The sequence below is a fragment of the Diachasma alloeum genome, unplaced genomic scaffold, assembly GCF_001412515.2.
Source record: "Diachasma alloeum isolate Michigan unplaced genomic scaffold, Dall2.0 Dall_scaffold_00203, whole genome shotgun sequence".
In the NCBI taxonomy this organism is placed as follows: Eukaryota; Metazoa; Arthropoda; class Insecta; order Hymenoptera; family Braconidae; genus Diachasma; species Diachasma alloeum.
This window is the reverse complement of record NW_021680368.1, coordinates 1,399,871-1,541,357: the sequence shown is the minus strand read 5'-3', so window position 1 is coordinate 1,541,357 and position 141,487 is coordinate 1,399,871. Positions and strand designations below refer to the sequence as shown.

At 35.8% G+C, this 141,487-nt stretch overlaps 8 protein-coding genes across 11 annotated transcripts in view; 5 read left to right on the top strand and 3 right to left on the bottom strand.

Moving 5' to 3' along the window:
• LOC107036051 (unconventional myosin-X) overlaps window positions 1-46,023 on the top strand; it is a 50,052-nt gene extending 4,029 nt beyond the window's left edge. The window contains exons 2-13 of the mRNA XM_015253773.1: window positions 10,025-10,131; window positions 16,328-16,390; window positions 27,240-27,492; window positions 28,709-29,753; window positions 31,191-31,864; window positions 32,130-32,382; window positions 32,464-32,499; window positions 35,617-36,454; window positions 36,851-37,569; window positions 39,366-39,882; window positions 42,136-44,079; window positions 45,807-46,023. Coding sequence (XP_015109259.1) covers window positions 10,025-10,131; window positions 16,328-16,390; window positions 27,240-27,492; window positions 28,709-29,753; window positions 31,191-31,864; window positions 32,130-32,382; window positions 32,464-32,499; window positions 35,617-36,454; window positions 36,851-37,569; window positions 39,366-39,882; window positions 42,136-44,079; window positions 45,807-46,013 — 6,656 coding nt within the window. The 3' untranslated portion in view covers window positions 46,014-46,023. The remainder of the gene's footprint in view (window positions 1-10,024; window positions 10,132-16,327; window positions 16,391-27,239; window positions 27,493-28,708; window positions 29,754-31,190; window positions 31,865-32,129; window positions 32,383-32,463; window positions 32,500-35,616; window positions 36,455-36,850; window positions 37,570-39,365; window positions 39,883-42,135; window positions 44,080-45,806) is intronic.
• An 18,137-nt stretch (window positions 46,024-64,160) lies between these two features.
• LOC107036052 (protein kinase C) lies at window positions 64,161-79,935 on the bottom strand. The gene is made up of 11 exons (XM_015253774.1): window positions 79,731-79,935; window positions 79,050-79,112; window positions 76,978-77,325; window positions 75,026-75,086; window positions 73,157-73,394; window positions 70,915-70,946; window positions 69,875-69,945; window positions 69,497-69,659; window positions 68,069-68,629; window positions 66,465-67,057; window positions 64,161-65,562 (listed from the first exon to the last, which is right to left on the bottom strand). The coding sequence occupies exons 3-11, from the start codon at window positions 77,308-77,310 to the stop codon at window positions 65,398-65,400; spliced, it is 2,217 nt and encodes a 738-aa protein (XP_015109260.1). The 5' UTR covers window positions 77,311-77,325; window positions 79,050-79,112; window positions 79,731-79,935; the 3' UTR covers window positions 64,161-65,397.
• A 1,740-nt stretch (window positions 79,936-81,675) lies between these two features.
• On the top strand, window positions 81,676-87,162 carry LOC107035980 (iron-sulfur cluster assembly 2 homolog, mitochondrial). Its single transcript, XM_015253653.2, has 3 exons — window positions 81,676-81,835; window positions 85,312-85,539; window positions 86,778-87,162. The coding sequence occupies exons 1-3, from the start codon at window positions 81,759-81,761 to the stop codon at window positions 86,953-86,955; spliced, it is 483 nt and encodes a 160-aa protein (XP_015109139.1). The 5' UTR covers window positions 81,676-81,758; the 3' UTR covers window positions 86,956-87,162.
• LOC107035978 (ERC protein 2) lies at window positions 86,986-92,536 on the bottom strand. The gene is made up of 5 exons (XM_015253652.2): window positions 92,017-92,536; window positions 88,908-89,747; window positions 88,624-88,770; window positions 87,900-88,133; window positions 86,986-87,392 (listed from the first exon to the last, which is right to left on the bottom strand). Exons 1-5 carry the CDS (start codon window positions 92,080-92,082, stop codon window positions 87,366-87,368), a joined length of 1,314 nt encoding a protein of 437 aa, XP_015109138.1. The 5' UTR covers window positions 92,083-92,536; the 3' UTR covers window positions 86,986-87,365.
• Window positions 92,537-92,689: 153 nt separating this feature from the next.
• LOC107036092 (probable ATP-dependent RNA helicase spindle-E) lies at window positions 92,690-102,856 on the top strand. The gene is made up of 5 exons (XM_015253831.1): window positions 92,690-92,797; window positions 94,069-94,277; window positions 95,545-97,624; window positions 98,262-99,160; window positions 100,323-102,856. The coding sequence occupies exons 2-5, from the start codon at window positions 94,077-94,079 to the stop codon at window positions 101,502-101,504; spliced, it is 4,362 nt and encodes a 1,453-aa protein (XP_015109317.1). The 5' UTR covers window positions 92,690-92,797; window positions 94,069-94,076; the 3' UTR covers window positions 101,505-102,856.
• A 2,489-nt stretch (window positions 102,857-105,345) lies between these two features.
• Window positions 105,346-112,839, bottom strand: LOC107035975 (extensin). 3 transcript variants are annotated; one of them, XM_015253643.2, is made up of 7 exons: window positions 112,613-112,839; window positions 111,119-111,335; window positions 110,873-111,026; window positions 110,586-110,700; window positions 109,233-109,319; window positions 107,722-107,880; window positions 105,346-105,802 (listed from the first exon to the last, which is right to left on the bottom strand). In XM_015253643.2, exons 1-7 carry the CDS (start codon window positions 112,707-112,709, stop codon window positions 105,504-105,506), a joined length of 1,128 nt encoding a protein of 375 aa, XP_015109129.1. In that variant the 5' UTR covers window positions 112,710-112,839; the 3' UTR covers window positions 105,346-105,503. The 3 variants fall into 3 exon arrangements, with proteins under 3 accessions (XP_015109129.1, XP_015109131.1, XP_015109132.1); XM_015253645.2 differs by having other exon boundaries at window positions 109,233-109,286; window positions 112,613-112,838; XM_015253646.2 differs by lacking the exon at window positions 109,233-109,319.
• On the top strand, window positions 112,599-121,231 carry LOC107035976 (methyltransferase-like protein 4). Of its 2 annotated transcripts, none has more exons than XM_015253648.2 (5): window positions 112,599-112,958; window positions 115,102-115,832; window positions 118,441-118,615; window positions 120,224-120,395; window positions 121,048-121,231. In XM_015253648.2, the coding sequence occupies exons 2-5, from the start codon at window positions 115,180-115,182 to the stop codon at window positions 121,173-121,175; spliced, it is 1,128 nt and encodes a 375-aa protein (XP_015109134.1). In that variant the 5' UTR covers window positions 112,599-112,958; window positions 115,102-115,179; the 3' UTR covers window positions 121,176-121,231. The 2 variants fall into 2 exon arrangements, with proteins under 2 accessions (XP_015109134.1, XP_015109133.1); XM_015253647.2 differs by having other exon boundaries at window positions 112,599-112,997.
• Window positions 121,232-123,319: 2,088 nt separating this feature from the next.
• On the top strand, window positions 123,320-136,679 carry LOC107035985 (dystrophin). Its single transcript, XM_015253659.1, has 10 exons — window positions 123,320-123,611; window positions 123,696-123,803; window positions 125,179-125,386; window positions 126,099-126,342; window positions 128,841-128,952; window positions 130,329-130,495; window positions 131,344-131,459; window positions 133,338-133,560; window positions 134,873-135,197; window positions 136,177-136,679. Exons 1-10 carry the CDS (start codon window positions 123,602-123,604, stop codon window positions 136,554-136,556), a joined length of 1,893 nt encoding a protein of 630 aa, XP_015109145.1. The 5' UTR covers window positions 123,320-123,601; the 3' UTR covers window positions 136,557-136,679.
• Window positions 136,680-141,487: the final 4,808 nt, after the last annotated feature.

The following is a 141,487-nucleotide window of genomic DNA, read 5'->3' as shown; positions in this document are numbered from 1 at the left end:
CCCCCCCCGGGAATCGAACCCGAGTCGTCCGCGTGCCAACCCCGTACTCTAACCATACAGCCGTCGTCGTCGGTAAATTTATTACATTTATTCAATTTATTATATATTTCTTATTGAATTTTAACTACAAGAACCGCGAGGTTATTGATTATCGCAAAAAAAATTTTCGACCCTAGTCTGGTCAGCAAATGCGACCCGGCGACTCTGGTCACCTCCGCGGGGATTCCCCGCCGTGTTAGTTAGGCTCTAGCGTTGCCGAATTCACTCTACACTACCCGGACGCGTTCAGCGTGGTTCCGGCAACGTCGCGTGATGGGCAATGTCGTTTAACAGGGGAAAAAATTATTCATCGGTTTGAAATAATTTGTTTTCTTTAGGAATTTCAAGAAATATAGTGTTCTAAAGACTACTATAATTCTTTAGAGCCTTCAATTCACAAAGTCAAATTTTTCTGAATTTTTTCGGTTGGCCTGTCAATTGTATTTTCGTATTTCGTGTTCAATAAATAAATAAATAAAGAAAGAAAATGAATAAATAAATTCAGAGATTTTTACTGCAAATAACAATTTTTTTCTCGTGCAATTATCTCGCTAATGAGTAGGTTCACAAATTTTCTATTAAAAAAAAATTTTGTATTCATAATGAATTTTTTTTTTCAATTTTTGCGCATGAGAAATTGAAGAAAAAAAATATTTAAAAAAATAATTGCCATTAATTTTTTTCCGCTAAAGGGCGGCGTTATTAACACTCCTGGGCTCCCACAACCTCCTACCCTTTTCTTTTGATAAATGACGTGCCCCAGATATGTTACTGCTGCGCCAAAGGGCAAAAAAATAGTGCGGAAAAAGGGCGAAAAAGAATAACTTCCATGACCTCGCTCTTTATGTAAACGCTCCACATGTATTTATCATCAGCTCAACGCGACAGTTGATAACTTTAGTCCTCACGTGATCCTCCGAAATGTCGCACAAAGGAACGTTTCATAGGTCGATTGACGGGAAGTCAATTCACCGAACAATCGTGACAGGATTATTAATCACCTTTGAAAATATTGGCTGTTTTTGAGTTATTCTGTCGTGAATCGAGCCTTTATTCGGTATTTATGGACCACGTGGGCTTGAATGGGACTTTCCAACATGGGACAAATATATAAACTGGAGAATTAGTCGAGGAATGAGTCGATTGACCTCGATTTTACATGAATGGTTCCGGATTTTTCGCATTTTTTTTTCAATGAAACTCTGCGTTGTTTCGACGTTTTATTGAAGGTTTATTTAGCGCGATAATGAGTGGGTTTCGAATAAAATGTCAGATTTGGAGCGTGTGAATAGACACTGCCATGGACTATTGTTCAACAAAATTATTGAAGAAAGAATTTGACGGATCAATTTCTCAGACTCATCAAAATTAGAATTCATCGGAAATATTACCAATGATGAATAATTTTTTAGTGTTTTTTGAATTTATTTTCCATCTTCAACATCTTTGAAGCCAAAAGAGAGAAGAGAGGACTAAAATTGTTCATACACCCATTTTTTAAATAAAATTGATAGCGACGTAAAGGTTTTCACAAAATTTCCGTTGCCTCCCTCAGATTAAGGGCTATTCTTATCTCGAAAAAGTGCAGAATTTCTCTTCTGTCATTTCATCGCCACGAAATAACTCTGGGAAATAATTTTGAAGAGTTGACTCACCTCCAGCATCCCGGGCTTCCCTGGAATGTTTACGTCTTCGTGAGTCATCCAGGTGAGACACGTGAGTAACCTGGGCCTCAAGGCATTTCTTGTCCGATTTCTACACATCAGACGAGCCTGAGGTGTTTCCTTTCTCCAGCCCATTTTTATTCCATAAATCACTTTACTCAATGGTTTTCCGACGAGCCGCGTAGTTAACGGAAAATAGTCACTTAAACTTGGGTAATTAGTGGATGACGCTGAATGATCGAATTTAGAAAGATTGGAGGAGTTTTGAGTGATTCGGGGAAGATGTAGTGCATACTTCTAATTTTTCTTATTTATGCACATGACAGAAATTAATGAGCACTTAATTTTAATTTGTTTAATTAATTTAATTTGTGATTAATAAACAAATTCGGATATTAATGCACTTATATGCACTTGTACCTAACTCTGATAATTTCTCAGTCCGAAATAGTTAAATTATCAGTTAATGATTGTTCTCATCTCCGTGAGGTTGAAGAATATGGCGTTTCGCTAATTTATTTCAGCTTCATCAGGCTCCTGACGGCAATCTACGTCTAGTCAAACTATTTCTATTAATATTAGTGTCAGAACACATAATATGCAAACAAATGAACAAAACATGAATAAACAAAAAGTCAGTCAGCAGAAATATAGGATCAACCAAACGAAAGGAGACACTTAGCGAAACGTCGCACTATGACAATTTAATCAACGTCGTAATTATTTCTATTATCAATTTTATTACTTAAGGATGTCCAAGTAGTTCGGGCAATTTTTCCCGGAGGACATCCTCTTCAGAGTTGACGCAATAGACCAAGAGTATTTTTTGCGCGCAATATTAACTTCAGTTTCCGAAAATTTTTCCGAGAAAACAATTTTTGAAAAAATGAAGTTTAATACATTGCCTCCATAAGAAGTACTTGAACATTCTTAGCCTTAATCCTCGATCACTCGCGCTCGGCCGCCGGCTTTGGGTGAAACCGAGCGCGCTGTTGCCACCTTGGCGCTGACCGCTATGCGTACAGTTCAAGTGCAGCAGTGAATGTAGCAGCACTGCCGCTCGAAAGATCGACAGGGACTCACTCGCACCGGGCGGCGCGTCGCCGCTGTTCCGTCCGTTCGACGTTTCTGTTCTTTTTTAAGCTAAACAAATTTCCCGAGAAAAAAACGGACAACGCCAACGCTTAATGAAGGGATTAAGCTGGGAACTCTAATTTTTTCAGAATTTTAAGCGTTTAAAAAAACGCCAAAATATTTAAAAAACGAAAAATGGCGGTGCCGCGCTCATCGGAAATTTGTTTGAAAAGTTCGAGGAAACGGTGGTCCTCTATTACCTCTTAAAGAACTATGAACACTCCTCGATGTCTGAAGATTAAAATGAGCAATAAATTTTCAATTAAAGTTTATACCAATTCAATTCAAATAATAACGAAAAAAATGATTAATTCCCCTGATATCCTCTCTATTGTCTCACATTTTTATCGCGCGTTTTGCCCTCCCAATGAAAGATAAATAAACGCTTTCATTGTTCGGGGGAATTCGAAGAATTTATCCCGGCGCACGTGTCGCAAAAATGTGGGGAACTAGGGTGAAATATGTCCCTAGTACCAGTAGTTGAGATGCACGAGACGAGGGTTTTGAAGTGAAAAATTAAACCGAAGAGGGAGAAGTTTTATTTGTCGTGAATGCATCCCAGAAGGGCTGAGGGTGAGAGACAGTTCTGTACTTCCTCCCACCGCCTTGTCTAGTCGTATCTCCGCCCTCTGCGCACTTCTCCGCATTATCGCACGCGCTCCAAATATCACGAGGGGTATAACACACGGGAGGGTGCACTCCAGAGCTCCCTGAAATACTGGAGAAACGAAATTATTAAATGCTGGAGGTACTTGTGGATGCAGCACGTTTCAGTGTTGAATTCATTCTAGTCATACTTGCGGTTGGGGGAAATTGGATTAATGCCGATTGTCTGGAGATTTTGCGTGAGGATAATTCAGTGAATTTTTCACGGGAATCCCTCACGTTTGGGGTGTATTAAAGTTTCAGGGACTCGACGAGATTTGTTGCCTCGTGGAGAGACGATGTATTAAATTTTTTTCTCTCATCAATGCATTTCGTCTGATGGTCTATGGTTTATGAGGGGAAATTTTTTAGCCAAATTTGTTGAGTTTGCAGTGTTAGAAATTTTTTGAAATTTCATGGAAGATATTGTAGTAAATCTCGTGAGAGTGACATTGAATCGGATTTAGGGAAAAAATGGTTATGAAAGCTCAAGTTTTAAGGAGAGTTCACGGAAATTCATGAGCTTTCAGTGGAATATGAATATTCGGAAACAAAATAACATGAATTTTCAATTTTTCCCAGAATTTTCCTGATTTCTCTGAATTTTCACAGAATAATTTAACTGAAAAATCAAGTATTTTATTGATTTCTAGATGATTTGATCAGAAAATCAACGGAATATTTGATTTTTCAATGACGAGATTTGCTGACATTTCAGTGGAACTTGAAGACGATAAAATTTTTCGGAATTTGACGCGGAAAATTGAGACGAAATTTTTTTAAAGTGTGCGCCAACAACTGATTTCGACGACAATTTGAAGCAAAAATCGTTCCATAAAAATTGCTTTCAAAGCGGTAGTACAATTTCATAGATACTGTTTATAATATTCTCCAGTTACTGAAAAAAATTCTAACTAGCTGTACTACACAATTTAGGAGATGATAAATAATGAATTGCGGGCTCCTAGCACGCGAGGCATAGGCCAAACGGGGATTATGGGTCTTCCCGAAATCGATATTTCCACCTTACCAGAAAACGATTCTTACGATATTCTTAAAAAACGAATCGAATTTTGAAAAAAAATGAATAAAATTTTCTAGTTCATAGTTTCTGCGGTATTCAGTCTAAAAAATGGAAATTTCGTGAGATCATTTCTTATTGTATTCAAACAATTAATTAACAAATAATTTCTTATTTGATTCAAAGAGTTATTGTTGCCTTGTTTTCCTCTCTAAATCCATTCAATGTTTTAAAATGACTATTGACCCTAGTCTGGTCACCAAACGCAATCCCGCGACTTCGGTCACCTCCGCGGGGATTCCCCGCCGTGTTATTTAGGCTTTAGCGTTGCCGAATTCACTCTACACTGCCCGGGCGCGTTTAGCGAGTTTCCGGCAACGTCGCGTCAGGGGCAATTTTATTTAACACGGGAAAAAATAATTCAACTGTCCGAAATACTTTGTTTTGTTTAGGAATTTATGGAAATATGCTGTTCTAAAAAATGCTATAGTTTTTTAGACACTTCAATTGACTAAGTCAAATTTTTTTTGAATTTTTCCGGGTAAACAGTCAATTGTAATTAAAGAAAAACGACGCGCGGCGGGGTTTCCCTCCTAGTGTGACCATTCTAGGGTTAAACTGTCTATTATGAATTTTCAATTTTTATTCAACAGTGTACCATGACTGAATCGCGGTCAAAGTTGAAAAACGTCAATGAAATTTCGGTGAAACGAATGATAAAGAATCTATGAAATCATTTTGAAAAAAAAAATTATAAAATTCCACAAAAATAAAAACATCGAGAAAACATTTTATTTCATCTCCAACAGTTGGTGAGTGCCTGTTCTCGTGGGTCCATTCTGTTCCATTCTTTCGACAGTTCTCTACCTGGCGATCTCGTGAGGGACACCTGTCCCCAGAAACTCTACCCGAATTTCCATACGCTCGAGCTCCCCGAACCCCTCCGAAGTTCAACAATGTAACACAAGTATCGGTGGTTTCTTTCTTCCGAATTCATTCCGATCCCTCGAATTCTCGTAGAGCGTGAATAACGTATTCCTCTGGGCCTCAAGTAGACGATTAAAAAAGAATCATTCCCCGTTTTCTAGACGGAATGTCATGTGTTTCTGTTTGTCATCAAATCCTTCAATGCAATTGAATTATATTCATCATCTCCCCTGATGTATCGTCATTCAACTCAATTCGAGATAGTCACGAAACCCCGACGATTGAATGAATCCTCACAATGAAATAAGAATGAGCTGAGATTACTTGCGAGAAAAATGTGGGAAAAAATATGAAAAAAATTGGTCAAGGCCCTTCCGTGTTTATTAATCGTCCTCATGTGCTTTAGACACGCAAGCACATGTCGGGATGATAGAATGAACGAAGAGAAAATTATGGAATTGAGAAAAGGGTGGTGAGACGCGTCGCAAACGCAATTGGAGATTCACGCGGCTGAGGATAAATGAAAAAAATGGAAAGAGGAGAATTTTCTCTCAGTTTATTTGCTGTATTAATCTGGCGCTTCGTAGATTTTTCAATCTCGGGAGCCAATTAAGCTCCTTTGATTCGTTAATTGACGCTTCTCTTATTAAATAAATGAATTAAATATTGATTGGAAGGTGGAGCATGTTTCAGAAGTTTTATTTTTGAAAATATCTTGGGAGGGGTAAACTTTAGAGGAAAATGTCACAAAACATTTTTTGTGGAGATTTTTGAGGGCTATAAAAAAGATTTTCTGATGTTTTAGAATTTAACTGAAGGATTCAGAGATATTTTCAAAATAAACTGTTGCAATTTTTTGGTTTGTTTGAGGGCACGATGTTTGATTATTACGCATTTATCTTGTTTAGGAGTGATTTTGAGGAAAAATGTCAGTAAATATTTCAAGTGGAAGATTTAATTCCTTACAAAAATGGCCTTCTGACATTTTCAGATAAATCCTGTCGTTTTTGAGATATTTTTAAAAACATACAGAGTAAAATTTTGTAATTTCTGATCAAAACTTCTGTCGCACTGAAGGCAATTCTACAACTGGCGTACGGAAATCTAGTGCATAATAATCCTGGAAATGAGTCAAATTTTTATTTATTTTTAGAATATTTCTTCTAAAAATCGGAGAAAAGAAAGTTCTATTTGTCAATAATGCACACTTAAATTACGTAATAATAATCCGATAGTTTTTAGTCTACGATTCTCAATTTCTGCCAGTTATTCTATTCATTCTATCAAAAGACAAGGATAGAAATCGAATTTATGGATATTATTCCATTATTCTAAATAATATGTAGATTTTAAAACTTTCTGGAGACATTAAAAAATTCATATTTTTATTTCTTCCCGCCTACGTTTTTTTTGCGTTTCATTTCTTCCTTCTCGTTAAAATTAGATCATAGAATTACAAAATATTCATATTCCGCCCATATTCGAAGAGAAGTGATTCCAAGTTTCTCGATTTTCTAGCCGATCATCCCTTTGTAAAAATTTTCAGTCTCCAATTCGTGATTTTTGCAATTCACTGCCATTTATATAATTCTAGTAATTCTATTAAAAGACAGGAATAGAAATCGAATTTATTGGTATTCTTTCGTTGTTCGGAAAAAATCGGTTTTAAAACTTTTAGGAGACATTGAAAAATAAATTTTTCAGTTCTTCCCGCCCGTGTTTTTTTTTGTGAATAACTTCGTTTCACATATTGACCAATCAGAATTATGGATTAGTGGTCAGGCAGTTTCGAGATATTTCGGTATAAAACAACTTCACGTTTCTTTCATCTTTAGTAAATAGGATAATTGTATTTAAATTGAGGCACATTGTCTCTTACTTCAAGAAAATTTAATTTCTAATTTTTTTTCCTCCGTACAATAGACATGACGGAATGTCCATGAAAAGTATGGACTCGACTCATTCTGTTCTCTTGCTGTCGAACACCATGAGAATATTCTTTTAATCGAAAAAATTCTCGTTTTATTCCCACGAATTCTTTCATTTTAATCCATCCCCACAGAATATCCATTCGCTGTTCATTCCCACGATGTAAAAACCTCAAAAGGGAGTGCGAATATTTCCGCTGATGCGTCAAGTTTGCATTCAAATCTCGGTGTGCTCCCCTCCGTTGTTTTGTATTTTTCAACTTTCATTATGTTTTTTTTTTCGCGAGCAAACTTTTCCCTTCATTCGCAACGAACGTCCAGTGGGTTGCGCGTGCCGCATCTTTATCTTCGAGGTTGCCGGTTTGCTTATCACGCCACTTGGATCTACTGTATCCGTTTCCGGAGTGTACGGGTGACAAGAATTTTACAGGAAAGATAAACTCGTTTCATGAAACAAAACATAATGTTTTGCGAGAGTAATTTAACTCGTGTGAAAGAAATGCAAATAAAATGTGTACGTTTTTCGCGAATATCTTTGAAACTCGTAGGTTTAGAGGAAAATGTCAGAAGAACTTTTTTGTAGCTCATCGAATTCTGGATAAATAATGTGTCTTTCAATTTTCCGCTAGAATGAGTCGTTATCCAGATAAATGTGTTGACAAAGAATGGCACTTTCGGAGTGATTCAAAAAATTGGAATAATTTTTTTGTAAATAACAAGAAGTTACCTGAATTTATATTTATTTAACACACTGTGGGTTATTATCTTCGCAGAGACGAGGGAGCGTCAATATAGAATGAAAATAAAATAATAGTTATAGAATCTAATAATTATAAACAACTTTACGTTATTTTCCATACTCTACAAATTTTCGAGGGCGACTTCAGTGCATTTATTTGTTTTTTTTTCAACTATTCATAACGATTATTATTCAATTCTTCAATTTCTAAGTTAAATAAAAGTCCTTTCGGCTGGCACACACAATTTCGCAGAATTAGGAATCTAAAAATTGATTACCTCAATCAGGTGCAATGAATTTGAAAAAGCACTAATAAAAGATTGTAGAATTTTCTGAGAACCGCGAGAGAGGGAGAACAAATATCAAAAAGTTATTTTTTAAATACTTATGAATCTAGTATAATGTCAGAAGATTATTGAAATGTAGTGGACTGTTTAGTAATAATTGTCAGGAGAGCGACATTGAATTCGATTCAGGGAGAAGAAATCATCAAATTTCAAATGTCACAGGAAATTCAATAGAATTTCAACTTTTTAAGCCACAGGAAAACGAAAGTCTTTCAATTTACTTCAATTTTCACTAAAAAAAAATAATATTCAGTTCTAAATTTCAATGAATTTCGAATAAATTGAAAATCAAAGAATATATTTACCTGAATTTTTCTGATTTCTATTACTTATGATGGAATAATTGAAATTAAATTCATAATTTCCATTGATTTTTTCATCAAATTGAGAATTCTCAATGGCGAAATTCACTGAAATTCCAGTGAAACCGTCACTTGAAGGAAATTTCTAAGAAGTGTACCAGAAACATCAGCGAAAAATTTCCAACAGAGTAATCCTGAAATCCTCTAAAAAATAAGTTTTTTGGCTCAAAACTCCTGCACTTTTAGCTCAACTTACAAAACAGAACAGCTTATTCTGTGAAAATTTCTGAATGCACTGAATTTGAGAACAAAAAATTAATTTCCATTAACCAAGAGGTAACAGATCCTATTTACTAAAGATGAAAAAAACGTGAAGTTGTTTTATATCGAAATATCTCGAAACTGCCTGACCGCTAATCCTTAATTCTGATTGGTCAATATGTGACACGAAGTTATTCACAAAAAAAAACACGCGGTATTTTCAAATTCTTCCTCGACATAATTTCAAAGTCTTCAGAGGTCAATTTTTTTTTCACGTCATATATATATATATAATGTATATATTTCACATGTATATATTTTATCAGTGAAATTAATAAATTCAGTCCTTTTATGGAGACCGATTATTTAAAAAAATTGAAGATAATTAATGGAAAATGAAAAATTCTTTGTAGATTCTTTTACTCTACTTCGCTATTCACTTCAATCATTAGTCGAATTCTCTTTGATTCATTACCAATATTTATAAGGTATTCATGAGAAAATGAAATTCAATGAATTCCATTTCTTCATTTCAACAAGTGAATAGATCAGCGCGCGCTTAGATTTTGTAATAAAAAATTCTTCAAAAGATGATTTCCAAAAAATCTCGGAATTAAAAGATTCTAGTTTTAAAGAGAAAAAAGTCAGAAGACTTTTTTGGAGATCACGAAATCCTTTGAAAGAAGTTCTTCTGACATTTCCGCCTAATCCTCCCCCCCCCCATAGATATTTCCAAAAAAAAAAGATTTAAATCGCTGCAGACAAATCGCGAAAGCTGAAATTTTCAGGCATCAGGAGGAAATGTCCTTGAATAGTACATATGAATGCAACGTTGATGCGATGGCAGCTGTCGAGCGGTGGTCTGAGTCTACCGCAGGTGCATGCGAACCACCCAGATACACCTGCGTCCCCAGTCGTCAATTCTCTCTTCTCTGTTAATCGAGCAACAAATTTATATCACACTTTCATCAGCACTAACAATTTTCCGATAACCGTTCTCTCTGTATTTTTTTTCAGGCTCCAGTCCAGAGTCCGGCGTGCCGGACATGACTGTCATCAGTGATATCGATGAGAGGGGGATCAATAGGAATCTGCAAGTGCGATATGGACGGGATCAAATATACGTATCCTTTTAATTAAAAAATAGATAAAAAAGAGAACGAATGGGATTTTTAAGGTAAAAGCCGTTATTTGAGGTTGAACAAATATTTATTTTGGTTGACCAAAGTAATTGACTAATTTTATGGCTTTAAGGCCCGGGTGTACTGTCTTTCGAATGTTATCTGGATTTGTTTTGTCTTTCGTAATCCAAAATTGTCAATTGAGTGGTACATCATGTAGAAATTTCCAAAAATTATGATAGAATGATTAAAAAAATGGAAAAAATTCTGAACTGAGATTCAGAATGAGTTGAAAACAGGGGAAATTATAAATATCTGATCCGCTGTCGCAAATTATCTATTAGCTGTCATTTTCCGTGGTGGATAACGAAACACTAACTCCTCATGGGAAGTGACACTGCACAAAATCCGAAAATGCAATTTTTAGATCTCGTGTGTACATATGTAACGAAGTTTTTCTTTCTTCAATTGTTCGCTAATAATTGAATCTTTTTTTCAAATGTAGCTATTGTTAAGCCCCATCAATCGGCATTAATTGAATTTTAACTCATCGATTAGTTTTTTAATTTTCAAATTTTTTCGAAAATCGGTTGTCCCACGATAGCTAAAAAAAATGTTCTGAATTGATTGAACGATGGCTTAAAAAATTTGTTTGGATGTCCTTTTGGCCGAGTTTGAAGATTTCTTTCAAATGTAGCTATTGTTAAGCCCCATCAATCGGCATTAATTAAATTTTAATGGTGGATTGAAACCTGAATGGTTTCTTCAAATGTGATGTTTCAAATTCATTCAAGTATGCGTAAATAAAATTCTTCTATTAACATTTTATCGAAGGGCTGAGGGGAGAGATAGAACCGTAAAAAGACAATCGGTTGTACAGAAGAAAGGGATAATAAGAATAATGATGATGATAACATTCAACTAATTTGAAAATCTGGCAAAATTAGTTGAAAAGAAATCTTATTCAATTTAATAAAATGAAATGAACAATGAATCATACATGATAGAAGGAAATGATGTGCAAAATGATCATTCGGACGCATATTACAAATTTATTAGCAAAAGTAACTAAATTATATGCAATACAAGAGCAATTTCCCACTTGTTTTCCCAGTTGTCGAGGAACGATTGGTCACACACACATACGTACATCCAGACATGGTCCAAAAGTAGTATATTCGAACTCCTGAGGCCCAAACTAATTATCCTGACCCAAAAAAATTGAAAATTTCGAATTCTACGACTTCAATTCTCCCCTTCGGGCGCAAAAATCCAAAAACCCACTAACTCAATTTCAAAAACCTCTGGAAAGCGCTCTACAATGTCCTCACCGCCGCGAAAACAACGTGAAAAGCCACAGACAATGACGCATAAAGAGCAACAGCCAGAGACCCCATCCACACGAAAAGGAAAAAAACACAAAACAAAAAAATAGAAACAAAACGAGTGACGTTGAATATGAATTTTGGTTTGGGGTGGGGTCCGCCTCTCCCGGGGGCTTGTAGCGGTTGCCATGGCGACATATTCCCCCGCAGTCAGCTGGTCGCACCACCCTTCTTCACTCTGGAGCAGCCCCATTCATCTCCACCGGGTTTTTGTCAAAAACCTCCGACCGAGCGACCGACTGAGCATCTAAAGATGACGCGAACAGCCTCACTCCACATGCACCATTTTTTTCTCAACCCTTCCCTTCCTCTTCCGAGTTATGTAATCCAGGTGATAATGGGGATAATTGAGTCTCGTCGTTTCTTATCGAGCCAATCGGATTATTAGTGCTTCGCTGGGCTTGAGCTGAACCCCCGGTTCATCAGCCCGGAGACATTGTAGTGACGATTACTTCATCTAGGCCGGAGGTTGAGTCAATTCGTTTGGGAAGTGGTGAATTTGTTCTTACTGACGGGGTTTATTTGGATGATTCGGTGATTATCTCGGTAATGAGGGCACTCATCACTGGAGTAAATTTACAATCAATGAATTGAGAGAAAAAATTATGAACTATAGGGCCCACGTGAGAATATTTGATGGAGTGGAACAGATTTACTCACTTGTAATACCACAAGAGCTTCAAAATTATCGGGTATTTTCCGATAGGTTCGTTGCAAACAAACGAAGGAGTCAAGTGCGAAGCACTCGTGATTTTTCCTGAAAAACTTGACTCTTTACTCTTACACTGAGAGAAAAATTTAGCTCTGCCTAAAATTCAAATTCAAAAAATTGAGAATTCAAGTGCAACAATTGCTGAATTTTCAAAAAATTTCCGACAGTGTAGGCAACTCCTGAAATTCAATTTTTTCAACAGTGTGCAGCTCTGTTTTTTATTTGTCGTGTGAATGCTTGTCCTCTCCTGGAGAAGCAGCCCTAGGAAAAATACATTATTTAGAGACACTAATGAGGCAATTCCCGAATCATTTGAGCAATTTTGAGAGACACAAATGAGCGCAGCAGTTGCAGTTTCCTGGTTACGTGTGGCACTCGTGTGGGACGATAATGGGGATTTAGAGTGAGGAAACAGAGACGTGAAAGTGTGGGATCAAACTCGATGGAGTGTTTTTCTTACCAGCTGCAGTTTGAATTTTTATGCTCTCGTAGAGAATCCAAGAAAAATCCATTCACGCCCACGTAATTAGGGACGAGAATTTATTTCCAATCGTTTTGAATTTTTGAGAGACCGAGGCCAAAACGAGTTTCAATCCGAAATATCTCGTAAAGTTGTGGGTTTACCAGAAAATGTTAGGAGACCTTCTTAAGGTAAATTCTCTTCCAAAAAGTTCTTTTGATATTTCATCCTAAAATCACTCATTACTCATTACTGAGATAACTAAAAATGTTTACTTAAGGATAATCGGGCGAGGAGGAAATGTTGGAGGTGAGGTGGAGGGGTTTCTATTGTTTTCCTGCAGAAAATCAATCCCTGAACAAAAAAATTTCCCCCATCCGGATTCAAAATTCAGGCAATATTAGGGAGTATCTCCGGTTAAAAATTATTTTTAGCTAATCAAATTTATTTGTATCTGTTCCACGCATTGAATGGTTTTCAGATTGTTTTTTTTTTTAATAAATGAAAAAATATTAATCCATGCGAAAAAGTGGCAACGTCGACGGTAGTTTTTTTTTCACCAGGAGCTGGTACCACTGGCTCGAGGGAGCTCCAATCACAACGCTTCATCGCTCTCTCTCAAGAGACGTTTAAATTGACCGCGCTACCCCCACCCGATCGGTACTTGGGACGTTGCTGCTCGTTCGGGCTGCGTGCGCAGAAATTTCATTTTTCAGTACTTTTTTCGCTATTATCAATAAACAATGCTACTAGGCGACAATCTTTTTCACTCAAAAAATCATTGATCACATGTTCTAAATGTGTCTAAAGTTTCATGAATTTGGCTGCATTTTTTCCTAGGGTTTTGCAGTTTTTTTTGTGATTTCCATAAGATCACGGGTTAAATGACCACTTTTTCAAAAATTCATAATAAATTAACCATGCTCCCCAGCAGTCTGAAATTTTGCACATGCCTTTTCCATCATTTAAAGAATACGTAAAAAAAAAAAAATGGCTGCATTTTTTTAATCCTCCGGGCTCGCCCGATTATCCTTAAGGGGAGACTACCGTGAGTTTTAAAAGCCGTGGGCTATCGGAATGAGATTTCTCCCGGACAGTGTACAGTGAATTTGGCAACGTTCAGGCCTAAATAACACAGCGGCACTTCCCCGCGGACGTGACCAAGTCGCCGGGTCGCGTAGGGTGACCGAACTAGGGTTAAATGTTAGTTAGGCGATTAGCAACTGAGTAAAGTCACTCGAACTAGAACAATTTCCCTTTTGCCCAGACTTTGGCTTCGTTCGACTCACAATTTTTTTACACGATGAATCATCCCAGAATTCCCGTCTCGCAAACTCACCAATTCGATTACCATTAGTCACTCTGGATACTCATCTGAAGGTTACGATTCCCCAGATCTACTTCCAACCTGAGAACCGGGGAGTGGAGTTAACTCAATATTAGGGAATGGATGGATTTCTAGCAAGAGGGTGAGGCCGATATGACACGAGCGGAGATGAATGCTACATATGACGATTGAGTGTAAATTCTAAATACGGGTTATCTACCCGAGAATTCACTAGTCAAGTGGAAAAGGAAGAAGACTTTAAATCTTCCATATCTCCTGACCCAAAAATGCGATTCGAATGAATCTGGTTCCATTCTGATGATTCACGTTTCCTTAGAATGAAGAATAAATCGTCGAATTCTGCTTGGTGGATTTTCAATGATTGACAATCAGATTTATCGCGCTGTCTTATGCAGTTTTCGATTGATTGATTGATTGCTTGATTTTTATTGCTGCACATTATGTTGTGCAAAACTAGTGGCGAAGCCACAAAGCAAATACAAAGCAGATACTTTTGTAAACCAGTATTGGAAATGGGTGATTTTGAATAAAAATCAATCCGGTTGAGTTGAAACTTTTATGCCATGGGTGCCCAGAATCACGCGATTCTAACCTCGCTTCGCTCAGTAGAATCGCGGATTCTGGGCCCTATAACATAAAATAGTAAACGAAACTCGTGCGTAATATACTATTCTTTATTTAAAATTATATACGAGGAAGACACATCTACACGCTTTGAGCTCCTCAGATGGACTAACTAAAGAAACAAAGATCCCAGAGGTCTGAAACCCTGGCGACATAGACCCACAAAGGTCTCTATTCATTTACAGATGTTTAGACTGAAAAACCAAATGCCCAAACATTCGTCCACGCTCTTCTCAGAATTTCAGATCACAAAAATGTTCTCTTATAATAATATAAACATACTGTGAAATATAAAATTAATTTTTGTAATCATGGAATGTGAACTCCAACAACCGGTTTACCGCTTCACTACTGAAATGTATTTCGAAATATCCAAGTGAATTTTATTGAGCCGAGAAATGGCCCGTCTGTTGTTCAGTTTTGGCAATGCTATCGAGTCTGCCCGACCCTTCAGCGATCACTCGCGGTGACGGTTATGGGTGTATTACCCCCTTGCTACGATACACCCGTGACTCATCGTCCCCAGATCCCCATGTATGGGGTTGGCCCATCAATGTTGCGAATGAGAGGGAACGACAGTGGTAATGACGTCACGCTAAGGCGCCCCATCGTCCCCTAGACGTGTACCGTTGGGTAATACGTGAGTTATATTATGCAAAAAGGGAGACGTGAAAGTCCTGGGGGGAAATGTTCAATTTTCGTCGGTAACAATCTCTCATTTCCCCGTGGACAACGCGGAAAATTCTGCAGCTAAAAAAATGCGTTTTTTTTCAATCTGTAATGATGAATAGATAATTTTGATAACATCGAACTCGTGACATTGCATTGCACGATAATATTCTAATTCAATTTTCAACGGTTTATTAATGTATGAATTTGACTCTGATTTTGATTTTGATCTTTACGATAAGTAATTTAATTGAACTTTATGAAAACTAATTTAGTTCTGAGAAGCTTCCTTTTCTTCATTCAAATTTCGAATGTATTAGATTTCGTGGACTCATGAATACGTTATGAAAATTAATGATTCATGGGAGGAAAACTCAATTAATGTTCAAGATGAGTAATAAGTGAAAAATTAATGAATAATTTTGAATCTTTGCATCGCAAAAACGAATGCCTGAATTTCACACACCATTTGTAGACATTTTTTAGACACTAAAAACGTCTGGATAAAATGAAAATGTGTCTGAATTCCAAACGAACAGATGTTCGCAACTGTTCGCAAAATCTCATAAAACCATTTTCTTAGGCCGTAATTTTAGAGCGACGAGGTCTCGAAATAATTGTGCAATAATTTGCTGATAAATGACATGAATAATTCAAAGGTTCATCAAACTACTCTATTAATTAGCTAATCATTTCATTTCATTATCGTAATACTTCACAGGAGATTCAGATAAAAATTACGGAACGTGCAGGAAAAATTCCGTGACAGTTCCGTAAAATTTCCTACAACCATATTTCGCTCCGGAATTACGGAAAAGATACGTAATTTTTATTGAATATTTCCCTCCGTGCATTTCCTACATAAATGGAGGTCCACCTTAACAAAGTGGAATTGAGTGGATTGATTTTGTCTCTCCGCACACGAGAATTCACTTCTATAATTCTATGTAAACGATGTGCTGTTCGCTTTAACTAAGTTTCCTTAACAAGTATCAAAACAGACATACACAGGATCGATTCTGGTGGCAGTCAACCCATACAAAGAGGTCGATGTCTACACAATGGTGAGTAAATAAACTCTAAAACCCCGAAAGATGTTTAAATTTACGTCACAAGCCTGTGGAGTGATGCGTTTCCGAACAGAAGTAGCTGGCGTTTCTTTTAAGGCTGTCAGCGAATGATTGGTGGAGAAGTACTTTTACAGCACCGGAAGTGCGCCCACAGAATGGATAATGACTTATCCCGAGACGCGTGGCCCGTGTCGATCTACTCTGTGATAGAGCCTAAACCTCTCAAATCAAAAAAAAAAATCCACAAAACATCCAATCCATTTGGATTTTGTGAATTATTGATCGCGAATAGAAAAATTTGAGAAAGCTATTAGGAACCGCGTATGCAGTTGAGAATGTGAATAGACAATTCAGGAAACTTTTTTTTGATTTTTGTTGAGGGTCAAATGGTCTTAAGGGCCAAAGAACCCTTGAAGACGAATAGGGTCAAGGGTCAAATGACTTTTGATCACATTCTGTCCAAATGCGTTCGACCCTTAACGCTTTTCTACTCTTAACCTTGAACTTTCTTAAGGATTGTTTGACCCTCAACTCCAAACATCATTGAGGTTCCTTTGACCCTCGTGTGAACTATTTGACAATTCGGGAATCCTGTTTTGTTTTTAGTTGAAGGTCAACTGGTTTTAAGGGTCAAACGACCCTTGAAGATGAATAGGGTTAAGGGTACAATGACCTTTTCTCATGACGGTACTCTAACCCGTTGGTCCCTTGAGACTTTTTAATTTTTAATCCTGAACGTTCTTAAGGATTAGTTGACCCTCAAGACCATTTGACCTTCAACCCCAAACATTATTAAGGTTCATTTGACCCTCGTTTGAACCATTTGGCAATTTAGTAAACTTTTTTTGTTTTTAGTTGATGGTCAAATGTTTTTAAGGGTTAAACGACGAATAGGGGTAAGGGTCTAATGACAAAGAAGATAATTGAAGGTCAAATGGTCTTAAAGGTCAGAAGATCCCTGAAGCCGAATTGAATTACGGGTCAAAGGACCTTTTCTTATCACGCTGCTTTAACCCATTGGACTTTTACAGCTTTTTTACTCTGAACCTTGAACTTTCTTAAAGATTGTTTGACCCTCAAGACCATTTGACCTTCAACACCAAACATCATTAAGGTTCGTTTGACCCTCGTTTGAACCATTTGACATGTCAGGGTACTTTTTTGTTTCGGTTTTAGTAGAGGGTCAAATGTTTTCAAGGATCAAATGGTCTTAAGGGCCAAATAACCCTTGAAAACTTTGTTAAGGCTTTGTTAACCCTTGTTAAGGCTTTTTTTACTCTTGTTCTTGACCCTTCAGAATGGTTTGATCCTCGTTTGAACCATTTGAGAATTCAGGAAAATTGTTTTGTTTTTAGTTGAGGATCAAATGGTCTCAAGGTTCAAACCCTTGAAAGCGATTGGGTTTAAGGGTCAAATAACCTTTACATATCACTCTACTTTAATCGGTGGACTCTTAAGGCTTTTTTTTATTTCCCCAAGGTTCTTGATTTCAATACCCAATGGTTCTTATTTCAATGGATATGACATTTCACCGAAAATTACTCAGAACTAGGACTTTTCGTCTAGTTCTCAGAGAAACTTTTTTTCTCTCTATACATAATTAAATTTCCTCATTCAAAACGCCTTCGTAATCTCTAAAAACATCCCCAAAAATAGGCAAAAATATCTCTAACAATTGGGTCACAATTAAATTGACGAAAATGGGATTTCAATTAACGAGAGATGAACAGATAAACCGATCAGATCGATTCAACACAGCGTCATGTATTGAGTTTCCCGTGCAGAATGAAAGAGCAGAAGCGAGAGAGGGAGAGAGAGAGAGAGAGAGAGCTTTTATGTGTGTTTGCCGTAAAAACAGGAAACGGAAGTGCGACGATGAGCTTTTGCAGGGGCGAATGTACAGTGCACAGGATGATCGCTTTCAGAGATGCTTTCTAGGTCGAGGAATCTCGAGGTATGAATTCCCCGGTTACACAGACACGGTACCTATACATTTCTGGAGTATACAGGGAGACTCGGGGGAATAGTGTGAGTGTGTTTTGAGCACGAGAGCCCTTGGGGTAAAAGTTACAAAAGGAGAGGAGCAGAAAAGCATTCGATAGTGAATCCTTGAGGGTTTCGACGTTCTTTAGACTTCGGTTGGGGGATACAGGATGGGGATAATTGTGGATTTGTTAAAACTGGGGATTTTTCCAGGGGATTAACGATATATTCCAGGATTATTTTCATTTTATTCGTTTTTGGAGTGCACGTTGAGGAAGAAATCCTGAAATAATTTTTTTTTTTCGCGAATATCTTTGGAGTTGATGGGTTTGAAACAATGTCTAGTTTTTAATAAAAATCTCTGCAATTTACAAACAATTCCAGAAATACGGAAAATTGTCAATAATTTCAAAACAATTTTTCCCTAAAAATCAGAGGAAAAAGTTCTTATTTTCATTAATTTTCATCAAATCTGGTATAATTGTCTTTAAATTGAGCCAAATTATCTCTTATTTTAAGGAAACGTTGGTTTTGGAATTCAGACCTTTTGGATTCTTTCCAAATTGAAAACATTTTCGTTCTTGAATTGATCATTTTTTCCTTCTCTAAAATTAATCTACTCAGGTTTATAAATCTGTTCCATTTAAAGTATATCACATGCCTTTTTAACTTAATTAATATTCGATTATTTTTAATGTAAGAATTTTAATCAATTTAAGAATGTTTCTCCCTTGACATAAATGGGTTTTTGATACTAAACTTTAGGGTTTTTTCTGTTAGGAACATGACTTTCTTCAAATCAGTGACTTGACTGAAAAAATTGGAATGTTTTTTCCATTATTATTGGATTAACCAATTGGTCTTATATATATTTTCCAACTAATCTACAAGTAGATGAATTCAATAATTGATCAGTAAAAAAACTGCCGCTCCAATGGGAATCAATATCAAAAGACCTTTTTTATAAATAATAATAAGGAGATATTCCGCAACAAATGTCTTCACAACTGTCTCCAAATCCCTTCACTCTCACAATATTTGTAAAATAATCCGAAACGGCAGAATAAAGTGTGTCTTATATTTGGGGAAGCATTGGCTGCCTCCCCAAACATAAGACACCTAATTTAGTCACAAATATCCCAAAAACCACTAACTCTCCCCAAAAAACCTCAAACACTTTCCCCAGAGCCCAATAATCCCCCGAGAAAATCGATTCCCTCAGGGAAAACCCATCAACTTCTTCAAAGAGCTCATGCTCCACGTCCAGAGATAATAAAACTCACCGAAGATTTATATTTATTATCACTTGTTTATTTCCGTGGACGGGGCCACGTGCATCCGCCCATTAGCGTGTGTCGTCTGAGGACAAGGGCGATACGATAACTGAGGGATTGCAGTCTTGAAGATATTTCTGGAGGCGTGAGATTAATGAAAAACGGTCTATATGCGGTCTTCGAACTCCTCCGACTGCAATACGTAAGCGATGGAGAGTACGAACACAAAGAAAAACAGTTCCCAGTCTCCATAACCGAGTTACTTATTTTAAGAAACTGATGGTTCTGAAAGGCATTTTACTGGGAATGACTGGTGACCCAATTTCAGAATGAAAATTCCTAAAATTCAGTACCAAAAAAAATCCACTTTTTGCAAGTGGATCAAACGACTTGTAAGAACGATGAAGGTTAAGGGTCAAGCGGTGGTAAGGGTCAAACGACCCTGACGGACGTTTTAATTTGGGGGTCAAGTTGTTTTAAAAAGGAGAAGACCCTTAATAACATGAAGGGTTGAGGGTCAAATGACCCTTTCTGTTCATTACTCAAGACTGTTCGACCCTTTAGACCATCTGACCTTTAACCCTAAAGGTCTTTAATGATTCTTTGACTCTTAAGACCGTTTGCCCTCAAACTCAACCGTTCTTAAAGGTCATTCGATCCTCAAGATCGTTTGACGTCCAACCCCAAACGACCTTTACGAACGTTGAGGGTTAAGGATCAAGTGATGGTAAGGGTCAAACGACCCTGACGGACGTTTTAATTTGGGGGTCAAGTTGTTTTAAAAAGGAGAAGACCCTTAATAACATGAAGGGTTGAGGGTCAAATGACCCTTTCTGTTCATTACTCAAGACTGTTCGACCCTTTAGACCATCTGACCTTTAACCCTAAAGGTCTTTAATGATTCTTTGACTTTTAAGACCGTTTGGCTCTCAAACTCAACGGTCTTTAAAGGTCATTCGACCCTCAAGCCCGTTTGACCGTCAACGCCAAACGACCTTGCGGGTCGAACAACCCTTAAAAGAATTTGACCCTCAACTCCAAACATCTTAGGGGTTATTTGACTCTTGAATTCAACTGTCTATAAGGATTATGTGAACCTGAAAACCATTTTACGCTCAACCCTGAAGGTCTTTTGCCAAGGGTCATTTGACCCTCAACGGCAAATGGCCTGGACAATCTTTTAACCCTCAAGGTGACCCTCAACTCCAAACATTTTTAAGGGATTCTTAAGGATTTTTGGACTCTGAAGACTATATTTGGCTCTCAAACCAAACCGTTCTTGAAGGTCATTCGACCCTGAAAACCATTTGACCTTAAAACAACTTGATCCTCAACTCCAAACGTCCTTAAAGGTCATTTGACCCTCAACTAGAGTCGAAAAAGAAGTTTTCTATATCGTAAAAATTATTTCAAGTGAGAAAAATATTCAGCGTCATTTAAATTTCATTTTGCACAGAATTATTATTTTTTTAAACATTCCTTGTTTATGAATAAATAATTGAAATTGTTTAGACTATCGGGAACTTTATTTTTGAGGCATGAAATTGATATTTCTGGTAAAATTCAGAATATGAATAAATTTGTTACGATTTCGAGCAAATGATTCTTACCGTGAAAAATTCATTGTTTATAAATTATTTATGGACAATAGTGGTAATTTTAAAAAATTGCAATTTTTTAATCATTTCATCAATCTTTCTCGAAAAGTAAACTTTCTATTTTTTCCAGATTTTTAAAATGTTTTCCAACGGTTCAATGTCGAGTTTCAAATTCAGAGCTGCAAAGTTTAAATAATAAAATCATTCAATCCTCAAGTGGGGCTCAAATGAAAGCTCTGATGTTCAACTACAAAAGTAGAAAACCATTTCACTGGAGAAAAACTAGCCAAAGTACTTGGATATCCTTAATTAATATATTATATTTACATAAAAATTACTCATAATTAGAGCTTTTTTCTCGGGTTTTTAGAGAAAAAATTCATAAAATGAGTGAAAATGTCCGTTATTCTCAGGATCTTTCACTCACTAGAGTTCAGTTCTTCAAAGAGTTCCAGTATTCAGAGAATTTTACTGCGAACTAGAAACTTTTTCTCTGTGAAGTCAAGCGAAAAGACAAGATGAAGAAAGTAGATACAAAGGGGAAAGTGAAGAAGAGAGTACCATGACCCCTGGAAGATGACCCTTGGGGTTGTTTCAGCAGGTCAAAGACCATGAGAGACCATTTTCGGTTCGCTGATATGTACTCATTTTTTAACCTGACGGATCCCAGCCCTGAAAGAATCACTGCGCAGCCGTTTTTCGAAATAATTTCCGAGAATTTCCAAGTTGATCAATATTATTTTCGTTGTTTTGACTGATTTGATGGCCTTTTTATCTGTCTAATACAATGGAAACGAGGTGGGTCGGAGGATATCAGGAGGAAGAAAGGGCGGATGGTGGAGCGGTGCACGCCCCTGCGTATTGATCGCCTCCGAGCGCACGTTGGAATAGTTGTTGAGGGATCAGTTCCTGGTTTCAATTCGTTGTTCCTCCTTTAGTCCTTTTTCTCCATCATTTTCTAGGATTTTTTTACGATTCAATCGAGGAGTCTGGATTGGTTGAGACTGGAGCCTGTTCTCTGGGACAATTCAGTGGGTTGTAGTTGAGGAGAGAGGAAGAAACCACTCTTCATCCAATAGAAAAGTATTGCGTGTATTTGTCGTGGGCAACGGCGAAAACTAAATATCGCTCATGATGATCCGGAGATTAGGGTTTAGAGAAAAATTTTAAGGCATATCTCAAGACAATACCAGCCAAAAGTTAGTCCTTATGGATTTCCGGAGAAAATTCTAAATGACTTAATTTATTCCACTCTCATATGTTATTGAATTTTTCTATCCTCAAATGTTGTTGATGAAGGCAACAATAACTGTTTTAGTCAATTGAGGAATTGTTTGTTAATTAATTGTTTAAATCGAATATGAAATGATTTCACGGAATTTCCATTTTCACAGCCGAATATCGCAGAACCTATTTCTCTATATTATAAAAATCCAAATCGACTTCTGGGGATTAAAATTTGGTACTCGAAATTAAGACTTCAAAATTAAGGGTCACAAGGGTCAAAATGTGGGTCATAAGGGTCAGAATAAAGGTCACGGGGGCTAAAATAGTGATCATGAGGGTCAGAATAAGGGTCATAAGGATTAAATAAGGATCACGAGGGTGAAAATAAGGGTTATGAGGGCCAGATTAAGGGTCATGGGTCAGGTTAAGAGTCACAAGGGTCAAATTAAGGGTCTAGATAAGGGTAACAAGGGTCAGATTAAAGGTTTAAATAAGGGTCACAAGGATCAAATTAAGGGTCACAAGGGTCAGAAAAAGTTCCAAATAAGGCTCGCAAGGGTCAGATTAAGGGTCATATCGGTCAAATTACGGGTCCAAAAAGGGTAAACAAGGATGAGATTAAAGGTCAGATTACTGCTTTCCCAGCACTAATTTTTGTGGTAATGGCCCAATTAGCAAAGAATTATCTTCAAACTCGAATCGTTAATTCATGAATTCGGTAATGATCTCAAGGATGAGTTAGATGAAAATCTCAAAAGATATCCTTTATAAGACATTTCTTCAGCTGCAAAAGATATCTTGATATTTTTCTTGCAGGATTTCTTCTTCCGAAGTATTATCTGTAACTTCACTCAAAAATCAATTTACAATTGCTCAATTATCTCGCTAATGAATGATTTTAGAGAAAAATCTCAAAAAATATTTTTCGTAGGAAATTTCTTCAGCTACAAAAAATGTCCTATAATATTTTCTCATAAAACCGCTCGTTACCCAGATAATTCAACAATTACGAAAATAATATTTGCATCAAGTAAAATTGTCACCTTCAGCATTATCGCGTCTCCTCTGCCTCCCAAGTTCTTCTCTGAGAAAACCTCTTTCCATTCGTATTCCTGCACTCTGAGTGCTCAGAGCTGATGAAATCATCCATGAGTACGAATTCATCCATGATAATCGTTTCATCCCCCATCTGGTAACGAGGTATGACCCAGTAAGGAAATAGGCCGTGGCTTTTGCCCTCATCCCACCTTTCACCGGTCGACGACATGCGAGTTCACAGTCCTGAAGTCAGGGTATTTCATCACTGAGTGAGGACAAGAGGGCACACCGCTAAAGGGAATGAGAATGGAAAAGCGGGAGGGCTTGCACTCTCGAGCGTACCCGACTCTAGTGCACTAATCACGATGACACTCCGGGGAGCATCGACGTGAATTGGGGACGAGACTTTGGGTATTATCGGTATCCTTCATTCACCGGTTCTTCGTCATCATTATTTGGATCATGAAAAGTTTTTTCATGACGATGATGATGATGGAGAGAGAACATTGATTTCATTGAAAATCGATGGCTGGATGGATTGAAAAGAAAATTTGGTCTTTACTTTTTTGGAAAATCTGGCAAAATAGGGGATTTAAAAAAATTTTTTTTTAATTTTCTGTAAAAAGGATTTTCTATAAATTTTGTATAAAAAGTGTCTTCTGACATTGTTTCTAGACCTGTTGGTGCAAATTTATTTTCAAACGACCCTGGAAGACTTTTAGGGTTAAGGGTCAAATGGCCTCAAGGGTCGAGCGGGTTAAACAAGAAGAACCAGAAAGGGTAATTTGACCCTTTCAAATTGTCAAATGGTCTCAAGGGCCGAGTGGGTTAAACAAGAAGAAGCAGGAAGGGTCATTTGACCCTTAACCCTAAACGTTGTTAAGGGTGATTTGACCCTCAAGAACAATTGACCCTTAACGCCGGAATACCTTGAAGGATAGTTTGGCCCGCAAGTAGCATTTAACCCTCAAATCCAACCATTTTTAAGGATCGTTTGAACTTCAAAACCATTTAGCCATTAAGTCTAAACATTTTCAAGGTTTATTTGAACCTCAAAAACGTTTGACCCTCAACTCCAAATGCCCTTGAGGGTCTTTTGATCCTCAGGACCATTTGAACCTTGACCCTAAACGTTCTCAAAGATGGCTTGACCTTCAGGACAATTTGACCCTCAATTCCAGACGTCGTTAAGGGTCGTTTCACCGCCAACGCCAGACGTTTTTGAGGAGCGTTTGACCCTCAACAACGTTTGACCCTTCATCCTAAACATCCTCAAAGATTATTTGACCATTAAGACCGTTTGACCCGCACGACCATTTGACCCTTAACTTGAAACATCCTTGAGGGTTTTTTGACTCTCATAACCCTTTGACCCTCAACTCCAAATGTTCTTAAGGGTCATTTGACCCTCAAGATAATTTGAACCGCAGCTGAAATAAAAAATCCTCAAGTTATCAAGAGTTATTTGACCCTCAAGACCAGTGGACCCTCAACTTCAATCATCCTCGAAGTTCATTTGGCCCGCACGACCATTTGACTCTTAACTTCAAACATCCTTGAGGGACCTTTGACCCTTAACTTCAAATGTTCTTAAGGGTCATTTGACCCTCAAGATCATCTAACCCGCAGCTGAAATAAAAAATCCTCAAGTTATCAAGAGCTATTTGACCCTTATCGTCAAACGTCCTTGAGGGTCTTTTACCTTTCACAACCCTTTGACCCTTAACTCCAAATATTCTTAAGGGTCATTTGGCCCTCAGGATCATCTGACCCGCAACCCAAATAAAAAAATCTCCTGAATTGACCTAAATACTCGTTTCTCCTAATGATTTATTTTCTCCTACTCTCTCCTACATAAATAATGAGTTTGAGAGAAAAACTCTGATGACCTTTTTTGTGGATAATTTCGTGATCTACAAAAAAGTCTTTTAACATTTCCCTCTGAACCCGATCGTTTCCGAGATATTTACGAGCGAATAAAAAAAATTGTTTGCAGCATCCGACTGCACTAGAACAATGGAGTAATGTGTGTTCCGAAGGGTTGAGACTCTTGTCCCTCTTTTAATTCTTGCGGAAGGGAAGTGTCAAGTGGCAGTGGGCTTGTTTCCCTTAACCTCTTTCATGTCTCAGGGGAAATACTCCACTAACCCGGATTAATCGAGTTATTCGATATCTCGCGTGGCTCTGAACGATTTCCAAGGATTCTCCAGGGGATTTAGTGCACTGGAGTGCAGTGGTATGACAATTATTACAGTCAGACTATTCACTCGGCGCAATTACACTCTTGTCGGCGTGCTGTTAATCATTATGAATGGTTTTGGACATGATGTGGATGACAACATTATTTATATGACAAGATATCATCCCGAAGTGAAATAATAACAAATCGTTTTTCTTTTGTACTTTCTCAACTTTGGAATTATATCAATAGTATTAGGAGGAAATGGCAATTGACATTTTTTTTAGATGATTGAATTCTCAACACAAAATGTTTTCTAACAAATATTTTTTTCATCGCTCCGCGTGCGCAAAATCTCACTTTTCACACATTGTGATGAAAAATAGGGTTCGACACTCGTGGAAAAAGTGCTCGTTGACCCTTGGGAAGGTAGTACTTGCATTTGGCGAGCGCTATCCACCTCCCACGGGTCAAAAAATTATTTTTTCATCACATGTGCGTAAAGTAACATTTTACGCACGCGTGCAGAATCCCACTTTCTACACATTGTGATGAAAAATAGAGTTCGACACTCGTGGAAAAAGTGCTCGTTGACCCTTGGGAAGGTAGTACTTGCATTTGGCGAGCGCTATCCACCCCCCACGGCTCAAAAAACGCTTTTTTCATCACATGTGCGTAAAGTAACATTTTACGCACGCGCGCAGAATTCCACTTTCTACACATTGTGATGAAAAATAGGGCTCGACACTCGTGGAAGAAGTGTTCGTTGACCCTTGGGAGGGTAGCACTCGCATTCGGTGAGCGCTACACACCACCCACGAGTAAAAAAAAAACACTTTTACGCACTCGTATCGAAAAACTCTATTTCGCCCCGGCGAAATCATGTATGAAATTGGCTTGACTTATGTATAAAAATTTTATCGAAAATTTTGTACTCAAATCGCAGATGATTGGAGAGGAATCCGATATTCTCCACTCGATATTTTCGTCACTCCGCGGTATTTACAGGGCCTGACCTTTAGACTAATGACCCCCATAATTCCTTTTCCGATTTAGCAAACGACCGAGATATTTCTGCTCCATTTTCTCCACTTCTGTCCCATTTTTTTTTAAACTAAGGGGTTTAGGCTTTCAGGTGGTCTCGATATTTTTGATCCGATTATTTCTGGGTCACTTATGTCGATAATTGATCAATAATCCTTGAAACTAGTTTCGAAGATTATTTTCAACAATTTTGTTCCCTCTTTTTCCTCCATTAAGGAAACAAAAAAATCTGATCATTAATTGTGATTTAAATGATTCAGTGTTATTTATCGATTATTACTTATTAAATTATCTCGATGTTTATTAGTCCTAGAGAAAAATGTCAGTAGACCTTTTTCGTGAAGAATTTCATTGTCTACAAAAAAAGTCTTGTGATATTTTTCTCCAAATCTCTTACTTTCGCAGATATTCGCGAAATAAGTTCCACAGAACTTGAATTTCTCCAGTTTTTTCGGTTTCTGTTCTACAACCTCGTAACAGGATTATTTATTTAATTGCAGGAGCACGTGCACAGGTACCATGGCCAGAAGATGGGCTCCCTGGAGCCCCACGTGTTCGCTCTGGCTGAGGCTGCTTATCGATCACTCCGGAACACCGAGAGCAATCAGTCTTGTGTTATTTCTGGGGAGAGTGGAGCTGGCAAGACTGAGACAACAAAGTTCATACTCCAGTATTTGTGCTCGGTCACGAGTAATGTTGATACTTGGGTTGAGCAACAGATTCTGGAAGCTAACACGATACTAGAAGCTTTCGGTGAGTTTCTCAAACAATTCAACATTTCATGGACATTAATTTCAAATCAAATACTTCAGTTTCACGGAATAAATTGAATAAACTTGAGAGCAAACAATGATTTATTTTGTTCACAAATATCTTTGAATCTATTCAGTGGATCAAATTTTTTATGTGGTACGAAAGGGTTTTTATGGAAATTCAATCATCTCCTTTAGATTTCTCGATAAAAACTCATTTTGGGTTGAGCGTTAGTTGGCCGTGAGGGTCAAAAGACCTTTAAAGACGTTTGGCGTTGAGGGTCAAACGGTCTTGAGGGTCAAACGACCCTTAAGGGTGTTTAAAGTTGAGCGTCAAACGGTATCGAAGGTCAAATAACCCTCAAGAACGTTTGGAGTTCAGGGTCAAAATATTTTGAGCCTCAAAGACGTTTATTTTTACCCTTAAGGACGTTTGGAGTTGAGGCCTAAATGGTTTTGAGGGTCAAATGACCCTTAGGACGTTTGGCATTGAGGGTCAACCGACTCTTAATGGTATTTGAAGTTGAACATCAGACGGTGTTGAAGGTCAAATAACCCTCAAGAACGTCTGGAGTTGAGTGTCAAAAGATTTGGAGCCTGAAGGCCGTTTGGAGTCGCGGGCCAAACACTCTAGAGGGTCAAACTATCATTAGAAATGTTTTTAGTTGAGGGCCAAAATCATTTAAAGACGTCTGGAGTTGAGGGTCAAACGATTTCTAAGGTCAAATAACCCTCAAGAAGTTTGGAGTTGAGGGTCAAACGACCTTTAAAAACCTTCTTAGGCGAGAGCCAGGGTTTTGAGGATAAGACAACTTTTAAGGACGTTTGGAATAAAGGGTCAAATGTTTTGAGGGTCAAACAACCCTTAAAGACGTTTGGAATTGAAAGTCAAATGGATTTGAGGGTCAAATGGTTGTGAGGGTCAAACAAACCTTAAGAGCATCCGGGGCAAAGGGTCACATTATCTTGTAGATTCAACCCATTAGAGCAGAATAATCAGAAAGGGTCATGTGATCCTCAAAACCATTTGACCCTCAACTAATACAAAAAAAGCATTTTTCCCCTGTTCTCTTCTAATCCATCAACAGAATGATATCAGTTTTATCCACAAAAATCTCTTCTTCTACATCTTCACAAATCATTCTTTGCAAATGTCTCTCAACGTCCCTCAAAACCCCTCCCAAAACAGAAACAACAATCGCTCAATTTCCTTCCAGGAAACGCCAAGACAGTTCGCAACGACAACTCCTCCCGCTTCGGCAAGTTCATGCAAGTCTGTTTCGATTCGAAATGGATGATCAAAGGCTGCATAATCCAGGACTACCTCCTGGAGCAATCCCGGATAACCTTCCAGAGCCCGGGAGAGCGCAACTACCACGTGTTCTACCAACTAGTCGAGGGAGGAATCCAAGACCGCGAGTTCGCCGAGCAGTACCACCTGCTGCCAGCGTCCAAGTACAAGTACCTCAACCAATCAGGCTGCACCAAGATCGAGGGTGTCTCGGAGAGCAAGAAGCTGGACGCCCTTCGACTAGCCTTCAACGTTCTCCAGGTGCCCTCAGAGATGTGCGAGGGCATCTACCGAGTTCTCTCCGCCATTCTGTGGCTCGGAAACTTGAGTTTTCAGGATGTCGACGGCGAACGCTGCGAATTAACGAAGGAAGATGTTGAAATTATTGGCACTGTTGCACCTCTCCTGGGGCTGCAGCCCGAGGACCTCACGAAAGTCGTGTTGGTGAGGCAGATCAACGTCCGGGGGAACATCACAGAGATCCCCCTGAAGGTCCAAGAGGCCAGGGAGAACCGACACGCCATGGCTAAGGCCCTCTACTCAAGGACATTCGCGTGGCTGATCAACCACATCAATAACTGCACGAATCCTGGACAGGACTCCTCCAGGTTCCTCGGGGTTCTCGATATCTTTGGCTTCGAGAACTTTTCGGTCAACAGCTTCGAACAGCTCTGCATCAATTATACGAACGAGAAACTTCACAAGTTCTTCAATCATTATGTCTTCGCTATTGAGCAAGAGCTGTACAAGCAGGAGGAGATACAGTACTCGCATATCACGTTTACCGATAATACACTCTGTCTGGAGCTGATTGAGAAGCCACCGAGGTGTGTGCTTAAACTGCTGACGGAACAGTGCCACATGCCAAAGGGGTCGGACACAGCGTATCTCACGAATCTGCATTCCGAGTTTGAGGGACATCCTTGCTATGTCAAGGGGGATGATCGGAGGAAGTGGGAGAAGGAATTTGGGTGAGTATTCTGTCGTTTTTTTGCTTTCGGGTGGACTCATTGCATTCGGAAAATCTGGAATTTCCTATTTTTTGGGACAGGATAACTAATTTTGGCCTCAGGCGTTCGAATATGATATTTTTGCTTGCGAATGGAAGCTTTGTATTCGTCAAACCTGGAATTTTTATTTTTTTACGTGACGATTACTAATTTTGGTCTCAAGAGTTCGAATATGCTGTTTTTAGATCATGTCCGTATGTGAGCTTTTTTTTCGAAGTTAGTTTTTTGACGATCATTCAAAAAATAAGCGTCGAAATCTTTTTTTTTTATTTACACCAGAAACCCCCTGAGATTTATTCGGCGATGCGTCGAAATCTTTTCAATTATGGCTTAAAATATTCGTTTTTAATTATGGCTTGAAATATTGGTTCGGAGATAGTGGCGACCGCATCATTTGCTTTGAAATTATCGCCTTAAAAAGCATTTAATCGATGGTTAATCATGGTTTAGTCAGGATTTAGTCGAAGTTTAGTCAGGGTTTAGTCGGAGTATAGTTAGGATTTAGTTGGAGTTTAGTCAGGGTTTAGGCGGAGTAGAGTCAGGGTTTAGTCGGAGTTTAATCAGGGTTTAGTCAGGGTTTAGTCGGGATTTAGTCAGAGGTTAATCAGGGTTTAACCAAAGTTTCGTCACGGTTTAATCAATGTTCAATGGAAGTTTAAACCAGTTTAATTGTAATTTGGCGTCTGTTAGATGTTTAACCAGGGCATATGGAGCTCATGTTAGTCATTTGAGACATTTAGGGATCATATTAAGGTTTCATGGTTGGTATATCTTCTTCCCCAATTTACAATTTGGAAGCAAATTGCTAATTGTTATTAAAAAAAAAACTATACTTGATTTAGACTTGTGCCATGCCCATGTAGGCCATGCCCAGATGTAGGTATGTGTGTGTATGTGATCGATCGTTTTTTGACGATAACTGAAAAAATAATTGTTTCAATGAATCCATTGTGATTTAAAATATTCTTCCCAATGCCATTTTGAATGAATTCGATCATGAAATTGATCATTATTAATCATGCATCTGTTATTGACAAAATTTATTTTGAAATCAATATTCAGGGAAAGGTATAATAATGTAACGTTGGAGTAATGTTGGCTGTCAATGTTGAGGCAATGTTGAATTCACTGAATCATTGAATTTAATTTAAAATACATCGTCATAGAGATTCCATTCAGTAGCAAATTACTAATTTATTAGCAAAAATATGTTGACTATGTTGTGACGAAAGGAATTTCCCATTTGTTTTTTTTTTTTTTGGGTGAGGGGGCGGAACACACAAAAATAGGAAATGTGGAATGTGACGAATACACCGCTTCCATTCATAAACAAAAACAAAATCTTCCTCAATAATTACCCCTTTATCATGAAATTCCGTCAAATACTTTTCGTTCCAGACTCAAACATTACGCTGGAGCTGTCACGTACACGGTAGAAGGCTTCGTCGACAAGAATCGAGACGTCCAACAGGACGTGTTCTTCGATTTCCTGAGTAGAAGTACAAACGAGTTTGTCCAGGAAATCACAGTTTACCAGGATCTCCTAGGTTGCACTGTGGCCAGAGCATCTGGAAGCACCACGACGATGTCCAGGGGCACCACGAAGGGAAAGCCAACCCTCTGTGACTCCTTCAGGCACCAACTCCAGGCACTCGTGGACGTTCTCCAAGGGACTACCCCCTGGTACGCCAGGTGCATCAAGCCTAACATGGATAAACATGCGAATCATTACGACGAGAAGCTGGTTCTCGACCAGCTGAGGTACCTGGGGATGCTGGACATCATCAGGATCAGGAAGGAGGGCTTCCCCATTCATCTCCAGTTCTCAGACTTCGTGGCTAGGTACAAATGCCTTGTGAAGGGCAGGACAATGCTGCCAAAGGACGACAGAGAGGCCACCAGGTGCTTGATCAAGAGTCAGGGGATCGAGGAGACCGAGTGGCAGATTGGGAGGACCAAAGTCTTCTTGAGGAGCTATGTTCATGAACCTCTGGAGGATTCCAGGAACAAACTCGTCACGAGAAATGCAATCATCATTCAGAAGATTTGGAGAGCTTACGTTGTGAGAAAAGGTAAATATTTGTGGTTCTATCTGGATTATCTTTTGTCCAATAATTTTCCAAATTTTTGAACAAATTTTCTGCCGAAAGTTATCGATATTTTTAAAAATCGAAGCACATTAATCTCCAGGAGGTGATGATGAAGATCAATGTGCTTTAGGTTCGAAAAATATCAAAAAGTTTAAGAGAAAACGTTGGCCTTCTGGTCCCTCTTAAACTGGTTTACCGCTTCACCACTGAATTCAGTTGAAAAAAATCTGTCCATTGCCTTCTGTAGACTATCGACGTACCCGCGATGCAGCCCTAAAAGTCCAGCACGCCTACCGCGGCTGGAAGCTCCGCATAATGTTCATAAGAAAGCGTCGAGCAGCAATTGTCATCCAGTCCCACCTTCGTGGAGTATTTGCACGAGAGGTAGCAGCAGCCCTACGTGAAATGCGTAGAGTGGACGAGGAGATGAGAAAACGCGAACGTATGGAAGAGGAGAGACGACTCATGGAGGACAAGAAGGCCCTCGAGGACAGTCAAAGGTACGAAAGCCCTCATTTCAACCTTTTACATAACTTTTCCCTCAATGAGGATAAGAAAATATCATCCTTTGTGCCTTATAGCGCTCAGTACAATGGTATTGTTGGGATGGAGCCTGGGTGAGTTTCATTGGATGCACGATAATGCGGGCACTGCAATAACAATGCTAATTGGATGATAAAGCTTTTATAAATTATTTATGTCTGTTAACACGGCCAGAAATTAGTTCAACACAAAGGGGAAGTGACTATTTAGCACAGTTCAGGAAACTTTTTTTTTTACATTTTTATGTGAGGGTTTGACGACCCTTGAGAACGTTCAGGGTTAAGGGTCAAGTGGTCTTAGGGGTCTAGAGGGTTAAAACAAAGGGATCACAAAAGGTAATTTGATCCTTTTCGTTTTTGAGGGTCGTTTCCCCCGTAGGACAAGTTGACCCTCTAATTTGAATGTCCTCAAGGGCCATTTGACCCTCAAGACCACTTGACCCTTAATTATAAATAAACAAGTTTTTTGAATATTCAAGGTTTTGAGGGTCAAACGACCTGTCAGGAGAAAGTCAATTGGTTTCTAAAGTCAAACGACCTTTGAACCTTTAGAATTAAGGGTCAAATGGTTTTAAGGGTCTACTGGATTAGAACAGAGGGATTGGAAAGGGTCATTTGATCCTCGACCCTAAATGTCTTTGAGGGTCTTTTGCTGCTTTGAACAATTTGACCCTCAACTTTGAACGCCCTCAAGGGCCATTTGACCCTCAATATCACTTGACCCTTAATTATAAATAAATAAACAAGTTTCTTGAATGCTCAAGGTTTTGAGGGTCAAACGATCTGTCAGGAGAAAGTCAACTGGTTTTTAAGGTCAAACGACCTTTGACCGTTTAGAATTAAGGGCCAAATGGTCTGGAGGGTCTACTGGATTAGAACAGAGGGATTATAAAGGGTCATTCGATCCTCGACCCTAAATGTCTTTGAGGGTCTTTTGCTGCTTTGGACAATTTGACCCTCAACTCTGAACGTCCTTAAGGGCCATTTGACCCTCAATATCACTTGACCCTTAATTATAAATAAATAAACAAGTTTCTTGAATGCTCAAGGTTTTGAGGGTCAAACGATCTGTCAGGAGAAAGTCAACTGGTTTTTAAGGTCAAACGACCTTTGACCGTTTAGAATTAAGGGCCAAATGGTCTGGAGGGTCTACTGGATTAGAACAGAGGGATTATAAAGGGTCATTCGATCCTCGACCCTAAATGTCTTTGAGGGTCTTTTGCTGCTTTGGACAATTTGACCCTCAACTCTGAACGTCCTTAAGGGCCATTTGACCCTCAATATCACTTGACCCTTAATTATAAATAAATAAACAAGTTTCTTGAATGCTCAAGGTTTTGAGGGTCAAACGATCTGTCAGGAGAAAGTCAACTGGTTTTTAAGGTCAAACGACCTTTGACCGTTTAGAATTAAGGGCCAAATGGTCTGGAGGGTCTACTGGATTAGAACAGAGGGATTATAAAGGGTCATTCGATCCTCGACCCTAAATGTCTTTGAGGGTCTTTTGCTGCTTTGGACAATTTGACCCTCAACTCTGAACGTCTTCAAGGGCCATTTGACCCTCAATATCACTTGACCTTTAATTATAAATAAATAAACAAGTTTCTTGAATGCTCAGGGTTTTGAGGGTCAAACGATCTGTCAGGAGAAAGTCAACTGGTTTTTAAGGTCAAACGACCTTTGACTGTTTAGAATTAAGGGCCAAATGGTCTGGAGGGTCTACTGGATTAGAACGGAGGGATTATAAAGGGTCATTTTATCCTTGACCCTAAAGGCCTTTGAGGGTTGTTGCTCCTTTGGACAATTGGACCCTTAACTGGGAGCGTTCTTAAGGGGCGTNTTGGTTTCTAAAGTCAAACGACCTTTGAACCTTTAGAATTAAGGTTCAAATGGTTTTAAGGGTCTACTGGATTAGAACAGAGGGATTGGAAAGGGTCATTTGATCCTCGACCCTAAATGTCTTTGAGGGTCTTTTGCTGCTTTGGACAATTTGACCCTCAACTCTGAACGTCCTTAAGGGCCATTTGACCCTCAATATCACTTGACCCTTAATTATAAATAAATAAACAAGTTTCTTGAATGCTCAAGGTTTTGAGGGTCAAACGATCTGTCAGGAGAAAGTCAACTGGTTTTTAAGGTCAAACGACCTTTGACCGTTTAGAATTAAGGGCCAAATGGTCTGGAGGGTCTACTGGATTAGAACGGAGGGATTATAAAGGGTCATTTTATCCTTGACCCTAAAGGCCTTTGAGGGTTGTTGCTCCTTTGGACAATTGGACCCTTAACTGGGAGCGTTCTTAAGGGGCGTTTGACCCTTATAAATATTTGATCTAACGTCATTAATGATCACTTGACCGTCAAGACTACTTGACCCTGAAGTATAAATAAGACAAAAGATTCCTGAATTGTCAAATGGCTTTGAGGGTCAAACGATCTTTAAGAACGTTTGGGGTTGAGGGTCAAATGGTCTCAAAGGTTTAGCAGGTTGGGGCAGAGTAATCAGAAAGGGTCATTCGACCCTTAACCCTCCACGTCGTCAAGCGTCCATGGCCCTTTAGGACAATTTGACTCTTAACTCTCAACGTCCTTAACGGTGGTTTGACCCTTATTAACATTTGATCCTTAGCCCTGAACGTCATTAGGGACGTTTGACCCTCAAAAACCCACTTGCTCCTCAATTATAACGGACAACAAAAAATCTTGACTTGTCAACTGGTTTTGAAGGTCAAACGACCTTTGAGGACGTTTGCAGTTGGGGGTCAATTGGTCGTGAAGGGTCAAATGACCTTGGGTTAAGGGTCAAATGGTCTCAAGGGTTGAACATGGAACAAAGTGATCAGAGAGAGTCATTTGACCCTGGACCCTACCCATCTTCAAGGGTCGTTTGGCCCTTACGCCCATTTGACCTCGAGCCCCAAACGTCATCAAGGGTCGTGAAACCCTTTGACCCTCGACTAAAAACAAAAAAAAGTTTTCAAAATAGTGCGCTGAGTAGTCATTTTCTCATTGTTCATTTTTTCCCCGACCTCAAAGAAATTACCAAAACCTTTTTGAAATAAAATTATCCTCCACAAAAAATATTCCTCACGACTTTCCCATTATCTCGTTCCCAAAAAGCCAGTCAAATCCACTAATCACCTTTCTCCCCTTGGCATTAAATTCTCCCTAAAAAACCTCTTTCCAAATTTCCAGAAAAGCACAAGAGGAGATCGCCGCCCTCTCCCAAATGGCGGAGCAATTGAACTCAAAAATGGCAACAACTGAGCTCCAATCCGTCGATCTCGACAACCTATTCTCCTTCCTCTCCGACGTTCAGTCCACAAAAACCCACCAGACAATCGAAGAACTTGGCGAGCAGATGGAGGAGCTCGTTGAGGACCTGGACGCCGAGCTGGAGAGTGTCATTCAGCTGGAGATGGAGATGATTGCAAAATCGGATTCCAAAATGTCGAACCTGAATTCGCCAGATGCACCCAGGAACGGCACCAAGATGGGTCCCCCCAGCCTTCCTGAACCCACAGGTCCACCACCCCCACCCCCACCCCCTCCCCTTCCCACAAATGGTGAGACAATTGACACGAACGAGCCAATTTACGAGTCTGTGCTGCCCAGGGATGAGAGTGAAACGAGTGTTCCCATTCGTATCAATGGGCACTCGACCCAGACGAATGGAGACACCTGTCCATCGCCTCCACCAGTTCCAGTGACGAAAATCATCAAGGAACCGGTGATTAATAGTCCACCTTCACGTCCGGAGTCTAGGAACTCTACGAATCATCATTTGGCGCATCAGACTAATGGAGGACATCATCAGATGATGCCGAATGGGCACGACGTGGGGGTCGTGGGTGGGCAGAACGTGGGGGCGCAAGGTCAGGGTGTGCAGGCGCAGATGCAGGTGCAGCCGAGTGTGCAGGGGCTGCAGAATGGCGGGGGCCAGGGGCAACCGGAGAGGGAGCAAAGGAGAAAGTTCAGGGTTGAGAGGAAGCTGCAGGAGCTGGAGGACAAAAAGGAACCTGTGGAGCATGAGGTGAGTAACGTTTGGCGTACGAAAAGTATCCTTCGAGCAAGAGTAAAATGTTTCTCTTTTGAAAGGTCCTGGGACATATTTTTGTATCAAGAATATCGTATTCTTGCATTAAGGCCCGGGTGTATTGTCTTTCGAACGTTGTCTCGATGTTTTTGTTCATCTTTCGTCATCTGAAATTGTCAATGAACTCCTGTATCATGCAGAAGTTTTGAAAAATTATGAGTGAATAATCAAAAGAAAGTAGAAAATATTCTTAATTTTTTCAAAGAGCATTTTTAATTTATATTCAGAATAAGTTGGATAACAAGAAATTGAAAAATGTATCTGATTTACGGTGACAGACACTTCGATACGAGTTCAAATCATTCAACTCCATTCCACTGCTTGATTCCCCAGGTATTGTACCACGACATCGTAGAGTTCGCTCAAAACTACTTCAACAGTCACGAGAGATCGCCGGAAGGTACAATAATGGCGACCCTGACCCGAAAATCCCGAGGCAAAAGCATAGAATTCATCCCCAAGTACGAGATGGTGACCTATTACAAGGGTTCCACCATTCCCAATTCTCACATCCACATGTACGACCCCGACAACGTCAACCTGGCCTGTTCGACATTCCGAGACCTCTGCAAGTACCTGCGAGGGGAGATGAAGCTCGAGCAGGAGATCACGACGATCCAGTCGATAATAAGTAACGGGATCGAACGAGAGGAGATGAGGGACGAGATCCTGGTGCAGTGCATGAGACAGGCCACGAATAATCCGAACCCCGAGTGGGCGGAGAGGGTCTGGCTGCTCCTCTGCCTGGCAATCGTCGCCTTCCAACCGTCAAAACTCCTGTACAAGTACTTCGTCTCATTCCTCCGCAAGAATCTAGCCCTCGAGGGAAAGCTGAGGCAGTACGTCCAGTGGTGCGTCGACAACTGCAAGAACACTAAAGTCTCCTGTCGACAGTTCCCCCCTTCGACTGTGGAGATTGCAGCCATGAGGAGGTTGGGGACCATTGTTTGTCGATTTTTCTTTCTCGATGGAAGGACTAAAGCCATTGATGTGCATCCAACGGACACAGCTGCTGATGCGGCTGCCAAACTTGCTGAGAAGCTGGGATTGAGGTGAGTTGTGTAAATGACTCACGGATATTTAGTAATTTTTGGGAAATAGAATGCTCTCATGGTTGAGAAAAATTTCAGTATTAGTGAGATAATTTAATAAATTAGTGCAAACAAAACATTTTCGATAATTAGTTGATGATCTGTGCGGGGTTAATGATGATTAGGATTTGTTAATGATCGGATGACGAGCGATTCCATCGCGAAAAAAAATTGTTTTTGTTTTAGTTGAGGGGCAAACGACCTTTAATAATGAAATGACCTTTAATAACGTGAGAGATTGAGTTACATGACCCTTTCGAATCACTACTCTAACCCGTTTTATCCTTAAGACCATTAATACTTCACGTTCTTAAGAGTGGTTTGACGATCGAGATCATTTGATCCTCAACTCCAAACTTTGTTCAGGGCCGTTTGACCCTCAACTCCAAACGTTCTTAAGGGTCGTTTTACTTAGAAGATCCTTTGACTCTCAGATCTAAACATTCTAAATTGATGTTTAACCCTCAAGACTATTTTACTGTCAACCCTAAACCCTACACGTTATTAAGGTTTGTTTGATCCCCCGAACATTTTACCCTCACCCCTAAACCTTCGTAAGGGTTGTGTGACCCTTCAGATCATTTGACCCTCGGCACTAAACGTTCTAAATTTTTGTTCGATCTCCAAGGCCATTTTGCCGTCAACCCTAACTGTTCATAAAGTTTTCTATGACTCAAGACCATTTGACCCTCAATTGAATATGTCCTTAAGGGTTGTTTGACTCTCGAAACCATTTAACCCTCGACTAAAAACATTATTAATGGTCGTTGGACCTTCAAAACTACTTAACCTTCAACCTCATACGTTTTGAGAGTTGTTTGACCTTCAACTCGAAACTTTCTCAAAGGTTGTTTAACCCTCAAGACCATTTTACCCTTATTTCAAGCGACCTTAATGGTCTTTTCACCTTAAAAACCATTTAACCCTCAACTAAAACATGACTAATGGTTGTTTAACCTTTAAGACCATTTAACCCTCAACCCCAAACGTTCTTGGGAGTTGTTTGCCCTTCAACTCGAAACTTTCTCAAGGGTTGTTTAACCCTCAAGACCATTTTACCCTCATTTCAAGCGACCTTAATGGTCTGTTCACCTTAAAAACTAATTTAACTAATTTAACCCTCAACTAAAACATGACTAATGGTCGTTTAACCTTTAAGACCATTTAACTCTCAACCCCAAACGTGCTTGAGTTTTCACCTTCAACTCGAAACGTTCTCAAGGGTTGTTTAACCCTCAAGACCATTTTACCCGCATTTCAAGCGACCTCAATGGTCTGTTCACCTTAAAAACCATTTAACCCTCAACTAAAACATGACTAATGGTCGTTTAACCTTTAAGACCATTTAACTCTCAACCCCAAACGTGCTTGAGTTGTTTCACCTTCAACTCGAAACGGTCTCAAGGGTTGTTTGACCCTCAAGACCATTTTACCTTCACTTGAAAAGACCTTATGGGTCTTTTCACCCTAAAAACCATTTAACCCTCAACTAAAAACATTACTAATTGTCATTCGATTTTCAAGACCATTTAACCCTCAACCTCAAACGTTCTTGAGAGTTGTTTGACCCTCAAGACCATTTTACCCTCACTTCAAGCGACCGTAAGGCTCTTTCGACCCTAAACACCATCAAAACCTCAACAAAAAAAAAGTTTCCTGAATTATGCGAAATAATCAGTGTCTCATAACGTTTCCCCCTAAATGAGAGAATTATCATTACCGAGATGAACAAAAATATTTCTGATCATTGCCCACAGGTCCCTGGAAGGCTGGGCAATCTATCAAAGTCGTCCAGACGGTGAGGAACACGTCCGAGCGCATGATTACCTCTACGACGTGATCGCCGCTTGGGAAATGAAGCAATGCAAGCTCAACACCTCCACCTCCTCCTTCTCCACCCTTCGGCGGGGTTCCAATCAGACCCTGGGCAGTGGTGACAATCGATTCGTCTTCAAGCGCCGTCTGTTCCGGAACACTCGTGAGCTGTCTCAAGACCCAGTGGAAGTCAACATGTTGTACTCACAGGCGGTCTACAATGTAGTCAAGTGTGATGACTTCCCAGTCTCAGAGAAAGTGGCCCTCCAACTGGCGGGTCTCCAGGCCCAGGTGTCCCTGGGTGATCCGAAGGACAACGATAGGCTTGATTATTACAGTGAAGTTGATAGCTTCTTGCCTTATCGAATCAGCAGAGCTCGAGGGGACGATGTCTGGGTGCCCATAATTGCGCAGGCTCATAAACAATATGGATGTGGGAGATCTGAACTCACGGCTAAGGTACGTTAGGGAGAATGGTGGCACTTTTTTTTAACTAGGCGACATTTCAACTACGATGTTTCAACTAGGACATATCAACTGTTTTTAAAAAATTACTACATTTCACATATTCAGAGTCACAAGGGTCAAAATAAGGGTCATTAGGATCAGAATAAGGGTCGTGAGGGTTAGAATAAGGGTCATGAGGTTGTGAATAAGGGTCACAAGGGTCATAATATGGGTTCCAAGGGTCAAGGGTATAAGGGCTGCAAGATTTGTGATAAGGGTCAGATCAAGGACCCAAATAAGGGTTACATGGGTTGGATTAAGGATTACAAAAGTCAGACTAAAGATCATGGGGGTCAGAAACTAAGGGTCACAAGGGTTACAATAAGGGTCTCTATATGTCAGTCTCTGTATATTATAAAAATCCAAATCGACTTCTGATGATGAAAATTTGGTACTCGAAATTAAGACTCCAAATTAAGGTCACAGGGGTCAAAATAAGGGTCATGAGGGCTAGAATAAAGATCACGAGGGTCGGAATTATCTTAACAAGGATTATATTAAGGATCGCAAGGGTCAGTTTAAGGCTCATGAGGGTCAGAATGAGGGGCACAAGAGTCAGATTAAGGGTCATAAGGATCAGAATAAGGTACGAGGGTCATATGGGTCAGATTAAGGTTTACAAAGGTTATAATGAGGGTCAGATCAAGGATCCAAATAAGGGTCACATGGGTCGGATTAAGGATTACAAATGTCAGAAACTAAGGGTCAATAAGGGTCTGTATATCTCTGTCTCTGTATATTATAAAAATCCAAATGGACTTCAGATGATCAAAATTTGGTACTCGAAATTAAGGTCACAAGGGTCATGAGGGCTAGAATAAAGATCCCGAGGGTCGAAATAAGTTTGACAAGGATTATATTAAGAGTCGCAAGGGTTAGTTTAAGGATCATGAGGGTTAGAATAAGGGTCACAAAAGTCAGCTTAAGGGTCACAAGGGCCAGAATAACGGTTACAAGCGTCATTTGGGTTAGATTAAGGGCTACGAGGGTTGTAATGAGGGTCAGATTAAGGATCCAAATAAGGGTCACATGGGTCGGACTAAGGATTACAAATGTCAGATTAACGGTCATGGGGGTCAGAAACTAAGGGTCACAAGGGTCAATAAGGGTCTGTATATCTCTGTCTCTGTATATTATAAAAATCCAAATGGACTTCAGATGATCAAAATTTGGTACTCGAAATTAAGGTCACAAGGGTCATGAGGGCTAGAATAAAGGTCCCGAGGGTCGAAATAAGTTTGACAAGGATTATATTAAGAGTCGCAAGGGTTAGTTTAAGGGTCATGACGGTCGGAATAAGGGTCACAAGAGTCAGCTTAAGGGTCACAAGGGCCAGAATAACGGTTACAAGCGTCATTTGGGTTAGATTAAGGGCTACGAGGGTTGTAATGAGGGTCAGATTAAGGATCCAAATAAGGGTCACATGGGTCGGACTAAGGATTACAAATGTCAGATTAACGGTCATGGGGGTCAGAAACTAAGGGTCACAAGGGTCAATAAGGGTCTGTATATCTCTGTCTCTGTATATTATAAAAATCCAAATGGACTTCAGATGATCAAAATTTGGTACTCGAAATTAAGGTCACAAGGGTCATGAGGGCTAGAATAAAGGTCCCGAGGGTCGAAATAAGTTTGACAAGGATTATATTAAGAGTCGCAAGGGTTAGTTTAAGGGTCATGAGGGTCAGAATAAGGGTCACAAGAGTCAGCTTAAGGGTCACAAGGGCCAGAATAACGGTTACAAGCGTCATTTGGGTTAGATTAAGGGCTACGAGGGTTGTAATGAGGGTCAGATTAAGGATCCAAATAAGGGTCACATGGGTCGGACTAAGGATTACAAATGTCAGATTAACGGTCATGAGGGTCAGAAACTAAGGGTCACAAGGGTCAATAAGGGTCTGTACATCTCTGTCTCTGTATATTATAAAAATCCAAATCAACTTCTGGTGATGAAAATTTGGTACTCGAAATCAAGGGTCAAAATAAGGGTCACGAGGATCAGATTAAGGGTCACAAGGGTCAGAACAAGGATCATGGGGTTCATGTGGGGGTTGCCCCCTAGCATCTTCAATTATTAATCCCTGTCCACAGTATAACAAAAGAAATTGCATTTATCACTCAGAAAATTGTACTGAAGATGAGCCCAAAAACCTCATGATCACATCCATCCCAAAGCTACAATACCAAAATCATCCAAAATTTCAGGTGCTCTACCTCTCCTGCGTGATGCAGTACCCCCTCTACGGCACGACAATGTTCAACGTCACCTACCGCGGCTACTGGTCCTACGGTAACCAGCTAATCCTGGGTATAAACTGCGACGGCCTGATGCTCATAAAACCCGAGGACAAATTCGTCCTCTCAGAATATCGGTACCAGGACGTGGAGAGCATAATGCTGGACCCCAGCGACTCCTTCATCACGATATCCCTCCTCCGACACAATCCCGACAGTTCCCACAAGTGTTTCGTCTTCGAGACCCCCCAGAAGAACGAAATAGGAAGCTTAATCGTAAGTTACTGTCCAGCCCTAGCAGGATGGATCACCGAGAACGAAGCCCCAACGAAGCGAGCAAAATGCATCACAAACGAGGACAGAGTTCGATTGTACCACAATTTAGTCAACTGCAGGCGAACCCTAGTGGACTCAGAGGCCCTGAGGAAGCCCCAGGACTCTGGCGGTGGTTTTCTGAGGAACACTCTCCGAAGATTATCAAAACACAGGATTGAGAAGTTGAGGCAGGAGCACGGCAACAGCACAGACGACGGAGAGACGTACAAAGGCTTCCACCACGCCTACTGGGCCTTCAGCAGAGGCTCCATTCCCCAGAGTTTGACGAAGCTTCCTGACCCCGAAGAGCAAATTGCCCTTTCTGTCTTCCAACTCGTGCTGACTTACGCTGGACTAGGGCAGAATGGTGACACTGTGAGAAGGGTTGAGGACGAGCACGTTAATCTCATTCAGTCTGTGATGGAGAGGTGCATGAGGAAGGAGAACCTCCTGGGGGAGCTGTATCTCCAGTTGATCAAGCAGACGACCGATCATCCTGATCCCAACAGCAGAGTGAACCTGCGACACTGGGCACTGCTGTCTCTGGCTTGCTCTGTCATCCTTCCACCTCAGAAGATCATCAGAAAGTATCTGATTGCTCATCTGAAGAGGTGTGCCAGTGATTATGTCACTGAGGAGGGAAAGTACGCGAGATTCGCTGAGAAGTGTCTTTACAAGACTCAGGGGACGAGGAGGAGGCAGTGGCCACCTAGCAGGGAGGAGATCATGTGCACCATCAACAGGAGACCCATCTACGCGAGGTTTCACTTTATGGATGGACAGTATCATGCTGTGGAGTTTCATCCTTCAGCTACGGCTAGGGATGTCATGGAGATCATCAAGGCGAAGATTGGGCTGGGGGAGTCGGCGATGGGTTATGCTATTTATGAGGTGCTGGGGTCCACTGACAGGGCTCTGATGCCGGAGGAGAAGATCGCTGATGTCATGTCCAAGTGGGAGAGGTACAGAACTAGTCAACAGTCGGCCCAGCCACAGCGAAAGCATGGCCATCATCTGTTCTTGTTTAAAAAACATCTCTTCTTGGATCAGTACATGAATCTGGGGGATCCGGTGGAGAAGGAGTTACTGTATCATCAGGTGCTGCATGATCTCAGGGCTGACAAGTTCCCGATTACTGAGAAGGAAGCTATGATGCTGGCGGCGCTGCAGGCGCAGCTGGAGCTGGGCGATTGCTTGGATACTGTCAGTGGACCTGAGTACAGGACTGTTGCTAGTCACTGTCTGCCATCCAGGATTGCTCCCAATATCAGTGTCGAGGGCATTGTTCAGCATCATCAGTCACTCAGGGGGATGACTCCTAATGAGGCGAAGAAAGCCTTCTTGAATTTTATTCAGTCGTGGCCACTGCACAGGGCTACTATTTTCGATGTCATGCAGTCGTTCACGTCCAACTGGCCGAGGGTACTGTGGCTCGCTGTCGATCAACTTGGGCTGCACTTGCTGGAGCACAGGTCCAGGAATGCATTGTGCACTTATGAGTACAGCAGTATTTTGAGCTACAGTCCTGCGTTGAACTGTCTTATGATCATTACGGGGACTGATAAGAAGCAGAGCAAGGTCATTTTAACCACTTCACAGGTGAGTCGGGGGAGCATAATTTTTTTTCATTTTTGAATGAAATTTCTGGGAGAATTTTGGGCAGTTCTTGGGGAAGGATGGGCTCTCGGAAATTTTAAAGAATTTTATAATGGGAAATTTAGAATTTCCGGTGGTTTTTGCATGTAAATGTACACTTTGAATTACGAAATTCATTGAAATTTATTATTTACAGTGATTTTTCGAGGTAATTGTAAATTTTAGTTGAATTATTTCATGAAGAGTCACAGAAATCAGGAAAATTCAAGTACAGTCTACAGATTTTTAGTTGATTGAAAATTTAGGGTAATTTTTTAAGTAAGTTGGGAAATTGTCGTGGTTTTGCTGCTCAAAAATTTGAAATTTTGTTGAATTTACAGTGAAATTTTGAATTTTATGGTTTTTTAATTAGTTAACTCAAATCAATCGATGAATTAATGCATTTATCAGTTTCATTTCACCAGTGATCGGTAAATTTCTTGAGAATTTAGCTTTTATAGAAATGAAAATTGTCGAAGGATGAATAAAATGGTAAAATAACTAGAGATAAGACTTGATTACGTTCGAAGTTTTACATAAAAATCAGTAACATTCAAGTGAACGTATTCTAAAATTTTTAATTCATTGCAAAATTTTACACGATGTGAAAAACTCAGGAATTCTCGTTTTCTTGCTGCTCAAAAATTTGAAATTTTATTCAATTTTCAGTGAAATTTTGAATTTTATATTTTTTTAATTAGTTTTTTTAATCAAATCAATCGATGAATTAATGCATTAATCCATCACTTCTTTTTCTCAAGTGATAGATCGATTAATTTCTCGAAAATTTAGCTTTTGTAGAAATGAAAATTGTGAAAGGACGAAAAAAATTGTAAAATAACTAGAGGTCAGACACCGATCACTTTCGAAGTGTTACCGGAAACTTTGTACAGACGTCACGTAATTTTTCAAACCCTCTGAAGTTAGTAGGTCAGATAAAAATATTCATAAAATTCTTTACAAGAGCAAGTGTGAAAATATACTTCAATCTTCTTATTCTCGGAGATATTTGCAAAAATACCCATCTTTTTCTTTCTCTATTGAATTCAGTAGCGAAGTCTTAAAGCGGTTTAACTCGACTTAGCGTTTAGTTGAGTTTTTGAGGAATATTTCCGAATCTAAAGGAGATAGCGAAATTTCCATAATCACATTTGTTGTAGCACTCAATCGGCTCTACAAAAAAGGTTATAACAAAAATTTTGCTATCTCCCTTAGATTCCGAGATATTCATTGAAAACTGGTCAATAGTCAAAATTGACTTGTACCGTTTTACCACTTCGCTACTGAATTCTTTGTCATTCAATGCATTACCCACTGTTGAAAATTCATGGCTGAAATTTCCCACACATTTTTTAGAAATTTTTATCAACTGCCAGTGCCATTTGAATTTCAATTATTCAATGAAAATGAATAAAAATCAGCATCATCGTCAACATGTTCTAAAAGTTTCAATTCATTGTATCAATTTACAGAATTTGACGCTGAATTTTCGTGCTTTGATTGAAAATTCAAGTAAACTCTGGAATTCTCGTTTTCCTGCTGCTAAAAAATTTTCAATTTCACTGAATTTCCAGGGTAATTTTGAAATTTGGGGATGTCTCGCTCGAAAATTACTACTGAACTGTCCATAAAATTCAGAGGGTCACAGAATCATTTTAAAAAATCTAATAATCACTCCATAATTTTTTCAGGCTTGTCAAATAGCAAATTTGATACGCGAATATACAGAAGTCCTCCAAATACCACCAGAAGTACCAAAGAGAGATTCAGGTATGCCTCAACATATGACCTCAATTCAACCAATAAATGTCACTGCCACAGCCTCGAGTGGTCACAAATCCCGACCAGCCTCAACATTGCACCGAGGAGCACCAGTCATCCACTCGCAGGCTAGCTAAAACAATTTTCTAAAGCCAAAAAAAAAACATTTTCCGTTTTTTAAATCAATGAAGATGGAGTACTGAATGTATTTACCGATGAGGCCTATTGTGACGATTAGCATGAGAGGAATTAGCCTAGTACATTCTTCTTCCAGTATTTATTGTAAGTAATTAGGAGTAATTGAGGATTTTACTGCTGTCGTGAGACACGAGTAATCAACTGCCATTATATGAATTTTACCGACGAAAATATGGAACCAAAGCGGAATTTTGTTTTCTCTTCTTTTGTAAATGCTTTTACGATAAATCAACACTGATGAGACTTTTGTCTCAATCTCTCTCTATCTGTATCATATCAATCGAACAAAATTGAATGGAATAGTGGATTTTTTTGGAAATTATTTCGAATCGTAATTTTGAAAGGTTAAGATGAAGTGGAACGGAAGATGAGTTGAAAATGATTATGGAGATGATTTGAAGATATCTGTGGAATTAATCCGGTTGAGGAAAGTGTCAAGAGATATTTTTTGTGGAGAATTTCAGGAGCTGCACAAAAAAATTCTTTTACTTTTTGCATAATTTTGTTAATAATTTCCATTTTTTTAAGCCGTAAATTTAGAATTTTTATTAAATTATGCACATTTTGCGTAATTAACAAACATTTTCGATTTTTTAAACCGTAAATTAATTTTTTTTATTAAATTATGCACATTTTGCGTAATTAACAAACATTTTCGATTTTTTAAACCGTCAATTTAAAATTTTTATTAAATTATGCACATTTTGCGTAATTAACAAACATTTTCGATTTTTTAAACCGTAAATTAATTTTTTTTATTAAATTATGCACATTTTGCGTAATTAACAAACATTTTCGATTTTTTAAACCGTAAATTAATTTTTTTTATTAAATTATGCACATTTTGCGTAATTAACAAACATTTTCGATTTTTTAAACCGTAAATTTAAAATTTTTATTAAATTCTGCACATTTTGAGTAATTAACAAACATTTTCCATTTTTCAAACCGTAAATTTACGATTTTTATTAAAATTGTCTTTTCATTTTCATCTGTCACTGATAATTACCCACATTTCCTAAATAAAAACCATGTACAAGTCATTTTTTGCATCATCTCCTCTCTCCACTTCACCAATTGAACAAACACGAGTAATTTTCCTAGAGTAATAAATTAATTGCACAGCCTTCTGTACGTTGCTCCTATAAACAACCATTCTATAAACTTTACCGATGAAAATATGGAACCAAAGCGGAATTTTTTTTTCTCTTCTTTTGTAACTGCTTTTACGATAAATCAACACTGATGAGACTTTCGTCTCGATCTCTCTCTATCTGTATCATATCAAACAAACAAAATGGAATGGAATAGTGGAATTTTTCGGGAATTATTTCGAATCGTAATTTTGAAAGATTAAAATGAAGTGGAACGGATGATGAGTTGATAATTGTTATGGAGATTATTTGAGGATGTCTGAAGAATTAATCGGGTTGGGGAAAATGTCAAGAGATATTTTTTGTGGAGAATTTCATGAGCTACACAGAAAGATTATTTCTCGTTTTCCATAATAAACAAACATTTTCATTTTTTTTAAATTGTAAATTTAGGATTTTTATTAAATTATGCATATTTTGCATAATTAACAAACATTTTCGATTTTTTAAACTGTAAATTTAGGATTTTTATTAAATTATGCATATTTTGCATAATGAACAAACATTTTTGATTTTTTAAACTGTAAATTTAGGATTTTTATTAAATTATGCGCATTTTGCATAATTAACGAACATTTTCGATTTTTCAAACCGTAAATTTAGGATTTTTATTGAAATAGTCCTTTCATTTTCACTCATCACCGATAATTACCCACATTTTCTGAATAAAAACCATGTACATGTCATTTTTCGCCTCATCTGCTCTCCACTTCACTGATTAAACAAATAGGAGTAATTTGCCTAGAGTAATAAATTAATTGTACAGCTTTCTGTACGTTGCTCCTATAAGCAGCGATGCAATGTTAATTATCATTCATAATTACGTAGCTTCGAGGAATAATAAATCTAATAATTCAAACATCGTTGCCATATAAAGAATAGTTACATTGCGAGAATCATGAACGAAGGTATAATGACGAATAGGAAGATGAATCTCTTTGCTAATTTCGGTAGAAACGGAATAGCATTTCGACATGAATTTGTTATTTATTTGTGACAATCCTTTGATTGACACTGAAACACGAGGATTAACTGATACTTAGCTTAAGTAGTGTTAGTAGTAATGATTAATTGAATGAATATAAATTATATTGAATTTAACTGAAACTTATTTAGGTTGTGATGGAGTCAGTGGGGGAGAGGTAAAGCGTAACGAGTTGAATTTAACAAGAGTAGTTCATGATCTTCATCATGAATTTTTCCCCAACCAATTCGTTTTTCCTTTTGAAATTGATTTTCTTTACTAATTTTTTCCTTGTGAGATTTTGCTTGGAGTTTTTTTTTTCAGGAAATGATAATTAAATTTATTTTTTTTTTTCTTAGAAGGGAAAAAATAAAAAAGTTGATAAAAATCATCTTTTTTTATTCACGATGATTTAATCAATTCGTTGGTTACCGACCAATGTTGATACGTAAATTTTAAATTCAATGCGATTTAATAATAAAACGCATCAATTTCTGATTTTTTTTTTCTTATTTTAAGGCCCGGGTGTTCTATCTTTCGAATGTTATCTGAATTTTTTTCATCTTTCGTAATCCAAAATTGTCAATTGCGTGGTACATCATGTAGAAATTCCCAAAAATTATGATACAATGATCAGAAAAAATAGAAAAAATTCTGAACTTTTTCAAAGAGCGTTTTTAATTGAGATTCAGAATGAGTTGAAAAAAGGGGAAATTACAAATATCAGATTCGCTGTGGCAAAGTATCTATTAGCTGTCATTTTCCATGGTGGATGACAAAACACTAACTCCTCATGGGAAGTGACAGCTAGGTATCTCAATTTTCAAAACAGTGGCATGTAGTCATCTGCCATTTTTATGTGATAAAAGTGTGATTAAAAAATTCTCCAAAATATTACAACATTTTTCAAAGAACCTTTTCCGTAATAAATGTCTCTGTGCAGTGTGGGAAAAGATTTACGAAATCAGTCTTCCCCCTGCACGATATTGGGTCCCAGGCCGCCGTTTGTCACCGTAAATCAGATACATTTTACAATTTCTTGTTATTCAACTTATTCTGAAAATAAATTAAAAATGCTCTTTAAAAAAATTAAGAATATTTTCTACTTTCTTTTGATTATTCATTCATAATTTTTCAAAACTTCTGCATGATGCAGGACTTAATTGACAATTTCAGATGACGAAAGATGAAAAAAAAAATCGAGATAACGTTCGAAGGACAGTACACCCGGGCCTTAATAAAATAAATTGATTTGTTTTACATTCAATAACGATGATTGATGCTGTATTAAAAAATATATGTCTAATTTAATATTTTCCAGGCAAATTTCACATGGGTTTTTTTCTCGGGGACGTGAGAACTTTTCTTGCGACAAATTTTTCTGGGAAAAAATTATTCGGGGGATTTTTCACGGGGAAAAATCTGGGAATCAATATTGAATTATTCAACTCGTGACCTTTTACCAATTCTCTACTGAAACAAGAATAGTAATGCAAGGTTGTGTGGAACGCCTCGCGATTGCGTCCAAGAGTAAATTATTATATGAATTATTACTTTACGTTCAATGCCCAAAGATTTACTGCTGGCTGGTTGTTATAATTGACTTCCTCCTTACGTGTATATAATATTCATTATTATTGATAATTGACGATTCGATTCATGAGTATATTCGAGGAAATTTAACGACACCCATGATTAACCGGACCAATTGACCCATTTGTGTTTTTACATTTTTATTTGTATTGAAAAATTCGTGAGACGAATAATCTGCACATTTACCCCACCTTTTTGTTAATATTTAACAAAAATTATTTTTATTGTGTAGTTTAGTGGTGAGATTTTATAATTCTTTTGTCAATATTTAACAAACTAATGGGTTTATCGAAAAATCGGGAGACGTTTCGTGCCGAAAATTTCATGATTAAAAAAAAGTTTTGTCATTTTCTGATAAATTCAGTGGTTTAGGGTATAGTTATTTGTAAAATTAACAATATGATTTTTGTAATGCTCGGCGAAAAGTATCTGTGAATATTCTCTCCAGAAATTTCTCATCGCCGAAATATTCCCTGATGAACCTTATTCATTACTTCAATTCCAGAAAAGAGCATTTTCACAATTTTTACAACACTTTATTCTCCACTAATTAGTTTCCGAAATATTCACAAAATAAGATTCACCACTCGACTACGTAATCCAATCGAAAAATATGTGTATATAATACTGATCATTATTGATAATTGACGATTCGATTCATGAGTATATTCGAGAGAATTAATTACACCCATGGTTTATCGGGCTAATTGACACATTTGTATGTTTTTACATTTTTGTTTATGTGGAAAAAATTGTGAGACGAATAACCTGCACATCTACCCCATCTTTTTGTTAACATAAAACAAAAATTATTTTTATTATGTAGTTTAGTGGTGAGATTCTATAATTCTTTTGCAAATGTAGCTACCAAACTAATGGGGTTATCAAAAAATATCGGGAAATTATTGTGTTGAAAATTTCAAGATTAAAAAAAAAGTTCCCGACATTTTCTGATAAATTCAATGGTTTAGGGGATGTTTGGGAAATTAACAATATAATTTTTCTATTCGACTTCGTTGAAATTCATTTATTTAAGAATCAGTCATTTGAGTAAAATTCTCTACGAAAAGTATATGTGAATGTTCTCTCCAGAAATTTCTCATCGCCGAAATATTCCATGATGAACCTTATTCATTACTTCAATTCCAGAAAAGAGCATTTTCACAATTTTTACAACATTTTATTCTCCACTAATTAGTTTCCAAAATATTCACAAAATAAGATTCACCACTCGACTACGTAATCCAATCGAAAAATATGTGTATATAATACTGATCATTATTGATAATTGACGATTCGATTCATGAGTATATTCGAGAGAATTAATTACACCCATGGTTTATCGGGCTAATTGACACATTTGAATGTTTTTACATTTTTATTTATGTGGAAAAAATTGTGAGACGAATAACCTGCACATCTACCCCACCTTTTTGTAAACATAAAATAGAAATTCTTCTTATTATGTAGTTTATTGGTGAGATTCTTCAATTCTTTTGCAAATATCTAATAAACTAATGAGTTTATCGAAAGATGTCGAGAGACATTTCGTCTTGAAAATTTCCCGATTTACGAAAAAAGTTTTGACATTCTCTTATAAATTCAATAGTTTAACGATATGATTTTTACATCTATTTTCGTTGAAGTGCATTTAGTTAAGAATCAGTCATTTTAAAATTTTATACGAAAAATATCTGAATATTCTCTCCAGAAATTTCTCATCGCCAAAATATCCCATGATGAATCTTATTCATTACTTCAATTCCAGAACAGAGCATTTTCATGATTTTTATAACATTTTCTTCTCTACTAATTAAATTCTGAAATATTCACAAAATAAGATTCACCACTCGACTACCTAATTCAACCGAAAAACCATTGCTTGTAATTTTTATGAGTGCAGAGGCAGACTGTGATCCGCATCGGGTGTTCTTAGTCTTCGAAAAATTGTTTTTAACAAGAAAACAAAATTTCCGTGCGTAAGTGAAGGCGACTGTAAAATTAATGAATAATTACTTAATTGCATTGGAATGATGTAAGCACAGACGTGAAGATGATATGAGTTATGCGCACGTCCGTACGTACGTAGCTTAGAATTATTATAAATAATTGGTTGACAATGTTATTGAATTATATATGAGTGAGAACCTTGGAAGGAAATGAAAGGGGCTGTATATAAAATGTATACATTGCGCACATAACAAATGTGGGATGGAAATAATTGGTATAAGGATTGAATATGTAAACCACGCACACATACGAGGACGAGTGAAGGCGCCTATGTATGAATTATATTGATATACTCCAACTCTGTGTATAAACAGAATAAAATCGTATATTGAAAATAATAAACAAACCCTTTTCCCTAATTGAGACACGCACATCCGACCTGATTGGCGTCTCCCGCCGAACTCCGTGCCTTAACCCCTCACGTACGCGGCCTTTCTGATACCAAGTCTACCACACACTCAATACTCTTCGCATCCCATATTTTCTGATGAATGAAAAATTATAAATAAAATATATAATTGAAGCTACAGTATTCACCTTCCCAATGGTATTAGTCCGATTGTATTATCTGCCATAGTTTCGGAAATATTCAATTTTTAAATGAGACATCGGATTGCATTCAATTCCTGAGGAATTATAACGAACTTGATTTCAAATTGTCAAATTATTTAACAGAGGTTTCAAATTCTACCGCTTATTTCCAGTCGATGTGACAATTATCTCAGATAAGATAGAACCTGACGTGAGGCGCCATCTTACGGTGTCACGCAGATGTCGATATTCCAGACTACAGCTGAAACTTGTCGCATGGAAATTTTGTATCATTTTAACACGTTTATGAATATTCTCCACTGAAATAACGTGTGAATTATCCTCAGAAAGGATGTGTAATAATGATACAGGGAAGAATAAACTTAACGAAAATATAGTGGTGGCACTCAATTGTCTTTTAGAAATCATTTTATAAGTACTTCATTTCCGATCATCCTCCCAAAGTATTATGTTCGTACCACTTCATAGTTTTTCAAATGAACAATTACGACGAAAAAATGGAAATCCTTTAATAAAAAATCCAGTATAACGTTTTTTGAAGCCAATTATTCGTCGTATGGTGTCATGAGATTTTTTATAAATGAGGATAGCATACATTAAAGATATTACGATAATACTATATTATATTATATTCTATACTACACTATATTATAATACATCATATTTTGTAATACATATATTACTCTACTATATATTGTATATTATACATAGTATATATAATATAGAATAGTATAGAATATAATAAAATATAGAATTATTGTAATATTTTTAACGTACGCTATCATTATTTACAACAAATGTGAGAGAAATGATGAACCTCATTCGAATTGTTTTTCATGGTAATTATCATCACTTTAATACTGATTAAACGGTCGATTCTACATTTGACAAAGTCTCTCCATTATTCAACTACTTGCTTTTCAAGTCCTCTTGAGACAGAGTGATGAAGCGTTGTGATTGGAGCTCCCTCGAGCCAGTGGTACCAGCTCCTGGTGAAAAAAAAACTACCGACGATGTTGCCACTATTTCGCATGGATTAATATTTTTTCATTTATTTAAAAACAAAAACAATCTGAAAACCATTCAATGCGTGGAACAGATACAAATAAATTTGATTAGCTCCAAAAATAATTTTTAACCGGAGATATTCCCTAATATTGCCTGAATTTTGAATCCGAATGGGAAAAATGTTTTTGTTCAGCGATTGGTTTTCTGCAGGAACCCCTCCGCCTCACCTCCTACATTTCCTCCTCGCCCGATTATTATTAATAAAAAAAAATTTCGTTAAAAATGAAATAAAAATAGGATATAACCAAATAAATAGAGAGCAAATAGGAAGGGCCCGGGCTGAATAGGTTGAAGATACTCCGGACAAAATAAACAATTCACTCAATTTTATATAATATATGTATATATACACACATTTATATTATATATGTATATATATATTTTATATTCATTCATAATTTCGTTACACAATAATCAGACAATTAACAGTGCATCACTGTTCCAGTGAATGATTCTCCAGTGGCACTGCCACAAAATCACCCCCGGGGCTTTCACCAATCCTCTTCACCCTCTCATACCCATAACAATCATAATTACACTTTAATTTTGACTGATTACAGTTTAATGATTTCGTCAACTTCTAGTCACTCCCAATAAATTAATCGGGGAAAGACAATTATTAGATCAATTGATCAATCAGTAACCGGTGGATGCATCAAACACTGGAACGCGTACTTTATATTTATTCTTTTTTTTTTTCATAGTACGTAGGTAATAGTTTTACATTATCTATCTAAACACTAGTCACAGTAGACGCATATATTCACTCATTACGTAATCTACGTGTACCTCAAATTACGTAACGTGTATTTATTTATATTTAATAATTATTTTATTTCATTACATTTTGCATTTTATTTATTTACTCTCTGAAAATCCTCTTTTTATTCAGCAATTGCGTGATAGTATAATTAATTATTCAATTGTATAATAATAGTCATCTTCAATTATATTTTCTTCAGTTATATAATTCTCAGATCTTTCATTTCTTTGTTTTTTCATTAGCTTCTGGTTTTTTGTTGTTTTGCTTTATTTTTATTACATTTTGTTGAATTTCTCGTAATTTCTTAAACTTTCTCCTTTCAAAAATTCAATTCGCGATTGATTTTTTACCTATTTCTTTTGCTTTTGGGTAAAGGTGGAGTACTGGACGTGTTATTCAGCGAACTCGAGGGTGATGAAAACTAGTGAAATGGGGGAATCCCCTCGGGCCATGAATTCGCGATGCTGATAATCTCTGTTCAATATGGCCGACATAAAACTGTCCGAATGGAATCAACAAAAGCGGTACAAGGCGCAAGTTTTTATTGATGGAAATAATTAGGGCTGATTTCTGCCTCAATTAATCAATTAATGTTCCTCGATAATAAATGAATTTTGATCCCCGCAGGACCTGATAAAGCGATTCAAAATGTTTAATTGAAAAATTTTATGTCAGCCATATTGTGGGTTTTAACGTCGCCAGTCGTCAATTTAACATCGCGAATTCTCAGCCAAAAGTTAATGGAAAATTCTGAACGATGACTCAAAAAATTTGTTCCTTTCATAAAAACCGGATGCAGCGAGTTGAGGGTAATTTGGAGAGAATAAATAATTCTAAGAGATGTTTAAAAATACGAGGTGGGGCGCCGCCATCTTTGAAGCCTCTTGAGACCAGGAGAGGGGATATCAAAACAAGATGGCGCAGCCACACTTATTTATACCCTTCAGATTACCTTCAACTCTTTCCATCCAATTCATAGAAAACGAACATTGTTTTCAAGAAATTCTTCAATTTTTTTTTCCCCTTTGGCAAAGAATTCATTTCAACATTTCCGTCCATTTTTTTTGCTCTCGAAGCCCCTTAAAGAAGGTCGTAAATAATTTTACCTAGACTGTTTCATGATGATTAGAATTTCGGAATCAATTTCTATTTTTTATATCAGCCTAGTAATAAGTGAGGACATTGTAGTGGGAGAACGGGCGGGAAGGGGGATTTTTGGCACCTATAAAGTAACGACAATCAAGAAGTCATCAAGGGTTTTAGGAAGAAATAGTTGGGACGTGGCAGAAGATGAGTTTGAGCTGAGTTCGAAGAGTTTTTTTGAGAATATCTGGGGAACTGTTGACGTGAGAGAAAAATATCTAATAACATTTTTGCAAAAAAATGTTATCATCTGCAAAAAAAAGGTAATACTTTTCGACTAAATCCTTCGTCGCTGAGGTAATTAATAACCAAATAACAGTGTCATATTTCAGATTAATTTTAATAAGTCTTAATTACTGAATTATCTGGGTAATGAGTGATTCGAGGAAAATAAATAGGAAATTGCTTTCGTCACAACATAGTCAATATATTTTTGTTAATAAATTAGCAATTTGCTTTCGAATGGAATATCTGTGTCGATCTATTTCAAGTTGAATGCAATGATTCGTTGAATTCAACATTGTCTCAATGCCGGCAGCCAAAATTGCCCCAAAAACGTTAAAATTTTTTACTTTTTCTTGAATATTGGTTTCAAAATCAATTGTTAATAAATAAATAAATCAATTGAAAAACTATCGGTCACACACACACAGACACACGCATCCGGACATGGACTAAAAATCGCACATGCATATTCGAACCTTGAGGCCAAAATTAATTATCTTGACACAAAAAAATGAAAAATTTCGCATTTGACTAATACAATGCTTCCATTCGGAAGCAAATAGTATATCCGAGGACTGCCAATCACATTTTTTGGCGCCGATTTTGGGGTGAACATAGTAATTTGGGGTATATGAAGAAATTTCATCAACAATTCTACGAAATCTGCAAATCTTGAATGGGTCAGCGTGACCAAATTTATAAATTGATAGTTTTCCGTGACTGTAATGAATTTTTTAATAATATAACTACTTGCAAATTAATAGTATTCCGTGACTTGAATTATTGTTATCTGCTGCGCTGAATGAATACGGAAATAGGAATGAAGGAGAATAGGGTTCGATAGAAAAAATTAATCAAAAAATTGTGTTGAATGAATGTTAAGAATCCAAATGAATTTGATTGAAAAAAAAATAATGCAATAGTTTATTGAAACGTTTAGCCAATTGCGTCCATGCGAAAATGCATGAGTGAATAAATATATAAAATCGATCATTTGAAATAATAATAATTGTTTTCAGTAAAATATGAAAATGTTTTTTTTTCGAAAGATATTCAAGTTTCGTTATTGATAACACAAGACCCCAAAACATCGACGACAAAAAATTCTCTTCCGGTGGAAAATAATAAATTGTGCGTAAATTTTCATTTTACGCACAAGTGATGGAAAATATTTTTTAATTTTTAAAAACGTATGAAAAATTTCTCCCCGAAATCTACCCAATCCCCAGATATTCCCAAAAAACGTCCCTGAAGTCTGCACTTCTCCGCAGAAATAACAATTGCACCATATTATCATTATAATAATAATTATTAATTACTGGTTATTCGACAATATTCTCGGTATTTAAGGTACGTCCGCCACTAGCATCTCCACGGGACATAACTCCATTCGTCATAAACCCAAAAAAACATGGGAAATAAATGGACAATTGAACTAGATCGAGACTGAAAAAAACGCTCGTTCATCAGCAGCAACAGGAGACTCTAAATACAGTAAATAACAGTAAATATAGGTAATAAATGTACTTGACATTTGGATGATTTTTTTCACTCTTTTGTCTTGCTTTATTCTCTCACTTCAAACGACATTTCAATGTAACTCATTTTATTCACTCTTAAATCAATGCATCTCCGTCATTGTTGGATACAATAAAACATCACGTTTTATCATTCATTTTTTATTCTCATTGTTTTGTTGTCTGAAAACACCGAAAGCGTTACTTGTTCGTTTATCCTATTTTGTTCTATTTACTGGGGCAATTTTTGGTAGTTGTTCATACACAGGGTGAATTATTCATTAATCAATTTCTTGTCTTTCTCCTTCTCTCGTGCTTTTAGAATAACGAGGATAATTAATTTAATTGGTAATAATTACTTTCGAACGCAGCAAAAGGTACACTTTGTAGATTCATCTCTTCATCATTGATTAATTAAATATTTTGCCTCGGCCTCCATTCTGTTTACAGTTCAGGTAATTGTTTATTATTTGCTTTGTTTGAGGAGATGAAAGTGGAGTTTTCGTGACGGTTTTAGCGAAAAATGTCAAGAAACATCTTCAGAATAATTTTTTGATGGAAAAACCCTCATTAAAGAGATAATTAGCTAATGAACAAACTGATCATTTAAATCAATTGAATGATTTTTTTTCAAATTCTGGGATTGTTTCGATAATGAGTCGTAATGTAATAAAATACCAGAGAATATTTTTATAGAGAATTTTCTTCTCCAGAAAAAAGTTAATTATTTTTCTCTCAAATCCACTAGATCTGGAAATATTTTGAAAAATCCACTCGAATCTCCTCAATTCCATCATTTCTCTGTCCTCAACTCACCACGATAGGCTCCTAAACACTCAAGCGAATGAAAAACATCTAAACAAAGTTAAATTTATCGACTACACAAATACAACCATAAACAATTGGCAATGAACATTACAATAATTACAAAATTAATTACGCAATTATCGATTTTTAAATGTATTAATGCTGATAATTAATGCACAGGTTTAATTAGTCATTAATAATAACCATTGATAATAAATTCTCAACGTTAATTACCGCAGGATGTAATTAAACAGTCAGCGATAATTCTTCAATAATTTTTCGGTTTTTCTCCTCTGAATCTCTGCATGAAAATAAAAATGTTTAACCTTTGTTTACAGAATTTAATTTCCAACAAAAAGTGATTTTTTACGTTTTATTTCATCACTTTTCGAGACATTCGCAGATTGAAAAATAAAAGTGAAGCATTTCGTGAATAATTTGTTTTATCACAAATGAAAGAAATAAAATAATAACTATAATTAATTCATTAAATTTGTATTCATCAGATCCATTTTAAATTAGTGATCTGCTCTGTCATGTATTCAAGGTAGTACGGTTGATTATTCATTAATTTGTGACAATTTTTAGATTGTTTTCTCCTTCATTTAATCATTAATTCATTAACTAGTAAAGCTAAACGAGGCATGTGCGTTTGTTCGTTAAACTGTGAACTTAAAACGTGAATTCAAATAATTTATTGAATTTTTTCTTCACTGGACAGTGCCACATAATTAATTACTGGGGAAGTTGTACGTCTTTGGTAAATTGTGATTTCATCTCAATCGAACGATCGATTGATCAGTGCAATCGTACCTTTTTATTTGTCAATTAAAAACTGAACGAGATCCATTGAATAAAAAATATATTATCAGTAAAAAAAATTAAGGAGTTAACCGCTCAGCAGTTTGTTAATCAACTAATTACGAAAAAATAACTGTTAATTTGCTTGGTTGACTCTTTTTTAAATAAAGAAGTGATTGATTATTCTCTTGATTCATCTGCTTAAATAGGCATTGCACTGTCTTACTAACTAGAACGCTCAGAGTGTATTTGTGATATTCATATATTTGCTTTTTAGTTTAATCTCTTATCGTTTTTATCTCGTTTTGTTCATCCACTTATTCATTAAATTGGTATTTAAAAATATTATTAAATCATTGGGAAGCGTAAATCATTGTGGCACGTGGCTGAGACTGTTGATTAACGTAATTATTATTTCAGAAATATGTTTTTCGGGATTTTACATTGTTCATTAATTCGTTAGGGCGAAGTGGGGTCAGCAGACGAGTGCAGAACGTTTGGAGCGATTTTTTTGAAATTATATTGGGAGAGGGAGGACTGTTTTTTCGTAAAATCATTCATTAACGAGAGGAATTTAATTGCGATGTTGATACTTTTGGGCTGAAATTTCTACTACAAAAAAAAAAAATTAATCAAGAATTTTTTTTTTTTTAAATAATTTAATAATAATAATTATTATTATTATTATTATTTATTTAATAATTTTTTATTTTTATTTTAATCAAGTGATTGTTCCAATGACGTTTTAAGGAATTTCATCATTAAAAGTTCACAATTTGATGAAAAATCAATGAAAACTGTAAATTTCAGTTTAATTATTTCATTTTCAATTGATTGAAAATTCAAGAAAGTTGGAAAACTTCGATCTTCCTCAAATCGATCATTGAATAAATCATTTATCAATCCTGTTTCTAAATTGTTCAAACATTTATCATTTCACCGATGAATAAATTTACCAGTCAATTGAAAATTCAGTGTATTTTGGTAATGAATATTCACTTTTTGTTTGGAAATTCAAGAAAGTTGGGAAATTTTGATCTTCCTATTGCTAAAATCGCTGAAATTTGAAGTTTCACAAATTTTGAAATAGTCAATTGACAAATGGATTGATGAATTAATTCACTTATCAATCCTAATTCTCAACTGATCCAATAATTAACTATTCCATGGATAAAATGAATGGATTGAATAAACCCCCTCTTCCCAGGACGATTAAAATAATCACCGCAAACTAAAGATTCAAAAATTCTCATGCACAAGTCCATCTCCCCACCTCGGCAGCTCAATGAATCAATGAATCAACGAATCAATCGTCTATTGCTCGTAGCAATAACCGAGGAAATACCCGGATCTTCCCCCCCCCCCAACATGACCCCTCATCCCCTCCAATGATAAAAAAAATCAATCAAAAATCTCAAGACTCAATTGCAATTGTTCTATACATCGTAACGGTGCTCGGTGTCTCCTTAAAATCTAAAAAAAATGACCGCAAGTGCCCGTCAGCCTTCAGCAGTTATCGAGCCTGCATATACATCATTTAGGTACGAGGATAACGCATTTTACTTTAACACTTTCAACATCAAATTCTGTGAAATTCTCGTAAATGGGCTCTTTCACTCAATAATCGTTTAAATATATCTTGTGCCCGCACCATAGCCCAGGTGCTATCAACAATTAATTTAATCAATAAATTTTCATCATCTAGATACTAAACACAAGCACGTTATAGACATATCGACGTTTACAATAATATCTTACTGACAATTAATGTTATTATATTTTTTTGTTGATTTTTTTTCACATTTTTGAATTTTTTTCTTCTCAATTTAATTAAATTCTTTTAGTTTAACATTCAACGTATTCATTTATCTTTGTTTTTTATCATTACGCTAGTTATTTAGACTATAAATTAGCGATAAAAAATCACATCGAACGGGACAGCGCGATTTAATGAGGGGCCAGGTAGTTTTTTTTCTCTGGTAATTCATTAGGTTTTGTTCATTTTTTTGTTTAGTTTTTTTTGTTTGTTTATAGATCTCTAGTGTACTGCATAGACTCTGTACGCAATATATACGTCGAAAGCTCTGCTTTCGACGCTCTCACTTTATATTTTTTATTTGTTTATTCATCATTTGTTAATTAGTAATTAATACACACGATATTTTGTCACTTTTCAAAAATTGGTTCGGACAAAATAGGGAATATCTTCGAAACTAGCGGGTTTAGAGGAAAATGTCAAAAGAGCTTTTTAATTCAGTAGAAAATTTCCTACAAAAAAAGTTTTATGACATTTTCTGCTAAACCGCATAGTTTTGGAGATATCGATGAAATAAGAAGAAACTGGGGAGTATTATCGACGAAAATCAGGAAAAAATGTAAAAAAATGTTAAACAAACGTATAAAAATCATCAAAAAATCATCATAAAAATCATCAATCTCTGCGGTGATTTCTTTAAGTATATAGAAGAAAAAAATATTGAAATTGAAAATTCAATCGTTTTTCCATCGGTAAATTTTTCACTCGCAATCGATGTGATCAGGACGGCAATTATTCAACCTTCTGTCATTACGGGACAATCAAACACTTGATGAAACAAATGATGAATCACCACAGAGATTGATCAATTCGAGAATGAAGAGGAAATTAATAGAGAATTGATAAAAGTAAAAAAACAGTTTCTGGACATTCCCGACGTCCTCGCGCACACATTCACAAGCTCAACACAAGAACGAAGACTTTGGTTTTTGTTATTAACCTACCTAATATTCAACCTTACTCGAAATTTATTTATATGCTCATTCTTACGTGTTAATTATCAATGAAAGTTCATAATTTTTTAATCTTTATCATCAAAATTATGCGAATAATTCTTGTTTTTGCTAAACGTAGGCCGGACTAACCGTTTCGCATCGATTTTTATATTCTGCACCCTTTTAATATTATTTTGCTTACTCAATTTCCTCCATTTAATAGTTTTTTTAGTTTATTTTTCAGTGGAGAATTGAGGAGTTCAGGTGGGGAGTGGTACAACGTGTCGAGACGATTTTGTGATGATAAATGTGGAAATATCTCATCTGAAAATCAGCTAAAATTGCCTCTTCAGACCACTCATTAACAAGATGATTAAACAATTAAAATGTTGAATATTTTTTGAGGAATCGTCATTAAGCGACATTTCCATCGATATTTCAAGGTATTTTGTTATTAAGAATTTATAATTCTTAACAAAAAAATTATAAATAATAATAATAATAATAATAATAATTATTATTATTATTATTATATTATATTATATTATTACATTAGGAAAATTCCGGTAAATACTCTTTTGAATTTTGAATGAATTGGAAATTCAGCGAAATTTTGTACTAAATATTCAGGTTTCGATTGAGAATTCAAGTGAGCTGTGAAACTCTCGCCTTACTGGTGGTAAAACATTTGGAATTCCATGGAATTTTTGGTGAAATGGAAATTTCAGGATTTTCGAAGTTAATTAATTGGGAAATCCATTGAGGAATTACTTATGTTCATCAATCCTATTTTTCAATTGATGAAATTAAAAAACCCAGCATCGATTGCTGGTCAATTAATTGTGGGTTTACAAAATGAAAATTGTCAATTCATAATTGTGGATTTTCAGAAGATGGCCTCAGTGGTCCTTAGCAATTTTAGGATAATTGAAACTGAACGAAGAATTTCTCAGTCTAAATTATATTCCAAAATTATCTAAAAATTATCTTAAAGTCTAAATTAGGGATAATTTAGACGGAGGCATTCTCCGTTCAATTTCAACTGCCCTAAAATTGCTGAGGACCACTTAGCCATCTTCTAAACCTCAACAATCATGAAATACATGATCAGTCAAAAATATATAAAAAAAAGAAATTTGTCAATTGATTGCCACAATTGTGAAATAACTGAAGTTAACATTACATTCGAGGTTTTTAACCTGAAAAGAGAGGAAAATGAATTTCGGTTCAATTATCCCACGGAAATTGGAAACCAGGAAAATTCAGAAACAATTCACAATAATCAAGTTCTAATTGAAAATTTAGTAAGAGAATTTTCGTCCTCTTGCTGCTCAAATTGTTCAATTCCCTTGAATTTTCAGTGAAATTCGAAATTTCATGATTTTTCCCCTAAATCGAATTCAATAAACAATTACAAGACTCCAAGAAGTCCCACCTCCTTACTAATTAGTGGCTTTCTCTGGTAATGAGTGGTAAAAGAAAAAATTCTCAAAAAAAATGTCTCCAGATTTTTTGTCCTGAAACTAATAATTAGAAAGATAATCAATCTTAATAAAAACAGTCTTGTTAATTGTTTCAGTATGTCAGACACGTCTAGCCACTAAACATTTTCTCCCCACATTTTCCCCTGACCCTTCATTCCTCTTCATTGAGAAAAATCCACAATCACCAAAATAACATTTCCCTGCTTACGTTTTACCACTCCCCAACATAATCAATTTGTATCATTAAAAAAAAAATAACCAGAATCGTTGAGAGTGTGAAAAATCGACGGAAACACAAGACGATTAATGAGAGAATATACAAATTTACGGTAAATTTGTTCCTCATCTACCTCTACAATTAATTCCTCATTAATAATTACTTTTATCATTAAATTACTAAAGTATGAATACGAAAATTGTCACTTCCGCATTCCGCGAGTCCCGCACAGGCTCACGGCCCAGGAAGCGAGATAATCCCTCGACTTATCTCTTATCAACTAAAAACTAAAATTAAATAAAAATATTTTTCCATATTTAATACGACAACGATATCACAACAACAATTTCTCAGTTAATAAATTCAGCAATTTTCATCATCAATTCTTCTGCAATTAGGGCTTGTATCGCATTAGACTGACATGTCAATTGAAGAATTAATCACTTGTTCATTAATCAATAATTTAAAAATACTTTTCTTATCATTAATTCAATTCACGATTGAATACTAATATTAATTATCAACTAATTAATCAATAATTCTCGAAAAAAAAAACATTAGAATCGCCAGTACTGATTTACCATCGAATTTCCCAACTCTGTCAACGATCGGTTGTAATGAAAAAAAACTTTCTCCTTTGAATAAATAATTTTAAATAAAATTTTGACTTCAATCAATTTTTGTAATTTAATTCTCTTAAGAACGATTAATTAAGTACGAGAATCACTAGTGAAACGTGACTAAGAATTGCCCCATTTTTAACTAAATTTATTCGTAATTAATTAATTAGTGAAGTAATCAGGAAGAGCAGATGACTGAACAACTATTTTTCTGATAATTTTTATAATAAAAAAATATTTGTTGCTAAACTCACTCATTGACGAAATAATTACAAAATTACCACTTTTTAATTAATGATAATTGATGGATTATCGTGAATTATTAATTCATTAAATTTGTTATGAATAAGAATTATTTCATCAACGACTGCAGCAAAAAAAGACAGAATACATTTTTTAAAAAGGAATAAATTCTCCACAAAAATTTAATAATTTTCTTCCCACGTCACTACTTAATTAATCATCCGTCACCTCAAGTGACTAACAATAAACTCCTGTCGGCATTTCACCCCCCTAATGACCCGAATAAATATTTTTGGACACTTCCCCCTCTCAAAATCCCCCAGATAATGACGTTTCGTTAATTAATAATTAATCATTGCTCTACTAAGGACGATGTGCATTAATTAATACCGAGATTCCTTAAGTCAATTGTTTCGCAAGCCACTGACATACCTAACTAGATAGAAACAACACGTAAGAGTACCTAGGTGCAAATGATTAATCAACAGAATCAATCAAAAGTAATTAAAAAACTTTTAAAAATTCATTTTGAATTTTTTCACTCTCAATCAATGATTTAAACTCAGTGAATGCTCCTCCTGTGCTCAACTACATTAGGCATTATTCTAAAATATTTATTAAATATTTATATTATTTATAGTTCATCAGAACCACCAGGGAACTGATGTCAATCATCTCAAAATCATACGATAAATTTTTGTTATTTTCGATCTCCTCTGTATAATAATCTCATGATCATACTTTTCCATTAAAAATCAATTTCAAGTGCTTGCACCTTAATCTCCATCGATCAGTAGTTTATGAACTATTATTCAACCGATACGTACAATTATTTGATAAAATAATCGTTCAAATCTCAATCTCATCGAAGGTTTCAGTGATTATTTCGGTAAAATGTTGGTCACTTAAGAGTTTTTTTACATTTCCATCAAAGTTTCATGGTATTGTGGACAGTTTGATGTCTAATTAAATCATTAGTGGTCATTTTTCAAGTAAAAATTATGACTTTTTCATGAAACTCTGTGGGAAATGTCAATTCTCCCATTTTTCTCAATCAGTTGATTGATAAATCAATTAATTAATCAATTGATTTAGCAATTCTACCACTCAATTGATCAATTCATCAATTATTCCATCAATAAATGGATTAATCAATTGGTAAATTGATTTATTCATTGAGAGTTCATCATTTACAAAATGAAATTATCAATGGATTGAAAGAATAGGTAAATAACTGAAGATAAGACCTTGATTACGTTCGAGGTTTTACCTGTGCATTGTCCATGACGTTTGTGCTCCATGGGGGTAATAATCGACGTGACAGACGTCGACACAACGCACGAACGCATGTGACAGTCGATTGTGATTTTTCGGCGTTCGATTTATCATCAGAGGGGGATGATATTGCTCATTAGGGGGTGACAAGGCGATTTGGATTGAAGTCCTTATTGACGAATGAGAAACCCTTGAATTCGTCTTGATTCACTGAGTTTAGGATAGACTGGTGGACTGGCGTGAGGACTGGCTCTTCTTTCGTGAATTCAGCGTCAAAATTCATCGCGTCTTTCTCATTATTCTGAAACGAAAATTAATAATTGATTACATTACAGTGTCTAATATTAATAAAGGAGATAATTTTGTGGGAAAACAGGATAAATTGACGAAATTGAGGACGGAAGACGTTTCGAGAGAAATTCCAGGAGCAAGAAAACAATTTTTCAGTTGATTATTTCATCAATTCTAATCTGATCTTCTGAAATTAGGGCTCGTATTGTAGTAGAATGACATGTTTGTTAAAGAATTGGTCACTTGTTCACTAGAGAGTAATTTAAAAGTAGTTTTCTTATTATTAAGTCAATTCAAGGTTGAATATTAATATCTCTATATTATAAAAATCCAAATCGACTTCTGGTGATAAAAATTTGGCACTCGAAAGTAAGATTTCAAAATTAATCCAAGGGTCAAAATAAAGGTCATGAGGGTCAGAATAAGGGTCATGAGGGTTAGAATAATGGTCCAAGTAAGAGTGAGAAAGGTCAGATTAAGGGTTCAAAGAACGATAACAAGGGTCAGATTAAGGGTCGCAAGGGTCAGATTAAGGGTCACAAGGGTCAGAGGAAGGGTTCAAAAAAGGGTCATGAGGATCAAAATAATAGTCATAAGGATCAGAATAAGGGTCACGAGCATCAGTATAAGGGTCACGAGAGTCAGATTAAGGGTCAGAATGAGGCTGATGAGGTTCAGAGTCAGGGTCATGAGGATCAGAATGAGGGTCACGAGGGTCAGATTAAGGGTCATGAGGATCAGAATAAGGTTCAGAATAGTAGTCAGATTAAGGCTCAGATTAAGGGTCACGAGGGGTACAATGAGGGTAACGAGATAATTCCCAAAAACAACAAAGCCCTCAAATCCCCAATAATTCCCTCAAATTCGCATAATAAAAACTAAAAAATAATTTTAAATAAAAAAAATAATTACTATTTTTGGTTTGAAGGGTGGTTTGACCCTCCTCGCCTCGAGTGCCCTCCAGTCCATGAATTGGAAGAAAGGATGTGATTTGATGGCGTTCTCCCCTCCATTGGCAATAACACACCCCAGACGTCTCGCTGGATTTTTCGTCATGAATCCCTTGAGGATCGAGACAGCCTCCTTACTCAGCCACACTGGGTACAGGACGTCGTCGTGGAGTATGGACTCGAAGAGATCGTCCTCGTTATCGGCCTCGAAGGGTGGCTGTCCAGCCATCATCTCGTACATGAGGACCCCCAAGGCCCACCAATCCACGGAGGCCCCATAGTCCAACTCCTGGAGGATCTCCGGGGCAATGTAATCGGGTGTACCACAGAATGTGGTCGTTGTCTGGCCCTCGACGATGCCCTCCTTGCACATTCCGAAGTCAGCGAGTTTGCAGTGGCCCTCGCGATCCAGTAATATGTTGTCCAGCTTCAGGTCACGGTAGATGACTCCGTGCTGGTGGAGGAATTGGAGGGCCAACGTCACCTCGGCTGCGTAAAATCGAGCTCGAGTCTCGTCGAATTTACGGGCTTTTTGGATTTGAAACATGAGATCACCTGGAAATCCATGAATTTTTGGTGGTTAATTGTTTAAACCAAGAGGTGGAATATTTTACAGAGATTGTTTCGTTGCGCTAGTCAAAAGTTTTCCTTCTAATTAGTGTACACTTCTTGAGAAAATTTATTACATGAGTTTCACTCAAATTTCAAGGAATTTTGTCATTGAAATTTCAATATTTTGGGGACAAATCGAAGAAAATGAAAATTAAAGATGGAGGGAAATATATTCTTAAGTTTTCAAGTAATTTAAAATTCAGCGAAATTTGCTAATGACAATTCAAATGAGTTCTTGGCTGCGTAAAATCGAGCTCGGGTCTCGTCGAATTCACGGGCTTTTTGGATTTGAAACATGAGATCACCTGGAAATCCACGAATTTTTGGTGGTTAATTGTTTAAACCAAGAGGTAGAATATTTTACGGAGATTGTTTCGTTACGCTAGTCAAAAGTTTTCCTTCAAACTAGTGTACACTTCTTGAGAAAATTTATTACATGAGTTTCACTCAAATTTCAAGGAATTTTGTCATTGAAATTTCAATATTTTGGGGACAAATCGAAGAAAATGAAAATTAAAGATTGAGGGAAATATATTCTTAAATTTTCAAGTAATTCAAAATTCTGCGAAATTTGCTAATGAAAAGTCAAATAAGTTCGTTAATTCCTCGAAATTTCAGCGAAACTGCTAAAAAATTTTAACAGAGTATTCTGGACAGTGTAAGGCAAATTAAATCATTGGGTTAGGATAAAAAATTGAGGCTTCAAATTCAATCTGAGGAATATCTCCGAATCGAAGGGAGATAACGAAATTTTCATAATAACCTTTTTTATCGAGCGAATTGAGAGCTACAAAAAAGGTTCTAACAAAAATTTTGCTATCTCCCTTACATTCCGAGATATTCATTGAAAACTGAATTAATACTTTTGAAAATCTTATGTCAAGACCTTTGAAATCGTAAAATAACGCACTATTTTGTTGGATCTAAGTGAATAACTCATAGTAATGACAATACCTCCATTAACATATTCCATAACGAAAAACAATCTTTCAGGTGTCTGGAAGCAACTGTGAAGTGCAGTGAGGAACGGATGCCTGGCGGCAAGTGCCAGAATCCTTTTTTCTGTCATTGTGCAGTCGACGTCGTCGTCCTGAATTATCACATCCTTCTTCAGGACTTTGACAGCGAAAACCTCGTCAGGATTTCCCTTGCGCTCAGCCAGCATAACTTTTCCGAAACTGCCCTTCCCCAGGACTTTGATAAAATTAAAATCATCGAGGGAGAACTTTCTGGTCTCGTTCTCGTCCTCTCGGGGGGTCAGATCGATCAACGAGGCTTGCTCGTTGGATTGTCCAGTGCCGTCAGTGTTCCCTGATTGTGAGGATTGCTTGCCAGGGCCTGAGGTGTGCGAAGAACTACTTGAGGAGCTGGGCTTGTAATTGATCCTTGGGGCTTTGGACTGTTGATCTGGGGAGATGTTCAAAGTACTCAGGATCTCCGCCATTGCTTTTGTGTCGATGCCACAGTTGTTGGCTACGTTCTTCTGGCATCTCTTGTGGACGTTTAAATCACAAACTGAAAGGGAGAAGATAATTGTGGATTTTTTGTGGAAAAAATTGGTGAAATATCTCAGTCGAGAATAAGATCTTTAAAAAGTTATGTGTATTTTCGGATATGTAACATGTAACATGAGACGACATCTTCGTTACATTTGAAACTTTACAACAAAACCATTGTAATGTTAGAAAAAAATTGTAATATTTTGGAGAATTTTTTAATCACACTTTTATCACATAACAATGGCAGATGACTACATACCACTCTTTTGAAAATTGAGATAATTTGCCACAGCGAATCAGATATTTGTAATTTCCACTTTTTTCCACTCATTCTGAATCTCAATTAAAAACGCTCTTTGAAAAGGTTCAGAATTTTTTCTCTTTTTTTATCATTCTATCATAATTTTTGGAAATTTCTACATGATGTCCTCCTCAATTGACAGTTTTGGACTACGAAAGATGAAAAAATCCAGATAACATTCGAAAATAGTACACCCGGGCCTTAATTAAAAATACAAGTGAGCCGTAGAATTCTCATCTTCCTGCTGTTGAGGAATTCAGCATTCCACTCAATTTTCAGTGGAGTTGAAAATTTTCTGATTTTTAGATTTCGTGAATTGCTAAATCAATTGATGAATCAATTTCTACATCAATTACATCTCTCAATCGATTAATTCCTTAATTACTCCACCAAGAAATGAATAATCACTCATTAGAGACAGTAATCAAAATAAAAAAATCAATGTTTTATGTTCACCCATTCACTAATAAATTAACGATCTGGTAGAAATTTTAGAATTCAATTCTCGAAAAGTCTCAGACTGATGTCAGCCGTTAAATGCCACCACACCCTCAAATAAAAAAATTTAAAAAATCTTATTACCTTTACACTGAAGTCCCTGTCGAATTAATCCATACAAGAGCGATCCACAGTGATCGCAGAATGTGAAACGCTTGAAGGTGTGGACCTCAAACCGATGTGGTACATTAACACTGAATCTTTGTCCCTGTGTTCCTTCATTAGACTGCAACATAGTTTTCTTCTCCTGATTCGTCCCACCGTGATTATTTTTTCAAACGACAAAACGAGAAAAAAAGAAAAGTACGAAGCAGATAAAACAAAAGCATCAACATCGAGTGGCCTCACGGACACGTGGCAGTATTACACAATTGCGATAACATAAAAAAAAACTATTGCATAAAAATAGCAATGAAAAATTGTGATAAATGGGGGAATAAGTTTTTTTATTCCATGACGTACCTCTTCCCTCATACCAGGACACTTTGTGACCACCAGTCTGTGACACCTCTTGTGAACAACGCACGTGCAAACTGTAAATATTTTTTTTTCATAATTATCGTGTGAAAGTTCAGGAAATTGTTATGATTAAAATAAAATTCTGGTACTTTGCACATTAAAAGCTGTTTCATGCCTTGTTAAATCGCCTCGGAAACTTCCCTGCGATGGTAATTTTCCAAAAATCGCTAATGATTATTTTAGTTTTCGATGAACGAAGAATAATAAGCGAAAGGAAATTGGAAAAGATTTAATTCTGGAGTAAAGTGGTGAATCAGAAATGTTTGTTCAGTATTCTGGAAATATCTCGAAAACTGAGGGGTTTATGGAAAAATGTCAGTAGATATTTTTTGTAGAGCATAAAATTCTCCCCAAAAATGCTCTAGTGAATTTTTGCCTTAGACCTTATCCTTATCCAGATAATTACAGAATTAGAAAAACAATTATTCTTTAAAAGAGAAATATCAGAAAATTTTTGTTGTGAATCATAAAATTCTGAGCAAAAAATGTCTTTTGACATGAATTGAAAATAAAATTCTCCACATGTCGTTTCTCAAATATCTCAGAAACCACTGGGTTTATCGAAAAACATCAAAAATCATTTTTGTAGCCCATAAAATTCTCTGCAAAAAAGCTATTCTGACATTTTCCCCTAAACCCCTCCCCTCCAGCTCTTTACTCCCGAATCAATGCGCCTTCGACCATTACAAAACAAAATAAATAAACCTTGCACCTCCTAAAAGAAAAAAAAATGTATAAGAAAATTCAAAATATATTAATGATCCTGTGAAAGCTTAGTAAGTGTTAATAAAACCGGACAAATTAAAGTGCCGAATTAATAAAATGACAAGTAAAAAGATAAATAATTCCCAAGAGCCATCTCCATACGCAGAAAATCATAAACAGAGAATTAACGATAAAGATCAAACATCTCAGGCTGAAGAATTAAGGAAAAAAATAAATAAATAATTCGGTTAATAACATGACTTTTGTGTCTTCCTCACCTTGACACTGATAGCCTTGCTTTCCGACGCCCCTGAAATACAACAGACAAAGCACGTCACATTATCTCCGTGATATCCCATCGAAAAAAAAACAAATTGTTCGTTTTTTCTTCTCTCCAACCATTTGGGAGGGAAATAAATACTTGAGGCACTGACGACTATCTCAATCCACTGTTTATCCTCGCTGATTTATTCATCTGTACCCAATTAATTCGAGATAACCCAAAGCGTGCAAATGGAGACGATTATAGGAGTCTCGAGATTTTAGACACAATCAGAAGTAATCCACATGCAGTTGTCCCCAGAATTTATTTTTGTTTGACTAAGTTTGGACAGAAGTGGCGAAGAACAGGTGGAGATGGGTCAAAGAATGAGAACATTCTCATAAAGAATTTCATTGAAGAAATTAAATATCTAAATTAATTATTTTTTATGTAATTGATTACAGAAAATGTGTCTTGACAATTTGTTTATCAATTGGCTAGCTCAGGAGATGAATGGGAGGTGGAGAAACCAGATTATTTGTTTCATGTTTGAAAGAATTACTAATTATTTTGGGAATATCGTTTAAATTATTGGCTTCAATGGAATTTTCTGGAGGTCTTGACATTTTTTGGTGAAACCATTCGTTCATCAGTTGAGTAAATGAACGTTTATAAAATTAATGAATTTGTTTTGCCATTTCAGGCCCGGTTGTACTATCTTTCGAACGTTATCTCGATGTTTTTTTTCATCTTTCGTCATCTGAAATTGTCAATTAAGTCCTGCATCATGCAGAAGTTTTGAAAAATTATGAATGAATAATCAAAAACAAGTAGAAAAAATTCTTAATTTTTTCAAAGAGCATTTTTAAGTTATATTCAGAATAAGTTGAGTAACAGGAAATTGAAAAATGTATCTGATTTACGGTGGCAAATGGCGATCTGTCACCCAATATCATGCAGGGGGAAGACTGATTTCGTAAATATTTTGGAGAATTTTTTAATCACACTTTTATCACATAAAAATGGCAGATGACTACATACCACTGTTTTGAAAATTGAGATACCTAGCTGTCACTTCCCATGAGGAGTTAGTGTTTTGTTATCCACCATGGAAAATGACAGCTAATAGATAATTTGCCACAGCGAATCAGATATTTGTAATTTCCACTTTTTTCAACTCATTCTGAATCTCAATTAAAAACGCTCTTTGAAAAAGTTCAGAATTTTTTCTATTTTTTTTATCATTCTATCAAATTTTTGGGAATTTCTACATGATGTACCACTCAATTGACAATTTTGATTACGAAAGAAAAAAAAAATCCAGATAACATTCGAAAGATAGTACACCCGGGCCTTCAATAAAGAATTCTACATTCTTTAGATTGTAATTTTTTCTGAAAATAGTGAAAGAAGGATTCTAACTTTTTCTCACAAAGTTAATCGTTCACGAGTTTTTTCGTAAAGACCTTTCTCAGCTACAGAAAAGGCCTTTCAATATTTTTTTACAAAAACACTAGTTCACGAGATAAATAAAAAACTGAGAAACTTATCCATTGGTTTTACATTTGATCGAACAAAATTATAAACTATCCTGTGAATATCTCTATAACTGCTGGCTTTATCGAAAAATGCCCAAAGACGTTCTTTAAAAATAGACTAATTTAGCATTTCTGTGAATATTTCTGAAATTAATGAAATCATTTAAAAACTTCAACAGTATTTTTACAGCTCAAAAAATTCTCTACAAACAATTGTTCACACATGTTCTTCCAAAGTCACTCGTAAACGAAATCCATCAATAATCAAGATACTCATTAACTCATTGATTTTACGTTCTAACACAAATTTGATGTTCACTATTTCGTAAATATGTGCTAAACTACTGAATCCATCCAAAAATCCCTGACATGTTTTATAAATTATCAAATTCGCTACAAAAATTCAAACATATTTTTGTTTTCCAAAATGTTTTCTTCCTCTCAAAGATATCACCAAACTCAAGAAACCACAATAATTATTTGCCTCATCTCCTGTTCTGCACCACTTCATCTCTCATATATTTTCCCAATTATTAATTATTAATTAATTGACCCACAGAAAACGTGCGAGAGATCCTCAACTCTGCCCCCAAGCGGTGCACCCTAGTAATCCTCTTTATGGTAATAAATACTCAAAACCTTCGGATTAATATAAAAATGAAGGGAAAAATTTCAAACCAAAATGCCCACGTGTGCCCAAAAGCTCCCACAAATACCCACCAAATAAATTCACGGCAGTGTGAGCAGAATGTTGGTTGCCTGAGGAAAGTGGCCATAAATTTGTGCCCATTGACCTGATGAACCCTCCTACGCATAGCACCCCTACGTCGATTAAATCCCTGTCCACGCTCGGTGAATCCACGTGGCTCCATACTCCCTGTCACAGCCCCACTGTCCTTTCCACCACCTGATCCAACACTCTCGCCTACTGCATCTGCACTGCAGCCAGCTTGCTGATCTGAAATATGGCAGGAGAAAATTAATTGAGACATTACAATGTGAGAAAAAAATCAACTGGAAAATCGTGAATTTTCACATTTCATTGAAATTTCAGTAGAAGAATTCCCCAATTGACTTGAATTTTTATTGAAAACATGAATTTTCTGTATGAAATTATGTTGAAGTTTCAATTCATTGAAATTTAAGAGAAGTTTCCTGTTTTCTATTGATTTTCGTAATAATTTTAATGAAATCTACAGTTTCATTACGATCTATCAATTGATTAGTTCATTTGGTGATGGAATAATTAATAAATTGGTCAATTGGGAGACAGGATTGATTAATCAATCAAAAAGTTAATTTATGTATTGACTCATGCGGAAAATAGTAGAGTTTTTTATTTCACTGATAATTCAATGGAAGTATAAATTTTTTAAGAGCAGTAGGACGAAAATTTCCCAATTTATTTGAATTTTCAATCAGAACATGAATATTCAGTATAAAATTATGCTGAAGTCTCAATTTATTGAACTTTGAAGAATTTATTTAACTGAATTTTCCTAATTTCTATTGATTTTCGTAGAACAATTTAAATGAAATCTAGTTTAGTTACGATCTATCAATCGATTAATTCATTTATTGATGAAATAGTTAATAAATTGGTCCATTGGGAAACAGAATTGATAACTAAATTAATTCATGAAAAAGTTAATTTATGTATTGGGTCATTCGGAAAATAATTTTTTTTATTCAATGTTTTTTATTTCAATGATAAATCAATGGAAGTATAAATTTTTAAAGAGCAGTAGGACGAAAATTTCCCAATTTACTTGAATTTTTTATTAGAACATGAATATTCAGTATAAAATTATGCTGAAGTTTCAATTTCTTGAAATTTCAAGAATTTATTTAACAGAATTTACCTGATTTTTATTGATTTTCATGGAATAATTGAAATGAAATGAAATGGAATAATTGAAATTCACAGTTTTCACTGCATTCCAGGTAAATTATAAAACGTAATCGAGGTATTATCTCCAGTTATTTTACTATTTCTTAAAAACCATACACCAATTTATTCTTGTAAATGCTGCATTCACAAGAAATTAATCAATCTATCATAATCATAAATAAATTGATCAATTGAGAAATAGGATTGATAAATGAATTCATCAATTAGTTAATTTATGGATTAACTAATTCATAGAATAATTAAATTTCAAACTTAACTGAAAATCCCAAATAATTCTAATTTTTTAAAAAGTAGGCGGACGAAAATTTCCAAATTTACTTGAACGTTCACTCAAAAAATTAATGTTCAATATCAAACAATGATGACTTTCCAATTAATTGGAAATTCGAGGATACCTGTACTTGCATTTTCCTGATGTTTATCAATTTTCATGGAATAATAGAACTGAAATGAACATTTCTAATTGATTTTCCCATCAAATTCTGAATTTTCAATGATGAATTTTCTTGAAATTCAATTGAAACTTATTTTTGTCTAAAAAAAGTCCTTTTACATTCTCTCCTAGACCCCCTAGTATCCAAAATATTCTCAAATGAATGAAGAAAATATTCTTGCAGTCATTGCCGTGAAAAAATTTCCAGAAAGAGTCATGAAAAATCACATAAGAATCAAAGTACCTTGGTTGCTCCATTTCAGGTCTATCTGGACCCTCAGTTTCCCATGTGGCTCGAGGTCGATCTAAAATTAAATCCTCCACATTAGCTTCCGTAGAGATAAGAAATCACGAAAAACACACGAGAAATAATTTAATAAACCACTGTCCCCCCAATTCAGTCTCACCACTGTCTGTTTCCTATACAAAAATGCATTTTTCACTACAGTCTCGTGATGAATGTCCACGAGTCTCTTGAAACACTTGACGCACCCGTAATTCCTATGCGTGTGCAGCATTTTGTCAAAGAAATCTGAATAAAAACGAGGAAATATAAAGACTAAGGCAAAGACTCCCTTCTAATTATGCAAATATCTCGCTAACGAGTGGTTTTAGGAAAAATTGTCATAACACATTTTTTGTAGCTGAGAAAATTCCTCACAAAAAAGTTTCTCTGCAATTGTCTCCTAAAACCATTCGTTAAGAAGTTATTACGGTCTAAAAAATCCAAAAAAATTTCCAGACGAGACTCTCATAAGTAGAACGCAATTAACCGACGAATTTTTCAACGAAACCGCACGTAAGACGAATAAAAACTGAGTGAGTAATGCCCCAAGACTGTAGACACATCCTACAGTTTAATTAGGCCTCAAAATCCCTGTGTACACTTCGAGATAACGTCAGGGAAATCTCAAAACGTCTTATCTTGCTCTCGTGGACATCTGTCGTTATCAATGCGTCAATTAGTGACTCATCTCCATAACGATTAGCTCTACGAAAAAATGTCACAAAACATTTTTTGTGCAGAATTTCATCTTCAACAAAAAATGTTTTCTGATGATTTTTCGTGATTGAAAGTGATTCGTTACGGAGATAATTACGAAATTAGAAAGATGAATTTCGTGTTTCTGGCTCATGTGGAGTTGAAAATCCCTGTGTACACCTTGAGATAACGTCGTACGAACATGAGACTGTCTTATCCCTACTCTCGTGGACATCTGGTCGTTATCAGTTCCCTATCACTTGGTTTACGTCAGTTATGTCATCTCTACGAATGAGTGGAGGAGTGGCAAAGTGAATGGATAAAGTCTGTTGGGGCAGTTCATGACCAGTTGGTGACGTGTGAGGGTCTTCCGGAAGTCATCGAATGTTTTTTTTGTGTTTTTAGATATTTGTAGAAATGAAAATAATGTGAAATTGGGGAGGAGTAAGAGAATTGTGAAGGATTGAAACGTGGCAGGAGTGAATTTTGACGTGAAAGGCAATGTCAAGAAAAATTGGTACAATTCAGAAAGCTTTGTCTCTTTGTTTTTAGTTGAGGGTCAAATGACCCTCAATTGGAAAAGTCCTTGAGGGCCATTTGACCTTCAAGACTATTTGCGCCTTAAACTTAAACTTTTTCCATGTTCTGGAGGGTCACCTCCCGCCCATTTGACCCACAATTTCGAACGTCCTTGAACGTTTGATGACCCTTAAGACCGTTTGCCCCTCAAGTATAAACGTCCTTAAGGGTCATTTAACCCTTGACCATAGACGGTCTCAAGTATTGTGATGGTCAAGTCCTATTGACCTTCAACTCTAAACGTACTTGAAGGTCGTTTGACTCTCAAGACCTTTCCACCACTTTCAACGTCCTTACGGGTGTTTTGACCCTTAAAACCATTTAACCTTTAATTACAAACGTCCTTGCGGCCATTATACCCTCAAGACCACTTGACCTTGAATTCGTATTGTCAATAATGGTCGTTTGACCCTCAGAACCTTCAGATCCTCACCCTCAAATGTACTTGAAGGTCGTTTGACTCTTAAAACCGTTTAACCCTCAATCACAAACCTCCACAAGGGTCGTTTGACCCCCAACTAGACAAAAAAATCCTGAATTGTACTGAACACTCATTTCTCATGTGTTTCATTTTGCCCCCTTCGCCCCCCGTTGAGTGAAATTTTACAACTGCAATAAACTATTAATAAAATTACCCAAAAGTCAGCGGTTTCATCTTCACGTCTCACAAGCTCTTCAAATGGAATTCTACAATTAGCAACAAAGTCATCGGGTGGTAGTGCAGCATCGTGAAATACAGTGAGTCCAAGCATAACAGCAGCTTGAACATCATGAGTGAAACACTCGTTCCAAACGGGATCGAAGGTTTTTGGCTTTATTGATGTGCGATTGAGACGATTTTGGTCGACATCGAGGAGCACGTAGGGGTCGATTATAGGTGGTGCATCCTGCCAAAATTTTCGGTGCTTGTCAGTCGCCCTCAGACCCGCTGCCTCGCATATCTTCACTTTTACTGTGCCCGTGAACATCTTTGCGATTAACTCCTGGAAATGAACGTTAGTGTGGTTAAATCGTGATGAAAAAATTATTGGAGAGTTGTTTAGTCATCCGGGGAGAATGAGGAAGTGTTTGCAGGGAACTGTTGCATGAAGAATGGTAATAAAAAATTACTTGGGGCTGATTCATTGGGATAACTTTCGAATTTTTCATTGCAGTGAGAAAAAAAATGTTCTTGAGAAGTACTTTTATCAGGAGAGTTGAAGCTCGAAAATTTTTAAGAGAAAAATGTATTACACTGGGAAAAAACAAGTGGGAAATTGCTCTCCTCACAACATAGTCAATATAGTTTTGCTAATAGATGATCAAAAATCCGTTTATCATCGAGATCAAGACCCTCATCTCGTAAATAGGGTGAACAAGCCAATTGCTGGACAGTTAAGGGAAATTCGAGTTTCCAGGTAGGATCTAAAATAAAAGAATCACCTAAATTGGGAGATGATGGCTTCCATACCTTTAAGAATGTGTTAATTAGCAGAAAAAAATTATTTGAAGTGAAAATGACAGAACAAAGAATAATTAAATTAAGAAATCGTTGAATGCAGCCGAAACCCTTAATTTCTGGACGACAGGCTCATGGTTTTTTAAACTATTTTTTAGAAAAAAAAAATTGATTACATGATTATCCACGAGCAATATTATTGATAGGTGAAATCATCAGCACAATTTTCGTTTTATTTATGGAATATTCAATGCAAGTTGAAATCGTCCAGAAACTGACCTGTTTAGCCTACTTTTGTTCAACAATGTTTTTATTCAAAGAAAAAACAGACAGTATTTACATATGTACATATCTTAAAAGCTAGTATCAACAAACTTTTACGAATTGTATTGTTTATAGTATAATATATAAACTTCTGGTCCATTAGTAACTCTCGAGTTGATTTTGTATTTTGGATTTGTTTTCGGATAGTATTGTATTCAGTTTTTGAAATGCAATTACGTCTGCTATAAGTAGAATTTTTTGTGGGAAAAAAAGTGTCCAATTTTCTCTAGATGTAAGAAAAAAAAGCCCTATAAATGGACGAGCTACTTTTGGACAGAAAATTACGCAAAAAAATGCTGAAATGTGAATTGTTGCTTTAAATTTTCACTAAATGTTGTGATTCGTAACCTCTGAATGACGATTTTCAAAAAATAAATGCTTGTCTCAAGTAAATGAATATTTAGCAAAAATAATTATTTTTCTCAGAATAGTCACCCGATGTGAAAAATTTGGGAAATGTAATTCATTAATTACTTGTCGTATTTCTTCGATATTACAAAGGAAATAGGGGAGGGTGGGGTAAAATGGACACTTTATCCTTTTTTAAAATTATTCATACCTCAGAAACAAATTGATCAATTGAGCTCAGTTTAGGCTCGTCACAAAGGGAAAGAATTGTTCTTTGTATTGAAAAAAAATGATTAAATTTTATCAACATTCCAACCCGCCCTCATTAACATTTAAAACAACTTCCCTATCCCGGGAAGTTAAAAAAGTCAAGTGTCCGTTTTACCCCAACCTCTGCGTAAAAAATTTTCAAAATGTAATTAATCAATTACTTATCGTGGGTCTTCGCTGCTGACTCTAATATTTGTTTCGTTGGTTCTAACCCACCAGTGAAATTTTAAAGAAAAAATAACCTGTTGTCACAAGGAATTGAATTCTCCACAAAAACCAAGTTACCCCCTCCCGAGCAGCCCCTTCCCTTAAAAAAAATGCTCTTACGTCAGCTCTTATGTTAACCCGTTGTTGCTCCTGGTGTCGGTCTCCGTCGTCCCTCTATTATCACTGTGCAATCCAAAAATAAATAAACTCATAAATACCACAATAATCACTGACCACGTCCCCCCTCCCCAGAGCCACTCGTAACCCCCGAAAACCCCTAGAAGACCCCCGAAGCACCCCTAGACCCCCAAGACTCCCCGACCCCTTCCTCCTCGCCCCGAGATGCTCTCCCCGAAGGAATCATCCTTCCCATCCTCACCTCCACAACCGAGAGCCCCACGATCTCCACAACCCCGCGATCATTCCCATTACCTCAACAATTCCCTGAATCCTCACACGTTCATCCAACTCCGTCCACTCCGTTATACATAAACACTTTGACCAGACCAGCAGAACGTACATGACAGAAAAGGAAACGGAAGCGCGAGCGCAGAGTGAAACTCCACGAGTGCGAGAGAGAGGAGAACGACGAGAGGGAAGAGGAGAGGGCCTTGGCCGAGTGTACGATTTTTATTTCCATTACGAGTGACTCTGACTCTTCCCAATTACATCAACACTATTTCCCCGTCTCAAGACCCTCATTTAACCCCTAAAAACAACTAAAACCCTCGGAAAATCATTTTTTTTTGTTGCAACAAACACTCGCTAATCCTGCCAACAATTGATATTAAATTGACATACACGACGACTATCGGAGAAATTCTCACGCTGCGACGACCACTGACAGCCATTAATATCAACCGATTTATTTGTACTTTGTTTATTCAACTAAACTGCTAGTTGGTGCGGATTTTTTTATTATTATTCAACCACTTTTTTCACGGTTTTTGAGGGACTTTTTTTCTTTTGGTAATTCGATTGGTGGGGCTTGTGCGCGCGGCGAGCGCCCGAGAGTTGCCCCTTTAACTGAGAGAGAACATCTCCCCTCCCCTTTCACCTCGCTCGATTGGTCCGCGGGCGCGGGCTGCTATAGGGGGAGAGGAGGGGGGTTTGACGTGCTGTGTGTGTGGGGAGTCGATTGTGTTGGGCTGTGGCGCTTTCGGGTGTGCGCACTTCGCGATTGGGCGCGCGGGGTGGGGGGTCTCTCTATCTTTGTTGGGGCTATTTTTGAGGGATCGCTCTGTCGGTTAGAGGNGAGGGGGAAGAGCACTTTTGGGAATTTTAAGGGGAGGGGGAGAAAAATTTTTGGGGGAAATTTTGAGATGCGAAAATTTTTTTAACGAGTCGTGATGGTTTGAAGAGGCTTTAAGAATTATTTTTTGAAAGGTATTGGCTTTTGTTGACGGGGAAGGGGGGATAAAATGAACACTTTTGAGAATTTTTAGGGGGAGGGTGGGTTGGGGGCTGAAGGATTTTTGGGGGAAATTTTGAGGTGCGAATTTTTTTTTAACGAATCGTGATGGTTTGGAGACGTTTTTAGAATTATGGGTGCACTTTTGGAAGGTGTTGGCTTCTTTTGACGGGGAGGGGAGGGGGAAGAGCACTTTTGGGAATTTTAAGGGGAGGGGGAGAAAAATTTTTGGGGGAAATTTTGAGATGCGAAAATTTTTTTAACGAGTCGTGATGGTTTGAAGAGGCTTTAAGAATTATTTTTTGAAAGGTATTGGCTTTTGTTGACGGGGAAGGGGGGATAAAATGAACACTTTTGAGAATTTTTAGGGGGAGGGTGGGTTGGGGGCTGAAGGATTTTTGGGGGAAATTTTGAGGTGCGAATTTTTTTTTAACGAATCGTGATGTCTTGGAGAGTTTTTTAGAATTATGGGCGCACTGTTGAAAGGTATTGGCTGCTGTTGACGGGGAAGGGGGGTAAAATGAACACTTTTGAGAATTTTTAGGGGGAGGGTGGGTTGGGGGCTGAAGGATTTTTGGGGGAAATTTTGAGGTGCGAAATTTTTTTTAACGAATCGTGATGTCTTGGAGAGGTTTTTAGAATTATGGGTGCACTTTTGGAAGGTGTTGGCTTCTTTTGAGAGGAAAGGGGGGGGGAAGAGCACTTTTGGGAATTTTAGGGGGAGGGGGAGAAAAATTTTTGGGGGAAATTTTGAGATGCGAAAAATTTTTTAACGAGTCGTGATGGTTTGAAGAGATTTTAGGAATTATGCGTACACTTTTGAGGGGGGTAAAATTGACACTTTTGAGAATTTTTAGGGAGGGGGGCGGAAGGATTTTTTTGGAACCGTGGTATTTTGGAAAGGTTTTCGGAATTAACACATGCGCACAATTTAAAAAAAATAACATGAAAACGGCTGCAATAGAGATAAATTCTATAGATTTTTTTCCACAACGAAGAAGTTCACTCAAATTTATGTCAAACTTTTTTATTATTAGCTCATTAAATTATCTTAAAAATTCCCGTTCGACTTTTTTTACCCCTTTCAAAAGGGGGATTCAAATGGAAAAGAAACATTTACGTAAAACAATTGCTCCCCTCACCCCCTAGAGTGTTCTTTTATATTTCCACAACGGAAAGGTTCTCTGGAATTCATGTAAAAACCTTTTTTGTATCTGATTAAATTATTTACAAAAATCCCTTTTGATAGTTCTGTTTTACCCTTTCCAAAGGGAGATTCAAATGAAAAAAAAAAACATCTAGGGGAGCGAAATAACTCCGTCGGTGATGCAGGGATTCACCAATCTACCCGAATTGGAGTGGGGGAAGACTCGAAGACATCATCAGCTGATTTTTGGAGCAGGAGGACGCAGGGGAAGATGGCGAAACTCCGGCACGCCGTGTGGGAGCTATCATCGAATTTCTCGTCGAATCGATACTTTTCAAAATTACTCTCGTGAGTTTAATTACTAATATTTGTGTTCGTATTTGATCGGAGTTGTGGGTTTGTTGTGAACTTCGTGGTGACATGTCTTCATTTCATGACGCAATGTTAAACAATGTTTGAAATCGGGGTGAAATGGCTTTGAATGTCCAATCAGAATTATTAATTAATTGAGATGTGCTATTGAATCAGAAAAATTCGACATTTTTTAGAAAGATTTGTCTCGAAATTTTGGGATTTCAGAGGGAATGTCGAGAAATTTCTCTAGGAAAAAATTAAATTCTTGGGAAACTGACTTTTGACATTTTCTCACAAAATGACCCATTAAGGGGTTAATTTAGGAATTCAAAACGACTGTGAAAACTGAGAAAAATCAAACTCTTTGTTGACTTCATTATTCAATTGGTCATTACGTATATGAATGAATTTTTTGTTGAGAATTCAATTTAAGAAAATTTTCTGTTAAACATTTAATTACCTTCAGAAAAGATGTGATGACATTTCTCCGAAGGAAGGAGGAATGGCTGTGAATGTTCAATGAGAATTATTAATTAATTGAGATGTGCTATTGAATCAGAAAAATTCGACATTTTTTAAAAAGATTTGTCTCGAAACGTTGGGATTTCAGAGGGAATGTCGAGAAATTTCTCTAGGAAAAACTTTAATTCTTGGGAAACTGACTTTTGACATTTTCTCACAAAATGACCCATTAAGGGGTTAATTTAGGAATTCAAAACGACTGTGAAAACTGAGAAAAATCAAACTCTTTGTTGACTTCATTATTCAATTGGTCATTACGTATATGAATGAATTTTTTGTTGAGAATTCAATTTAAGAAAATTTTCTGTTAAACATTTAATTACCTTCAGAATAGATGTGATGACATTTCTCCGAAGGAAGGAGGAATGGCTGTGAATGTTCAATGAGAATTATTAATTAATTGAGATGTGCTATTGAATCAGAAAAATTCGACATTTTTTAAAAAGATTTGTCTCGAAACGTTGGGATTTCAGAGGGAATGTCGAGAAATTTCTCTAGGAAAAACTTTAATTCTTGGGAAACTGACTTTTGACATTTTCTCACAAAATGACCCATTAAGGGGTTAATTTAGGAATTCAAAACGACTGTGAAAACTGAGAAAAATCAAACTCTTTGTTGACTTCATTATTCAATTGGTCATTACGTATATGAATGAATTTTTTGTTGAGAATTCAATTTAAGAAAATTTTCTGTTAAACATTTAATTACCTTCAGAAAAGATGTGATGACATTTCTCCGAAGGAAGGAGGAATGGCTGTGAATGTTCAATGAGAATTATTAATTAATTGAGATGTGCTATTGAATCAGAAAAATTCGACATTTTTTAAAAAGATTTGTCTCGAAATTTTGGGATTTCAGAGGGAATGTCGAGAAATTTCTCTAGGAAAAAATTAAATTCTTGGGAAACTGACTTTTGACATTTTCTCACAAAATGACCCATTAAGGGGTTAATTTAGGAATTCAAAACGACTGTGAAAACTGAGAAAAATCAAACTCTTTGTTGACTTCATTATTCAATTGGTCATTACGTATATGAATGAATTTTTTGTTGAGAATTCAATTTAAGAAAATTTTCTGTTAAACATTTAATTACCTTCAGAAAAGATGTGATGACATTTCTCCGAAGGAAGGAGGAATGGCTGTGAATGTTCAATGAGAATTATTAATTAATTGAGATGTGCTATTGAATCAGAAAAATTCGACATTTTTTAGAAAGATTTGTCTCGAAATTTTGGGATTTCAGAGGGAATGTCGAGAAATTTCTCTAGGGAGAAATTAAATTCTTGGGAAACTGACTTTTGACATTTTCTCACAAAATGACCCATTAAGGGGTTAATTTAGGAATTCAAAACGACTGTGAAAACTGAGAAAAATCAAACTCTTTGTTGACTTCATTATTCAATTGGTCATTACGTATATGAATGAATTTTTTGTTGAGAATTCAATTTAAGAAAATTTTCTGTTAAACATTTAATTACCTTCAGAATAGATGTGATGACATTTCTCCGAAGGAAGGAGGAATGGCTGTGAATGTTCAATGAGAATTATTAATTAATTGAGATGTGCTATTGAATCAGAAAAATTCGACATTTTTTAAAAAGATTTGTCTCGAAACGTTGGGATTTCAGAGGGAATGTCGAGAAATTTCTCTAGGAAAAACTTTAATTCTTGGGAAACTGACTTTTGACATTTTCTCACAAAATGACCCATTAAGGGGTTAATTTAGGAATTCAAAACGACTGTGAAAACTGAGAAAAATCAAACTCTTTGTTGACTTCATTATTCAATTGGTCATTACGTATATGAATGAATTTTTTGTTGAGAATTCAATTTAAGAAAATTTTCTGTTAAACATTTAATTACCTTCAGAATAGATGTGATGACATTTCTCCGAAGGAAGGAGGAATGGCTGTGAATGTTCAATGAGAATTATTAATTAATTGAGATGTGCTATTGAATCAGAAAAATTCGACATTTTTTTGAAAGATTTGTCTCGAAATTTTGGGATTTCAGAGGGAATGTCGAGAAATTTCTCTAGGGAGAAATTAAATTCTTGGGAAACTGACTTTTGACATTTTCTCACAAAATGACCCATTAAGGGGTTAATTTACTAATTCAAAACGACTGAAAACTGAGAAAAATTCTGTTGGATTTTTCGCTAAACTTCGCTAAATTCATTATTCAATTCATCATTAGGTATATGGATGATTTTTTTGTTGAGAATTCAATTTAAGAGAATTTTTTGTTATGCTTTTAATTACCTTCAGAAAAGATGTTATAACATTTCACCCGAGGATCACTGATTAATGAGTAACGTAAAAGGGAAATCGAGTGTAAATTTTCTTGATGACAAGTCGATAATTATCCCAGTAATAAATTATTCTAGGAGAATATCCCAAAAAATAATTTTTACGAAGAGTTTTTATGCAAAAAAATACCTCTTGACATTTATTTCCAGAATCACTCATCAAATTTTCACCGGAAGTCGATTTCATGCCTAAAAAAATACGGTTTCCGAAAGTTTAAACGATATTAATTACTTATTTATAATCGACGAATGTTGAAAAAAATAATAACTCTGTGCAAAATGTAATTTGAACGACGCTGAGTATTCACGATTTTTTTCAAATTTTTTTCAAGCAATTTAATTGGCAAATTTGATGATTGAAAATGGTTGACTCTATAGCGTGGTCTGTACCAAACAGTAAAAGATACTTGAATATCCTTAAGCTTGTGTGGTATTTAAAATTCTGTTGATCAGGTCATAAAACCGTTTCTTATCTTGTCTAAGAGAGGTTCTAACGAAAAAAGTCTTGAGATATCTCCCTGAAACCGTTTATTATCGAGAGAATTTAATTTCTCAAAAGATGCGAAATATCATTTTGTTATTTTCTGTTCTGTTTCACGCCATCATTTCTGAATCACCTTTTTTTTTCATTTGTTTGCAGACCTCCTTGGTGTCAACACTCATTGCAGAATGGAAATCTTCGTAAAGCAGCAACGAACGCAGCTGAGGACGTATCTGAAGATGCCCTGATCATCAGTGACAGTTGCGTGAGGAGACTGAAGGAGATATCTCAGGATGGCGCTTGTTTGCGAGTTACTGTCGAGGGTGGAGGATGCTCTGGGTTCCAGTACAAATTTGATTTGGATTCTACGGTTCACGACGATGACAAGTAATCAGATAATGATGATTCTAATCTCTTCAATGATGAAGAACAGATTTAATGAGCAGATGAGTTATCAAAATATGAAAATTCACTGTTTGAAATTTATCGAGTGACAGTTCCACTGAAATTTTAAGAAATTTCAACTTCGAAAATTCGCCATTTGATGAAATATCAATGGAAAGTGTAATTTTCAATTCAATTATTCCAGAAAATTAATAGAATCAGAAAAATTCAGGTGCATATGTTGAATTTTTAATTAATTGACAATTCAGCGTTATTTGGTACTGAACATTTATGTTTTTATTAATAATTACAGGAAGCTGGGAAATTCTCGTCTTTCTGCTTTCGAAAAATTTTGAATTCCATTAAATTTTCAGTGACGTTTCAAGTTTGAAATTTCATCGATTGATGAATTCATTTATTTATTAATCCTATTCTTAAATTGATAAATTTATCAATTACACCATCAACAAGTGAATTAATCAGTTGATAAATTGATTAATTCCTTGAGAATTCAGTAGTTACAAAAATGAAATTGTCAATTAATTGAAAACTCAAAATAAATTGCAAATTTCAATTTTATTTTATATAAATTAATAGAAATCAGGGGAATTCAGGAACAATGACTGAACATTTGTTTGGATTGAAAATTCAAATAAGTTGGAGAATTCTTGTCTTTCCGCTGCTCAAAAATTTAGAATTCCACTAAATTTTCAGTGAAATCTGAAATTTCATAATTTTTTTTCTCCTCCGATATAAATCAACGTCTATCTCCTAAAAATGTCGACTAAACTGCATAAAATCCCACTTTTCCCTAACAGTTTTCGAATTTGAAGATTTCACCAGTTATGAAATAATCTCAGAATTGAGTAATTCGGAAAATATCAATAGACTTTTCCCCAGACCCACTCGTTCCCCAGACATTACATAATTCCTGAATTCATCTTCTGTTCTTCATCACTCTTTCACAATTCAGTAACGAAACGGTAACACAGTTCAAGTCGATTTTGACTATTGGTCCGTTTTTAATCAATATCTCGGAATCTAAGGCAAATAGCAAAATGTTTATTATCACCTTTTTTGTAGCTCTTCATTCGCTCTACAAAAAAGGTTATTATGAAAATTTCGCCATCTCGCTTAGATTCAAAGATATTCTTTGAAAACAGCTGAGGGCGACCGAGCCAAGTCGACTACAACATTTAAAAAAATATATACAATCAATTAATGTGAATGGGTCATTCCAGAGTTTTCCAAAAGGACGGAGCCAAGATCATAATAGACTCCACCTCCCTGGAGTACGTGAAAGGCTCAACGATTGATTTTCACTCCGAATTAATTCGCTCTGCCTTCAGAATAATAAACAACCCCCTTGCTGAACAAGGCTGCAGCTGTGGTGCAAGTTTTGCTATTAAGGTTGATTGACACTAAATATTAATAACTGTTGAATTCATGTAGTTGTATATTACAGTATATATTTTTTAAAATGTTTATCAAAGCTTAAGATATTCGTCAATTTGTGGGATCACGCTGTATTTTAGATAATTTACTTCAACTCCAGAGTCTCAACGTTCATTGATAAGTTATTAGTGTACATACTAGTTAATTATTAAAAACGTACGACAGATAAAAGTGAGAAAATGGTGGTTCAAGTGGTGATTCTTTACTGGCCTTCAGTTTAAAATAAAAATTGAGTTTATTTTTCTGCATCGATTTCTTTTTAAATCATTAATTCATTGCCATTGAGTTCTCCCTTATTTACATTGAATTGCTGATTATTTGAATTTATTTAGTCCATGGAATGTTGAATTGGTGGAGGTTAGTGGCAGTTGAGATCACTTTTGCCTTCCTTTTTTACCATTCTGTAAAAATAATCAATTTAGCACTTAATTTGGATGACAATAAACATTTTGGAATGTTTTAGCTGACGAGTAAATGAAAAAAATCTAGTAATGAGTGAGTTTGGAAGAGAATATCAAGACTTTTTATAATAACTATACTAAAATACGTTGTGTTAAATTTATAGAAATTGTATAATGAAAAAATCCTAAAATTCTCAGTAACAATTGAAGAAAAAATGTTAGAAAACTTTCTTTATTGAGAGTTTCATCGGCCACAAAAGAAGTCTTAATATTTTCCCCTCAAACCACTTGTTACTGGCATAATTCCATAATTAACAAAATTAATATGGCATTCCTAGAATGGAAAAAATCATTTTAAAAAATGAAGAGAAACGAAAAAAACGATAAAAATGATAGTATAATCTTGCGAATATCAGGAAATATTGTTTATAAGTCATGAAATTTACGATAAAAAAATCTCGTGACTTCTCTCGATTTCAAAAATTCATAGAAGTTTATTTTAATCACCTTATGTTCAAGTTCATATCGCAGTTGTTGAATCTCCTCGGTCTGCTGAATGAGTTTTTCATTCATATTAGCCAAATGTTCAGTCATAGTACTCAACTGAGCCTTATAACTGCCCTCCTGAACCTCTTTATCCTCCTGAGAGCTGTTCCAGTTGGATACAGCCTCCAACAATGCGGCCTCACACTTCTCCCTCTTCTCCTCGCTGTTATCCAGATGCACACTCATAACTTCGTTCTAAAAATAATATTGAAAAAATTCTGTTAAAGTTAAATGACCAGTGAAGTGACAAAATACTCTGAGAGAAAAACAAACACGTTGTCAAACAAGTCTTGTTTGGGCCAACAAATCGCTAGTTGAAAATTGCCAAAAAAGAATTTATTTGGTTCGAATTTGAAAGTCTCAAACATGAATAATTGCTCTGCTTTCGACAGCAACGAAATATTTGGCTCGAGAGGCGGATAATTCACACCAGACGGTGCCTTTACAGAATGAAAATATCTCATATCGAGGAAAATTTATCAACAAATATTATCCTTAAGTTACAAGATTGCTATCATATCATTATTATTGACTTTGTCGTTTTTCTCTCAGTGTACAACAGAAAAAGTGGGTTAATTTCCCTCGAGTAAATGTTCCAATCCATCAAATATTCTCACATGGAACGTATAGTTTTTCGGCAGAGGAAATTTTTTCCCTCAGTGCACTTAATAATGTAATTACTTACATTAGCTGCTATGGCAAGATTCTTAGCATGACATATGTGTTTCTCATTGACCAATCTCTCAATTTCACGTAGAAAATAATCACGAATTTTCGCCTCTCTGGCTTCAATCTCTTCGGGTATTGCAAAAGGTGCCTTTAGCCTTCCAATCTGCAAACAATCAATGAAAATAATACCATTATTAATCGTTAAAATCAAGAAACTAAGTATTACAACTATCAGAACGTTCGAAAAACAACGAATATCACCAATTTCATGGGTATATAAGCAATAAAATAAAAACTCACCAGATTACTAATCTCAGCAGGTTCCAGTGTCCCCTCCCCGCCCGCATAAATCTCCTTCTGGCGAATCTCATCATACTTAATCTTGAGGATATTATAATCACTCTTGTACTGGTTCAGCTCCTTCTCCAGGTCACTCAGCTTAACAAACTCGAATTCATTATTCTCCTCGTGGCAATCCGGAGTTTTCTGGGTCCTCCCCTCCCCGAGGGACTTGGAGGACCTCCTGGAGCCGGAGGGCGACGAGAAAGGGGAGTGTCCCTCCTGCCTGTGGTTTATCATCCCCACCTTCAGGTCGTAATCATACTTTCCCTCGACACTGGACCACGAGGCCGTCTCCTCGTGCTTCTGGCGCTCGTTGATCCTCCTCTGGAGATCGCTCCTCTCCCTCTCGAGTTTGTCGATCCTCTCCTGATGCCTGGCATCCAGATCCAGCCTGGACTTCTCAGACAGGTCCAGTCTGTACTCCAAATGTTTAATCCTGTCGTTCAACTCCTCTATTTCGTTGTCCTTGTCTGAGAATTGTGACAACAGCTGAGCATTCTCGACGATCTTCTTCTGGAACTCCTCGACGTAGACGTGGTTGGGGGCAGGTGGGGGCAGCTCCTTGTTCTCTACGGACTTGCTGCGACCCTTCTTCGATTTATTCTGGAGGTGATCGAGCTCCTCTTGGAGGACTGTCACTCTTTTTGTCAACTGATGGTTTCGAAATGTCAGACTGTCCAGCTCTTGCTCCTGTCTGCGGAGGGTGACGTCTTTGCTCTTTATCTGATCCTTCAGGTCACCGTTGCGGGTCTGCTCGTCTATCACAGCTTTTTTTAGGACACTTGCCTGCGCTCGTATCTGGAACGAAAAGGTTGAATGGGTTGAAGATCGAGGGGAGGAGGAATTTGGGGATTAATGGGATGATTTTTGTGTTTAAGCCCCGGGTGTACTATCTTTCGAATGTTATCTGGATTTTTTTTATCTTTCGTTATCCAAAATTGTCAATTGAGTGGTACGTCATGTAGAAATTTCCGAAATTATGATAGAATGATAAAAAAATAGAAAAAATTCTGAACTTTTTCAAAGAGCGTTTTTAATTGAGATTTAGAATGAGTTGAAAAAAGGGGAATTACTAATATCTGATTCGCTGTGGCAAATTATCTATTAGGTGTCATTTTCCATGGTGGATAACAAAACACTAACTCCTCATGGGAAGTGACAGCTAGGTATCTCAATTTTCGAAACAGTGGTATGTAGTCATCTGCCATTTTTATATAATAAAAGTGTGATTAAAAAATTCTCCAAAATATTACAACTTTTTTCAAAGAGCCTTTTCCGTAATAAATGTCTCTGTGCAGTGTGGGAAAAGATTTACAAAATCAGTCTTCCCCCTCCATGATATTGGGTGACAGGCCGCCATTTGTCACCGTAAATCAGATACATTTTTCAATTTCTTGTTATTCAACTTATTTTGAATATAAATTAAAAATGCTCTTTGAAAAAATTAAGAATTTTTTCTACTTTTTTTTGATTATTCATTCATAATTTTTCAAAACTTCTGCATGATGCAGGACTTAATTGACAATTTCAGGTGACGAAGGATGAAAAAAAACATCGAGATAACGTTCAAAAGATAGTACACCCGGGCCTTAAGAGTGTGTTATCTTCCGAACGTGATGTTGATTGTTTTTCTTTATTTTTATCATTTAAGGCCCGGTTGGGCTATCTTTCGAATGTTATCTCGATTGTTTTTCTATCTTCATTATGTAAAATGTATCACAATTTCCATTGGATTTTACATCACGCAGGAGTCCTTGAAAATTATGATAGTACAATCAAAACAAAGAGAAAAAAATGAATATTTTCAAAGAGCGTTTTTAATGACGATTAAGAAATAAGTAATTAATAAGGATGAAAGTAAGGGGCAATGTAGAAAAACAGACCATTTTTTATTGTTTATCACGACAAATTTAAGACATAATAACAGTTTTTCAAAAATTTTTTTTAATTGGAAAGATTTCTCAATGGAAATCTCCACTTCATAATTTTCCAAATATCTTTCAAACAATTCAAGGTATCTTTTTTGATAGAAAACATCAAAATCCCATTTTTGTAGCTCAAAAAATTCCCCGGAAAAAATCCTAAATGTTCTACTTCCTCGACAGGGAATTTATTTATTTATAGAATTTATTATGAAAATGCTAATTGACCTGCTAGAACACATCATGGATAACTGTATGATAAAATCAAGAAATAATAAGTTTAATAATCATTTTATCAAATTGAAAAACTGAAATAACTCCAAAACGATTGGGTTAACATAAAAAAGTCATAAGACACATTTTATAGCCCTCAAAATCCTCTACAAAAAACATATTCTCACATTTTCACCTCAAGCCACTCCTCATCCCAGAAACCGCAAAAATTGATTAACAACTTTCTAATCAAGTTTTCCCAATTAAAAATCTCCCCTCCATAATTTTTCAAATATCCCAAAACCCATTGGACTTATCAAAAAACATCAACAGACCATTTTTGAAGCTCACAAAATTCCCCTGAAAAATCCTAAATCCTCTACTTCCTCCACATGGAATTTATTTATTTATGGAATTTATTATCAAAATATTAATTCACTTGCTAGAAGACATCATGAATAACTATTGCTTATCATGATAAAATCAAGAAATAATAAGTTTAATAACCATTATATCAAATTGAAAAACTCAAGAATATTTTTTCAAATTGAAAAACTCAAATAACTCCAAAACGATTGGGTTAACATAAAAAAGTCATAAGACACATTTTGTAGCCCTCGCCATCCTCTACAAAAAACATCTTTTCGCATTTTCACCTCAAGCGACTCCTCATCCCAGAAACCGCAAAAATTGATTAACAACTTTCTAATCAAGTTTCCCCAATTAAAAATCTCCCCTCCATAATTTTCCAAATCTCCCAAAACCCATGGGACTCATCAAAAAACTTCGCAATACCATTTTTGTAGCCCACAAAAACCTCCCCCAACCCCCACCTCCCCAAACATCTCCGAAACCCTTCAACAAAAATCCCAAACCTCCACCTCCTTCCGCCGCCCCATCCCCCAATTAATGCAATTACCCTAATTACCCACCTTGGAGTACTCCGTCGCGACCTTCTGATACTTCATATGCAACTGTTGCCCATTGACACTCTCCATCTCCCCAGTTCCGCAGCCCTCAACGATGATTACCAATCCCCTAAATTAATTATTGCACTCTTCAATCACCAGTAACCGAGTATTTCCTGTCACATCACCGAAGGCCCGCATCTCCCTCCTCGCGCCCCTCGAAATCTCACAAACAACCCGTTAAAAAACCAAAAATAATCCCAATATCCCATCAACAATCACATGCCTTTTATTTATCCCTCCGAGCAAAAAAAAAACGAGAGAAAAATCACAGAATTGCTGTTCACTCCCACGTAAAAGTCCTCAAAACGCCCCCAAATCCGCTGACAGCGGCTCTACTTCATGACTCTCAGTGTCTGCAGGCCCTCCAGATGAAAAATGTCGCACCAGCCCGAGCAAAAAAAAATACAAAATGAATATTAACAATTGTTGCTGGGTTCGATCACTTCACAACTCATTTTTCCTTTTTCCTGTTCCTCCGTTGACGAACGGAACAGACGACTGACGACATCTGGCGCTGAACGAGGGAATCAGAACCGTTGCGACGAGTCACGTGACCGTTGTTTATCTTTTGAATTCGTGTCCTTGATTCGGCAGACGCCGGTGTTTCGTTTCATTCGCGCGGCAACCGAGACGAGAAGAGGAAGCAGAAGCAGACGAGAGAAGAATTCTCTCGATTGTCGACGATTTTGCCCTGAATAATTGTTAAAAAATTGTTTTGTTGGGGGAGAGGAGAGACCAACAGGTGAGAATTTTGGTTATTTCGTTTTTTTGGGGGTTCTCGGGGATTGCTGGGGGTTTTTGGTGGCGAAGGAACGCCACTGGAGACGAGACGTTCTTTGTTTGGATTTTTTTTTGTCATTTGAGAGGTTTTTTTTGTTTTCGTTGAGGAACTGAGGTTGAAAGTGGGTTTTTTGATGGATTTTCCGAGGTATTGGCATTCATTGAAGTGATTTCTGAGGGGATTTGGGGGTAATAAAGGGGTGACATTGGAATTATTCGGACGACCACGTGATTGAAGATTTTTCTTTGTTCTTTGACCTTGGGAAGAGGGCTAGACAGGTCGCCGATTGTTTTTTTTTTCGTTTGAGAGGGTTTTCTCATTGTTCTCAGCGCTTCATTACTTATCTGACTGTTGAACAAGTCGATTAGGGGAGGGTGGGGTAAAACGGACACTTTTGACTTTTTTTTAAATATTAATGAGGGGTTAAAATGTTGATGAAATTTAATCATTTTTTTTTTCAGTACAAAGAACAATTCTTTCCCTTTGTGACGAGCCTAAACTGAGCTCAATTCATAAATTCGTTTCTGAGTTATAAATTATTTGTAAAAAGTCTCAAGTGTCCATTTTACCCCACCCTCCCCTATATTTTTCTTGTTCGGTATTAGGATTAATTGAAGTGATTTCTGAGGGTTTTTGGTGGTAATAAAGAGATGAAATTAGAATTTTTGGGATGATCACATGATTGAAGACTTTTCCTTGTTCTTTCGTTTGCTTTTTTTTTCGTTTGAGACGTTTTGTTCATTGTTCTAAACCCTTCATTAGTCACCTGGGTGTTGAACAAGTTCATCAATTGTGTTTTTCCTATAGAAAAATAAATATAATAAAGAGAAAAAAAATGGAATTGTGTAGTTCAAGGTTTGATGAATAATATTTGTCCAATTATTTTCATTTTGCGAGGGATTCACTAGTGATTCACGAGTATGGCATCTCGATTCTGATCGAACAACATATTGACAACAAGACTTCGACTCTTTGTTTATTTTTTTTCGGTCGTTCCTGCCAGATATTTTGATATCGTGGTTGAATGATTCAGGAGGAAATTAGATTTTTCCATCTGGTATCCTGAATTACTTATTAAGGAGAGATTATTTATTTAGTTTGAAACGATTTTAGACGATTAAAAATTGATTTCATGGAATTTGCGTTTTTTTTATGAAGAAAAAAGCTAAAAAATGAAATCAAATTTTTGTAATACAGTTATAAAGATTCCTGTTGTGCTTTGTTCGACGTAGATCACACCATGGACGACCCCATGGCCTTTTTCTACGGCAAGGCCCCGATGAAGACGGTGGTCCTGCACAAGCCAGCGAGGAAGTCTTACAAATTGTCCACTGACGTCGCCTCGCTTTGCTGCGCCTCCGAGACGAGCACCCTGTCGACCTGTGTGGGCACTGATTACGCTGATGAGTACCTGGAGAGGGAGGATCAACTCCTGCGTGAGGTGAGATTTATTTTGTTTGTTTGAGAAAGATAATTGATGATAAAATGACAGTTCTTGAATATTTTTTCTTTCGAGTTAAGGCCCGGGTGTACTATCTTTCGAATGTTATCTGGATTTTTTTTTCTTTCGTAATCCAAAATTGTCAATTGAGTGGTACATCATGTAGAAATTCCCAAAATCTATGATAGAATGATAAAAAAAATCAGAAAAAATTCTGTACTTTTTCAAAGAGCGTTTTTAATTGAGATTCAGAATGAGTTGAAAAAAGTGGAAATTACAAATATCTGATTCCCTGTGGCAAATTATCTATTAGCTGTCATTTTCCATGGTGGATAACAAAACACTAACTCCACATGGGAAGTAACAGCTGGGTATCTCAATTTTCAAAACAGTGGCATGTAGTCATCTGCCATTTTGATGTGATAAAAGTGTGATTAAAAAATTTTGAAAAAATGTGTACAATACCAATTACGAGTTAGTTTTTTGAAATTTGACTGCTACACAACAAATTTTGTTTTTTTTAAGGCCCGGGTGTACTATATTTCGAATGTTATCTGGATTTTTTTTATCTTTCGTAATCCAAAATTGTCAATTGAGTGGTACATCATGTAGAAATTCCCAAAATCTATGATAGAATGATAAAAAAAATCAGAAAAAATTCTGTACTTTTTCAAAGAGCGTTTTTAATTGAGATTCAGAATGAGTTGAAAAAAGTGGAAATTACAAATATCTGATTCCCTGTGGCAAATTATCTATTAGCTGTCATTTTCCATGGTGGATAACAAAACACTAACTCCACATGGGAAGTAACAGCTGGGTATCTCAATTTTCAAAACAGTGGCATGTAGTCATCTGCCATTTTGATGTGATAAAAGTGTGATTAAAAAATTCTCCAAAATATTACAACTTTTTTCAAAGAGCCTTTTCCGTAATAAATGTCTCTGTGCAGTGTGGGAAAAGATTTCCGAAATCAGTCTTCCCCTGCATGATATTGGGTGACAGGCCGCCATTTGTCACCGTAAATCAGATACATTTTTTCATGTTATTCAACTTATTCTGAATATAAATTAAAAATGCTCTTTGAAAAAATTCGGGAAGAATTGCCCTTTTTATTGAAAAAAAAAATGTCATATAACTTCATTAACAATTCAATAAGTCATTAGCATTTGAAAAAAAGTCAAAAGGGTTTATTTTACCCCATCGTCCCCTAATCCAAAAGGCTCGAATTCCTGTCTGTCTAACATTCTTATTTCCTTCCTTTCGTCAGTCCTCAGCCCTCTACAGGAGCATCCCTGGCCCCGAGGGCGGGAGTTACGATCAAATCTCCCTGACAACAGCAGCCAGCAACGTGCACCTCGACGAGGAGCAGGCAAAGATCTACAACACCTACGACTTGAGCTACACCCCCAGGAATCACCTGTCAATTGCTTCCTTCCAAGATCAAATCACCATCATGATCGAGACGAATCCAGTGACGATAATCCAGGGCCCCACAGGCTGTGGAAAGACCACACAGGTCCCCCAGTTCATTCTGGACAGCTGCTACAGGAAAAAACTTCCCTGCAACATCGTCGTCACCCAGCCCAGGAGAATAGCAGCAATGAGCATTGCAAAACGAGTCAGTGAGGAGCATGAGTGGCCTTGTGGCACTCTCGTTGGCTTCAAAGTTGGTCTTGTCAGCAACACAAACGAGGAGACTCGACTCACCTACTGCACCACAGGAGTCCTCCTCCAGAGACTCGTCCATCAAAAACACATGAACGATTTCACTCATGTCATTATTGATGAGATCCACGAACGAGATCAGGACATGGATTTTCTCTTGCTGGTCGTCAGGAAATTCCTCAGATCTAACTCTCGGGGGGTCAGGGTAGTCCTCATGTCGGCTACTTTCAATGTGGAGAAGTTCTCGAAGTATTTCTCGTTTTATGCAGGTCAAAAGCTCATCTCAGCCCCAATAATCGACGTAACAAAACGCAATCTCTTCCTAATCCGCGAGTTTTACCTTGACGACCTCCATGTTGTGAAGACTAAGCTCCCCGAGGTGAAGGCCCACGAGCCCGAGGTATCCAAGGAGATGCTGCAGTTCGCAGCTTCACTCATGAAACTCATGAACAGAATCGACGAGGAAGTCGATCGTTTCGGGAGCTCCAGCTCGACCGATCGTCCCACCATTCTGGTGTTTCTCCCTGGAATACACGAGATCGAGGAGCTCCACAATCTCCTCGACGCGCCAATGAATGAGTCCGACAAGTGGGACATTGTCGTTCTCCACTCGTCGATCACCAGTGAGGAGCAAGGAAGAATATTCGAGGCACCCCCTCCCGGCTATCGCAGGATTATCCTGTCCACAAATATCGCTGAGAGCAGTCTGACTGTTCCGAATGTAAAATACATCATTGACTTCTGTCTGACGAAACAATTAGTTACTGATCCAACAACGAATTTTCACAGTTTGGAGTTGACCTGGGCGTCACATGCCAATTGCCAACAGAGAGCTGGACGAACGGGGAGAGTGATGGACGGCAGAGTCTATCGGCTCGTCCCCAAATTGTTTTATCAACAGGTACTTCCCGCTGAGAACCCCCCAGAGATCGCCAGAGCCCCCCTCGAGAACATTTACCTCAGAGCAAAGATGCTGAACATGGACAAGCCAAAGGCCCTTCTAGCCCTGTCACTGGACCCACCAGACCTCAGTAACATCACTCGAACTGTTCTCAACCTGAAGGAGGCTGGAGCCCTCCTGGATGTTGGAGACGATCCCCACGATGGGGAGCTGACTGACATGGGCAGAGTGATGGGACAGTTGCCCCTGGAGATTCACGTGTCCAAGCTGATCATCCTTGGGCATGTCTTCAGTGTCCTGAGGGAGGCCATAATCATCGGTGCGAGCATGTCTGTCAAGAACATGTTCAGTGCACCCTTCAAAGAGAAAATGCAGGCGTACAGGGCCAAGCTGCTGTGGGCCAGGAACACCAACAGCGATGGAATCGCTTTCTTGAATGCCTTCAAGGCCTTTATGAATTTCAAGTTTCAGAATTCCAGGGCCAAGGACCCGAGCTCCGAGCACGCATGGGCGAGGAGGAGCTTTCTGCAGATCAGGGTTATGAGGGAGGTTGAGGCCACTGTTAATGAGATCACGCAGAGGCTGGAGAGTTTGGGCATCAAGGAGACCAGGGGACCACTGAAGATTCAGTGGAATCCCACTGAGTTTCAGTTTGTACTGAAGGTTATCATTGCTGGGGCTTTCTATCCTCAGTATTATTTGGCTCATCCCAGGGCTGATGAGAGGAGCAGTGTCAAGGAGCTGGGAGGACTGGATCCTACTAAGACGGTTTACCTGACAGGTTCGTCATATTTTTGGGATTAAGGGAGAGTGGGGTAAAACGGGCCCTTTTGACTTTTTTTGTGGTTGTCATAAGTCAGAAACAAATTCATTAATTGAGGTCAGTTAATTGAGCTCATTCTAAAGGGGAAGAAGTGTAGTTTCCATGGAAAAATATTATTTTATTTTATTGAAAATTGAATGAGCTGTCAAGATTTTTGAAAAAATTAAAAGGGAACGTTTTACCCCACTCTTCCCTATGAATTAGTTGGGATAGAGGATCTTTTGTATTTTATGATTAATTTTTTTTTCACTGTTTTGAAAATTGAGATACCTAGCTGTCACTTCCCATGAGAAGTTAGTGTTTTGTTATCCACCATGGAAAATGACACCTAATAGATAATTAGCCGCAGCAAATCCGATATTTGTAATTTCCTATGTTTTCAACTCATTCTGAATCTCAATTGAAAACGCTCTTTGAAAAAGTTCAGAATTTTTTCTCTTTTTTTTTATCATTCTGTTATAATTTTTGGGAATTTCTACATGATGTACCACTCAATTGACAATTTTGGATTACGAAAGATAAAAAAATCCAGATAATATTCGAAAGATAGTACACCCGGGCCTTAAATCTCTAATCAATAAAATACCTTCAACAGGATGGCCCTTCAGTCAGCCAGGGCAGCTCTACGCCAAGCGTTTCCAGGAGGCCTTCCAGGAGGTCCTGAGTGCAGATTCCTCTCGAATCGGTGTTAAATTCGATCACTCAAACCGAGTGTACATTCAATTCAACAAGACTGAAGTGAAGGACCAGAGGGACATGCCAGATCTTCCAGGGGACATTCCAGTATCAGTCTACCAGGCCCTGAAGCTCAAGTCCATTGGAAACGCCATCACCATTCCCCTCATGCCAGCAGATGCAGCCAACAAAATGGCTGAAGAACTGGGAGTGGAGAAGGACCCCATAAACCTGTATCTCCCACGTCCCAGGAGGACTCCGAATGGACCAGCTTTCAGGCTCAGACCCGAGCTGCCTCCCCTCGACCTGACGTACTTTCCCATCGAGATCCAGAGGATCGTCGATCCTGGCCGCTTCTGGGTGACGAACAAGGACGAGCAGACCAGACGAAACCTCTCCAAGATTAAGAAAATCATCAGTGCCATGGACGCCAAGGGGCTGGAGTCGTTTGAGACCAATCCGAAGGTTGGGACGGTTGTTCTCGCCCCCAAGGACTGCACCATGGACGACAAGAGCCCTCAACTGACGGTTGTTTACGATCGTGCAGTCATCCAGAACCTCTTCTTGGTGACGAGACACGAGTACAATGCTCAGGTCTTCTTCATCGACTCTGGGTTCGTTTCAAAGCTCAGGATTTCTGATCTTCGCTGTGTCCCGGTGGACTCACCACTCGAGCAGATACCAGCAGCTGCTCTTCAGTGCGTCCTGAGCCATGTCAAGCCAGCGATACTGAATACACTCACGGGACAGTGGTCTGAAGGGGCGAAGAGGGTTTTTGAGGAGCTTATTACGGGGGAGGAGAAGAAACTTTATGCAGAGGTTTGGTTTTTTTTTTGCTTTTACTTTCGAATGGAAGCTTTGTAATCGGTTAAATTTATGTTTCCAATTTTTTGTGTTAATAAGTTCTATGCGTTGACACCAATTGGAATTCAATTTCTCATACAGATTTTAAAAAATTGATATCTCTTGAAAAATCGATTTTTCAATGATCACCCAAAAAAACTTTCATGAAAATGGAATTAGTCACGGCTCAAAAAAATTTCATGTTTCATCGTTCGCTTATCCAATGGAATGTTAAATTTTTTGTATAATTTCACCCAAATTACGTTTTTTTCTAAATTTTTGTCATAAAATTAAATTGACGAATGGGATGATTAATGGCCTCAAAATATTGTGGTCCTCAGAAAGCTAAAAAATACTTTGATATCGTTACCACATTAATATTCACTGTTCTTCCCAAAAGATTCCAGACAAAAAAACATCCTCATGAGACTGTAAAAAATGCTTTAATATCTTCAAAAATCATATTAATTCAGTTTCTCCTTCAAAGTTAAAAAGCAGTTCTTGGCAAACTATGAACGGTATTTTGACATCACTTGATACATTTTGAAAAACTATCGACGACGATGTCAAAAAAATTCTCACGAAACGGCAAAAAGTACTTTTATATTTTCAAACTTTCCATAAAAGTAAAAAATGTGAAATAAAAAAAAAATAATAGTCTTATTCGTTATTTACAAATAAATAATTGAAATTGTTTAAACTTTCGGAGAGCTTATTTTTTTAGGCATGAAATTGATTTCTGGTAAAACTCTGACCATGAATAAATTTTTTACGATTCCAAACAGCTGAATTTTATGATGAAAAATTGATTATTCATAAATTATTTGTAACAATTGGTCATAGTCTCAAAAAATTGCAATTTTTTAATTATTTCATCAATATTCCTCCAAAAGTAAACTTTCTATTTTTTTCAGACTTTTAAAATGTTTTCTGAAGATTCAATATCGAGATTTAAATTCAGACCTGCAAAGTTTAAATAATAAAATCACTGTAAAACGTCTGGAAATTTAGGATCAGATGGGGCTCACACGATAGTTCTGATTTTCGACTACAAAAGTAGAAAATCATTTCACTGTAGAAAAAAGGCCCAAAGTACTCTGAAAAATTCAGTTCTTAATCGAGATTTTCTCCATTCCAGGTTTATTCAGTCGTCAACTCAGTGGCCTCCATCTACCTCCACGTCTACAACAACAAGTCCGAGACAATCCAAGTGAACGACTTCCTAGTTCGAGAGGGCTACGCAGAGTGCAGAGAGGAGGACTACCTCTCCAAGGCGAATCACAACATCAGAGAGGACGTGAACAAATTATCAATCGACGAGAAGAACACCCACACAGAGCTCCAGCACAGTCAGCTGTACCTCTCCGACTCCTACGTGGAGCCTCCAGACGTGGTGGACTGTCCCATCACCGTCACCCTGACAGGTCCCAACTCACCCCTGGAAGTCAAGCTCTCGAACCTGATTGGAGCTGGTGTGGGACTGTCCATTGGCATCGATCCAGTCTCAGTCAACTGCGTTCTGCTGGATCCAACTCTCAACGATCCTCAAGCGAGACTCGTCGTAGCTGGATCTGTCAGTCAGGGCTTCTGCTCCGGGAATTTGACCCTCAGAAACACGACACTGATGCCCAACATTCCAGGACTGACGCATCTCCTGGCCCTCATCTTCGCTCCCAGGGTCGAGCTGAGGGCTAATTCCATGAAGACGAGGAATGTTGGAGCCCTGTGTGGCCTTGGGCACGAGAAAGACAGCAAGAGGAGTCTCTTCCCAGAGCACGACATGACCCTCAATTTCGATGTCGACATCAATCTCGATGACCTCCAGAACATCAACAGACTGAGGTACTGGATGAGCATGGGGATATTCGTCAACACTGATGAGGACAAGGACGAACAGCAGATCATAAACGATACGATAAAGGCCCAGACGAAAGTCAAGGAGAGCCTGTTCACACTGATGAGCAGAAAGAGGGATCCCATCATGGCTGAGGTCGACCTGAGACACGGAAAGTGGTGCAGGTACAAGGACTCGGAGTTCATCGATCCCCCGAACGTCAACAAGTTCGAGAATATCATGATTTACAAGCTGCATCGGGCTCTCGACCTCAAACAGCAGGACGATGCGAGGGAGGGAATGCTCATTCACCTCGAGGAGCTGAAGAGGAAGGCCTCGATGAAGGTGAAGGACATGCCTTACGAGGAGATGGAGTGCTTGCTCTGCACTCAGAAGATCTCCGGAATTCTGCATCTGAGGACCCATATCACGTCGAGCTATCATTGTATGCTGGAGAAGCAGCTGATGGAGGCGAATGAGTTGTAAAGAATGAGGTGATGACAGTTTTTTCGTTGAGATGGTGCTAATCCTCATCAGAATTACCATCAGAGTTCGTTACAAAAAATGAGATGACTGTCATGAAGAGTTGGGAAGGAGGGGTAATTGAAGAAATTCTGCAGAAGGAATTTCTCTTGGCATTCAGCGGAGGAGAATAGGCTGATGGAGGTGAATGAATTGTAAAGAGTCAGATGACAGTTTTTTCGTTGGAAGAAACTACTTTTTTTATTGTTTTATGAACTATGAGGTATAGTTCAGAGCTATGAGTTATTTTTCTGAGATATAGTTCAGAGCTATGAGTTATTTTTTTTCTTTATGAAGACTTTGGCGATGCCACTGATGAGGATTAGGGGAAGAAAGAGAAGATGGTGTTAATGCTCATCAGTATTACCATCAGAGTTCGTTAAAAAAATGAAATGACTGTCATGAAGAGTTGGGAAGGAGGGGTAATTGAAGAAATTCTGTAGAGGGGATTTCTCTGGCCATTCAATGGAGGAGAATGGGCTGATTGAGGTGAATGAGTTGTAAAGAGTGAGATGATGACAGTTTTTTCGTTGGAAGAAACTACTTTTTTTATTGTCAATTTTGCGAACTATGAGGTATAGTTCAGAGCTATGAGTTATTTTTTTTCTTTATGAAGACTTTGGCGACGCCACTGATGAGGTGGGTGTTCATTAAAAAAGCGAAATCCTCACGATTATCACGAGGGGTTGAAAGAGGGAGGGGCTGTAGAAAAAATTCTGTACAAGTTGAATGCTCTTGGCATTCACCTGAACAGTGAAATGACCATGACAATTTATGGTGAAGACCTTTGAAAACAGTTTTTCATTAAGAGTCTAGTTATTAATATGTTCTCATTATTAATTATTGATTGATTCTACGAACTGTGTTTAGGATCATTGTTTTTAGTGTTTTTTCTTTCATGAAGACTTTGACGATGATGAGTATAAGGATTAGGGGCAGGACGGAGAGACGATGATGACCGTTAAAGATAGGTCTAGCTTTTAGGTTCTTTTTTTTCATTAGCAGAGTCTAATCGTTTCATTCTTATTTTTTTGTTTATAACTGTGGAAGACAGTTTGGATATTCTTGTTTTTTTATAGACACTTTGACGATTGTATTGTAGTAGTTTATAATGAAAATTTTTCATTGATTAATAAAGATGATACCAAAGTGGAGGATAAAATACGTGAGAAGTGGTGGAACTGGTTGAGTGGAAACTGGAGATTAGATGGGGGAAATGAACGGTTTTAGAAGAAATTCTCTATAACGAAGGTCTTCTGGGGTTTCTCATACATGAAGATCATTAATTCATCATCATTAAGGCCCGGGTGCACTATCTTTCGAACGTTATCTCGATGTTTTTTTTCATCTCTCGTCATCTGAAATCGTCAATTAAGTCCTGCATCATGCAGAAGTTTTGAAAAATTATGAATGAATAATCAAAAAAAAAAGTAGAAAAAATTCTTAATTTTTTCAAAGAGCATTTTTAATTTATATTCAGAATAAGGTGAATAACAAGAAATTGAAAAATGTATCTGATTTACGGTGACAAACGGCGGCCTGTCACCCAATATCATGCAGGGGGAAGACTGATTTCGTAAATCTTTTCCCACACTGCACAGAGACATTTATTACGGAAAAGGCTCTTTGAAAAAAGTTGTAATATTTTGGAGAATTTTTTAATCACACTTTTATCACATAAAAATGGCAGATGACTACATANCTAGCTGTCACTTCCCATGAGGAGTTAGTGTTTTGTTATTATAGCGAATTAGATATTTGTAATTTCCACTTTTTTCAACTCATTCTGAATCTCAATTAAAAACGCTCTTGAAATAGTTCAGAATTTTTTATATTTTTTTTATCATTCTATCATAATTTTTGGGAATTTCAACATGATGAACCACTCAATTGACAATTTTGGATTACAAAAGATAAAAAAAATCCAGATAAGATACGAAAGATAGTACACCCGGGCCTTAATTCTAGAAGTTTCTGAAATGTAGTTGGATTGAACAATCTAGTATAAATCTATTTCAGAAAAAAAAAATTCGATAGACAGTTTTTCGCAGAAAATTTAATCTTTTACAAAAAAAGTCTCCATTTTTATTAAAAAAATTGTTGATTACAGAAGTAATTAATAATCTAATTCTCTCAACCGATTTCACAGCTCGAATTAATTAAACTTATTTTACTTTTAACAACACTAATTTATTGATTCTTTTGAATAATGAATGATATCTACAAAATATACAGATGATCGAAAAAAATGAGTACAAAAAATATTATCCGTGTACAGAAGAAATAATCCATTAGATATTAGTTATCGATACATTCATAATAATTCATGAAATTAAGGCCGTGATGGATTATCTTCATTTTTCCATCTTCTCTTCATAATTTAAACGTCACAATTTCCATTGGATTTTACATTATCCGAGAGTCTCTAAAAATTATGATTGCACAATCAAAAAAAGTAGAAAAAAAACTAAACACTTTGAACGAGTTTTTAAAATTTTTTAAATAAAAATGAGGAGATAAGTCCTAACCCCTATAGGCATTACCTAATGGCTACAGTTAATTATTAATTTGCAATTTCCTCCCTATTGGATTTATTCTCCAATATTAATCAAAAACACTTCAAAAATGTTCTTTCTTTTCAACGTTTCTTCAATTACATAATCATAATTTTTTTGTGACTCCAGGGCTATGCAAAACTCAATGGCAATTGGAGAACATTTCAGATTACCAAAATGAAAGAAAAGCAGCCAAGATCACGTTCGAAAGACAATGCACGCCAGCCTTGAAGGGTAACAGAAAGCCGCTAATTTTCCAATTTTTTAAGCAAATTTCCCGCTCAAAGTTATTAATATTTTTTTAATCCAAGAAATTAATCTCCAAGAAGCGATAATGGAGATCAATGTGCTTTGGGTTAAAAAAATATTCGTAACTTTGAGCAGGAAATGTGTTTGAAAATTTCGGAGAAACGGTAGCCTTCTGTTACCCCTTAAGGTACTTCCTCAGTGAGTTATACTTGATAAAAATGTCGCAATGAACTGGGACCTAAAATTTGGATCATGTTGTTGAGGACATGTAAAAACGACTCCCAAAATTTCAAGTATTTTTTCCACGCGAATTTTTTAAATATCCATCGTCAACCCTTCAATTTTTGTCTTTTTTAAGTTTTTGTAGATCTATATCTCAAAAATTCGTGTGGAAAAAATACTTGAAATTTTGGGAATCGTTTTCACATGTGCTCAACAACATATGATCCAAATTTTAAATCTTCAGTTCATTGCGAAATTTTCAGCAAGTATAACTCACTGAGGAAGTACCTTAAGGGGAGACGAAACCCCTTTGTCTACATCAAATCTTAGAATTGTGTTTTCTTCTGCAATTATTAATTTCTATCTATGAAATTACTTTATCGACTCGATTATCGAATTGTTGAGTCGATGAAGTAGTTTAATGAATAAAAAATAATTGCAGGAGAAAACAATTCTAAAGATTCATATAAACGCAGGGGTTCCGTTTCCCCTTAAGGATGTACTACACCCTTTCAGCCAAAATTCACGTTTTTTTCATTTTTCTGGCAAATTATTGATCGGATTGACGCGAAATAATATACCGTTTTTGCGTTTTATTATTATTGACTGACTCACGAAGTTTCACGGTAGTGCAATCGTTTTCCTGCATTTTTTCTAAAGTTTTGTGAATTTCCCAAAAGTTTTAGAAAAAACGCAGAAAAATGATTGCACGATTATGAAATTTCGTGAGTCATTAAGTAATGATAAAACGCAAAAACGGTATATTTTATCACGTCAATTCGATCAACAATTTGCCAGAAAAGTTCAAAAAACGTGAATTTTGGCGAAAAGGGTGTAATACATCCTTAAATTTGGGTTCATTAACAAACAATATCGTTGTGAGGGGTATTCACATTCCAGCTATGTCCTCTTCAATTTCAAATTCTGCAGAGTTGCTTCAACAATCTCGTGGCATGAACCTGATGGCTGGTGGGGAGTACAATGATCGTGTAGGCATGGGCCCAAGTTGTGCACTGACGTAAGTACTCGGAGGAGGGGGTGGGTAAGGCCCAGGCGGTGGCTGCGGGGCCTTAACTGGATATCCCGACGTTATACTTCCAGTTTTTGCACCTTGTGGGGGCTGCTGAATGGGAATTGCACCTCCATGAACTGTCACGTGGCTTCCAGGACGCAGGTAGAATTTATCCTCGGAGTAGGCTGGCTTGTGGTCCAGTGAGTGAAGACTTGTGACGTAAGCTGAGAGTTGAGAAATCCAAGTATTAATTAATTAATGCGGTGAGCATGGGCAAGAGAACAAAAGGGAATTTGCATGATTTTTTTTCAATTTTCTATTCTCAACTTTCTAATCTTTAACGACGCTCTTCAACAATGTTCAGTTTTTTTGCAATTTCCTCTCCATTGGGTTTATTTCCCAATATTATTCAAAAACGCTCTTTGAAAATGTTCATTTTTTTCTCCTTTTTTTGCTTCCGAATGGAAGACTTCTTTCTTACCAATTTTTAGATTTTTTAATTTTGATTGCAAATGGTCTAGAATATTATGAAACGTGAAGAAATGATGTTTTTAGGGTCATGTCTGTATGTATGTGTCCGACAATTGGGTTTGTGGGTGAAATTCAACATAAATACGGTGAAATTTGTAGATAAAAATCTGAAATTTTGGCTCATCGTAACTATTATTGAACTCAACTTTGGCGCGCTGTTTCAGCCCAATCGGTTCAGCAGTTCCTGAGATATAACACAGTGTTAAATCTAAAAAAAACTGTAAAAATAGTGTTGACTACTGTGACAAATGACGACCTAACACCCATAGATCCATCAAATTATTAATTTGCAATTTCCTCCCTATTGGGTTTATTTCCCAATATTATTCAAAAACGCTCTTTGAAAATGTTCATTTTTTTTTCCTTTTTTTGCTTCCGAATGGAAGACTTCTTTCTTACCAATTTTTAGATTTTTTAATTTTGATTGCAAATGGTCTAGAATATTATGAAACGTGAAGAAATGATGTTTTTAGGGTCATGTCTGTATGTATGTGTCCGACAATTGGGTTTTTGGGTGAAATTCAACATAAATACGGGGAAATTTGTAGATAAAAATCTGAAATTTTGGCTCATCGTAACTATTATTGAACTCAACTTTGGCGCGCTGTTTCAGCCCAATCGGTTCAGCAGTTCCTGAGATATAACACAGTGTTAAATCTAAAAAAAACTGTAAAAATAGTGTTGACTACTGTGACTAATGACGACCTAACACCCATAGATCCATCAAATTATTAATTTGCAATTTCCTCCCTATTGGGTTTATTTCCCAATATTATTCAAAAACGCTCTTTGAAAATGTTCATTTTTTTTCCTTTTTTCCTTCCGAATGGAAGACTTCTTTTTGACCAATTTTTAGATTTTCTAATTTTGATTGCAAATGGTCTAGAATATTATGAAACGTGAAGAAATGATGTTTTTAGGGTCACGTCTGTATGTATGTGTCCGACAATTGGGTTTTTGGGTGAAATTCAACATAAATACGGGGAAATTTGTAGATAAAAATCTGAAATTTTGGCTCATCGTAACTATTATTGAACTCAACTTTGGCGCGCTGTTTCAGCCCGATTGGTTCAGCAGTTCCTGAGATATAACACTGTGTTAAATCTAAAAAAAACTGTAAAAATAGTGTTGACTACTGTGACAAATGACGACCTAACACCCATAGATCCATCAAATTATTAATTTGCAATTTCCTCCCTATTGGGTTTATTTCCCAATATTATTCAAAAACGCTCTTTGAAAATGTTCATTTTTTTTCCTTTTTTCCTTCCGAATGGAAGACTTCTTTTTGACCAATTTTTAGATTTTCTAATTTTGATTGCAAATGGTCTAGAATATTATGAAACGTGAAGAAATGATGTTTTTAGGGTCACGTCTGTATGTATGTGTCCGACAATTGGGTTTTTGGGTGAAATTCAACATAAATACGGTGAAATTTGTAGATAAAAATCTGAAATTTTGGCTCATCGTAACTATTATTGAGCTCAACTTTGGCTGAATAACAATTTGAGAATATTTCAGAATAACAAAATAAAGAAAAACAACCAGGATTATGTTCGAAAGATCATACATGCAGGCCTTAAGATGGATTAGTTGACAATAATTAATTCACCTGCTGGATGAGTAGACAATGTCGCTCTATTCCCCGACAAATAAACCGGTTTTCCAGGATCGGTTTCTCGTGCAGGTTGCGAGGTAGGCGCTGAGTAGCTGTAAACACTCTGTCCACCTGGTGTTGGATAAAAAGTCGAGGGTGGATATTGATTATTTTCTGTAAAAAGAAGAGAAACGAAACGAAAAATCATAACTCAAAATAAACCCCAAAGTAACAAATAGAATCGAATGGAAATGAAACAAATGATATGTAATGATGAAAAAAATGGAGAAAGATGAGAGAATTCACTAGAGGAGAAAGAAAGAGTCGATGTCACTCGATCAGTTTTTGATGAATATCTCGAAAAATTTTATAGATTTTTTCAACGACTCTTCATTTTTCATTAAGGTAAATGACCCTACGCTCGTCTAGCTGAGGTGAACACATCATTAGTCCAATATTTCTATCGAAATGAGCGTGAAGATGCGATGATTTAAATTACATATCAGAGGGTAAAACCTTCAGAATTGAAATTTATTTATATTAATTACGATAATTACTATTTTTTAATAAATAATCGTCCATGAATGTGAAAAGTTCCATGTCCCTACGCTCGTTCATTTGTCCCCATGCTCGTTTGACACATGTCCCTATCCTCGTCTCATGATTTGAGTGATATGGAAAGGTTATATCCGAACTAATTACATCGTGAGTATCCTATTTTGTGATAAAACAACATTAAAAAATATCTCGATGCACAAGATTATATTTCCATTGGACAGTCCAACCTTTTAAATGATTTTTTCATCCGTTTAGTCCGTTACCAGTTGACAGTTGGGTGCAAAACGAGCGTAGGATCAATGCCATTTTCATTGTACCTATTCTTTTAATTGGCTTTATTTCAGGGAAATATCCGGATATTACTATAATTTATGCATTTTTATTAAATTTTTAACTATTCGAAACCTTAGCCAAGGGATTTTTAATTCCATTTTACTATTGTAACGGAGATATCAACGTGTTAAAATTGTGAGTTTAACTTGTGGCTTAAGAATTAACTCTTTCGTAGAACGAGTTGATGTGAATGTGATTTTTCTCTCTTATTATTCAATAAATCACTCTGTATTGGTGTCTATAACTTTTCTTATTGACTAAAATAATAACTTCAATCGTACTTCACTCTTAACAGAGTCTTGGGACTATCAAAATGATTGAAATGTCATAGCTGGCAGGATCTGAACGAGCGTAGGAACAAAGACGGGCATAGGTACATTTACCTTAATGTTTTTTTTATGAAATGTAAGAAATCTGCAGGATAATTTTAGAAGTTATTCACCAAAAACCAATGCAATGAAGTTGATGGGCAATGTGAGACGATGGTGAGTGCATTTTGTCCATTATGAGAGGTACAGGTTCACTATTAATTAATCAATGGTGGATTTTTAATTATTAGAGGTTTGATGAATGAATGAGATAACGATGTGTTTTTTTTTAATTTTTCGAAAGACAATTCTTAATAATTAACTCACTATTCCAGAGGACGGCGCGAGAGTCGCCAGTTCTCCTGGCAGCCTCCTCTGATTCTGGAAAAATACAACCATCTCCCCTCAGTTCCCCTATTTACGTGTTTTATCAAAATAATATTAATGTGAGTCAACCTAGATGATTATAAATGATTATTATTCATTGAATTAAAAAATTATAGATTCAGTAATGAATTGTGCAGTCCAAAATGCAGTGAATTAAATTTCTTTTGAACAAAATGTGTTATTATTCGGTGCCGGGGGCAAATGTCGAGAAATCTCGCCTGCAAATTATCAAATTCTCTACAAGAAAGAGCTCTTGCCATTTTTCGTTGGGACTGATCCTTTCTGAGATGATGGCATAATCAACTTTTCTATTTTATTTCTTTAAAAATGAATAATTAGTGCAAAAAAATTGTTTATTGTTCGTTTGTCCAGTAGACGCTTGAAGTGTTAAATATAGTCCAGGGCCTCCAATTTTTGAGCTACAGAGCTGTTCTTTTCAAAAATTTTGAAAAAATGTGTACAATACCAATTACGAGTTAGTTTTTTGAAATTCGACTGCTACACAACAAATTTTGTTTTTTTTAAGGCCCGGGTGTACTATCTTTCGAATGTTATCTGGATTTTTTTTATCTTTCGTAATCCAAAATTGTCAATTGAGTGGTACATCATGTAAAAATTCCCAAAAATTATGATAGAATGATAAAAAAAATATAAATAATTCTGAACTTTTTCAAAGAGCGTTTTTAATTGAGATTCATAATCAGTTGAAAAAAGTGGAAATTACTAATATCTGATTCGCTGTGGCAAATTATATATTAGCTGTCATTTTCCATGGTGGATAACAAAACACTAACTCCACATGGGAAGTGACAGTTAGGTATCTCAATTTTCAAAACAGTGGTATGTAGTCATCTGCCATTTTTATGTGATAAAAGTGTGATTAAAAAATTCTCCAAAATATTACAACTTTTTTCAAAGAGCCTTTTCCGTAATAAATGTCTCTGTGCAGTGTGGGAAAAGATTTACAAAATCAGTCTTCCCCCTGCATGATATTGGGTGACAGGCCGCCATTTGTCACCGTAAATCAGATGCATTTTTCAATTTCTCGTTATTCAACTTATTCTGAATATAAATTAAAAATTCTCTTTGAAAAAATTAAGAATTCTTTCTTCTTTTTTATTATTATTCATTCATAATTCTTCAAAACTTCTGCATGATGCAGGACTTAATTGCCAATTTCAGATGACGAAAGATGAAAAAAAAAACATCGAGATAACATTCGAAAGATATTACACTCGGGCCTTAAATGATTAAATTGTCATTATGAAATCATGACAAACACATAGTACGTACTTGCTGGAGGTGGATTATAACTTGGCATTGTTGGTGGAGGCTTGTACCCGTAAACTGTGTGATAAGGCGATGCTGTGGTTGGTGGGGAAGGGCTGTGGCCTCTCTTCAAAGGCCCCTGTTGAAAAAAAATCAACTTGTTCATCTTGATTTTTTTCTCTCGGCATAGTAGCCTCGAAAGAAAAAATCCAGAGACATTACTGTAGAGAATTGGATTCTTCTCCTAAACCCGCAAGTCTCAGAGATGCTGAAAGAATAATTTTAAAAATGTATGAAGAAAAAATTCTTACATTCACACTCGGCAAAAGAGTGTGTGTGGGCGTTGCAGCAGTGACTTTATACAATGGACTTCTAGTAGGCAAAGGAAGAAACAACTGGGGATGCACGACATTCGTTCCAGCAGGTGGATAATTGCTGACGCTCGTCAGAACCTCTGAACAAACACTGAAACAACGAAAAAAGTGGTTGATTTTTTAATTTATCTGAAAACTGGAAAAACAAACGATGAAGAAAAACAATTAATGGATAATAATTACCTGGCTTCTTTAGTGAGTTGTCTCCTCCTGTTGTCATCCTCATTCAACACTTTCTTGAGCTGCAAAAACAGCTGGTGCTTCTCGTCCTTCAGCTGTGACAACTCAGCCTCCAGCACTGAAATTTGCTCTCTGGTCTCTCCCAGGGTCATAACGTCCTGCTTCTGCTGTCTCTCTCTCTCCTTTCTCTGTCTCTCCTCTTCAGCATCAGCCTCTTGTTCTAAAGCAAAAATGATAATTATGGTAAATGGACTTAGAACAAATGGATTTAGAGCAAATTATGTGTAAAAATTTCTTCTTATTATGAAGGAGAGCTAAAAATCTTCTTTAAGTAGGTGGTTGTCTTGTAAGTGGTCTGTCCCATGAGAAAATATCAGGAAAGCTTTGGGAGGAAAAGTAAATTCAAAAAGTAAAAAAAAAATAATTCATCATTGATAATTTTTCCCATAAATTCTAACTTTGATGAGTGCAAGAAATAAATTCATCAAATTCCTTCTTCGATTATTTTTTCAAACAAGTCTCTCGTTTGACTACGGTGTTTCGACATAGCATGGCATTTCAGACAGGCAAAACGATAAATTATTTATTACAAAAGTTTGACAGTGATGATAGTTTTTATATTGGGCATAGAATTTTTATCCATTATTCCTGGTATTTTCGAGATTTTTTCTCAATTCAAAAAGTTTATTTTCTCATAAGACTGATATTTTTGGAGATACATTAACAGAAAAAATAATTGATCACATGATTGCACACGAGCAATATCATTGAAAGGTGTTTCGACATAGCACGGCATTTCAGACAGGCAAAACGATAAATTATTTATTACAAAAGTTTGACAGTGATGATAGTTTTTATATTGGGCATAGAATTTTTATCCATTATTCCTGGTATTTTCGAGATTTTTTCTCAATTTCAAAAAGTTCATTTTCTCATAAGACTGATATTTTTGGAGATACATTAACAGAAAAAATAATTGATCACATGATTGCACACGAGCAATATCATTGAAAGGTGTTTCGACATAGCACGGCATTTCAGACAGGCAAAACGATAAATTATTTATTACAAAAGTTTGACAGTGATGATAGTTTTTATATTGGGCATAGAATTTTTATCCATTATTCCTGGTATTTTCGAGATTTTTTCTCAATTCAAAAAAGTTCATTTTCTCATAAGACTGATATTTTTGGAGATACATTAACAGAAAAAATAATTGATCACATGATTGCACACGAGCAATGTTACTGAAAGGTGAAATAATCAGTACAATTTACATTTTATTTATGGAGTATTCAATCCGAGTTGAAATCGTCCAGAAACGAATCCCTGTCCAGAAATTGACCTGTTTCCCTACCACTTAAACTGGCATTCAATGTCACTCTCCCAACAACTTACTAGTCGACTATCGCTACAATTGCAATTTCATTCCAACAGTGTAATTCCCATTTACGTAATTTTTCCAGTCTTCCAACGACTCCAACCCATCCGCATTACCTTGCTTTTTCCTCTGCCTTTCCCTGATGATGTGTGCCTTCAACGCCTGCCACATCTGTTCGCTCCTCTGGGGGGGCCCCGTCGTCACCGCCGGCATCTCAACTGCCGAGTAAATTTCTTCGCAACTGAGTAAATCAAGCAAATTTGTGGGAGAGTTCAGACACTGACAAAATTGACAAATTCGTAGCAACGAGGTTAGGAGAATTCTGGGATGCTTGCAGGGGCTCGTAGAGGGGATACCGCGTCTCTCATTGGTGGAGGGGCCGTCGTCGCATGAGAATTAACTCCATAACCCACGAGTTCGTTGACATTTGGCGTTTGTCGAGCGGAAAAATAAACAAAATCGGTTCGTCGTCACATCAACTTCATTTTCAATTGTTTAATTGTGAGTAATAATCAGTGACAAATGAACATATTAGTGACAACTGAATGAGTAATGGATAGTCTCACCTAAAACACAAAAATAATTTATGAAAACTTAAAAAACAAAAAACAAGAATTTGAGGGAAATTTTTGTAAAAAATTGGTTGATTGTTAGGGGAGGGTGGGGTAAAACGGACACTTGACTTTTTTTTTAATATTAATGAGGGGTTAAAATGTTGATGAAATTTAATCTTTTTTTTCTCAGTACAAAGAACAATTTTTTCCCTTTGTGACGAGCCTAAACTGAGCTCAATTCATAAATTTGTTTCTGAGTTATAAATTATTTGTAAAAAGTCTCAAGTGTCCATTTTACCCCACCCTCCCCTAATTGTCGATATCTCCAGGAGAATTTAGTTGTTAAGGCGAATAATGAGCATGAGAATAGACACCACAAGTTCGTTGAAGTTTTGTCATTTGTCGAGCGGAAAAATAAACAAAATCGGTTCGTCGTCACATCAACTTCATTTTCAATTGTTTAATTGTGAGTAATAATCAGTGACAAATGAACGTATTAGTGACAACAGGGACTAAATGGGTAATGGATAGTCTCACCTAAAACACATAAAAATATTTCATGAAAACTTAAAAAACAGAAAACAAGAATTTGAGGGGAATTTTTGTAAAAAATTGGTTGATTGTTAGGGGAGGGTGGGGTAAAACGGACACTTGACTTTTTTTTAAATATTAATCAGGGGTTAAAATGTTGATGGAATTTAATCATTTTTTTTTTTAGTACAAAGAACAATTTTTTCCCTTTGTGACGAGCCTAAACTGAGCTCAATTCATAAATTTGTTTCTGAGTTATAAATTATTTGTAAAAAGTCTCAAGTGTCCATTTTACCCCACCCTCCCCTAATTGTCGATATCTCCAGGAGAATTTAGTTGTTAAGGCGAATAATGAGCATGAGAATAGACACCACAAGTTCGTTGAAGTTTTGTCATTTGTCGAGCGGAAAAATAAACAAAATCGGTTCGTCGTCACATCAACTTCATTTTCAATTGTTTAATTGTGAGTAATAATCAGTGACAAATGAACGTATTAGTGACAACAGGGACTAAATGGGTAATGGATAGTCTCACCTAAAACACATAAAAATATTTCATGAAAACTTAAAAAACAGAAAACAAGAATTTGAGGGGAATTTTTGTAAAAAATTGGTTGATTGTTAGGGGAGGGTGGGGTAAAACGGACACTTGACTTTTTTTTAAATATTAATCAGGGGTTAAAATGTTGATGGAATTTAATCATTTTTTTTTTTAGTACAAAGAACAATTTTTTCCCTTTGTGACGAGCCTAAACTGAGCTCAATTCATAAATTTGTTTCTGAGTTATAAATTATTTGTAAAAAGTCTCAGGTGTCCATTTTACCCCACCCTCCCCTAATTGTCGATATCTCCAGGAGAATTTAGTTGTTAAGGCATGAGAATAGACACCACGAGTTCGTTGACGTTTTGTCATTTGTCGAGCGGAAAAATAAACAAAATCGGTTCGTCGTCACATCAACTTCATTTTCAATTGTTTAATTGCGAGTAATAATCAGGTGACAAATGAACGTATTAGTTCATCAAAAATGAACGTATTAGTGACAGCAGGCATTGAGTGAATAATGGATAATCTCACCTAAAATACATAAAAATTATTCATAAAAATATTAAAAACAAAAAACAAGAGTTTAAAGAGCGTAAATTTTTCTTACAAAATGTTCAATATTAATTATTAATACCTCTGGTACAATTGAAAAACTACGTTTTGTCATTTATCGCGAAAAAAACACTAAATTATTTCATCAACTAATCAACCCTAATTTTTCAATTGTTTAATCATCAATAATCAGTGTAAAAATAAGTGATAAACTAAAGAAACCGAATGAACAATACCTCACCTAAAATACATGAAAAACATTCATAAAGCCATTAAAACCATAAATCAAGAATTTTAACAGAATTTGTTTTATAACAAATTGTTCGATATTAATTGTTAATACCTCCAGCAAAATTAATTTGTCAACACAATTTTTTTTGTCAACAAATTAATGGTTTAATCATTTTTTTCTTTATTGTTCCAGTAAAAAAATAACCAAAATCGTTTCATCAACAAATCAACCCAAAATTTCAATTGTTTAATCATCGATAATTTGTGAAAAATGAGTCTATTATTGACAACAGAAACGGGATGGATAATATCCCACCTGAAATACATCAAAACAATTTACAGAGACATTAAAAACAAAAATCAACAAGACCAAGAGTTTGAATTAAATTTTTATAACAAATTGTTCGATATAAATTGTCAATACCTCCGGGATAATCAATTTGAGAAGGCGATTAACGGAGTAATTAAGGATAATAATGATGACGATGACAAGAATAAGAGGAAGAGAAAGAGAAAGAGAAAATTCGAAGTTGATTCCTCGATTTTGAAAGAAATAAAATTTGTTAAAGAGACTTTTGAGGGAATAATGAGTGAAAACGTGAGAGAGGAATTTTTTCCGAGGACAGGGGGAGCATTGGGGGTTGCGGATAACAACAGGGAGGCTCGGGAGGGATGCAACGATTTTTTTCAGAGGAGTTTTAGAGAGTTTAATGAGTTCCTTGGAAGAAACTCGAGGGGTGAAGCTGTTGTGGAGAGTATCGAAGGGGTGGAGTATGTCTTTCCTGAGAACTGTGAGTTCTATTCACATGATGTGAGGAATATTGAGGGAGTGCTAGAGGGGAGGGAGTTTGATTTCGTGCTGATGGACCCTCCCTGGTGGAATAAATTCGTGAGGAGGAAGAAGGAGAGGATGAGTGAGGCTGGGTGAGTTGAATGGGGTTTGAGATATTTTTTATCCTGAGGGAAGGGATTTAAGGGGAAATGTGGAGACTTTTTTGTGGAGATTTCAAGGGAAATTAAAAAAGATTTCATTTTTTTGAAACTACTGCAACCAATTTTCCATAAAATAGTATGAATAAACTCCAGTTAAATCGTTGAGTGCAATAAGGAAAAATAGTTTCAAAAAGCTCAAAAAAAAATTATTTATTATTTATATAATTTTTCCCATGAATTTTAACTTTTTTTAGTGTGAGGAATTGATCCATCAAATTCTTTCTTCATTTTTTTAAACAATAATCTCTTGTTTGACTAGGATGTTTCGGCATCGAGGCAGAAACATAATATATTTATTACTGAAGTTGACACTGACGATAATATGCATATTGAGCATAGAAATTCTATTTATTTTTTCTGATTCATTTTCATTTCATTTTCATTTTCATTTTCATTTTTCATTTTTTTGCAACTACTGCTACCAATTTTCCATAAAATAGTATGAATAAACTCCAGTTAAATCGTTGAGTGCAATAAGGAAAAATAGTTTCAAAAAGCTCAAAAAAAAATTATTTATTATTTATATAATTTTTCCCATGAATTTTAACTTTTTTTAGTGTGAGGAATTGATCCATCAAATTTTTTCTTCATTTTTTTAAACAATAAGCTCTTGATTGACTAGGATGTTTCGGCATCGAGGCAGAAACATAATATATTTATTACTGAAGTTGACACTGACGATAATATGCATATTGAGCATAGAAATTCTATTTATTTTTTCTGATTCATTTTCATTTCATTTTCATTTTCATTTTCATTTTTCATTTTTTTGCAACTACTGCTACCAATTTTCCATAAAATAGTATGAATAAACTCCAGTTAAATCGTTGAGTGCAATAAGGAAAAATAGTTTCAAAAAGCTCAAAAAAAAATTATTTATTATTTATATAATTTTTCCCATGAATTTTAACTTTTTTTAGTGTGAGGAATTGATCCATCAAATTTTTTCTTCATTTTTTTAAACAATAAGCTCTTGATTGACTAGGATGTTTCGGCATCGAGGCAGAAACATAATATATTTATTACTGAAGTTGACACTGACGATAATATGCATATTGAGCATAGAAATTCTATTTATTTTTTCTGATTCATTTTCATTTCATTTTCATTTTCATTTTCATTTTTCATTTTTTTGCAACTACTGCTACCAATTTTCCATAAAATAGTATGAATAAACTCCAGTTAAATCGTTGAGTGCAATAAGGAAAAATAGTTTCAAAAAGCTCAAAAAAAAATTATTTATTATTTATATAATTTTTCCCATGAATTTTAACTTTTTTTAGTGTGAGGAATTGATCCATCAAATTTTTTCTTCATTTTTTTAAACAATAAGCTCTTGATTGACTAGGATGTTTCGGCATCGAGGCAGAAACATAATATATTTATTACTGAAGTTGACACTGACGATAATATGCATATTGAGCATAGAAATTCTATTTATTTTTTCTGATTCATTTTCATTTCATTTTCATTTTCATTTTCATTTTTCATTTTTTTGCAACTACTGCTACCAATTTTCCATAAAATAGTATGAATAAACTCCAGTTAAATCGTTGAGTGCAATAAGGAAAAATAGTTTCAAAAAGCTCAAAAAAAAATTATTTATTATTTATATAATTTTTCCCATGAATTTTAACTTTTTTTAGTGTGAGGAATTGATCCATCAAATTTTTTCTTCATTTTTTTAAACAATAAGCTCTTGATTGACTAGGATGTTTCGGCATCGAGGCAGAAACATAATATATTTATTACTGAAGTTGACACTGACGATAATATGCATATTGAGCATAGAAATTTTATTTATTTTTTCTGATTTATTAATATTTTTTCTAGATTTTAATCTTCTGTCTCACCTAGAAAAGTTTATTTCTTCATAATTAATTATTATTAATAATACTAGACCGCCGATTGGACACAAATTCAACCAGAATGTTTCTATTCATATTAACTTCTGTTTAGAATTTATTTCAGACTTTAATCTTCAAAATTCGAGTCATGTTCATACTATTTTAATCATCAAAAATGTTTTTTTCATAGGTTCCCCCATCAACTTGAAAAAATTATAGAATTTTCCTCGAACATTAAAAAAAATCGGAAGGTCGATAAACATTCTTGATGAGATGGTTATTTGATTAGAGCAGATGAATTTAGATTGACGCCACTATTAAAAACCTTTTTCCATAAATCATTTATAAACAATTAATTTTTCACCTCAAAAAATATTCATTTTTCCTAAAAAAAAATAAGATCTCTGAAAGTTTAAACTTCAATATTTTCATCATTCATTCATCAGAAGGGAATATTTAATGAAATAATAATTTTTCTGTTTTTTGTAATTATCGTAAATGTAATTTGAATGGAGGCGAATATCCCTCAATTAAAAAAAAAATTCTCACTCAATTTAATTGACAAATTTGATGTTTGAAAATTTATGAAGCTCTAGTGTAACCCGTACTAAACTGTAACAAAACACTTGAATACTCTTGAATGGATTAGTTTCCAAATGGAATAAAGCAGATGTTTTATGCTCATTTCTCAGGTATAAGATGATGTATAATGATGAGCTACTGAAGATACCCATTGGGAAATTATTAGCATCGAATGGGGTCATTGGAGTCTGGTGTAGCAATGCTCAGAGTCATCATTCCGATATTATCGAGAAGATCTTCCCGAGTTGGGGCATTAAACCGATTGGCACTTGGTACTGGGTCAAGGTAAATCATTTCAAGCCTTGAACTTCAATGACGTGACGTCAAATATTAACAACGAATTTTTTAAGAAATGCTGTTTCAATCAATTTATTCATCGCTTAAAGTAGCACGAATAAACGCCAGGAGGAAAAATAAATTCGAAAAGCCCAAATAAAAATTATTCATCATTGATAATTTTTTCCATGAATTCTCACTTTGATGAGTGAAAGAAATGGGTTCATCTAATTTTTTTCTCAATTATTGAGTTTAACAATAGTCTCTCGCTTGACTAGGGCGTTCCGCAGAAAAATAAATTATTTATTACAAAAGGTGGACCTGACGATAATTTTCAGATTCGGCATAGAATTTTCACTTATTTTGTTTGATTTTTCGCAATTTTTTTCTAGACTTTAATCTTTTTTCTAGCCTCAAAAAATTAATTTTCTCATAAGACTGTGTTATTTTTGCACTTCTAGATTAACTATTATCAATAACACTAGACTGCCAATTGAGCATAAACGCAACCAGAATGTTTCTATTAATATTTCTAAACTTTCGTTTAGAATTTATTTCAGATTTTTTTTAAAAATTGGTGTTATTTTTATACTACTCCAAGTGGTCGCACAATGAGGGAATCCCCGTTGTTTCTCGATTTCTTAAAGTGTTTCGAGTAAAAAGTTGAAATAATGAAAAAAATTGGAAAATTCATGGGTGAAACGTCTGAGTATGCTGCGTCATTGAGAATTCTTACACATTTTTTTCAGATCTCAGTCTGAAGAAAAAAAATTATGAAATTTGGATGTTTTTGTAACCCCTCCAGCTATAACCTCCAAGGTTACCCCACTCTCAATTAGGGAAATTTCCCCGGCACCCAAAAAAATGATGAACACGAGACGCATTTGAATATTATTTCAATAATTATAAAAACATCCAATAAAAATTATTTGACATCCGTAGGTGACGAGAAAAAAATCAATCAGATCTCAGTCTGAAGAAAAAAAATTATGAAATTTGGATGTTTTTGTAACCCCTCCAGCTATAACCTCCGAGGTTACCCCACTCTCAATTAGGGAAATTTCCCCGGCACCCAAAAAAATGATGAACACGAGACGCATTTGAATATTATTTCAATAATTAGAAAAACATCCAATAAAAATTATTTGACATCCGTAGGTGACGAGAAAAAAATCAATCAGATCTCAGTCTGAAGAAAAAAAATTATGAAATTTGGATGTTTTTGTAACCCCTCCAGCTATAACCTCCGAGGTTACCCCACTCTCAATTAGGGAAATTTCCCCGGCACCCAAAAAAATGATGAACACGAGACGCATTTGAATATTATGTCAATAATTAGAAGAACATCCAATAAAAATTATTTGACACCCGTAGGTGATGATAAAAAAATCAATCAATCTGATAAATAAAATCAGTATTCAAAAAATGTTCAAATGCACACTTAAATAGTTACTTGATAATTGGAAAATTTGGTACTCAGCGATTGCATGAGGGCTCGAGATCAATAAGACTCCCCTTCCTGCGGTGATCAACCTACGAAACACCTTAAGGGAGAATCGAGTGTATTGCAATATCAGAAACAAAATGTTGAAGAATGTTCATCTGATTTCTGTTCAGGTAACACAGTCTGGACACCCAATCTGCAATTTCCGTTATGAATCCGTGAAGCAGCCTTATGAATTAATTATTTTTGGTGTTAAAATTGGAAACGATGAAGTTAAGATTCCAGATAAGAGGATTGTGATTAGTGTACCAAGCTCTGTACACTCTCACAAGCCCCCATTAACAGGTAATCCTTCGAAACGTGAATGAATATTCATATAGGGAAGGCCGGGACAAAATGGGGTATTTTGATTTATTTGAAAATCTTCAAAATTTTTTTGAAAATCAGAATTCCAGGGATATTTTTGAATATCTTGCTTCAAATGAATTGAATCATAGCTTAGGATGTTTGTTTTAATGGAGATTTTTTTTATCGTTATTTTACATCGCTTCGACCCGGTTAGGGTATGCTGCGATGATGATCAAGACTTTAAATGGTTAGATCTCACCATTCTATCCGGCCGGGTTTTGAACTCGGAACCTTTCGCACGTGAAGAAACGAACTTACCCACTGCGCCAAGCCACCAGGCAATTTTTTTTTTTNAGACAATCGGTTATATAGAAGGGAGATATAATAAGAGTAATGATGATAATATCATTCAGACGAGTTGAAAATCTGACAAAATCAGTTTAAAAAAATTTTTATTCAATTTAAGAAAATGAAATAAACTATGAATTATATATGATAGGGGAACATAATATGTAAAATCGGCATTTGGAAACACATTGCTGTTTTATTAGCAAAAATAACTACACTGTATGCAATACAAGAGCCATTTTCCACTTGTTTACAACTTCGATCGATGATAGAATGTTTATAATGCGAGATATTCTTTCAGAGGTGATTAAACAATTTCTTCCCGAAAATCCAAAGTGCCTGGAGATTTTCGCACGATATTTACTGCCTCATTGGACCAGCTATGGATTAGAAGTATTAAAATTTCAACATCAGTGGCTTTTTAAATGAGAGAAAAAACTTGAAAATCATCATTAAATTTTAAATAAAATTTGTTTTCACACGAATTCGACAGCATTCGTTGTCTTTAATTATTTCAAGGAACAGGGAACTCCTCGGTATTCAGACGTTTTTATTCAAACTCAAGTTCTTGGAACGTCGAAGGTAAATTTCTTCGCATAAAAATAGAACAAACTGCAGTCACGAGAGCATTTTGTCATGCAACAGATCGGTAGTTCCCAGCAATTGTTGTTTTACCTGACGAATTGGTCTGAAAATATATCACGGATAAATTTCAAAGGTAAAATAGTCGTTTATCCTTTGAGACGAATTAGTTCGGCATTCCGGGGACTGTAAAAATGATTAGCGTTTTGCCGGCTTCAGGACTGAGGAAGTTGGTGATTCCCCTCAATGGAGTTTGGGCTTCCCACAAAAAATGTAGGTTATTGTGGAAAGATTTGCAATAATGATCCTGAAGTTTGAAAATAAAGAATTGTAGGTTTTTTCATAATTTTGAAACTATAATTCAACTTCCTTCGCAGAAATCGGTGATTCCCCTGTCTAGTTTTTTCTTCAACAAGAGAATTATACAAACAGACTAAACTTCATATCTCAATTGTCCCAAAAATGTAATTGAAAAAATTGAAATCTCAGTTTTCCAAAAAATTTAAACAACGATAAAAATTGTAATTCTCAAAAAATGGTTTGAACATTTGGAATTCCTTCGAAATTGTTCTTTGAATTCTGTTTTTTGATATCGTAATATTGCCTTCTTCAAATATTTACCAAAAAACGTACAACAAATTTTTAAAAAAACCATTTTTATGAAATATCTTGGAAAAAAAATGTCAAAATTTTCAAATTTCTTTGAAATTTTGGAAATCGTGATCTTATTTTCTCCACAAAGAAACCTCAATTTTAAAAAAATAGCAGTAAAATGATCAGAATTCAGGAGTCAGTAATTGTCTGCTTTAAATATTTTTCCAACAAGAAAAAAGAAAAAATCTCAACAAATCTCAATTTCTTAAAATATCTCGGAAATAAAAAATTCTAAATTTTCACAAATTCGACTGATTGAATTTTTTTTTCCAATTTCGGGATCATTATCTCATTTCTTTCACAAAATTCAATGATTTCCCTGTCCTTAAAAAAATTATATAAATCTCATTTTCTTAGAATTTCTCAGAAAGAAAAAATTCTCAATTTTCAAAAATTTGACTGATTCAATGTTTTTATTCGTTCCAATTTGGAAATCATGATGTCACTTTCTCATAAAAATTGGTGATTCCCCTAGAAAAATTATAAAAATCTCAATTGAAAAATTATAAAAATCTCAAAACTTAAACAAAAACAATCGAAGTTATCGAAAAACGATTAAAAAATTTTGAATCAATTTGAAATTCCTCTTTGAAAAATAAAATCATAGAATTTTCTGTTTGTAATTTTGAAATAGTACGTTGAGAGGTAATTTCGGAACGTTCATTGATCCTCACTTCACCAAACAATAGGTAATGCAATGCCCCATGCATATTTCACATCTCAATTGTCTAAAAAATATAAACAATAAAAAATTGAAATATTTGAGAAAGAAGAATGTCAAAATTTTCAAATTTCTTTGAAGTTCTCCAAAAAATCTCAATAAAAAAAATTAAGCAATAAATATATCGAAATCATAAAAATAATGATCTGAAAATTCGGAATGTCTCCAAATATTTTTCCAACGAAATAGCAGAAGAAATCCCAAAAAATCTCAATTTCTTGAAATATCTCAGAAATATTAAATTCTAAATTTTTAAAAATTTGACTGATTAAATTTTTCGATTCGTTCCAATTTCGAAATCATGATGTCACTTTCTCATAAAAATCGGTGATTCCCCTAAAAAAATTATAAAAATCTCAATTTTAGAAAAAACTTGAACAAAAACAATGGAAGTTCTCGAAAAACGATTAAAAAATTTTGAATCAATTTGAAATTCCTCTTTGAAAAATAAAATCATAGAATTTTCTGTTTGTAATTTTGAAATAGTACGTTGAGAGGTAATTTCGGAACGTCCGTTGATCCCCACTCACCAAACAATAGGTAATGTCACCATACATATTTGACTACAGTGCGTGACCATGACGTTTACCTGGTTTACCTGTTCTGTTGTCTCTGTTGTAACAACAGAGGTTACGCCTGTGACGAACAAAAAAAATGATTACAACTGTAAAAACAGTCGCCGAAGATCGTATTATCCTCCAAAGTAATGGAGAGTGATTACTCACGGAATTTTGTAACTAATAAAGTGCGGAATTTCAAGGATTTTGACTATCAAGCTCGTGAAAAGTGAAATCGGTTACTTAACCCCTGTGAATTGTTCGGTGAACGAGAGTGATGGAAGAGCGTCCGAGTCAATGAACGTGGTATTGCCCTCGGGAAGTCATTAATTACTGTCAGAATGTCCCAAGGTATTTATTCATGTATTTTTCTTTTTTTTTATTTCGTAAAAATTTGATTTTCGAGGGAAAAAGTTTTTTTTCTGCTAATTACAGAGGACTTTTTGCGGGATGTGGCCAGGGCTATCGAAGGATGCAACACAATCCGGTATCCGACGTACAGAACTGCTGCTAAGGTTCAAATATTACACAGCGAACTCCACAGTAAGTTAATTAAACATCACTGTTAACACTTTTTGGTTGAAGGTTTTGGTACACTTCTAGGAAATTTTCAGCTCAATTATTCTCCGCAAAAATGTTTTTGTTTCTCAATTTTTTTGTTTTTTTTTCTTTATTTTGATTTTTATTAAAATTTAAGGAAGTCGAGGAATTTTCGTCTTTTCGATGCTCAAAAATTTGGAATTCCGTTGATTTTTCTGCGAAATTTTATGATTTTTTCCCCTCTATATCAAATTATTAAAAAAAATGTTTTTTTTTTTAATTTTTTGTCTTCATTACTGGAATAATTCTGTATTTAAAAGAGGTATTTGAACGTCCTTGAGTGGTTGTTTGACCCTCAAAATGATTTGACCATCAAATTGAAGGGTTTTGAGAGATTATTTAATCCTCAAGATCATTTGACCCTCAATTCCAAAAGCCTCGAAAGGATCATTTCATCCACTTCTTGGAAATTTTTATTAAGTAACAGATCTACTAGAATTCCAAGCAAATTTGCCATTAAAAATTGAAAATTTTATGGAAAACTCAATGGAAACGATAAATTTTAGGTCAATTATTCGATGGAAATTGACAGAAATCAGGAAATTCCAGCAGTATAAATTTTAGAATTTTTCATTAATTAGAAATTCAGTATAATTTCGGACCAACATGTCCGGAATTATAAATTCATGTTTTCATTAAAATTCAAGTGACTTGAGAAATAGTTGTCTTTTCGTTGCTCAAAAATTTGGAATTCCGTTGATTTTTCTGTGAAATTTTATGATTTTTCCCTCTTATTTCGATATCTCAACTGTTCGGAGCTGTCAATAAAATTTAAGTTTTCTTTTCTAACAGTATGCTCTGACCGAATCCACACAAAATTAAAAAAATTGTAGATTAAATTTTAATCCTCAAGATCATTTGACCCTCAATTCCAAAAGTCTTTAAAGAATCATTTCACCCACTTTTTGGAAATTTTTATTAAGTGACAAATCTACTAGAATTCCAAGAATATTTGCCATTGAAAATTGATAATTTTATGGAAAACTCAATGGAAACGATAAATTTTAGGTCAATTCTTCAGTGGAAATTTATAGAAACCAGGAAATTTCACGTGTAGATATTTTTGAATTTTCAATTCTTTGAAAATTCAACACATAATTCCGGACTAACAATTCATATTTTCATTAAAATTCAAGTGGCTTGAGAATTTTTGGCCTTTTTGTTACTCAAAAATTTGGAATTCCATTGATTTTTCAGTGAAATTTCATGACATTTTCCTCTTATACTGAAAAATGTTAATCTACATCGTGAAAATTGAAAAAAAAATCATTTTCTTTATTCAAAGAATTTCCAGTGATTTTCTGTTTCATTTTTCCAGTGCAATATGTCGAGTTGAAAACAGTAATGGGTGTCTTTGAGCGTCACCGGCTGTCAGTAACCGAGAACTCTGTTCCACTGGACGAGACAGAAATAGAGGACGTTATATCCGATATTTACTTCGCCTCTCACAAGGAGTGCGAGGTGGATTTCGATGTCAATCAGGCAACGAAGTTGGCTGTTAACTGTGTAATAAGGATTTTCGATCAGTGAGTCATCTTATCCCCAATGGATTCAATTAATGTTTGAACCTCGCATCAGTTCATTAATTATCATATAGACTGTTTCACGAATATCTGAGAGACTTGTGGGTCTAGAGTTGAAATTTATCTCTGACTTTTCATGTCATTTAGTTCAACGTGATTGGAATTAAAAAAACATTCATCTCCAATCTGACAGCGAAATCTTCTGATATTTCTCTCTGAAATCAGTCCTCACCAAGATTATTCGTTAATTGATGGAGTAAATGCAATTAACGATTTCAAAGAATAATTACCAAGATTACGGAACAGTTAAGAAAATAGTTAAATTAATTTAGACAAGATGAATTTTTGTTACTCCAGAGAATGATTAGAATTGTAAAAAGAAGAAGAATTCTTTAAAAAATCTCTTGAAATGTTTGGCCAAAGAATTCAATTCAGATTAATTTTTCCTTAATTCACTCGTTATTGAATTACTGAAACAATTGATGAAGCAATTAATATGGCTATTCGATAAATTCAGGTGAATCATTGTCAATTAGGTAATCATTATGTATATTCGTTAATTATCTAAAAATAAGTCAATCTTTCTCATTGAGAATTGCATGAGCTACACACAAGCCCTCACGACACGTCCCCCTAAATGCCTTCGTTCTAGAGATAGTCGTAAATAATCCAGACGTGAATGTTTCACTCATTCCCCTTTATCACTTTCCCGCAGTGATCGTAAAGGAAAAGTATCAGTATTCCCAGTAAAAGTGTTCCTAACTCTTTTATGCTGCGGGAAACTCCAGGAGAAATACGAGTATCTGTATCAGTTGCTCGCAGACCACAACGCATGTTTATCCAAGGCTGCATTGCACATGTTATTAACGAACGTTTGTAAAGTAACGGAAATGTTGGGGGAGAGCGTGGCGTACGGGAGTCATCTGGTGCAGTCGAGCATTGACAGTTGCTTCATCGAGGTGAAACCATTTTCCTCATGAGATTAATTATTCATTCCCAAGACAATCCAACAAATGACAAATCATTGGTTTTTGCTTCCGAATGGAAGCTTTGTAATCGCTCAAGTTTAAGTTTCCTATTTTTTGTGTTAGGGTAACACAAAAATATTACATAAATATCATTTGAAAAGCCCAAATATACGATTTTTAGACGGTTTTAGTATGTATTTATGCGTGTATGTATGTATGTGGTTTTTTCTTAATTTTTTTCGAAATTTTTTTACAAGGGATCAATCGAATTTCATGAATTTTTTCAAGAATATAGACTGTAATAAGCTGTAGTCATTGACACCAATTGGAATTCAATTTTTCACACAGATTTAAGGCCCGGGTGCACTATCTTTCGAATGTTATCTGGATTTTTTTAATCTTTCGTAATCCAAAATTGTCAATTGAGTGGTATATCATGTGGAAATTCCCAAAAAGTACGATAGAATGATAAAAAAAATAGAACAAATTCTGAACTTTTTCCAAAGGCGGTTTTAATTGAGATTCAGACTGAGTTGAAAGAAGTGGAAATTACAAATATCTGATTCGCTGTGGCAAATTATCTATTAGCTGTCATTTTCCATGGTGGATAACAAAACACTAACTCCTCATGGGAAGTGACAGCTAGGTATCTCAATTTTCGAAACAGTGGTATGTAGTCATCTGCCATTTTTATGTGATAAAAGTGTGATTAAAAAATTCTCCAAAATATTACAACTTTTTTCAAAGAGCCTTTTCCGTAATAAATGTCTCTGTGCAGTGTGGGAAAAGATTTACGAAATCAGTCTTCCCCCTGCATGATATTGGGTGACAGGCCGCCATTCGTTACCGTAAATCAGATACATTTTTCAATTTTTTGTTATTCAACTTATTCTGAATATAAATTAAAACTGCTCTTTGAAAAAATAAAGAATTTTTTCTACTTTTTTTTTGATTATTCATTCATAATTTTTCAAAACTTCTGCATGATGCAGGAATTAATTGACAATTTCAGATGACAAAAGATGAAAAAAAATATCGAGATAACGTTTGAAAGATAGATCACCCGGGCCTTAAAGAAATGATAATTTTCGGAAAATCGATTTTTCAACGATCACTCAAAAAACTGTCATCAAAATGGAATTAGTTACGGCTCAAAAGATTGATAACAATACCCTCTTGATTCTATCAGAAGATAATGGGGGTCGCACAAATCGTTGTTGAGTTACAGCACATTCTTTATGCGATTTGAAAGATAAAATCGTTTTTTTCATGATTACTGAAAGAATCATCAGTAATAGCAATTAAATCAGGGCTGGAAAAGTATATTTCAATGCCTTCTTAATCAAGTTGAAAAATGGTGAGAACAGCATCATTGCTTATCAAGTTACACAATACCGCCATGAGCTTTTTATATAAAAATCTCTATCTCTATTAAACTCAGGCACCAGTCTATTATGTTGAATACTTATTCATATTGATTCATGGTCCCGACTAACTTCTGACAGAACCTGGGTTAAACTCTGGCTAAATCCTGAATAAACCCTGATTAAATCCCGGCTGTGCACTGATTAAACCTTGATTGAGCCTTGATTAAACCCGGACTGAAAACGAATTCGAGTCTTGAGAGGATCTGAATGTAGAATTATTTGACAGAACCAAACAATACGCAAAATTTTGGTGACATTTAAATTGATGACAGTACTATAACATGAAAAAATAGAAGAAGAGAATAGTGAAATAAGAATTAAAAAGAGAGAACCCATTCGGAAGCAAATTGCTAATTGATGAGCAATAATAACTATACTCGTTTATAAAAAAATGCAATTGTCCACTTACCTCCGTTTAATTTGTTTTCCTGATTTTCGATGCATTCTTATTAATCTTGTAATTATCCCCTGAATAAACGGAATGCAAAGCCATCTCGACATTTTCTTTTCATCAACAAAATGCTTGTTTAATAAATTTAATGAACAGCTCTGTATCAATTACATAATTATCTCTTAAACGTGTCGCTTCACGACAGAATGTCGAGCCATTTTATACAGGGGACGGTGGGGCAAAATGAAACACGGGGCAAAATGAAACAGCAAGAAAATCTTGTGATCTAAGGGAGATAGAACGATTCTCATGAAAACCTTTTTTGTAGAGAATTTTACAAGCTACAAAAAAGGTCCTCTTCAAAAATGTCCTATCTCCTTTAGATGACGAGATTTTCCCACTGTTTCATTTTGCCCTGTGTTTCATTTTGCCCCATGCTCCCCTAGAGAATTTCATCACCTGCAAAAAAAACTTGTGAATTTCTCTGCAACTTCTTCACTTCCGCGACGAATGAGGATTAATCTGCACAAATCACTTTGACTTATCTCGTGTTCGTTGGTCCTACGAGTTGAATCACCTCTTCTCTGAATAAATAAGCCCACCCCTCCTCCTTCGTCCGGCGTATTAATAATCCCACCTGGCGTTTAAATAATTAAAGCCTGCTTTTACAGTCTCAGGGATGCCTTGGAGTCAGTGAGACTGAATTTGGAGTCTGGTTGATGCAGGATCCCCCGCTTCTCTCCTGGATTACAACGTTTAATCGTTTGAAAGTGTCTGAAAATAGTAGGTTCACCTTCTTCAGAATCTTCACCCAATTAAATTCATCAGGAGAAAAATTCAATCCATCAATCCGTGTCAATCATGCAGACATAAAATCGACATTATGATGTTCATCTCCATGGTGTTAAACTCGATTTCAAGGATCACGGGAGGTTGGAGAAAAAATCTTTTACAACACTGACTAATTAGTCATAAAAGCGACGTTTCGCTAAATATTTTAGCTTCTTCAGGCTCTTGACCAACTCAATGTTCTTGTTTCTACAAAAAAAAAGTTAGATTTTATAGAGACAAGAACGCTGAGTTGGTCAAGAGTCTGAAGAAGCTAATATATTTAGCGAAACGTCGCTTTTATGACTAATTAGTCAGTGTTGTAAAAGATTTTTTCTCCAACCTCCCGTGATCCTTGAAATCGAATAAAATCGACAGCATGCATCCAAGTACTGGCTATTTTTGCTCCAGTGAAATGCTTTTCTACTTTTGTAGTCGAACATCAGAGCTTTCATTTGACCTTAAGTTTCCGGGAATTTTACAATGATTTTATCATTTAAAGTTTGCAGGTCTGAATTTAAATCTTGATATTGAAGCATTAGAAACGATTTTTTAAATCAGAAAAAATTAGAAAGTTTACTTTTGGACGAAGATTGATGAAGTAATTTACAAAGTGCAGTTTTCGTAAATTACGAGCATTTTCAATAAATAATTCTGTGGCGAAGGGGTAAACTAGGATAAGGGAAATTAAAAAAAAAAATTCTATTACTTGAATCAAAAATTTTCTCAAAAGTCGTTACATTTTTCAACTTTCTTGAAAAAGTTATATTTTTGCACTTATCCCAGTTTACCACTTCGCTACAGAATTTATAAACAATTAATTTCCCACCATAAAAATCATTTGTTCAGAATCGTAAGAAATTCATTCATATTCAGAAATTTGTCAGAAATCGATTTTATGCCTAAACCATGAGGTTTCCGAAAGTTTAAAGAAATCGAAAAGTGTTTTTATTTAATTGTTCAGTAATAAATTCATGGAATTTTTGGATGCAGTTTGCTGGAATTAATGGAATTGTTTGGCCATTTCTATCACTGAAATTTTGCGATAGATTCATGAAAAATAAAGATGAATCTCTGGAAATCAGTGACATTTTCCTGGAAACTAGTAACGATGTCCCGAAAAATTAGTGACAATGTCACAAAAAATTGGTGACAAAATCACTGAATTCCAGAATTTCACACTCGTTAAATTTCCCAATCGTGAAACCCCAATAATTGGGGATAGATTCCTGAAAATCAGTGACATGTCCCTGAAAATCAAAACATTTTTTTCTCTGTTTAATCCCTCCGCATCGGTCTTGACACATTCAATGATACATTTCTGTCCACAGCCGTCCATAATATTAAGTGTTCAACGTGTAAAATTACTCCAATTCATGGGCCGAGATTCTCATGCTTGAGATGCGCTCGTTATCACCAATGCCAGACGTGTTTTTTCCTCGGGAAGGTGTCGAGTAAACACAAATTGAAGCATCCAGTGCGAGAATATTGCACGAAGGTATTTAAATTCCACGTTCCAGGCCCAGATGTACAATTTTTCGAACGTTATCTCGATGTTTTTTTTCATCTTTCGTCATCTGAAATCGTCAATTAAGTCCTGCATCATGCAGAAGTTTTGAAAAATTATGAATGAATAATCAAAAAAAAAGTAGAAAAAATTCTCAATTTTTTCAAAGAGCATTTTTTATTTATATTCAGAATAAGTTGAGTAACAGGAAATTGAAAAATGTATCTGTTTTGAAAATTGAGATACCCAGCTGTTACTTCCCATGTGGAGTTAGTGTTTTGTTATCCACCATGGAAAATGACAGCTAATATATAATTTGCCACAGCGAATCAGATATCAGTAATTTCCACTTTTTTCAACTCATTCTGAATCTCAATTAAAAACGCTCTTTGAAAAAGTTCAGAATTTTTTCTATTTTTTTAATGATTCTATCATAATTTTTGGGAATTTCTACATGATGTACCACTCAATTGACAATTTTGGATTACGAAAGATGAAAAAATCCAGATAACATTCGAAAGATAGTACACCCGGGCATTGAGTGCAAATGATTCATATCTTCACTGATTCGCTACTGAATTCTCTTTGGCAATTATCGCGGTAATGAGTGGCCCCAGAGCAAAATGTTAGAAGCCATTCTTTATAGAAAATTTCGTTATCTGCAAAATAATCTTCTGTTATTTTCTTCTAAACCCACTTGTTACCAAGATATTTACCTAATAATTCACATCAATCTCTGAGGGGATGAATTCAGTTATGAAATATTTCATTAGACAAAAATGAATGAATAAATTGGTTCGTTGAGGGAAATTAAATTAATGACGTAATGATCTTTCCAGACATCAAGTAAGGAGCTCACAAAGCTAATAGTCGAGTTGATAAGGAATAAATTACGTCTCTGCCCGACCCAGGGCTCGTCTCTCACAGCAGAAGCACAATCTCCCGAGTCTCCAACGTAAGTGAAAATAACTGGGAACTGCTTTTTGCTTCCGAATGGTCATTTTGTACATCATTTCATCCTCGAACTCGGTCAAAGGGACATTGAAACAATTTTTAAGCCATCATTGAATAAATTCAGAATATTATTCTTAGTTATCGTGTGGGACAATCAATTTTAAAAAAACTCGAAAAGCATGAAAATTAATGCATGAATTAAATTTGAAGTGAAAAAGAATGATCAGATTTCATCGATTTGTTAGCAAATAATTAAATAATCAAAATAGCACTTTTCGATAATAAAAAATTAAAAAATTAAATTTGAATGATTCCAAAGCTACATTCAGATACAAAAATGATGGAAAATCCTCGAAAAACGACAGGACGACAAGACAATTCGAGACATGAATAATTACTCTAATTATTCATAACTCGGAAGTTTTCAAAATTAATATAAATTTGAATTTATGTCGATGGATACGCTTCTACAACAGCTGCATTTGAAAACAATGATGAAATTCCATCGATTCATTAACGAACAATTAAATAAAAACAGTATTTTCTGATTTTGGGGATCATAATGAGTTGATATAACACAAAGAATTGAAAATTTAAATTTGAATGAGTCCAAAGCTTTCATTCGGCCGCAAAAATGACCTAAAATCCTCGAAATACAACAGTTCACTTTAATTATTCATAACTTTGCAATTATAAAAATTAATAAATGATTATATTCCATCGATTAATTAGCAAACAAGCCAATAAAAATAGCATTTTCTAACTTTTTGGGTCAAATTTGGGTTAAATTTAAATTTAAATGATTTCAAAGCGTTCATTCCGACGCAAAATTATTTCGGATTCGAATAATTAAATAAAAATAGCATTTTCCGATTTTTGGGATCAATAATGGCTTTATAGAACACGAAAAATTCAACACATAAATTTGAACGAGTCCAAAGCTTTCATTCGGCCGCGAAAATGACCTAAAATCCTCGAAATATAACAGTTCACTTTAATTATTCATAACTTGGCAATTATAAAAATTAATAAATGATTATATTCCATCGATTAATTAGCAAACAAGTCAATAAAAGTAGCATTTTCTAACTTTTCAGGCCATAATGGATTGATAGAACACAAAAAATCGAAAATTTTAATTTGAATGATTTCAAAGCGTTCATTCGGACGCAAAATTATTTCGGATTCAAATAATTAAATAAAAATAGCATTTTCCGATTTTTGGGATCAATAATGGCTTTATAGAACACGAAAACTTCAACACATAAATTTGAACGAGTCCAAAGCTTTCATTCGGCCGCGAAAATGACCTAAAATCCTCGAAATACAACAGTTCACTTTAATTATTCATAACTTGGCAATTATAAAAATTAATAAATGATTATATTCCATCGATTAATTAGCAAACAAGTCAATAAAAGTAGCATTTTCTAACTTTTTGGGTCATAATGGATTGATAGAACACAAAAAATCGAAAATTTAAATTTGAATGATTTCAAAGCGTTCATTCGGACGCAAAATTATTTCGGATGCGAATAATTAAATAAAAATAGCATTTTCCGATTTTTGGGATCAATAATGGTTTTATAGAACACAAAAAATCGAAAATTTTAATTTGAATGATTTCAAAGCGTTCATTCGGACGTAAAATTATTTCGGATGCGAATAATTAAATAAAAATAGCATTTTCCGATTTTTGGGATCAATAATGGTTTTATAGAACACAAAAACTTCAACACATAAATTTGAATGAGAAAAAAATTACCTACAATCCTCGAAATAAAACAGTTCACTTTCATTATTCATAAACACATGCTCCGGATCCACTTTAGATCCATTTTTCCCTCTTAATCAATGATTTGCACTTATCTATTCCTAGAAACGAGGCTCGAGGGCTCGACACGATGTCTGTCAGGAGCACTGTCAGACGAAGAGTCTTGAGTGATCCGCAAAAAGAGTTGCAGAGTATTATTAATCACCTTGAGGAGGAGAACAGACAATTGCAGGTGGAATTAATGGAGATATGCGGAGGTCGGGCTGAGCGACTGCAGCAGCATCGACGCACGGTAGAATCACAGTTGCACAGGCTAAAAATACTCAAAGTACGTATGGAATTCATTAACGTGGATAATTACTGTAATCTCGTCGCGAAGACGAAGGAGGAAACAAGTGTCGAGATTTCGTATCGATTTGGTTGCCAGAGTCTTGGGAATTACACTGTCAAAAAATTTTCGTTGAAGTTGAAAATTCATTTTTTTTTTAATTTTCCCTGGGTTGAAATAAAATTAAAACAAGTTGACAATTTGCATTTTTTTATAAATGAGTATAGTTTTTGTTGCTAATAAATTAGCAATTTGCTTCCGAATGCGTGCTCTGTTTTTAGTTATTATTTCACTATTTTCTTCTTGTATTTTTTCATGTCATAGTACTGTCATCAATTTAAATGTCATCAAAATTTTGCGTGTTATTTTGTTCTGTCAAATAAATCTACATTCAGGTCCTCTCAAGACTCGAAATCGTTTTCAGTCCGGGTTTAATCAAGGTTCTGTCAGAAGTTAGTCGGGACCATGAATCAATATGAATAAGTATTCAACATAATAGACTGGTACCTGAGTTTAATAGAGATAGAGATTAAGAAAGCATTGACATGTACTTTTCAAGCCCTGATTTAATTACTATTACTGATGATTCGTTCAGTAACCATGGAAAACCCGATTTTCTCTTTCAAATCGCATAAGCAATGTGCTGTAACTCAACAACGATTTCTGCGACCCCATTATCTTCTGAGAATCAAGAGGATATTGTTATCAATCTTTTGAGCCGTAACTAATTCCATTTTGATGACATTTTCTTGAGTGATCGTTGAAAAATCGAGTTTGGGAAAATTATCATTTTTTTAATCCGTATGAAAAATTTAATTTTAATTGCTGTCAATGAAAAGAGCTTATATTAAAGTCTACATTCATGAAACCATTTATGAATTTCAGTTAATTCTTTACATAAAAATTCATTGTATGAAATTCCATTTTTTAAAAAAAGCTCTTAGACGTTTCCTCTTGAAATAATTCATCAACAAAGTAAATTACTAATTGAAATATTAGATTTAAGAGATATTTGCAAACGAGATATTTTGTTGAAAGCGAAATTCTTCACAAAAAAAATTGACATTAATCTCTTCATCAAGAAATGATTGACATTTCGTAGTTTACAAAATCCTCGCAACAATAATTGTTGATGAATTCCTTTAAATCTCTCTTTCCTCAATCTATTTACACAATAATGAAAAGAAACTAGTTTTGAAATTGTCTAGATATGACGTGGGACGCCACTGGTCAATGCTGAAGGCAATAAAACGCTGAATGAACGATAAAAAATCATGATTACGCGACGATAACAGTATAATTCTATTTTTAGAAATATTTATTCAGCGGCCAAGGAGTTACATCGGCGCAGGTGATTAATCGCGTGCAAAGTACACCGATGCTCCCACCGATATCCTCACGATATCCAGCGTTGACTCTACCCGAGTTTGAGTTGAGTCCAATCATTCGTCAATTAAATACAGATAAACATCAACATCAAGTGGTTGATAATGGTAATGAGAGCCAGGAAAACACCTACAGAGTCTCTGAGATTAATCGGAGTGGAGAGGGTGTTGAATCACAGGAGATTTCTAATACTTATAGCAATACTGGGGTTTCTGAACCCTCGAGGATCGAGTTGAGCACTTGGATTGGGGGTAATTATGGATTTAATTGATCAGGATTGAATTGACTGATAAATAATAATTCAATTAATTAATTAAAAAAATTAAAAAATTGAGAAACCAAAAAAAAAAATTAAAAATTGAAAAGTTGTGAATAGAAAACAATTTTTTGGTATTTTCTCCTAAATTTACCTTTTTCCAAGAGAAATCAGAAATTGAGAATATTTTTTATTTTAGAAACAATGAGAATGAAGAAAAATTATAATTTGGAACAGATTGAATGTTGAAATATTGAAAGAAATTCAAGAAAAAAATTGGAAATTTTGAAATTTGTGAAAGTATCTTCTCACCATTTTTTCGTAAACTCACCCCTTTTCAAGTCTAAAATGAACGAAAATTGAAATTTCACATAAAACCATGATTGAAGAAAAAATTGAAAAATGAATTAAACAAGTAGCCCAGCGCGCAGGTGTGAATCGAGTATAGTGTTTTTTGCTAATAAATTCGCAATTTGCTTCCGAATGGATTAATCGAATTGAAGCAAAAAAGCGCTTATTCGTTTTTTGTTATTAATTTCAGAATAGTAGGGAAGTTCAACCTTGACTTGACCTTGACCTTGACTTGACCTGACTTGACCTTGTCAATGCCGGCCCAGGGTCGGGTGAATGTCGGGCCAGGGGTGGACCATGAATTGAACACGAAGAAAAGCTGTTCATATATCAACTTGAAAATATTATTCCGATTATCTCTCATATCTCCAAAACCCCTAGACTTATCGAAAAATATCATAAGACCTTTTTTGCAGCTCTTGAAATTCTCCACAAAAAATATTTCTTGACATTTTCCCTCAAACCCCCTCATTTCTCAGATAATCACCCCTGAATCTTTTTCAATAATTTGCTGCTACCAGTTCACCTCTTTCTCACTCAATCCCCCAGTTAAAACCGATTAATTACTTCTAATTATCATAATTGATCACCTGATGATTGATAATCCCCCCTGAATATTCCAGGCAATCGAACAACGATCGATCAGACGCAGAGTGGCTTTTCCCAGTGGCTGAACCCAGACAACCCCTCAATGATGAAACATAAATACTCGAAGACTGTTGACACAGACTCACCAATAGGCATGCCCCGAGACACTCCATCGTCCCTCCAACGTCCGGACAAACACTCTCAGCACAGCAGCCTCCAGAACATCCAGGGTGACCTGAACGACATATTAAACCGCCTCCAACACATGGTAGCCAACGATTGTCTCTTGGAGGAGTCATTCAGTGCTAATGACAACTGCGAACTCAAACGAGCTGCGACGGAAATGGAAGATTTATTAACTGGTTTGATAGAAGGCATGGAATCGAGGAAGGACAAGCTCGCAACCATTGTTTAATCATTTTACACGCGTAATCATGTAGTCAGTCGACACTTGTGCATTTATTAGAATTAATTTGTGTACTTTTTTATGAATGAAATGGTTTTATACAACGAATTATGAGTGGAGATTGAAGGTAATAAAGAGAGAGTATACTAAAGGAAGATTTTTTTTTTAATTTATGAATTTGCCTTCGTTTTTATTTATCAAATGCAGGGGTCATTGATATTGAATTCTTTTCCTGGGAATTTTGGGTCCATTATTTTGCAAGTATTATGACAAATACTGGATTTCAAGGGAAAATTCCAGAGAAAAAAAGTCAGATTTTTTTTATTTGACTGTTTTAGTTTTTATGAATGAAATTTTTAATGAAAAAATTTCTTGGATTCATTATCTAGACAACAGCCTTAGTAATTAGCCAATTTTGAGTCGATTATTCATAAATATTGCAAAAAACTACTGCGTTTAGAGAAAAAAAGGCTGAATTTTTTTTTCGAAAAAACAGATTTTTTAAATTTTGATGAAGTAAATTTTCAGCGAAATAATTTTTTGAATTAATTATACATTAGTCTTAATAACGAGGGAATTTTGAGTCGATTATTCTGCAAATATTTTGAAAACTACTGGATTTAGAGGAAAAAACCAGGAGATTTTCATTTTTAATTTCATTTTATAAATTTCAATTCATGAAATTATAAATTTCCAAGATATTTTGAATTTCTTCCGACTCGTCATCACCGCATAAATCAAAAGTTAAATCATTTCTATTTCAGATCATCTACTTAATTCAATTATCTCACTCTTTCATTCTGTTGCTCAACCGGAAAATTCACGGCTTTCCCTTAATCACGGGATTTACCTCTCGACACACTTCGGGACTGGTATATTCACGTGCGTAGATGCGATGACTCGATCTGAATATGAATCAGTCGAGAAAACGAGTCTGGGGTAAATAAACTCTGCACGAAACCAAATTCCCCGAGCATTCGTTGAGAATATCTCGAGAATGGAGCGGTTTAGGAAAAAATGTCAACAGATATTTTCTATGCAGAACGTAGAAATATATCGAAAAGTTCCTCCCACAGTTTTCCTTCCGAATGGACGCATTGTATTCGTCAAATCCAAAATTTACAATTTTTTATGTTGAATGCAATTTTTTCGTTTTTGTCAACTAAAAATTTTTATCAACTTCAAAAGCGTACATATATAATTTTTTTCCTGAAAACACCTCTTATATATTATTTTGATGTTTAACTCTTCAGAATAACAAGTTCTATTCGGTAAAAAAATAGAAAAAAAAATTAGTAAACTGAAAAAAATTATTTTTTCTGAGATCTAGTTGAGATAATTGAAAAAAATGCCTAATTTTATTTTACGGAATCTAACGAACATTTAAAAAAAAATGAAGCGAATGAAAATTGTGGCGCGAGGAGTATTTCAAAGCCAAAAACGTTTTCGCCTGACGTACGGGCAAAGGGGATTGGATACGATTTTTTTTTAGTTTTTGTACCGTTATAACATCGTAACGTTCAATCGAAATTTAACGAAGAAAATTTAAATCATGAGTTGTTCAAATAATTAATTAAATGAAAATAAATTGGATGATTGAAAGGGATAAATTTTTTATCATAACGATATAAAAAAAAAAATGTTTCTTCGAAAACAAAAAAAATTTCCCTAATGTCGTAATGACTTCGAAAATAATCGATTATAAAAAAATTTCAAAAATCTCCAAAATTTCCCGCCAGAAATGTCCTTTGAATTGTTCCCCTAACCCCACTCATTCTCGAGATATTTCCAAATCAAATCCGTCAAAAGTCTCTTCAAATTAATTTCCATGTTTCACAACCGCAATTTCCGCTGATTGACCGCGTAAATAATGACTTCGGAATTACAATTATCTTCGCGGAATAGTTGCTGACCTCTCCCTCGCGCTCACGTGCCAGCGGGCGGGCACGCTTTAGACGAGACGAACGGGGAAAAAAACCGCACTCCACGTTCCATTGACACCTCCGGGAAGTCCCTGAGTATTTCCCATGGACGAAAATCACCGACCGCATCATCGTCCGCCCGAAAAACCCAAATATGCTAATATGCGCATCCCTTCGGTCCGAGTTATGATTGTTAGATGGAAATTTCGGCTCGGATCTTCCTCGATTTCATCATTTTCGTCTGTGACGTCAGACTATTCTCCTTTCCTCGTGTTTTCCTCGGGTTTTGAAGACAAATTGTCTAGCCAGAAAATAATAAAGGTAGGGGGGGAGGGGGCATGGTGCACTCTCTGCTCTCCTCAGGACGATTCATCTTTTCGTCTAGGAAAATAAATGATAATAATGGGTAAATAGAGGTGATGTGTGTGTGTAGTCAATTGTATTGTGGCACGCGCTCTGATTATGTGCTTTTCTGTGGAGAAAAAGGGAAGGGGAATTAAAGATATAGAACTGCAATTCTTACGGAACCCGCACAATTTTCCTCATTTGCGTCGAAAAATGTCATAAAATTGTGAAGCCATTATGAAATTTCGAAAAATGTAATTTTCATTGTTATTTAGATGTAAAATGACGGTCACATAAGATTTGTGTTTAAAAAAAGTCTAAAAATTGTGAGGTCCTCACGAAATTTCGAAAAATGTGCCATTTTTATTGCAATTTAGATGAAAAATGACGGTCACATAAGATTTGTATCACAAAAAATGTCATAAGTTGAGCAGCTATCATGAAATTTTGAGATTGACATTGCTACTGTTTTATTTGAATGGAACATCAACGGTGACGACCACCAAAAATTTGCGTCACAGAATACGTCATAACATTGAGGAGTGACCGCGATCTATTTCATTGGAATGTGACGGTCTGTGTTAATGCCGTCATAATTTGGTCATGTGAACTACAATTTTCACGGAGATTTGCGTAAGTTTCCTTCCTTTCTCCTTCCTTCCTCGCGGAAGGAAGTTTTAAATGGAAAACTCATTGATCTGGAATTTTTGTCGGTTTAATCCATGAAGAGTTGAATTTTCCGTTGGTTGTTTGCTGGAGTTATTGGGTGAGAAAGGGGTGCAGGGGAAAATGGGGGAGGACATCTGAAAACGAGAGGATTTTATGGTCTGCATAGGTCTTCTGATGAATTCTCAGAAGCTGATTCTGTCTCAATTTAGGAGGCCGCGAGTTTCACATAATTCGGCGTTCTATTTGTTATTAATATTTTGATTGTTTCAATCGCCCGAGGACCCAAATTATGGGAGGGAGAAAAACATTTTTAAAACATAAACTATTTGGAAATTAAAAAGGAATTATTTTCGCCTTCTTTAAATTCCTGAGGGGGTATTCACTAGTGAAATCATGAGATTTCGCCGATTTAAAATGATTTCATGTAAAATCACTTACAATCATTTGAAATCAGTGAAATCGCTTCAAATCACTTGCAATCATCAAATTGGCGAGATGAGAAATTTCATGTTGAAGTGTATAGAGAATAAAGAACAATACACTCAGTTTTTTCTAAAATCTCTCCGCGACAGTTTGTAAAAAAATGAGAAAAAAATGTAGATCTTTATCTGACGTTTTCAATTAAATTTTGTATCATAAGAAGAAAGCGAATGTAGAGAATTAAAACTCTGAAATTCTGTGGTGAATAGGTAAACCAGGAGAAGTGTATTTTCTTCGAAAATGCGTATTTTTTTTGTTAAACCGCTTCCCAGAAATTTAGAGAAGCGATTGGGCAAAAATTTGGTTCTTGAAAAAAATTCATTTATGCTAGCTTATCAATCCACGGCAGAATTATTTCAAAAAATTTCTTATATATTTGAACACTTGTTTTCTTGAAAATAATTGAGGTGATATAATGATCCAAATTAAGGATACGATACATTTACGGATACGTATGTGCTCGTTATCGTGTGCTCATTATCCACACGATAATGAGCATATACGACGTTTGTCTGGGAGTAAGTAAATATGGGATTCTCAGAAAAACCAACATGGCTGCCCAGTAGATGGACGCCTAAGAAAACCGCCCACTACTAGATGGACGTTTGTTTTTTCGCAATCCATTATAAAAAAATCCAATGTAACTTTATTTTTAAACACAATAAAACGAAATGAAAAATCATATTATAGCGCCACACGCAAAACTACACAGAGAGAAATATTCAAGAAAAATTACGGAACATTTCACGTAATCCGCAAGCGAGAATCATTTTCACTGAATTTCTATAGGAATATAAGAGAATAAATCTGAAACGTTCAGTAAATTTTCGGGTCTGTCACCGAAAAAATCTGAAAAAGTCACGTAATTTTTCTGGAAGTTGTAAAATCTAACAGAAACTTCAGGACTTATTATGCCTCAGAACATGAAAATTCTTGGATGTTTAAGAATTTTTACGAAAAGTTCTGGAAAAATTACGGAACGTGTTGTTAAAATCTCCCCCTCACGGTGACTCTTGGCTAGCCGTGAGGCGTCGGACGGATGAGTAATTTTTACGGAACAGATCGTAGAATTTACGTGACGATTGACACTTTTTATTGAATTTTACTTCGCTCCCAGATTACGTTTCGAAACGTAATTTTTACGTCTTTTTTCTGGTAATTTTTATAAGAAGAAATAAGAAGAATAAGAAGAAATTTTAACTCTGTTGAATCAATTTTTTACAGACAAATGCTCTGTGCAAAACGCATTGGCTATGCAAGGTTCTGAACCATAAACATCTGGGATTCCCAGAAAAATTGATCCAGGGGTCTCTGAGACTTACCGTTGGTAGAAATGACGCGCTCGAAAATTCAAAAACAAAATTCACGGTCTCACTAGGAGCAACTACGAAAGATTACACTGATTACAAATGATTACAGTCATTATAAATGATTACCACTTGGTTACCAAAACTTGATTGCAAATATGGTAATCATGTGATTACAATGATTACATTGATTTCACTGGGATTACAATTGATTAGA

Excerpts from the sequence above, each read along its gene's own strand:
- LOC107035980 (XM_015253653.2), top strand. The coding sequence starts at position 81,759 with ATGGCGAAACTCCGGCACGCCGTGTGGGAGCTATCATCGAATTTCTCG. Across the intron at positions 81,836-85,311 it reads TACTTTTCAAAATTACTCTC|ACCTCCTTGGTGTCAACACT; the intron begins GTGAGTTTAATT and ends ATTTGTTTGCAG. Across the intron at positions 85,540-86,777 it reads ACGGTTCACGACGATGACAA|AGTTTTCCAAAAGGACGGAG; the intron begins GTAATCAGATAA and ends GGGTCATTCCAG.
- LOC107036092 (XM_015253831.1), top strand. The coding sequence starts at position 94,077 with ATGGACGACCCCATGGCCTTTTTCTACGGCAAGGCCCCGATGAAGACG. Across the intron at positions 97,625-98,261 it reads TAAGACGGTTTACCTGACAG|GATGGCCCTTCAGTCAGCCA; the intron begins GTTCGTCATATT and ends TACCTTCAACAG. Across the intron at positions 99,161-100,322 it reads AGAAGAAACTTTATGCAGAG|GTTTATTCAGTCGTCAACTC; the intron begins GTTTGGTTTTTT and ends TCTCCATTCCAG.
- LOC107035975 (XM_015253643.2), bottom strand. The coding sequence starts at position 112,709 with ATGCCGGCGGTGACGACGGGGCCCCCCCAGAGGAGCGAACAGATGTGG. Across the intron at positions 111,336-112,612 it reads AAGGCAGAGGAAAAAGCAAG|AACAAGAGGCTGATGCTGAA; the intron begins GTAATGCGGATG and ends TTTTTGCTTTAG. Across the intron at positions 111,027-111,118 it reads CAACTCACTAAAGAAGCCAG|TGTTTGTTCAGAGGTTCTGA; the intron begins GTAATTATTATC and ends TCGTTGTTTCAG.
- LOC107035976 (XM_015253648.2), top strand. The coding sequence starts at position 115,180 with ATGAGTCTATTATTGACAACAGAAACGGGATGGATAATATCCCACCTG. Across the intron at positions 115,833-118,440 it reads GAGAGGATGAGTGAGGCTGG|GTATAAGATGATGTATAATG; the intron begins GTGAGTTGAATG and ends CTCATTTCTCAG. Across the intron at positions 118,616-120,223 it reads GCACTTGGTACTGGGTCAAG|GTAACACAGTCTGGACACCC; the intron begins GTAAATCATTTC and ends ATTTCTGTTCAG.
- LOC107035985 (XM_015253659.1), top strand. Across the intron at positions 126,343-128,840 it reads TTGACAGTTGCTTCATCGAG|TCTCAGGGATGCCTTGGAGT; the intron begins GTGAAACCATTT and ends CTGCTTTTACAG. Across the intron at positions 133,561-134,872 it reads ACAGGCTAAAAATACTCAAA|AAATATTTATTCAGCGGCCA; the intron begins GTACGTATGGAA and ends TTCTATTTTTAG.
- LOC107036052 (XM_015253774.1), bottom strand. The coding sequence starts at position 77,310 with ATGTTCACGGGCACAGTAAAAGTGAAGATATGCGAGGCAGCGGGTCTG. Across the intron at positions 70,947-73,156 it reads CACTGCCGTGAATTTATTTG|GGGCGTCGGAAAGCAAGGCT; the intron begins GTGGGTATTTGT and ends GTTGTATTTCAG. Across the intron at positions 69,946-70,914 it reads GCAAGGCTATCAGTGTCAAG|TTTGCACGTGCGTTGTTCAC; the intron begins GTGAGGAAGACA and ends AAATATTTACAG.
- LOC107035978 (XM_015253652.2), bottom strand. The coding sequence starts at position 92,082 with ATGGAGAGTGTCAATGGGCAACAGTTGCATATGAAGTATCAGAAGGTC. Across the intron at positions 89,748-92,016 it reads TCGCGACGGAGTACTCCAAG|ATACGAGCGCAGGCAAGTGT; the intron begins GTGGGTAATTAG and ends TTTTCGTTCCAG. Across the intron at positions 88,134-88,623 it reads ATCTTGCCATAGCAGCTAAT|AACGAAGTTATGAGTGTGCA; the intron begins GTAAGTAATTAC and ends TATTATTTTTAG.